We start from the raw sequence: 144,179 nt of genomic DNA, 5'->3' as shown, positions 1-144,179 counted from the left end.
CAAACTCTTCTAGTTTGATTTGCAAATATTTGATTTTACTTTCAAGATCGTTGTTAGTTTTGGATATGAGTTTATGTTCATTTTTCAATTTTGAAACATCATTTTTATATTTTAAAAACAATTTCTCATAATCCGAAGCCAACCCATTATATTCCTCTAATAACTCATCATAGGATAAATCATTAAAATCAGATAAGTTAGAGGTTACCTTAGAATCTTCCCCGAATGCCATCAAGCACAAGTTTGCTACTTCTTGTTCCTCTTCATCGGAACCTTCTTCATCGCTCCATGTAGCCACATGAGCCTTGTGCTTATTCTTTGATTGACACTTTTTCTTCAATTGTGGGCAATCATATTTGACATGCCCCGGCTTTTTACATTCATAGCAAATGATCGGGTCATTCTATTTTGGTTCATTTTTTAGGCCTTCATTTCATTTGAATTTTCTTCCTCTGTAAGGTCTCATCATTTTTCTGAACCGTTTGGCAAACAATGCCATTTCTTCGTAATCGTCATCTTCATCCGAATCACTCTCATTTTTTGTGGATTTGAGAGCAACTCCAATGTTTTTCTTCTTCTACTTCTCCTTTGGTGTCTCTTCAATCTTTTCAAGGTCCACCTCATCTTCAAGCATCATTTCATGAGTGAGGAGTGAACCGATTAGCTCTTCAAGAGTTAAGGACGTTAGATCCTTAGACTCGATGATTGCCGTCTTTTTTTATTGCCACGATTTTGGGAGGGAGTATACTAACTTCCTCACAAGTTTTTCATTTGAAATGATCTCTCCATATGATTTGAGACCATTGACAATCGTTGAGAATCTATCCGTCATAGCTTTGATATCTTCATTTGGTTTCATCCTGAAATTTTCATAGCTATGCGTTAGAATACTAATTTTAGATTTCTTTACCTCATTGGTACCTTCATGAGTGACTTGAAGTTTGTCTCATATTTCTTTGGCGGTTGTATAAGATGAAACTCTTCCGTATTCATCTGGTCCAAGAGCACAAAATATGATATGGATGGCTTTGGAGTTGAGCTGGAACATTTTTGTCTCTCCTTCACTCCATAATCTTGGATGAGTGAGAGGCTTAAAGTATCTTTCTTCTACAGCATTCCATGCTCCCATGTCACTTGCTTGAATGAAGTACATCATCATATTTTTCCAATAGGCATAATTAGCCCCATTGAAGAAATGAGGCTTGTTGACGGGCATCGAATCGAGACCGGAGTCAAAGTTTGAAGTAGAGGCCATTAATGACTTTGATTATCGATGTAACTCTTCCCGAATCGACTCAAGAGGGATTAAACCTTCAAATGAGTTAGGCTCTGATGCCAATTGTTTAGTTAATCGATTAACGGATTCGGCCAAGAGGGGGGTGAATTGGAAATAAAAAATTTTGGTGGAAGCTTTTGCAGAAAATTGAAAGAAATTGCACAGCGATTTAGAGTGGTTCGAATTTCTCAACCAAAGTCTACGTCCACTACCTTAGCTATCCACACTAAGGATTTTCCACAAATTCACTAATTTGTCTTTCTTTTGAGGACAAAGAGTAACCTTACAAACCCTCAAGAATTATACCCCAAATTCTTGAGAACACTCTCTTCCAAAGAGAACAATACAAATTTGCAAACTTACAAGGAAATCCTCACAAGGTAGATTGTTTGCACAATTCTAGAACAAAGAAAAGAACACTCAAGAATGAATACAATTGAGCACAATAAGTGTTCTTGAAAGCAAAATGAATATTGAATGAAAAATAGGCTTGAAATGCTCAAACTTGAGGTTTGATGCTTTCTCTTTGATTCTCTCTTGATTCTAGTTGCTTGATGTTTCTTGTTCTTGATCAATGGCTTCTAAGCTTGCTTAAATACACCTTGAATCACTTCTAAACGTTGGGGATCATTAATGAAGATAATATAGCCGTTTTAGTGTGAAATCAATTAATAAAACAACCTGGAGCATGGGGGGAATCGATACCCCATAGGGGGAATCAGTTCCCTAAGTGTAAAATTCAAATATTTCGACCGTTGAATAGTGGGGGGAATCGGTACCCCCTGGGGGGGAATCGGTTCCCTCCGAGCATACTGGAATTCTCGGAGCCAAACCATTCAGGGGGAATCGGTACCCCCCTTGGGGGGGAATCGGTCCCCTCTGAGCAATCTGGAATTTTTAGCTTTGAAATGGTTCGAAATATTTTGTAAAATTGTTTTGAAATTATTTTAAGATTAAAACTTAATTTTACACTTGGGTAAGGATTAAAAATGACATTTGAAAGATTTGAAGTAATATTTTGATATTCGAATAATTATATAGAATATACTTAGAAAGTCTTTTTGGAAAATCTTAAAACTCATTTAACTTAATTTGTTATATCGAAATATCAAAATGTTTTCAACACATGAGATACATAATAGTAATCTTCAGTTGCAGATGTTGAAGCATAAGAAGAAGACGCTGATGATTTCTTCTTGGTCTTGGGGAATCTAGCCTAATGTTGTTCCCATTCTCCCCTCTCTTGTGGTATCGTGAGATATGGTTTTCCATTTGCTTCGTAATTTCGAAGATAGGAAGAATAGTCGAAATCTAGATCCAACGGTGTAATATTGTATCGTGGGGGGAGCGATAAGTGTCGTTGGTTCCATAGCTCGATCTAGTAAGCGTGCTTCATCGACCAATTTTTGGTATGTTTCCCACGCGTATCTATTCTATGGAACTCTTCCATCTCAATGATTTGCGTAGGAATCGGCTAATGCGACGCATAATTTTGTTGTACTCTATCAGCGGCTTTCTACTCAATAATCGTAAAATGTAATAATGACGTCCCAAACACACCATAAACCAGACTCCTCAAAAAATTATGGTGGCAATAACCTGTAGATCTCGTCGTCAGCATGCGGAAGCCAATAAAACTGTAAATATTAAATATCAAAGTTAATATATATAAAGTTTAATTTTTTTAAAAAAATAATAAAAGAAAAAATGTATTTCGCATATCGACCGTCGATGTCGATCCTCATCCGTATATCTTTTGTAGTGGCACCTGACAACTTCGTCTCGGTTATTTTGTGATGCCATCTAAAATATTTAAAAATAGAAAAAGGATAAAAACAAATAAAAAATTAATTCAAATTTTAAAAAAAAAGTTAAAAAAAATTACCTTCTAGTAAGAGGAAACTCGACAACATCGACTTGGTAAGCGACGTCTTCCAAAGTAACTGTCGCTTCAGCACTCGGGAAATAGAAAGTTTGCGTCTCAGGCCGCCAACATTCGATCAGAGCCTGAATCAACGCCGGGTACACCTTAAAGCCACATATTTATATGGCTGGAAAAAGATCGGATTGTTGAAGATATATCAACATCCGCAGATGCAGATCTCTCGCAGTCATCCCACGCTGACGAATACTACGTTCTTCTTCCGGTCGGAGTTCGATCGACGAAATATGGACATTGTCTAGGCACAACATTTCTGCTTGGGAAACCTTTTTTGGGATTTGCAACGGTTATAATTAGAAAATCCGATGGAATTTATCACCTCGAGATGACGAGTTCCAAGTGACCGTTGCACAACAACCCGTTGACCAACGACTAGGTTTTTGAATTCGAAGGAACTTGTTACCTCGAGGTGAGGAGTTACCCTATTTTTTATTTTCTAATTTTAATTTTTTTTCAATAATAAAAAATAATTTTTTAATAGACTCATCAGCTTGACGTGTCGAGTCTACTTAAAAACAATAAATTAATGGCTCATGTGGAACCCATTCATCTGAGTCCATTAAAAATAATATTTCATGGAACTCATCGAGGTGACGAGTTCGCCCGACATTGTAGCAAATGTCATAGATCCCTTATTGAAATTGGAGGACGGGTAGAACCTTAAATTATAAATCCAAAAGGGCAAAAAAATCCTGATATCTTGTTTTTCAGCCCAATATGTGTTGTAAGATTATGTTCCACAACAATTTGACACAAAAGGATTTAAAAGATACCCATCCGACAAGGTTTTAGGCCAAAGCCAAATATGAATATATAAAGTTTGATCAAATGTTGAATTATCTTTTACATACATCTTAAATTATATATCATTTTTCAAAAATCAGTAAAAAAAAATAGACGTATATTTTGAAGAGTTTGGTTATCATTTGAGTTGGATTATGTATGGAGTAGGAGCGTGACAGAGATAAGAGAATGTTTGAAGCAGTTTTTTTTTTAATATTCTGAAAATGATTAAATCTTTCTTAGGATTTTGGTTTCTTCTCTGGTTTGCATCAATCTTTCAATTCTATTGTGTGCCTTTGTACCTTAGTTGTATCTTGATTTCGTTGCATGATTTGATTATTGTCTTTTCTCTTCATCGTTCTGATTGATGTTCCTTTTCTTCTCTGTGTATCGCTGGTTTGCTTATTGTGTTTGCTTACAAACACATATTTGCTTTGCTTGAAGTTCTTTCTATTGCTATTTTTGAGATCTGCAAGTTTGCCTAAGGTGTTTGTTCTCAGTTTTGTTTTGTCATGACTAACACTATTGAAGAAAATACCAGTAGTAACAATGAATGTAGTTCTTAAAATAATAACACCGAGTGAGTCATGTTTTCCACTAAAAAATAAATGCCAACTTAAATGAACCTAACTACTTTCTCTGACATCAACAATTTCTTTTAACAATTCAAACCAATAGGTTACAAAAGTTTATTGACAGCAGAGTGGCATGGCGTGACAATATATTACTCAAAATGGTGTGACAAGTATTAATCCCAAGTTTGAACTTATGAGGAACAGGATAATGCTCTTGCATCCCGGCTTCTATCCACAATAAATGAAAAAGTCCTACCACATTTGATTGGCCATAACACCTCTGTTGAAATTTGGAAAACACTGCATAGATTATACAGTAGTAACACTACATCTAGGTTGATGTCCCTTAGAAGGAAGTTACATTCACAAAAGAAAGGGGACTTGAGTATGAGAAAACTTCTGATGAAAATAAACTTTATTTGTGATAGTTTAGCTAGTTGTGGTGAGATCATCTATGATCATAAGCATGTCACTGCTATGCTAAATGGTTTGTCTTCTAAATATGAGTCAGTTATCAATGTTACTACTGCTAGCTCTACTTCCTATGACATTAAAACTGTTCACGCTATCTTACTGAATGCCGAGACTCAAAAAACTAGTAGTCTTAATCAACTTAGTGATTCATCTCACCTTGCAACATAGTTACTAACTAGTGTCAAGACGCCTGGTCATATCAATTTGATCAAGCTCAACCTTACGTCATTTCTATTCAAAATGAATATTCTAAGAATAGTGACAGTGGCAACAATTCGTAGAGTAATAATTCCGGATATAGTAGGGGAAGAGGTCGAAGTGGAAGGTATTTTTTTTTGTAAGCCTCGGTGTAAATTATGTGGGAAGATAGGTCATTTAGTTGAAAGATGAAAATGTTATTTTTGTTTTGATGCCAACTTTAAAAATGAGTCATCCAAGAATAATACAAACAGAGGATACTCAGGTTACCAAGGAAATGAAAATTGTTGTTCCTTATAGTACTGTGTATTACCCACCATCTGTTACTCCTGCAGTGATAGCACTAGCAATGTATTCTAATCCTTAGATGCTTACAATATCTAAAGCCTCCTGTAATCAATCAAGCTTCGCTGTATCCTCATCAGCAGGTTGTGTCCTCAACTCCTACTTTTAGCCACCATCAGTAGTCTTCCTCAAAGGCAAATTATCTAAAGGCAATTAGACTTCCTCAACATGAAGGAACCATGTTGTCTTCGGATACACAATCATGCAAATAAGATTAGACATCCTCATCACAAAGGAACAATGTCGTCAGCAAACCTAGAGACCTTAAACAAAGTAATGGATCATCGAAATGCGACCCGACATCCTCAACAAGAAGGAACAAAGTTATATTCAGATTCTTTACCTTGGAATGAGGGACTTCAGATTTAGAGTGAACATTAAGGTTGGAAAAAATAGTGTCTTTGGTCTTTGCCTAATACTCGTCACCTGACAACGGACAAAAAGAGACAGATGTAGACACTACATTTCTTTCGGATTTCTTTTTAATTTACATTGTTTATTTGATAAAATTATTAAGTTTATTAAATTATATATGTTTTAATTTTTATTGATAAAATTGGTAATTGTTAATGTAATTACATTTTAGGTTAGTGTTAGTATATTAAGTACATATTAGATAATTAAATATATATATATATACATAATAATTTTTTATTATTTTATTTTTTGTTAATAGGTTACAATTACAAGGCCAAAAAAACACAAAACAACCCAAGGAACAGGCCCAAATGAAGGAACATGTGGGAAACAATTAGGATTTCACCCTTTCTCCAGCCGCTACCTTACTCCCAACCGTTGGATCTGTGCTTGATCTAACGGGCCGGATGAAAAGGGAACTAGGATTTCACCATAACCCTAGACCTACTGCGCCACCGTCACCACTCTCTACTCCTGCCACCGTCGTTGCCTAGGCTAAATCACTCTGACGTCATCGTTTCAGCCGACCATCAACATGCCAATCAAACAAAAAGGTCAAAATCAATATAAAATATATATTTTTCCGAATCCACTCAGATAAACTAAGGAAAATCAAATTCGGGACTATCAATCGGGAAAATAGGATAATCATACTATATCTTCTCGGTACCACCAGAGCATACCATTAAAAAATATAACATGCAGAGGAATTATTAATATTTAAATTAACAATTTATTCATAACCCAAGGACTAGTGATTCAAATTGACCAAAGAATGTTGTTAAGAGGGGCATGCATGGTGTCATCATGTCAACATGCTAACACTAATTACAAGTCTTTCATGATAATGTAAAATGCTAAGAGGCAGACAAAGGATCTTAAATTCCATGCTTGTTTATATTATGTTGGGTGTTTATCTTTACTTTGTAATTCAAGCATAATATATACAGAAGATTATTATTCAATATTTTATTAATAAAAAATAGTATTTTAAAATAATAATTATTATCTTATGTGAACTATTATTTGATATTTTAATAATAGAACTTATTAGTTTCACAAACAATATTAAAGAATAGTTTTTAAAATATAAACAAGTAAATGATTTTAAAGAATAGTTTCATAAACTAGTACAAAACAAAATAATTTTTTTGACGTCGTACTCACTAATTAATCAAACAAATATAATATAGTTTTTAAAATTTAAACAAGTCAATGATGGATGGATCTATGCATGTGACGTATGGCATGATGCATGGAAACGAAAACACAGAAGAGTGATCAAATGGTTGGCATGATCAAGCAAATTGTTAGCTTTTAAGACGTGCATGTGATGTGCATTCGCGTTAGTCGTCCACCAAGTAATCTCTTTTACTGCTATTATTATTTTTTGTTTTCCCTTAACGTATAGTACACTAATTAATGAGTTGTATTAGCCGTAGGTTTAGATCGTAATGTTTATGTTTTGTATTTCCCTTTTATTTAATATATTTTTAAATCGGTTGGGATGATTAAAAGGTCTATTCAAAATATTTTTTATTTACATACTCTACTGTCGTAACTACTTAAATCTAAAATATGTAAGAAGAATCACACTCCTTGATTACTAAGGTAAATTAATAGGATTTTCAACCTATGATTGACTTGCATTAATCCTCTTGGTCCAATGAGAAACCTTTTAGGATTTTATCTTTATTTTATGTTCAAATATTTACAGATGAATATTAGATCTGTAAACGAACCGAACGAACAAGAACATGGCTATGTTCATGTTCGTTCGTTTAACTTTAACCGAACAAATGAACGAACATGAACATAAACGAAACAAAAAAAAATTGTTCGTGTTTGTTCATTAAGTAATGTAGTTTATTCGTGTTCGCTCATTTAAATGATAAACAAACATAAACGAACGAATGAACGTAAATGAACACAATAAATGAACATAAATGAACGTAAACGAACGTAAACAAACATAAATAAAAATAGATTTTTTTTATTTCCTAACAATTTTAGGATTATATTATATTTAATTGTTTTGAGTTTTTTTTATTTATATTTAAAATTAATTGCATTTTAAAATATTTATGGGTATCATATTAAAATTTATTGGGATCTAATATTTTAAATGGGCCCAGAAAGATTGGGCTAAACATAAATGAACGCATATAGACGAACAAACATAAACGAACATAGACGAACGAACATAAACAAACATAAATGAACGAACATAAACGAACATATTACTGAACGTTCATGAACATAAATGAACGAACGAGCCCTCTGTTCATATTCGTTCATTTAATTAAATGAACACAAAATATTATTCATATTCGTTCGTTTAATGAATAAAAACTTGTAAAAGCATGTGGTGGGTCAAAGTTAGACAGATTTGGGGACCTATTTTTTCCACGGCTAGCATATAAACATAAACAAACTTCCGGTCGAACGATTCACGAACGATTCGTTGAACGTTCGGTTCGCTTACAATCATAGTGAATATATATGTGAACTGAATAGATAGATAGATTTGGGTCAAACTTTAGTTTGGCAAACAAATCAAATAAACTTGTAAAAGCATGTGGTGGGTCAAAGTTAGACAGATTTGGGGACCTATTTTTCCACGGCTAGCATATGGTTATAAGCTACACAATTTTATTCCCTTCTAGATAATTCATGTTCAAAGTATTAATATCCTATTTATTATTATTTTCTAATTTAATTGTTAATTTGAATGAGATATATTAATTCAAATCTGAATTAAAGTATATTTTGAACATATAAATCACATTTTAAATAATTTTATATTTATAAATCAAGTTCAAAGTATATTAATTAGAACTTGAGACTATGAACGGTAAAAAAAATCAGGTTAGATCAAGTTTTTAATCAACACGAATCAATTTAAGAAACATATCTCATACACCTAAATTGGACCTGGCATGGATTCAGAGAGATCTCATCCGACCTAAAACTCAACTTAAATTTTGCGATAAAACTTGCATCCTTGACCCAACATAAATATTTAAAAAAAAATTTATTTTAAAAAATAGGACCTAATTGGAGAGAAGTATTATAGTAACTATATTTAAATATATAAAAAAAATATATCATTTTCTTGTATCGGATCATATCAGAGATTTATTATCCTAAATCCAAACTCGACCTGATATCATCCTTTATAAAATTCGACCTATTTTGAGTCTAATCCAATCTAATTAATTCAATAAAATCATATCATATCATATCAAAGTTCATTACATTTAAATCAAATTACTATCCTTATATAAGAAATGTTAAAAAAAATAGACATTTTTTAATTGTGTCATGTCCAAACTCTTCGTACAATAACTATGCATGTGTTCTAAATATGAGTCATCATGTCTGATCCAATATGATATTTAATGCCCAAGTTGTCTTTAGATCAATGGAGTGATCTAATTGATATAATACTAACTTTAATCAAACAATTATAAAAATAAAAGACTAATTTAAAATTCGAGTGATAGTTTGAAGATGCCGGGTTGAATTAACCCTTTTATGTTCAAAATTAGGCAGATTTTCTCATCGGAATCCCCCCAACCACACAATGACTTTTGGTAAAAAATCTGCCCATGAAGATTGGTTAAATTGAAAAGAAGTCAAGGAATCAAGTGTATGTTAAGAAAGTCTTAAAAACCTTTTTTTTTTTAGTATATGAGAAGATCTAGCTCTTGGGTTTATATATATATATATATATATATATATATATCATATACTGTGTGATACAGTCAGCAACATGTGTGGGATTTTCATACAGACACCTCTCCAAAATTTTTACTTTTATAGGGAAGTGTTCAACCGGGGAATATGAAAAGTTGTAACTCCAATTTTATATTGAGCCATGCTGCCTTCTTTTTTTATTTTGGTCGGAAAAAATCACCATATGATTTGAATGGAAGCCAACAAGAAAGCCGAGTGTCAGCCTTTTGGCCTGCTTTACTGAGCTTACATGTTGTGTTAATGCTTGCTCTTTCTCCCAGAAACCCAGTGGAAACTAAGCAGCTAAATTCACCAATATTGGTAAAGAGAAATTACCCAAAGCATCAAAAGTTAAAGTTTTTTCGGTTCGTGTGTAAATTTGCCAACATCTTTGGTTTTTTTCTTCAAAAATCGAGTCTTGTTTGAATGCTGTTCTTTTTATATGGTTTCTGGGTTTCGTGTGTAAATTTCATTACTTCCTGCATTCGACACAAGTTCCTTGCAATGGTTGTGTAAATTCCTTGGTAATTTCCCATTCCTGTGGCGGTGGTGGGGTGCTTGTGATTTTTTTCTTTTACAGAAAATATAAGTAATCTGATATGGAGTGTTGGGATTTTGTGTTATTTAATTAGATTTCCGTGATATATTCTGGTAGATTTCTTTAGATTTCAGTTCCAATTTGTGAATAGATATTTATTGTTGTTGTTGTTGGCAGTTGATATTTGATGGTTCATTACTATAATACGTTTTTATAATTTTTGTTATCCTTTTTCATTGATTCCCATACTCTGGAAGAATTATAATAATAATAAAGGTAGATGCTTGTTGTCTACTGTTTTGGTGGTTTCTTCAACTGATACCAAGATGCTGTTTTCCATTGCAGGATTTCAGCCTTCAACGGTAAAAGAAATACATATTATATATGTATATATTTGATTAGTATATGTCAAGTTTGGAACTTGAAGCTTTAAGGGTCCTGGTGATATGAATCTCTTATATATTTATTAAAGGGGGAAACAAAGGAACAGAATAACCAGTGTGAAATAAAGAAATAGTGGAGGTGAAGCAGATTGGTGCTTGTGATACTCTGTGGTTTTTGGAATTATTTTGGTGTGAAGAGTCTGTTGTTTATGTCCCCTGAGCCGACCGAGTGCGCCCGGACTCGGTGGGCTTTGCCGTCAACAAAGGAAACAACCTCTTCCTTGGCTCTCTTGCCATTCAAGAGAACCTTTTGTTAAATTATTACTCGAAATCCCACCACCATTTCTCCAGTTATCTGTTTCTCTCTCTTATTCAGATCGCTGTCAAGATTCGGTCATACTCTTCCTTATTATATATCCCTTCCTCTGGATCGGCCTTTAGTCTATAGAATCACCGAAAGCTGATTGAATTTGGAAAGCTTGGTCCCCACAGTTGGGGCATTGGTTACTACTTCTGGCAAGTTTTTCCTGGAGTTGATGTTATGTTTCATTGGTTATGTGAGTAGCTAAGTGTATGGTATTTGCTTTACTTGTAATCCGATCGAGTAGCTAAGAATATTGTTTTTGAGGTTTTAGAGAGGGAAAAGGTTCTATTGTTTGTTAATATGAAGTTTATGAAGCTTGGATCAAAGCCAGATACCTTTCAGAGCGATGGGAACAATGTGAGGTAAGATCTCTTGGACCCTTTTTGCAATCTATCATTTGTCCCCCCCCCCCTCCTCCAATAACTGAAAAAGAAAAAACTAAATCCACTATGTTGTTCAAATCCATTAACTCTTGCATAAGACCATTAACTGATAATCTCTTGCCTCAGTCAATTATCATTGTTCATTTCAACTGCATACTCGGAAATCCAACAATTGAGGTAACTTAGCCTCTTTGTCTATTATGCTTAAACTAGGAGTCTTCTTGGGACTACACTGAAATTTTCATCCTTTTCTGGATGACCGTTTATCGGTATGCTGTAGAGCATTTGATGTGATTCACAGCCTTTTTAGGCCATTGGTTTGTTATGCTCCTCTTAGCGCATCCATACTTGGCTGCTTAGAATCTTTTTTAAATGCAAATCCCCTCTCATCTCATCATTCAAGTGTTTTCTCTCCGAAGTGGTGGATATCCTTGAAAATCTGGCTATTCTTCTTTGGTTTTGACCTTTGATCCTTTTTTCAGTTAAATCCTTTATGGTTCCTTGTGTTTATGTTATACTTTCTGGCCTTCAGCATATTCTGGTTATACTAACTCTGATTGTACGTTGCGCAAATGGGTTATGAATTCAAATTCATGATCCTTGATATCCAACAATAGGTAGTTTAACTTCTGGTTATGAAGATATGGATAATCTTCCACTTTCGGTTCTTTATAGTCACGTTCTTTCTCATCGGATACTGTGATGTGTTTGACCCTGAATTTGTTAAAGCAAAAACATACTCAGGAATGCCGTATGAGGTTCAAAAATAAATTAATCATAACAACATCCTGTTAGAATTAGATGGGATTACCCCTTCTTTGGACACTAATCTTGCCATGATGAAATCTGAATTCTCCATGTACTATTCTGATGTGGTAATATATTGGTGTCCATTTTGTACTACTTTCTTCAAGAATTTGTTTCATGTTTTACGGCTCTAGGTTTTTTAACATCATCAATATGTTGAATACATCTTGTAAATCGTCACTACAAGCCTATACATCAGAGCACCACAGACATCACATGTATTCGTTTTGCAGCTTAATGCGAATGTAAATCGCTTTTTCTTAATTAGATAAATATACCACGGTCCGGTTTTTGGTTTCTGGTGTAGGTCACTGTGTTGGGTGCAACCCGAAGCTAAATGACTTTTGGGTATTATAAACGTGAAAATCCAAAGTATAGTGGAGTTTATATACATGTGTATATAATTTTGTCTGTCTGGCCTGCGTGCATTTTTTGAGGTTCTGATGTTTTTAAACTTATATCTTCGTGCCAGGAATGTGGCAAGCGAGCTGGCAACCGACGTAACTGTCATTGTAGGGGATGTCAAGTTTTATCTGCACAAGGTATGCATTTTCTTCCGGTTTACGTAAATTTCCATCTATGGTAAAGCATTGTCTTTGAGCATAACGTCCTTGTTGGAATGCATTACAATATTCCTTGCATGAAATCTGAGCTTATACCTTTATGAATATATATGCAGTTCCCTCTTCTGTCAAAAAGTGCATACTTGCAAAAGTTGCTTGCAAGTGGTAATGAGGAAAACAATGATGTTCAGATTTTCGACATTCCTGGAGGTCCAGCTGCCTTCGAGATATGTGTCAAGTTTTGTTATGGCATGACTGTCACCCTTAATCCTTACAATGTTGTCGCTGCTCGATGTGCAGCTGAGTACTTAGGAATGTACGAGACCATTGAAAAAGGGAACCTAATTTACAAGATCGATGTCTTCCTTAACTCAAGCATCTTCCACAGCTGGAAGGATTCGATCATTGTTCTTCAGGCCACGAAATCTATGTTACCATTATCCGAGGAATTGAAGGTGGTCAGTCTTTGCATCGATGCTATAGCTACCAAGGCTTGCATTGATGTTTCCAAGGTCGATTGGTCCTACACTTATAACCGGAGGAAGCTCCCAGAGGAAAATGGGAACGATCCAAACTCTAATGGTTTCAGAAGCCGACCTGTGCCAAAGGACTGGTGGGTCGAGGATTTGTGTGAACTTGAAATAGATCTGTATAAGCGTGTCATAATGAATATTAAACTAAAAGGAATACTGTCTCATGATGTGATCGGAGAAGCTTTGAAAGCTTATTCTTACGGAAGGTTGCCCGGTTTCAGTAAGGGTGGGATCCATTCAGGGGATGTCGTTAAGTATAGATCGACAGTTGAAACAATTGTCTGGTCGTTGCCTGCAGAGAAGGAAAGTGTATCTTGCGGTTTCTTGCTGAAGTTATTGAAAGCAGCCATCGTTGCTGACTCGGGAGAAATGGCTCAGGAACGACTGGTGAGTCGAATAGGACAGCAGTTGGAGGAGGCTTCTGTAAACGATCTTTTGATACGAGCAGGTGAAGGGGAAGATGTAATGTATGATGTTGTTATGGTACAGAAAATAGTGAAAGAGTTTCTGATGCAAGATCAAAATGCTGAACTCGAGTTGGAAGAAAATGAGGTCCAGGAAATACGAAGTCCCGGAATTTTAACCAATGCTTCCAAGTTGATGGTGGCAAAATTGATAGATGCATACCTTGCTGAAATCGCAAAAGATCCTAATTTACCCTTGTCAAAGTTTGTAGACCTTGCTGAAATGGTGTCTTGCATCTCTCGACCCGCTCACGATGGGATTTACCGAGCCATTGACATGTATCTCAAGGTGAGAATCTTGCCAAAATCTATTCTTTAGATGTTCATTAAATCGTAATTACATTATACTCGAACACATGTTTAGCTCTACTCGGCTTCAATGCAGGAACACCCAGGGATCAGCAAGAGTGAGAGGAAAAGAATATGCAAGTTAATGGACTGCAAGAAACTATCAGTTGATGCATGTATGCACGCGGTGCAAAACGAGAGGCTCCCGATGCGTGTAGTTGTGCAAGTCCTGTTTTTCGTGCAGGTGAGGGCTGCTGCTTCATCAGGAAGCAGCACTCCCGACTTACCTAGAGGCCTGAAGGATTTAAACATCGGATCTCAAAGGAGCTCAAGGTCAGCAGCAACCGACCCGGAGGAAGATTGGGATGCAGTGGCCACAGCCGAGGGACTCAAGGCCCTGAAAGGGGAAATAGCTGCCTTGAGGATGGGCAGTGGGATAGGAAGGAGTGAAAGAAACGGTGGTGATAGCAGAAATAGCGTCGACAAAGCCGCCATTAGTAGAGTGAAAGGTTTACTGTCCAAGAGGATATTTTCAAAGATATGGTCAAGCAAAGGTGAAAACAGTGGTTCAGATTCGTCAGAGAGTCTCGGCTCGGCCAATCCTGAAGAAGCGAAATCAACACCATCCAGAAATAGAAGGCATTCAGTTTCTTAAAGTAGAAATGTAAGGAAAACATAGTAGCTGTCTTTTTGGTGGGTTTTTCAGGGCTGTTTCTAAATTCAAAAACTAGTTTCATGTTAATTTAGCAAAAATGAAGGCCATATATAGTCATGAACCAAACTCTGGTGAAACTTTACTGTGCTGCAAGGAACAAATGGTTACTGTACAATGGAAGTTGTGGGATGCATTTTGAATACACACAAAGAGCAGGCAGTCATTCATTCATGCATGTTGCTTATATTTTAACTGGGAAAGTACAACCTTTGCTACATATTAATAATGTTGATAATTAAAGGCTTGGTGTTATGGCTTGATATCGGTATGCCTCGATGTCGCTCGTTATGACTATCTTATTTTGGAGCAAAGGATGACACCTCGAGAGCCATGGGATAGGTGATACACCACCGAGTGAATGGTACGATGCCTGCGATTGAGTTACGGAATTAAATTCTAATTTTCATTAGGCCTCACGTGATCTTCCTCCCACAAAATAATGCTTTTGAGACAATATATCGAGGGATGACCATTAGATGACGGATAAGCTACTCGTCTTGGATACCCAATTGAGCAGGTGTGTCGATATGCCTTGGGACATGAGGATGATGTTCAGTATCCATGCGTGGGGCGACCCAGTATTGACCTACCAGTGATCCTACTAAATAGTAGTATACTATCAACTAATGTCTTTGGCTTCTGGCACATGAGAAGCAATATTTATTCGTGGGCATTATACCAGGTTCCACCGGAAAGACATCATGAGATGGGGACCTTGTTAGTAGATATTCAAGATTATCCTCGATCATGTCGGATGTTTGAAATCTCCTTACAATAAATGTTTAGAGTGACAAGAGCACGCAATCTTTTAACTTAAATTATAAATAAATTCATATGATCGAATCATGAAAGGCTCTTTGGATTACACAAAAAAAAAATAGATAATTCATAGACAAATAAACGAGAAAAAGGTTGACCTTAACTAAGAGTAAACATGGTGTTGCATATGTATCAGTTTGGGCTAAACATGAGTTGTCCATGACACTTGACACCAATTGGACAAACCCACTACTTGTATATGCCAAATTAAGATGGAAGCAATGTTTCTAAGAAAATTTTACGTCTACATCTTAATCAGAATAATAAACAGTATTACCTATTTGGACTAACTAGTGACATTATTAATTAAAGGGATTAAATAATGGCAAATTAAAAAAAAGTATAGAGATTAAACTCCAAATTTGAGTATAGCATGAGGACCATAACCAAAATTCGACCCAACAAAATTAGTGGATACCCCACCCTCTAAAGGCTTTCTTTGTGTTGCCGGACCACATCCTTAACTTGTACTTTTATAGGTATCTTTGGTAACTCATTTTGCCGTAAGAAGTGATGAAGCCAAAGAAAAAGTTGAAGTCAGTGGTCACGGATCCGATCACTTTTATGCTTTCTTAAATGGCGAATGGCCCTTCACCGTGTGGCATTCTTGACGAAATTGGAATGAAAATGATAGATCCGTGTTGTTTACTCAAAGATGAAGCTTCAATGCTCCTTATGGTTTTCAAGTTTCCTTCTCAATTTATCTATTTCCAACTCCATTAACAGTTTTGGGAAACATAAATTGTCCCAACATTCAATATGTTTCAAGCATTGATCATCTCACCCCAAAATGACCAAAAAGAAATTCCGGGACATAGTGGTTCAATCACAAGGCTTATTCGATCCGAAGTGGAAACATGATTTGTGTTCCTGCACTCGGTTCCTGATTACACTATCAACACAACATCAATGTGGATGCAGTTCAATGAATAAAGAGAAATGAGGAAACGAGATCATCCTACAAAATACATGATAATCGATTATCGGATGAACTTACATATTTATATATACAATGTTTTCTTTTTACCTAATGAAAGAAGAAGAAAAAACCAAAAAAAATTAGTTCTTGTATACAAAAATCAGTTGAAGGGAAAAGCCACTAGATCATAAGACAACTGGTTCTAAAACTGCTAAAATGAGAAGCCAAACCTAAAAGATATAGTCTGCTGTGATTTTGTCCGGTGCTGCCTCCGCCTATTGTAGGAAACATGAGCTCGGGTGTAATGTTAGTGTTTAGGGTGAGTTGTCAAATAAGATTAGTTCTACACGTGTGGTCAGGTTGCTGGTCGTGGATACGTGATTTACTTGTATTATATGTGACCTTAAGCTACAGTCCTTAACCTGTTGAAAATATTCATAATGAGCCGCATGAGCAGATGAAAGCAGAAAAAAGATTGGAACATAAAACAAAACACCGTTTTCAACCTGAATGGCTGCTATTGCGGACAAAAACTCTTTACATCGTTCAAGCAAAAACTTTTCCTTTGCAGCTAAGCTAACAAGTTCTGCTACCAAAGAATTCATTTCCTCCACCTGCAAGGGACAAATGATATTAAGATAATTAGGTAGATTTGCCCTTTTCAAAGTGCAATTTCAGGCCAAAGACAAGGAATGTATTTCTTGATAACGAATAATAGTAGCTCCTGTTGACAAAAACGTGTGATCTGATTTTTAGATAGGAAAAGCAAGGCAAAGAATCCAATCAGCCGCAAAGGATTTTTCTATTAACTTTCTCTTCTTTTTAGCCTTATCTTTCAGTGAGCAGTTCTCTTTCCCATAAAGAAAGCAACTGAATTGGAACATCGCATCTCTGCTTTTAATGCCCACTACGGACGGTAACATAAATACTTCTACTGTCTATCTAGTTTCACGACTATTATTTATGGTTGAGTGCTTTAATCTCTCATTTCAGAGAGCTTTCCATTTTCTGCAGCCGTAATCAAATTTTTATCTAATCGTCAATTAAGAGCTAACTATAGAGCTCTGAACCTCTGACTACGTCTTCACAACTTACAACTGGCTTGTAAAGAACTCAATGATTAGAAACAAATACCACATAAAATAGCTTAATGGTTTTTATTTTGGAAGGCTAATGTCCAGAAAATTGAATTAATGAATTTTACCTTGGATGATAGTGAGCATACTGAAGCTGCCATTGCCTGCATCATCTCAACTGCTGAACTGACAGCATCCTTCAGATTTTGGATATCAACCTATTATAAGAGAAAATGGAAAGACAAAACAAGAGCAAAATTTTAAACCACACTGATAGTCGCGAACTGAATCATTAACACACTGCGTATTTAAAAGTATAAGGAAAAAAAAGGGAAGAAACTTACTGTGGCTTTTCCAACAATTGGAAGTCGAAGAGTACTAGCCTTTAAAGCTTCAGTTGCTCCTAGCAAAGAGCTAGAGTGATCTCTTTCAAGAAGGGCCCACACTTCCAAATGAGCTATCTACATTCACCAATTATAAAAATGTACATCATGGCAACAATTCATGCTATAAAAGCCAGCATCTTGTAATGGAGATTGGAAAGGATTAGGCCTGTTCTAACTAGCACGAAGTGGGGAAGGGCAACAGAAGATCTAAGGAGGAGTCATATTATCAAGCCACCACCAGCCATTTTCGTTTTGGGAATGAAATACAACAGTAAAAGGATTTCTCTTCTTGACTAGGTTTCTTTTTTGCATTTTTGCTTTTTGACTTCCTCCAAATCCAGAAGGTGCCCAAAATTTGAATATAAATCTAACAGTGACCCGTTCTCTAAGGAAGACAAGAATAATATATCAAATTTTCTTCTTCTTTTTTTGCCATTTTTTATGTGTATTAATTGATACAAACAGTGAGTACCTACTCATTTCATGGTGTAATTGAATTGTAACTGCTCCTAAGCAGATTTCAAAATATTAAAGGCCAGGCAGCCCACTTTGACCATTGCAAGAAACTTATTAAAAGTTAATCATTATAAGGTCAAACCCTACTTTGGTAAATCCATTGATACAAAAATGAAATACATGCATGATACGATAAATTCATTTGTTTAAAGAAGTCCACAGGGGTTAGTTCAATACTTTGAGAAACTAGAAGTTTTGAAACTTACTTGTCTTTTCAGGATGGAAGTCAATTTCAACTTTTGCCTCAGCAATAGCAACTTAATTCTCTTGAGGGTGACAGAATGCCGCAGTTCTGAAGTTGTTACCCATGCATTCCACAGATTTTTCTGATACAAAAGAAGGAAACATTGGAGATATTAGAAATCATGTTAAACCTCAAATAACGATTATTATCTTCTATTTTAATACTAAACTGATAATTGCACCAAATGGTTGATAAAAAATATCAACTGTCAAATTGCATTAAAGTCCTATGTTTATTCGGCAGCTTATCAGGTGGTGATATTCCTATATCTACATCATTTGTTTCTGAGTCTACCCATTCTCATAAGGATAAAATCTGGCTTCATCATGCCGTTTAGGTCATCCATCTTTTAGGATAATCCAGTTAATGTTTCCTTTATTGAACATTCTTGCTCTTGATTCTTTTCATGGTACTGATTGTGAAATAGCTAAACACAAACGGGCTTCATTTCCTCTTAGTAATAAAAAACTCGTTACTTTTAGTCTGACACAAAGTGAGACTTGGGGGCCATCAACTGTTCTCAATGTTTTTAGTGCTCGATGGTTTGTTTCTTATATAGATGATTGTACCCGTGTCACATGTATCTATCTCCTCAAACATAAATCTGATGTGAGCAAAGTCTTTCTTAACTTCTATAATATGGTTAACACTTAGTTTGGTACCAAAATTAAGAGATTTCGTTCAAGCAAAGCAAAAGATTACTTTCATCAATTCTTTTCTCCTTTTTTCAGAAAGGGAGAATTATACATGAATCTTCTTGTGTTACCACGTCAGAGAAAAATGGTTTAGCCGAATGAAAAAATAATCATCTCCTAGAAATCACTTGAACCTAATTGTTTCATAAGCATGCCCCTAAACAATACTGTGGTGAGGCTGTTCGACCCATCTAATCAATAGACTACCCACACATGTTCTTGAAATGCTAAGTCCGATTGATGTTCTCCTAAGGTTTTTCTCCAACTTCTCGGCCTCTAATAACCTTATCCCTTGTATTTTTGGGTGTATTGCCTTTGTTCATATTCATTCTCACCTTAGAGGAAAATCAGATCCGCGTGCCATTAAATGCATCTTTGTTGGGTATTCCTCTACTCAAAAAGGTTATATATGCTATCACCCATCTTCTCAAAAAATTGTCTTAACTGATGTCACTTTTGTTGAAAATGATTCTTCTTTTCTTTGTACTTATCTTCAAGGGAGACTTTGAATGAGGATGACACTGACATTATCTATCTTCTTTATCCTAATTATCTTTATAAGTCTACCTCTTTATAGTTGACACCAATTCTTTGCGAACCACCAATCCCTGAACATGAGCCTACTACTCCACTAAACAAGTCAACTAAGTCTGTTGAAATGATGGAAGATGAAGGAAATCAAGCGAGGAAAATACAGGTTTATTCCCGGAAGAAGGCATCAATCTCTCGCCAGGTACAAGTACAATCTCCTATTGGTGTTATTGCACACTGACCAAAAATTGCTTCTTAACAGGTACCCAAGATCTCTTCTAAACTAATGGCAATACCACACCAAATATAGAGCCAGAAGATGAAAACCCAAACACTAATGACCTACCCATTGCTTGCACGAAACATCCACTCTATCTCTTCTTGTCCTAGCAGAACCTGTCCCAAAATCATAAAAATTTCCTAACCAATCTTCACACTATACTCGCGCCAGAAAACCTGATTGAGGCATAAGCAAATAAGAGGTGGGAGGATGCTTTGAAAACGAGAATGGCAACCCTTGAAAGAAATACACGCGAGATTTTTACTATTCAAAAGCATGACAATATTGCCTTAAGACCCTCTTCTGTCACTAAATCTAGTCTCTTAGCAAATATAAAAAGAAAACTAGAAATGGTACACTTTCTTAGGAACTATGGGCAATTTCATGCAGCCAGAAACGAATAACTAAATGAAATGCAACCGGTGCATGAATTCAACAATATAGCACCCAAACAATATTATATAATAACATATTGGACTAAACTACATGATACTCTCCAAGGGATATCAATAGGGATGGCAAACGGGCGGGTCGGGTGCCGATACCCCCTCCCCCATCCCCATACCCACCTTATATTTTTCAATCCACCACCCATGATGGGTAAAAATTTTCAAATCCACACCCGCCCACGCGGATACATTCTCAAATCCATCCCCACACCCACTACCCACTAGAGACGTACCCGGCTAGATCCACCTGACAGCAAACTTAAGTTATACATAAGCAACAAACATAAAACAAACACGTCCATTAACCATAATGATTCAAGGACATTATATATTTATATTTCCCTATCATCTGCTTTCTTTGAACTCAACTATTCCATCAAAATATGAGAAAATATCATCGAATTTAACCAAAACAAAAGCTGAGAACAGTTAAGTTTTGTCGAAGCAAACTAAGATGATTTAAGACCTCCTAAAATAGCATCCCTCTAGAAAGGAGAATACAACATAGGCCCTTTTTAAATGAGCAAAAAAAATTGCAGCCTTTTAACCATAAACGATAAGACAACCATATTATTACAAAGATTTTCCTTCAATGCATTTACTGATCATAAATAAATGTGAAAGATATGGGTAGAACATTCATTTACTCCTCTATTTATATGTTAACAGTAAGAAAAGTAGTAAATTTGGTGTTTCATTTCAAGATATAGTTTAGGAGGTGCCTAAAATAGGATTCTCGGTAGAGAATAGAAGCAAAAAAAACAAATGATATTACTATACCGAACTAAAGAAGCTTACTTGACTCTATATAATTTTTTTATGTCATTATTCTAATAACAACTCTATAGTTAGTAAAAGATAAAAAAAATATGAATTTAATTTCGGGGGACAAGGACAGGGGAAAGTAATAAAAGCACAAGGAAGACATTGAATCTCTGAACATATGAAAAACTTTTAAGTACAAAAGAAGATTAGTTTCCGAAGATTATGTTTTAGGAAAATGTAAGATGTAACCTTAGCTTCATAAATTTGAAAATTTTAGAAATAAATAAAATAAAATTCAACAAACGAAAGGACCAGGAAACTCAATAATTAAAGAACGGAAGTTACGAGCAATTTTTAATTTAAAATACTTTTAGCACTTCGAAAAATTAGAAAATTGCAAAATACTCTATTGAAATTTGAATTTGAAAAAGTCAGTTTCAAAGTGAGCATATTTAACCTCCGCAACTTTTTCCCCGTAGCCAAATAGAGTACTAGAGAAAGCACGAGTGAAACACTTAATTCTATTAAGTGGCGTTAAAAATGGAGGTTTGAGAAGCAACGATCTGACTCTGTTGGCCTAAAACGTGGGTGCTCGGTCACAAGATACTGATTTGCAGAACATTAAGAAATTAAGCTTAAAACAAACATTGAGATGAATCTAAAAAAATAATTAAAAATCAGTACGAGCAAATAAAAATTAAACTCTTAAAACGAAATGCAGAGGAGCTTAAAATGAAATGACTACGGAAATGGCTCTTACAAAAATTAAATTTCAAGTAAAAAGGGAAGAAACGTACCTGAATAAGTTGGAGAGTGAAGACCAAAGGTTTGAAAGATCGGCGCAGTAACGAGAGGTTTGAAAGAAAAAAATTTATGCATAAACTTATCCCTAATATTTGGTTAAATTACAACTTATATCTTATACAATATTAGGATTTATAAATTAGTCTCTAAAATTACACCTAAATTCATAATGGTCCAAAATTTAATAGATATTTAGCGAGACGGGCGGATGCGGGGAAGGTAAGGTCTTAAACCCATTACCCGCTCACTACCCGCGAGGGGTACCACTTTCTAAATCCACACCCGCCCACTATCTATTAAAATTATACCCATCCCCGCCCCAATTGGAATGGGTGCGATGCGGAATCTACGAAATTGTACACGTTTGTCATCCCTAGATATCATAGGCAATCTTAGTTGCCAAGCTAATATTGGTGAAAAAAAGTAAAGCATTCATCAAATAGATGAACAAAAATCAAGTAGGCATAAACATTGAACGTATTGAGAATTATGAGATGGAAAGGGAGGGTACTTATACCTCAGCACACAGTTTCTGCGTGATGAAAGTAGCATCTGCCCTTGCATTTGCAAATCTCCATTGCAAATAACCATTATAAAAAAGCCTCAACATGTGAGCATCAACAATTCGATCCTCTCCCTTCTTTCCTCTCCGAATATCAACAGAAAAACCATGGATCGAAGGGGTATTAACAGCAGTACCACTCATCTCTTTACAACCAACTGCATTTCTAACCCGACCAGGACTTAGCCCTCTTGATGGAGAGAAACACGAAGATGTCCAAAGCTTACTAGGAGAAGGAGGTCTTATACTACCTCTCATAGGAGAAGCCACTGCACCGTCACAAGAAACCCTTCTTGATTGACTAAACTTAGCTGGAGAACCAATTCCAGAACCTGGGCTTGAAGACAATGGTGAACCCGGGTCCTGCAACCGCCTTAACCGGCTGTTAGTTTCCTGCCAAAACCTTGCAGACACGGCAATATTACTGGGTCTATTCTTCCCTTTCAAATTTCCACTTCTGCCAGTTCCAGAATTGGTGCTCCCAGAAGATATACTATCTGTATCAGATGCAGCATGTTCACAATGAGCCTCAGTTAAAGAATTGGAATCTGGGTTTTGCTTATTGGCATCTTTTAATAACTCGGAACTTCCCAAATCCAAACTTAATCTACTACCACCATCAAAGGAAACCCTCCTGCTACTCTCATCAAGCATCACCGAATGTTGCAATGACTTAGCTAACACTGTCCCAGATCCGAAAACCTTCCTTTCACCGCCACAATCCAAGCTCCTATGCGAAGCTGAACCGGAACCCGGAGTCACTTGACGTGTTCTCCCGGGCCAGAGTTGCTGATCCCCCGGCTTCGAGTTCTCCCCGTGATCTCTCACCGGAGTAGCTCGACGTCTCTCAGGAGTCGCTTTCCTTATCAAAGTAGAACCCACTTGAGCCTTTGTCTTACTGATAGGAAGCGAATGGGCTTCCCCTTGAAAAGAAACCGACAAACTTCTCGTTGAAGTAATCAACATCTTGGTAGCAGCTGACATTTCCGCGGCGCCATTAACATTATTTCCTTGCGACAATTGACTCCCCGGCTGCCTCCGGTCGACGGATTGAGACCGTTTGGGAAGCAAAGATGAAGTAGTCGAAGTAGAACTAGCATTTGTTGAACGAGAAACAAGCGGAGAATGAAATCTCGTGGTCGTTTTGTCACCCGTCGACATCGTATTAGTGGAACGAGAGATAAGCGGCGAAGGAAATCTCGCCGGCGTTTTGGCTGCTGCTGCTGAAGAAGAAGAAGAAGCGGAAGGAGACGGAGACAAATACCTCGAAGAAACTTGCCTACCTCTGGGTTTTCTCGTAACAGTTGAGCCATTGTCTTTGAGAGGAGGCCTTTTAGCTGTTCCAACTGTTGGGTTTCCTCTTTGATGAGTATTTGTTTCTTGTTCCGGTTCTTCAACGGGAGACTGTGAAGGAGTTGGCGGACGAGACAATGCAGCCACCATCATCAGAGACTGCCAAGGAATCTAAATTCTTTTCCACATTACTTTGAAAGAAACTTTTGCATATTAATTGGTGATAAGTGTCTCCATTTCCATGGCTGAAAACAAAGGATTTTTAGGTGATCTAAACAAGTGTAGAAGGACGGCCATACAATGCTTTTGAAGGATCCTCCATTTTTACCTCAACAACAGCGAAACTCACACAGCCTTGTTTCTGGGTTTACATAGATATATAAGAGAGAAGAGTAGGTACGGTGAGATTTGGGGAAAACATGGAGAAGGAAGATAGTGAATCAGCTGGGCTTGTGGCTTTGGGTTTTTTACGATTCTTCGTAAAACGTTAGGTTATTAAATTACCAATTGTAAAACGTTAGGTTTTTGTAACTTGCATATGATATTTATACACGATTAAATTCAAATCCTTCAATTACAACGTGCATCGGATTGTATATCAATATCACAGCAACTAATGTGAAACAAAAAAAATTAAAGCAAATTAATTAGGAATAAAATCTTTAAAAGAAAGATTAAGACCCATTGTCATAATCAGTCTTTAGATCTAATATCACTTTGATTAAGCGTTCATAAATCAAAACACCTGAACCAATTGTTTATTGATATTAGATTTGAGATCTAAAAAGGAATATCAATTTTCTCAAGAAACAAACAGCAGGCAGGATTTACCTTATATTGTGCTGTTATAGAGAAAGTACCTTGGGAAGAGGAGTCCCAGCAACAAAGAAGGCGATTGTATCAAATGGAATATTATAGCAAACAAATTTCAAGTTTTGAAGGCATGTATAGTATATATCCAAGTTTTAGTCCTCATATTATACATAAATTTTAAATTTAATTCTTTTATTTTAATTCTTTACAATTCTCTCTTTATACCCACAACTTAGTAGGTTCAATCTTAACAACATCATTTAAAAAAATAATTTTAACCATTTGACAACAAACATAAATTAGTTATTAATTGAATATGGTTAGCTAGGTTTTCATGTGGTTCCTACGATGTCACGAACAATAAACAAATAACGATAATTTCAAACGAAACCTACTAATAAGCTTATAAAAGTAAAAGGCCAAATAACACTAATTTAAAATAATATGGATTAACTATCAAATTTCAACGTAATGTGGGGACTAAAATATATTATATATTAAGAAAAATAAGTGACGACAGAAAGAATGCATAGGGATTATTTGAAGCGAAGTCATATAATATAAGTCCTTTGTTCTATTAGAGATTAACATAAAGATGCAATGTCCCCCTTGAAATCTCCATTTCCCTTGTTTCCAACGCTAGTGAAGGGTCCAATATGTCTACAGCTTGCAATAACATTGAATTCTCAGCACTAATTTTAGCCACAAGATCTAACTGGTACCTCTAATGCTGACTTAATTAAAAATAAAACAATCTTAATAAATAAAATAAACAGAATGATATTAGAAATCATCCAATGGAAGTGCAAAGAATGAAATTAGAAAAAGGTGGTGGGTCGAGTCTGTGTTGGTCCCAAGAGAGATATTAGGCATCCGTATGTGTAGCTGTAGAGGTCGAGTAGCAGGCAAACATTGTAAACACCTCATTAATACGAGTATCGTTGTTAAAAAGGTACGTATTAGAGATGTAAATGAGATGAGACGGATTGTAAATTACTCGAGATCGGTTCTGTCAAAGTTTAGTCAATTTTCGAATTGAATAGACTTAAATTCGAATTCGACTCGAATTCTTAACGAGTAAAAACTAACTACTTGAAACCCTACTCGAAAAGCTCGTGAGAAGGTCGAAAGAATAACATATTAAATTTTAGAAAAAAACTAAATCAAATTATTAATAAAATACTAACATTTCTATGATGTTCTTTCTTAGGAAAATATAATATAAAGTTTTATGTACTTAAGTGTTAGGTTTGAGTTCGAGCTTGAACTTCAATTGAACTAATTCTGAGAATAAGTTCAAATTTTTCGAGCTCGAGTCAAACTTTATTTTTTATTTCGAGCCGAACTTGAAAATTTAAGCTCGCGGGCTTTCAAGTTGAGTCGAGTTTCAATTTTTTATTTTAAATTCAAATTGAACTTAATAATTTTAAACTCGTAAATTGTCGAATCGAGATGAACTTAATTTTTAAAATTTTAAAATCTAGTCGAATTCAATAATACTCGAATTTAACTCAACTCATTTGTAGCGACCGTATGGATCATGAAATAATGGGTTGGGAACTTTAGTAGACATGATGAGACTTGGAACATACTCCATGGAATAATTGATCTCAAAGAAAAACACCCCATTAACGGATGCTTTTGTTTAATTGGGGGTAATTGGTTAACTCACTTTCCAAGTGATTATAAACTTCAAAAAGCTTAATGCTTCCATACCCTTCCAACATTGCTTCTCCCCTCCCCCATCTCCTTACCATAACTAGGACACAATCTTCATCGTTAGGACCAGCTCGATTGAGTTAAGTTAAAAAATTAAATTATTTAAATTGATGAATCATATTTTATAATTTAAATTTGATTTACATTTTTTAATCGAATCGGTTTTATAAAATTCAAGTTGTTTGAGTTTCTGTTTAAATTCAAGTGTAAACATTTATAATATTATGGTACTATTTGATTTCAATATAAACGATTTCTTATAACCATAAACAATACTTATATATTTCTTCATATTTTTTCATATGTGATATATCATAGTTAAATGACTCCACTCAAACTTTAAAACCACTCTACTAATTACTAAAAAAAATTAGATATTTGAGTTTGATTTTATAACTCGGCTCGAATATAAATTTTTTTTGTGTCTTTTCCGAATCGAGTAAAAAACTTCAATTTTTCAAGTTTGTTCACCCCTTATCTAGGAAAAGTTAAATTATATCAAATATCATTAAGCTTTGAAGTATGATTCGATTATATTATTAAACTTTCAAGTACTTCAATTATAACATTAAACTTTAATTTTGATCCTCTTCTTACTTGTATGTTTTAGTTTTCACTCAAACTTTCCCAATACACAAAATTATCCTTTCCTTTGAGCTTTTGATCGTCCTCATTTTCATTGTTCAATTCTGACCATCGAATCGAAATATTTTGCTCTCTTGGCTAAATTGGAGCCATCTCATCATTGGAATTGCCAAATCGACGATCAAAGACCCTATGAACCCATGATAGGCCGTAATCTTGTTCACTTTTTTTTATTTATAGCGTCCGTTGAGTATTGATTTCGTTGGGGTTTATTATACGTTTTAGGTTTGGTGTGACGGAGTTGAAGGGCCATGGTTCAACGATGATGTATTTAAAGTTGCATTGATGGATAGTAGAGGTCAACGACAATGGTGTTGAACTACGATGTTAATGGACAATGATACCTTGGAGAATAACCGAGACAACTCTATAAATCAACAACCAAATGCGGCAGTGAGACTAAAAAACCTTCACAATCAGATTTCAAGACTTATAAACAACTTAAAACGCCAATAACAAAGCTTAGTTTCTTGTGCTAGATGGATATATCATATGCATGATTCATGCTGCACATCGAATTGCCCAGTGCTGTAATGGAACAAAGCTAGTTTACAGACACCAAAACCACATAATGCAATGAATTCATATGCAACTACTCCTTGGAGAATAACCACGACTTAACTCTATAATAACAAGAACCAACTGCAGCATCGAGACTAAAAATCTTCACTCTCGGATTTCAAAACTTAGAAACAACTTAGAACCTCCAGTCCCATTAATAACAAGTGAAATGCAAGTAACAAACAGGATCCTCACATAGCTAACAATAAACTTTCATTGATAAACAACAAAAGTACTCCTCATAAAACACTTTCATGAACTCAACAAAAACATTATCTTAAAAGTTTCTTCTGATTAAAAAAAACATACTAAAATGGTTCATACTCGAACGGGATCCTTCCTACTTCAAACCACATAAATTCTTCAGCGGTACTGCAAATGAAGACAGAGAACACCCAGAGATTAAGAAATACTGATAAGAAAGTATAATAATTAAGATAACATTAATCATCAGATGAGTAATTTGGAAAGCTCTACCTTAATGAATCCAATTTCCTTGGCATTGCTACGGAAGCACTGTCTGCAACACATGAGCCCATACTTCCTTATGATGGCATGAGGGTTTCCACACACCCGACTAAAAAGAGAGAATTAAAACACCAAAAAAGAATCAATTAACCAAGAATACACAATATTTGAAAAAAAAAATAGAACAAAACAATTGATAACAATCTCAACCTAAGGGGAACACCCTTGGACATAAAAGATTATCATGATAAATACTTGGATCACGCCCTCAAAAATCAATAACCTAACATTTTAATTCAGCTAGTTAAACTTAAACGTAATTTATGCTAAGAAAAAAAAATGTAGGAGAAATTTACCAGGCGCGAGAGCCAGGTCCGTAGGTCTTGGGGTGAGAATTCCAGACGTTAGAGTGACCCATGATTGATCAGAAGCTCTGAGAGGCGATAAGAGCTTATTGAAAACCTGGAATGGGAATGGGAATGGGAAAACGAGGATATTTATAGAGGCATTCCGGAAACCCTAGTTTCGATATTTGGAGTTTTTGGACCCCGATTGTTTTCTTTTGGTTTAATTTACATTTTCATCCTTTTACCATAATCAATTTGAGGATTTAGTCACTGTGCTATTTATTATTATTATGTCTTAATATAAATTCCTAACACTTTTTATGGAATTATAAAAAGTTTAAATGATGAGGTTGAGTTATAATTTTGATAACCATAATTTCACTCTTTAGATGACATAATAAATCTTAAATATTGAGTGAGTTTGTAACCCCCTCAGACCGATGCGGGTAACCCGATCCGATCTGGAGTGTCACATTAGGGTCACCGGAGCGACCCACTGTAAAAATGGCGGAAAATTTAAAACTTTTATTAAAACATGTAACTTATAAAATGATTTATCAATATGCAGAAATAAAACATATTTTCAGACTCGTATATAAAGCAAAATACAATTACATGCCCCCTAATCACATATAACAATCTCTAGGAGCAACGCCGGGAGAACTCTCATACTGATGACGATAGTTGTACTGGTACAATTCTTTTAACATGCAATGTTGAGTAATAGAGTGAGCTTCGAAAAGCTCAGTAATACAGAACTACCAGATGATGCTGAAGAACGTGCATCAATTGATAAACATGTGTTTTCTTATTGTTTCCGAACATCTACAGATTTGTATGCTGATCGAAGATCCTACTGATATTTCATACGGTAACGGACAATGAGCTTTCTGTTGAAAACATTTTTGTGTTTTGATATAACAAATTAAGTTTAAATGAATTTTAAGATTTTACAAATGATTTTCTAAAGTATATTCGATTTAATTAATCGAATATCAAATTATTACTCCAAGTCTTTCAAGTTCAAATTCAAACCTTACTAAATTGTGTTTTATACTTAAACTATTTTTGAAACAATTTTCACAAAGTATTTTGAACCAAAATCAAGCCTAAAATCAATTTTTCAGAGTGATGCGCCGATGCACCATGAATTAAATTGAACATCGAATGCATTTCATGCATCGATGCACATACCATGCATCGATGCACTGAGAATTTTATGAAAACATCGAATGCATTTGATGCATCGATGCACCAGCCATGCATCGATACACTCTGGATGCACTTGATGCATCGATGCACTAAGGGTCCAACGGTCAAAATATTTGAATTTTACATTGATGCACCGATGCACCATGGGTATGCATCGATGTACTGACGCTCCCAACTGAATTTATTAATTGTTTTCACACTTAAACGGCTATATTGACTCCACTAAGCATCCCCAACGTTCAAAATCATTTGAAGGTGTATTTAAACAAGCTTAGAAACCACTGATCAATAACAATAAACAACAAGCAACTAGAATCAAGAGAGAATCAAAGAGAAAGCATCAAACCTTAAGTTTGAGCATTTCAAGCCTATTTTCATTCAATATTCATTTTGCTTTCAAGAACACTACTTGTACTCAATTGTATTCATTTTTTAGTGTTCTTTTCTTTGTTCTAGAATTGTGCAAACAATCTACCTTGTGAGGATTTCCTTGTAAGTTTGCAAATTTGTAATCTTCTCTTTGAGAAAGAGTGTTCTCAAGAATTGGGGTATATTCTTGAGGGAGTTGTAAGGTTATCTCTTTGGCCTCAAAAGAAAGAACAAATTAGTGAATTTATTGGAAAATCCTTAGTGTGGATAGCTAAGGTAGTGGACGTAGACTTTGATTGAGAAAGTCGAACCACTCTAAATCGTTGTGCAATTACTTTCAATTTTCTACAAAAGCTTCTACCAAAATTTTAATTGCCAATTCACCCCCTCTTGGTCGATTCCGTCGATCGATTAACTCAACAATTGGTATCAGAGCCTCACTCATTTGAAGGTTTAATCGCCTCTTGAGTCGATTTGGGAAGAGTTACATCGATTATCAAGTCATCAATGGCCTCTACTTCAAATGTCGACTCCGGTCTCGATTCGATGCCCGTCAACAAGTCTCCTTTCTTCAATGGAGCTAACTATGCCTATTGGAAAATATGATGATGTATTTCATTCAAGCAAGTGACATGGGAGCATGAAATGTTGTAGAATACGGATATATCAAGCCTCTCACTCATTCAAGATTGTGGAGTGAAAGAGAGACAAGAATGTTCCAGCTCAATTCCAAAGCAATCAATATCATATTTTATGCTCTTGGACCAGATGAATATGGAAGAGTTTCATCTTGTACAACCGCCAAAGAAATATGGGATAAACTACAAGTCACTCATAAAGGCACCGACGAGGTAAAAGAATATAAAATTAGTCTTCTAATACATAGCTATGAAAATTTCAGGATGAAACCAAATGAAGATATCAAAGCTATGACGGATAGATTCTCAACGATTGTCAATGGTCTCAAATCATATGGAGAGATCATTCCAAACGAAAAGCTTGTGAGGAAGTTAGTTTACTCACTTCTAAAATCATGGCAATCCAAGAAGACTGTAATCATCGAGGCTAAGAACCTAGAGTCCTTAACTCTTGAAGAGCTAATTGGTTCCCTCCTCACTCATGAAATGATGCTTGAAGATGAGGTGGACCTCGATAAGATTGACGAGACACCAAAGGAGAAGGAAAAGAAGAAAAACATTGGAGTTGCTCTCAAATCCACAAAAGATGAGAGTGATTCGGATGAAGATGACGATGACGAGGAAATGACATTATTTGCCAAACGGTTCAGAAAATGATGAGACCTTACCGAGGAAGAAAATTCAAACGAAATGAAGGCCTAAAAAATGAACCAAAAGAGAAAGACCCTATAATTTGCTATGAATGCAAAAAGCCGGGGCATGTCAAATATGATTGCCCATAATTAAAAAGAAAGGGTCAATCAAAGAATAAGCACAAGGCTCATGTGGTTATATGGAGTGATGAAGAGGGTTCTGATGAAGAGGAACAAGAAGTAGCAAACTTTTGCTTGATGGCATTCGGGGAAGATTCTAAGGTAACCTCTAACTCATCTGAATTTGATGATTTATCTTATGATGAGCTATTAGAGGAATATAATAGGTTGACTTCGAATTATGAGAAATTGTTTTTAAAATATAAAAATGATGTTTCAAAATTGAAAAATGAAAATAAACTCATATCCAAAACCAACAATGATCTTGAAAGTAAAATCAAAGATTTGCAAATCAAACTAGAAGAGTTTGAAAAGAAAATTTTGGATTTGCAAAATTTACTTTCAAAGGTCAATGATGATCATCAAAAGAAAATTGATGGTCTTAAAACCTCTTTTGATAAAGTTGGAACAAAACGTTTTGAAAATGAAGAAAATTCAAAATCCAGCTTTGTTAGAAAAAGTTTTAAAAACTACAATCATAGAGGTCCCCGAAGAACCTCTAATAGAAAAATCGTTAGAAGTATATGGGTTCCTAAAGAGCTCATTACTATTAAAGATAAGGATATCATACACAAATGGATACCTAAGGGAACTAGGATTTTGGAAACTAATGAATATGGACCCAAAAGAATTTGGGTACCAAAAATTAGAAATCAATCTATGTTTGTAGGAAAAGAAGCATTGCTACATGGCACGAGAAACAAATTCAAATTCATGGTACCTTGATAGTGGATGCTCAAGACACATGACCGGAGACAAAAATCGGTTCATAGAGCTTAACGCCAAAAATAGAGGAGAAATGACTTTTGGTGATAATTCAAAAGGACACATCGAAGGTATAGGTACTATAGGTAATACCTCTTCTATACAAATTAAAAATGTTTTATATGTGAATGGATTAAAGCATAATCTCTTAAGTATTATTCAATTATGTGATAAAGGATTCAATGTTATGTTTGAAACTAATGGTTGTAAAGTTATTGACATTGCATCTAATCGAATTATGCTTGTTGGTCATAGAATAGGAAACATATACATGGTGCATTTAGACTCTATTGATATGACTAATTTATGCCTAGTTGCTAAGGATGAGCATGATAGTTGGTTATGGCATAGGAGACTAGGAAATGCTAGTATGAGTGTCTTGCAACGGTTAGTTCAAGGAGATTTAGTTCGAGGGTTGCCTAAGCTTAAATTTGATAATGATAAAATATGTGATGGTTGTGCTAAAGGAAAACAAAAGCGAATTTCTTTTAAATCCATTAATGATGTATCAACTAGTAGAGTATTACAATTGATCCATATAGATCTTTTTGGGCCAACTAGAACTACTAGCTTGGGTGGAAAACAATATGCATTTGTCTTGGTAGATGACTATTCTAGATATACTTGGGTTCTATTCTTAAGTACTAAAGATGAAGCATTAGAAAAATTCATCATGTTTTCAAAAGTAATCCAAAACGAAAAAGGTTACTCTATAACTAGTGTTAGGAGTGATCATGGAACTGAATTTTAAAATCTTGGATTTACTGATTTTTGTAATTCTAATAATATTAGCCATAATTTTTCAGCACCTAGAACCCCTCAACAAAATGGAATTGTTGAGAGGAAAAATCGAACTTTAGAAGAAATGGCTAGAACCATGCTTTGTGAAAACAATTTGCCAAAATATTTTTGGGCGGAAGCCACAAATACCGCGTGTTATGTTGTAAATTGAGTAATGATTAGGCCAATCTTAAAGAAAACTCCATATAAACTTTTCAAAAATAAAAAGCCTAACATTAGCTATTTTCATCCTTTTGGATGTAAATGTTTTGTTTTAAACAACGGTAAAGACAATCTTGGCAAATTTGATGCTAAAAGTGATGAAGGAATTTTTCTAGGTTATTCCTTAAATTCTAAAGCTTATCGAGTATTTAATAAAAGAACTTTAGTTGTAGAAGAGTCTATACATGTTGTTTTCGATGATAATCCCATTCCGAGGAAGGATTCTTGTTTTAATGATGATGTAGGTATTATAAACATAAATGATGTTGAACATGACGTTGGAGAACCATCATCAAAGGAAGAAACGAAAGATGAGGAAACTCAAGATCCTCTCGAGAATCAAACCATTGAAGAAAGGAAAGTATCTTACCCAAGAGAGTACAACTATGTCAAGGATGGTGAGATTATAGGTGATCCATCAAAAGAGGTAACAACTCGATCTTCTCTTAGAAATATTTGTAATTATGTTGCATTTATCTCATGCATAGAGCCTAAGAATATTAAAGAAACAATAAAAGATGAATATTGGATTATGGTTATGCAAGAAGAGTTAAATCAATTTGAGAGAAGTAAAGTATGGACATTAGTTGAAAGGCCTAGTAATAAATCTACTGTAGATACTAGACGGCTGTTTAGGAATAAACTTGATGAAAGTGGTAATATAGTGAGAAACAAGGCTAGACTTGTTGCTCAAGGCTATACTCAAGAAGAGGGCATATATTATGATGAAACATATGCTCTCATAGCTAGGATGGAAGCAATTAGAATGTTATTAGCATTTGCATGTTTTCATGAATTTAAATTATATCAAATGGATGTTAAAAGTGCATTTTTAAATTATTTTATAAAGGAAGAAGTGTATGTGGAACAACCTCCAGGTTTTGAAGATTTAAAATTTCTAAATCATGTTCTTAAATTTACAAAAACACTTTATGGTTTAAAACAAGCTCTTAGAGCTTGGTATGAAAGATTGTCAAACTTTTTAATTGAAAAAGGTTTTTCAAAAGGGAAGGTTGACACTACATTGTTTTTAAAGCATAAAGATAAAGATTTATTAGTAGTTCAAATTTATGTTGATGATATAATATTTGGTTTTACTAATGATGTTCTTTGCCAAGAATTTTCTAAGCTAATGCAAAGTGAATTCGAGATGAGCATGATGGGGGAGCTCTCATTCTTCTTGGGACTCCAAATCAAGCAAAGAAAAGATGGCATCTTCATCAATCAAGCTAAGTACGTCAAAGATATGCTCAAGAAGTTTGGATTGGAAAATGGTAAGCCATATAACACTCAAATGAGCTCATCGACAAAGCTTGACATAGATGAAGGAGGTAAATGTATGGATGCTAAATTATATAGGCCAATGATTGGTTCTTTGCTTTATCTAACTGCAAGTAGACTGGACATTATGTTTAGTGTTTGCTTATGTGCTAGATTTCAATCATGTCCTAAGGAATCACATTTACTAGCTGTTAAGAGGATCTTTAGATACCTTAAGGACACTTCTAGTTTAGGACTTTGGTATCCTAGAGACTATAGCTTTAGCTTGCATGCCTTCTCTAAAGCGGATTATGGAGGATGCAAATTAGATAGGAAAAGCACCTCCGGTACTTGCCAATTCCTTGGAAATATGTTGATTTATTGGTTTTCAAAGAAACAAAATTGTGTTGTATTAACTACCACTGAAGCGGAATACATTTAGCCGGTAGTTGTTGTGCACAAGTTTTATGGATGAAACAACAACTTTTTTATTATGGAATTGAAGTAGGTACCATTCCTATCAAGTGTGACAATACTAGTGATATTTGTCTCACTAAAAATCCCATCCAACACTCTAGAACTAAGCATATTGAAATTAGACATCACATCATTAGAGACCATGTAGCTAAGGAAGATGTAGTTCTAGAATTTGTTGATACTTTACACCAATTAGCGGATATCTTTACAAAACCTTTAGACAAAGAAAGATTTTGGACACTTAGGAGAGAATTAGGTTTAACTGACTATCTTCACTTAGTGTTTAAAATAATTTTAGCACTTTTAAGTATAAATGAAAAATTCTTATAATAATAATTCTTTATTGCATTCTTTGCTATTAGTTAGGGGGAGTTTATGTTGCTTGATGAAAATTAATTTTATGTTCAAAAGTAGTTTAAAGGATTAATTTGATTGATTGAACATGATTAATTTTCAATATATGAGTTACCAATACCACTAGAGCCAATTAATTTAGCATTTTGAGTGTTTAAAACAGTTTTTTTGACATTTTTGTGCTTCATGCATCGATACACCTAACAGTGCATCGATACATCCTTGAATGTGCATCGATACACCATGAAGGTGCACCGATACACGCCTTGAATATGCATCGATGCCCAGGGTCATGCATCGATGTATCCGTCGGGTTTTAGGGTTTATAAGGCTTAATTTTCTCATTTATTTTCAAACCTTAAAATTAAACTCTCTTAGTCGTACGCCTCCTCTCCCTCTCCTACTCTCAAAATTGCTTAAAATCCTTCGGCTTTGATAGGAAATCTTTCATATTTCATCTCTATATCCTGCTACTATCATTAAATCGTGCAACACAACATCTCATTTCTCTCAAATCCGAAATTTTCAAGGTATTTTTCTAAAAACCTCTATTTTATCATATTCTAATCTTAGGACTAGTTTTAATTAGTTCTAGGATGAACATTATATCGGGCATTGAGTATTTTATGATTTTAAACTAGATTTTACAACCAATTTCATCAAAAACTTACAAATTTTCAAAAAAAATCGAAATAAAATAAATAAAATAAAATATGTGTATTTCGAAAATCTGAATTTACTTTTTTTTAAAATTTGATGTTTTTGATTTAATTATGTTGTTTTCATATACATATTATGATTTTCAAAACCTTGTCCATTAGGATTTGATTTAGAGAACCTTGAATTATTGAGGACTCAATTGAGTTTTGGGATTGATTAAATTGCATACATGTGTTTCAATTTGCAGGTTGTATTCCTTTTTCGATTCCTAAACCATGTCTAATCCCAAACGCCCTAGAACTTCATCGAGTCATTCTCGTTCAAACCAACCTCCTAATCTCATTCCTCCTCCACCTTCATCTCTATTAGGATCTTGTTTTAACATGCCTAAGCGTCATAGAGACGAATTGTACTCTAGGTACAAAAATTCTTTTCAAACTTATAGAATCCGGGAAGAGCGCATTCCTTCTCTTCAAGCTATGATAGTTATTGACTTTGAATACCTTCTGATTCTTAAAGATTGGAAGTTTGATAAAATGTTTCAGCTCAAACCTATCGTTTATCAACAGTTAGTCCACATTTTCTATTCCAATGCGGTATGTATTCCAAATGAAACTCAATGTGGGATTATAACCATTAGATCCTATCTTTTAGGCCAATATATTAATATTGACCCCGAGACTATAGCTTTTCGTTTTGGGTTAGATGATGATGGGTCATATAATGAGACTGAAAATGTGGAATATCCATATGTTCCAAATTCTAGTGTTAGTACTCTATGATCTCATCACGATCGTTTTCTTCATTTGATGATCTCTTGATGGTTTAGACCATCCGGAGGTAGGTACTCCACTCTTCGTGCTAGGGATTTATGGTGGATGCACTGTATTAAAAATAAGATCAAAATAAATCTGCCCCACATTATTTTTAGTCAACTAGTGGACATCATAAACATTGTTCCTTCAAAACATGTCGAAACATTGATTTATGGATGTCTTCTGAGTAACATCTTTATCAAACTCGGTCTAGACGTCTCTCTCGACAATCCTATCCCACTCCAAAATCAAATCAATCTTACTTCCTTGAAGAAAGCGGATTGGAAGTAAGACGAGGAAACCGATCTTTGGGTATTTCGACCCCGGTAAGCAAACCCCGGGAGCTAGCTCTTCACGAGCTGCTCCTAGCTCTTCTCGTGCTCCTTCTCCGGCACTGGCTGCTGACGAAGATCCTGAGTTTCAACAACTTATGCAAGATATTGATGATCACGTTCTAGACGATGAGCCTGCACCAGAATTGGCACGGCAAGAAGATCAAATACCACCATATTTTTTATCCTTCTTGGAGTCGTTTGATATGAGGTTTGCCTCCATGGAGTCTCAGATTACTGAGTTTCAGCGGGAGATGCGTGAACGTATGGATGCGCTCACTCTTGAAGTTCGAGCTCATTATCATCCTCCTCCCGACCCTCTTCCTCCCGACCCTCCTATGGATTAGACCTTTTCCATGCTTTCTTGCTTTTAAAACTTGGATTGATATTTGTTTTTGATGTTTCTGGATTGTTTGTTTTGGATTGATAAATGTTTGAATTTGTTAGGAGTTGGATGTTTTATGAATTTTGAACTTATTAAATATATATTTGGTTTGATTTTATCTTTATTATTCTGAGCTTAATGATTATTAATTTTTGCATCATATTTGTTAATTTTGATTAATTATGTCATTTCACATTTAATTATGAATATTGTTTATGGAACTAATGGATAATCTCTCTTTTGATTGTGATCTTAGCAGCTTAAGCTATATATATATATATATATATATATATATATATTTAATCAATTGGCTATGTTTTTCAAAACCTTGTTTACAAACGTTTTAAAAATCTTTTTGATTTAACAAAAAGGGGGAGAAATGTTAAGTGTTAAAATGTTTTAAAAGGGAGAAGTGTTATAGAAAGGGGGAGTAATTTTTCAAAATTGATTTCAAATTTTTAGAAAATCTTAAAATAACACAAATGTTTTGTTATATCAAAAAGGGGGAGATTGTTGAAAACATTTTTGTGTTTCGATATAACAAATTAAGTTTAAATGAATTTTAAGATTTTACAAATGATTTTCTAAATTATATTCGATTTAATTAATCGAATATCAAATTATTACTCCAAGTCTTTCAAGTTCAAATTCAAACCTTACTAAATTGTGTTTTATACTTAAAATATTTTTGAAACAATTTTCACAAAGTATTTTGAACCAAAATCAAGCCTAAAATCAATTTTTCAGAGTGATGCACCGATACACCAATCCATGCATCGATGCACCATGAATTAAATTGAACATCGAATGCATTTCATGCATCGATACACATACCATGCATCGATGCACTGAGGATTTTATGAAAACATCGAATGCATTTGATCCATCAATGCATCAGCCATGCATCGATGCACTCTGGTTATTTTGAAACATCGAATGCACTTGATGCACCGCTGCACTAAGGGTCCAACGGTCAAAATATTTGAATTTTACACTGATGCAACGATGCACAATGGGTATGCATCGATGCACTGACGCTCCCAACTGAATTTATTAATTGTTTTCACACTTAAACGACTATATTGACTCCACTAAGCATCCCCAACGTTCAGAATCATTTGAAGGTGTATTTAAACAAGCTTAGAAGCCATTGATCAATAACAAGAAACAACAAGCAACTAGAATCAAGAGAGAATCAAAGAGAAAGCATCAAACCTTAAGTTTGAGCATTTCAAGCCTATTTTCATTCAATATTCATTTTGCTTTGAAGAACACTACTTGTACTCAATTGTATTAATTTTTTAGTGTTCTTTTCTTTGTTCTAGAATTGTGCAAACAATCTACCTTGTGGGAATTTCCTTGTAAGTTTGCAAATTTATAATCTTCTATTTGAGAAAGAGTGTTCTCAAGAATTGGGGTATATTCTTAAGGGAGTTGTAAGGTTATCTCTTTGGCCTCAAAAGAAAGAACAAATTAGTGAATTTGTTGGAAAATCCTTAGTGTGGATAGCTAAGGTAGCGGACGTAGAAATTGATTGAGAAAGTCGAACCATTCTAAATCGATGTGCAATTGCTTTCAATTTTCTACAAAAGCTTCCACCAAAATTTTAATTGCCAATTCACCCCCTCTTGGTCGATTCTGTCGATCGACTAACTCAACACTTTTAGTTCAGATAAATATTTCGAATGACTGAGTTCAGGAGATCAGAATAGGTTATCTAGTGTGTTCCCGTAAAACCAGTAAAAATATACAAATCTTTTAAAACATATATATATATATATATATATATATATATATATATATATATATATATATATATATCCCCATCCTTTCACAATCTGTTTATATAGGTTCCCCAGAACCATACACCCAACCCACACAACCTGTAAGGCCCTAAGCACAAAGCCGAGGAACCTGCATAAATACTTCTCTCAACAATACCCCCCCCCAATTAAAACATTTTTCCGTCAGTAAACGAAGATATCAAAAAATCAAAACAGAATTCAGAACAGAATCCAGATCAGAAATCAGAACAGAATTCAAGTCGGAAATCAGATAAAACATTCATGTAATTAGGGAACACACCAGAGTTTACAGATATTATTCAGAGGTACTGGATAATCTTAGCAGGTAGAGAAACATGAATCTTCACTATACCGATAGGATATCGGAATTTAGAATCACTATTGGAAGAGTTTAATAACTGACAGAATCATCAATTACTCAGAATAAGACTAGAGCTGATAGGGAAGAAATGAAGGTTTAGGACCTTTACAATCTATGTCGATTAATCAGTTTATCGAACAACTCCAAATGAATAGCACCCAGAAACAATAATTATCAACTTGTCAATTCATTAACTTTCCAGGGTATTTACTCTTTAATAGAAAAATATTATTATCCATAGATCATCTTCTGAGTCATCACTGAACAGATCTTAAGGAGACTAACAGATATTTCAATGCTCTTAATTTCATGTTCACGCTTTCACTATATCATGAACTGCTGACGTGCTTGATTTGTAGTTCATGATCCATAAAAACATTACATCATGTATGTTCATTAACGTTTCCAGACTCATCTAAATCACTTACTTAATCATTAGTCCTTGAGGTTACTTAATTCATTTAGTAGTCAAGTCCATTACAGTTACTTCGGGGGTTTTTTCAAGGTAATCTAGACGTTTCTGAATTTCATATACATATAGTACTTCCGTTCAATTTAATTTGGTCTTCGTGGTTGATTTGTCTAACGAATATTCATTTCCTATTACCGAATGCGATCTAAAGTTGAGCTGAGCTGAGTACTTTCAAAATTATCATCGAACCACACTTGAGAAGACGAACACGCATTCAAGTAACATCTATGCCGTTCAGGTACTGACATATCCTTAAGATTGATCAACTCACTTAAGCTGTGTTCCATAACTTCTAAAGGTAGTCCAACACCTATGCTTATTTGGATTCCTTAATTAATCCAAGACATTTACTTAGTATAGGCCATAAGGGTATTTTGGTAATTTTGGTGTTCATTTTTATTCCAATCATTACAAAGCTCGAGGATATCCCATCATTCTTGAGCTTGGTGATATTCTTGGGTCATTTCCATTACAGGGGTATTTTGGTCATTTTATTGATCCAACGTATTTCAATCCTTTCCTTCCACCTGATATTATTATTTAATTCAAATGTATCACTTATTTCAGTCATTTCGAACAGTTCTATCAAAAGAACACCATCGATAAATTATTCTTCATGTATTTACTCATAACTTGGAGATTTACGGATTATCAAAAATTTTCTATATAAACGTATAATTTAACGATGAAGCTAGTAATTCATCGATTTAAGCATAACTTCTTGAGTACTTTTTCATTCAGGGTAAATTCGGCTATTTTTCCCTCTCAAGGGTAATTTCATAATTTATTAACCTTATAATTTCAGTATTAAAATTCTTAACAAAGATAATTATAATTCAGAGATTCTAGGTTTTATCTCTTTCCCGGATAATCTTTAAACTTTAAAATATTCCTTATCAAACTTCTAATATCTTATACAAGCCATCTTGGATTTAGAAATCGGTTATCCGGATTTTCTAAGAAAAACTAGTATTTTTCATGCACATCAGTTGTTTCATCATATCAATATGTATTTACAACTTTTTATCCAACTTCCAGGGTCAATTCTTGTCTTTTTACAACATAAGGGTATTTTCATAATTTTACCCTATCAGAGTATTCTTATAATTTCTCATCCAAGTACCTTTAATGAAATAAATTATAATTTATATATCCATGGTTGATTCCTTTATCACTTAATTCCAGAACTTGTAATTTAATTCCAACTGTCATCCAATTCTTATAATAGTCATTTGAGCCACATTCAGTTACCTACTTTCTACCGCATTCATATCAAGTGTAGAACTTCGTTAATTACACATATGAGACCAAACATTTCCATTCATGCATTTACCAATATAAACATGTTCTATAAAGCATAAAGAGGTAGTAATGTATTACCTCGATTTTTGTGCCATACTGATCGATCATTTAAATTCCATTCGAACGCCCTTGATCTTTAATTCAACTTCCAATAATTCCTCAAATATATAACAATAGAATTTTCATCAAAATCTGGGCTTAATTCCGAAAAACGGATCGAATCGGGTGAAAAACAGCTTACCGAGTTTGAATTTGGCGAAATAAACTTCAGAATTAGACTCCAGACGTCAACAAAACCCAAAATATTACTCTTTAATTCCAGCTCATCAATTTGATTTCTAGCTTCCAATCTTTCTCTAAAGAACACAGACAATCTATCGTATATATACGATTTCAAATAATTTTCCTCGCCATAAAAATAACTTATTATAATCTAATTAATAATTTGGGGACCAAATTGTTAAAACTAAAAACTTTAGGAGTCAATATAATTTTTAATTACTAAAATTAGGGACTAAATCGATCTTAATAAAACCATTATGCCATGATCATAACAATATGAAAGCTAAGAGACAAGGTTGAGCTTTTACAAGTTGGATGGCTTACCTTATAATTTCCCCTTTTTTCTAGCTACCTCCCACGTGATTTTAATGTTCATCTATAAAATCATTTTTTAATCCTTTCTTTCCCAGTTCTTTCCTTTCCTTATTTCTTTCTTTTCTCCAACAACATTTGTAAACGTTGTGACTTGTAAAAGATAATTAAAAGCTCAACAAAACCAAGTTTGCAGAGAGCTTGAAGTAAAAGGAAACTATTCATCACTTCATCGAAAAAAATCAAGATTACAAATCATTTGTATATCTTTTAATGCTAGTTGATTCCCCCTCAAACAACCAAATTTAGTTCTACTCATTACCAAAAGCCTATAGCTAAACTCTGAAAGTACTTCATATCCAAATGAACAAACTGTAAGTAGCCATAAACATAGCAAAAATGAGGAGGAGAAGACAAGCAAGAATTACCTCCAAATCGATATCCAAAGTCTTGGCAACATGTCGCATAATAGAATGAACAAGTTTACACTTGTTATACGTTTCTTCACAAGCCTGAATATCTTCCTCGCTAACCCTTCTCTTATTCAAATCTATGTAACCCTTTTCCTTATCGACGTGGAGGACAATCACCAACTCAGTTCAACCGAACATGATTAGACTGTTGGCACTAAGAATCCGACGATGGGAGAATTTCGAGAACAAGATCATGCCCTCTATGTTGTTGTATTCAAGGAGCAAAACGTGGGCGCCCATGTCAGCGATGTTCTTCACTTGTATCATCACCGCCATATCCACCTCCGGATAATTTTCTTCGTACATACGACATTCTAGGTTCGGTATTTTCGCTCAAGCAATGGAGTATTTTTACCTCAAAACGTTAGTTGTTTGGGGATTTTGAGCTTGAAGATAAGGGCTTTGAGGTAAGCTTCTTACTTTAATACAACCACTACTATTATTCTGCTGAAATCATAAAATAAAGAACAACGCTCCCCACTTGTGGTCTTTATTTTCCATATAAAATAATAATAATAATAAACAAATTCACATCACTAAATAATGTACATAATTCACGTGAATTCTAGAGTTCTCTAAACCCCATATTCAACTACAAAACTAACCTCACCAATTGGGGGTGACAATTCTCCCCTCCTTAAAAGAATTTCATCTTCGAAATTCATTCATGTCATAGAATTTCAGAAATGAAACTTCTATCAGTTCTTTTATATCTTCAAGTAGCTTTTACAGAAGTATGAATCATCCACTAATTCTTAACTAGTTGAGTATACATTTTTATCAGAACTCTCACTCATTTCAATAAAAGAATCCGAACGAAAATTTCCTTGAGTAATCAATTCATTCTTAGTTACGAGAATAGGCTCATAGACCATTAGTATATCCCAATTTTATTTTCGGAGTCGAGTCAGAATTTCTCAGAAGAGTAACTCTCACATGGCTCGTGTAGTACTTTACAGAATTCAGATAAACGTTACTAGTATTCCTTTATGCAAACGTAAAGCCTTTACGGATAAAAACTTAGGTTTGCTCGTTACATATAGGGACTCAACCTTGGAGTTCCGACTCAGAGAAGTACGATTGTAGTCTAGGGGCATGTACTGATCAGACATCTTTTGAAATTCGACCGGCCGGTCTAACTTGAAAGTTTTGACTCAAACCATAGCTCTGAAACCACTAAATGTAACCCCCTCAGACCGATGCGGGTAACCCGATCAGATCTGGAGTGTCACATTAGGGCCACCGGAGCGACCCACTGTAAAAATGGCGGAAAATTTAAAACTTTTATTAAAACAGGTAACTTATAAAATGATTTATCAGTATGCAGAAATAAAATATATTTTCAGACTCGTATATAAAGCAAAATACAATTACATGCCCCCTAATCACATATACCAATCTCTGGAAGCAACGCTGGGAGAACTCCCATATTGATGACGATAGTTGCACTGGTACAATTCTTTTAACCTGTAATGTTGAGTAATAGAGTGAGCTTCGAAAAGTTCAGTAATACATAACTACTAGATGATGCTGAAGAACGTGCATATACTGATAAACATATGTTTTCTTATTGTTTCCGAACATCTACAGATTTTTATGCTGATCGAAGATCCTACTGATATTTCATATGGTAACGGACAATGAGATTTCAGTTCAGATAAATATTTCGAATGACTGAGTTCAGGAGATCAGAATAGGTTATATAGTGTGTTCCAGTAAAACCAGTAAAAAGATACAGATCTTTTAAAACATATATATATATATATATACTCCCATCCTTTCACAATCTGTTTGTGTAGGTTCCCCAGAACCATACACCTAACCCACAAAACTTGCAAGGCCCTGAGCACAAAGCCGAGGAACCTGCAGAAATACTTCATTCAACAATACCCCCCATTTAAAACATTTTTCCGTCAGTAAACGAAGATATCAGAAAATCAAAACAGAATTCAGAACAGAATCCATATCAGAAATCAGAACAGAATTCAGGTTATGTATCATAACAGAATTAAAGTCGAAAATCAGATAAAACATTCATGTAATTAGGGAACACACCAGAGTTTACAGATATTATTCAGAAGTACTGGATAATCTTAGCAGGTAGAGAAACATGAATCTTCAGTATACCGATAGGATATCTGAATTTAGAATCACTATTGGAAGAGTTTAATAACTGACAGAATCATCAATTATTCAGAATAAGACTTGAGTTGATAGGGAAGAAATGAAGGTTTAGGACCTTTACAATCTATGTCGATTAATCAGTTTATCGAACAACTCCAGATGAATAGCTCCCAGAAACAATACTTATCAACTTGTCAATTCATTAACTTTCCAGGGTATTTACTCTTTAATACAAAATATTATTATCCATAGATCATCTTCTGAGTCATCACTGAACATATCTTAAGGAGACTAACAGATATTCCAATGCTCTTAATTTCATGTTCACGCTTTCACTATATCATGAACTGCTGACGTGCTTGATTTGTAGTTCATGATCCATAAAAACATTACATCATGTATGTTCATTAACGTTTCCAGACTCATCTAAATCACTTACTTAATCATTAGTCCTTGAGGTTACTTAATTCATTTAGCAGTCAAGTCCATTACAGTTACTTCGGGGGTTTTTTCAAGGTAATCTAGACGTTTCTGAATTTCATATACATATAGTACTTCCGTTCAATTTAATTTGGTCTTCGTGGTTGATTTGTCTAACGAATATTCATTTCTTATTACCGAATGTGATCTAAAGTTGAGCTGAGCTGAGTACTTTCAAAATTATCATCGAACCACACTTGAGAAGACGAACACGCATTCAAGTAACATCTATGCCGTTCAGGTACTGACATATCCTTAAGATTGATCAACTCACTTAAGCTGTGTTCCATAACTTCTAAAGGTAGTCCAACACCTATGCTTATTTGGATTCCTTAATTAATCCAAGACATTTACTTAGTATAGGCCATAAGGGTATTTTGGTAATTTTGTGTTCATTTTTATTCCAATCATTACAAAGCTTGAGGATATCCCATCATTCTTGAGCTTGGTGATATTCTTGGGTCATTTCCATTACAGGGGTATTTTGGTCATTTTATTAATCCAACGTATTTCAATCCTTTCCTTCCACCTGATATTATTATTTAATTCAAATGTATCACTTATTTCAGTCATTTCGAACAGTTCTATCAAAAGAACACCATCGATAAATTATTCTTCGTGTATTTACTCATAACTTGGAGATTTACGGATTATCAGAAATTTTCTATATAAACATATAATTTAACGATGAAGCTAGTAATTCATCGATTTAAGCATAACTTCTTGAGTACTTTTTCATTCAGGGTAAATTCGACTATTTTTCCCTCTCAAGGGTAATTTCGTAATTTCTTAACCTTATAATTTCGGTATTAAAATTCTTAACAAAGATAATTATAATTCAGAGATTCTAGGTTTTATCTATTTCCCGGATAATCTTTAAACTTTAAAATATTCCTTATCAAACTTCTAGTATCTTATACAAACCATCTTAGATTTAGAAATCGGTTATCCGGATTTCCTAAGAAAACTAGTATTTTCCATGCACATCAGTAGTTTCATCATATCAATATGTATTTACAACTTTTTATCCAACTTCCAGGGTCAATTCTTGTATTTTTACAACATAAGGGTATTTTTGTAATTTTACCCTATCAGAGTATTCTCATAATTTCCCATCCAAGTCCCTTTGATGAAATAAATTATAATCTACATATCCATGGTTGATTCCTTTATCACTTAATTCCAGAACTTGTAATTTAATTCCAATTGTCCTCCAATTCTTATAATAGTCATTTGAGCCACATTCATTTACATACTTTCTATTACATTCATATCAAGTGTAGAACTTCATTAATTACACATATGAGACCAAACATTTCCATTCATGCATTTACCAATATCAACATGTTCTATAAAGTATAAAGAGGTAGTAATGTATTACCTCGATTTTTATGTCATACTGATCGACCATTTAAATTCCATTCGAACGCCCTTGATATTTAATTCAACTTCCAATAATTCCTCAAATATATAACAATAGAAATTTCATCAAAATCTGGGCTTAATTCTGAAAACGGATCAAATCGGGTGAAAAACATCTTACCGGGTTCGAATTTGGCGAAACGATCTTCGGAATTGGACTTCAGACGTCAACAAAACCCAAAATATTACTCTTTAATTCCAGCTCATCAATTTGATTTCTAGCTTTCAATCTTTTTCTAACGAACACGGACAATCTATCGTACAAATACGATTTCAAATAATTTTCCTCGCCATAAAAACAACTTATTATAATCTAATTAATAATTTGGGGACCAAATTGTTAAAACTAAAAATTTTAGGAGTGAATATAATTTTTAATTACTAAAATTAGGGACTAAATCGATCTTAATAAAACCATTATGCCATGATCATAACAATATGAAAGCTAAGAGACAAGGTTGAACTTTTATAAGTTAGATGGCTTATCTTGTAATTTCCCCCTTTTTTTAGCTACCTCCCACGTGATTTTAATGTTCATATATAAAATCATTTTTTAATCCTTTCTTTCCCAGTTCTTTCCTTTCCTTATTTCTTTCTTTTCTCCAACAACATTTGTAAACGTTGTGACTTGTAAAAGATAATTAAAAGCTCAACAAAACCAAGTTTGCAGAGAGCTTGAAGTAAAAGGAAACTATTCATCACTTCATCGAAAAAAATCAAGAGTACAAATCATTTGTATATCTTTTAATGCTAATTGATTCCCCTCAAACAACTAAATTTTGTTCGACTCATTACCAAAAACCCATAGCTAAACTCCGAAAGTACTTCATATCCAAATGAACAAACCGTAAGTAGCCATAAACATAGCAAAAATGAGGAGGAGAAGAAAAGCAAGAATTACCTCCAAATCGATATCCAAAGTCTCGGCAACATGTCGCATAATAGAATGAACAAGTTTACTCTTGTTATACCTTTCTTCACAAGCCTGAATATCTTCCTCGCTAACCCTTCTCTTACTCAAATCTATGTAACCCTTTTCTTTATCGACGTGGAGGACAATCACCAGCTCGGTTCAACTGAATTTGATTAGACTGTTGACACTAAGAATCCTACGATGGGAGAGTTCCGAGAACAAGATCATGCCTTCTATGTTGTTATATTCAAGGAGCAAAACGTGGGCGCCCATGTCAGCGATGTTCTTCACTTGTATCATCAACGCCATATCTACCTCCGGATAATTTGCTTCGTACATACGACATTCTAGGTTCGGTATTTTCGCTCAAGCAATGGAGTATTTTTACCTCAAAACGTTGGTTGTTTGGGGATTTTGAGCTTGAAGATAAGGGCTTTGAGGTGAGCTTCTTACTTTAATGCAACCACTACCATTATTCTGCTGAAATCATAAAATAAAGAACAACTCTCCCCACTTGTGGTCTTCATTTTTCATTTAAAATAATAATAATAATAAACAAATTCACATCACTAAATAATGGACATAATTCACGTGAATTTTAGAGTCCTCTAAACCTCATATTCAACTAAAAAATTAACCCCGCCAATTGGGGGTGACAGAGTTAGCATGGGAAGTTATATCGTACGGCAGACTTAATATATGACTATGGAAATACGCTACCGATTTATTTATTATTTTTTAACAAAACCGGTAAAAAATTACTTAAAACATTATTATTTCTACCTAAAACATTAACGTTTTTAACATTTTCGTTAAATTGTCCAATAATAACAAAACCGATAGAAAAAATAATGTTTTAGGTGACGCTTTACCGGATATGTTAACAAACCGGTAAAACGCCCAATAATAACAAAACCGGTAGAAATAATAATGTTTTAGGTAATTTTTTTACCGATTTTATTAAAAAAATAATAACAGAACCGATAACGTCTTTCCTTAGTCGTATATTAAATCTGTCGCACGTGATACTTTCCCGATGTAACATACCTATCAGCTCTTTTGTATCTTTCTTTTGCTGCCTTGTTGGATTCTCAGGATCCAAACAATCATCGAGAGAGAGAGAGAAAAGTGCATAATAACTGAAAAACACAAGGAGGAAAAAATCAAAAGCAAAGGCATAAATGAGAAGACCTGAGCAGTAAGAGTGTGTAGAAAGGCTCTACCATCTTTTGTCAACAATAACGTTGTAGTTGTATTTATTTATTTTTAAACATGTTTGATTTTATTCGTTTTAATTTTTAATATCTGTTTATTTTTTTTAAAGTGTGTGTTCGATTAACATTCACGATGTTCATTGGTAAACGTAATAAAAAACCAAATATTTAATTTTCAGTTTAATATATACTTTCATCGATATTTAAAATATAAATATAATGAATAAACTTATATACCAATCAATATTAAAAAAAACTTATTCGTAAACATAAACGAGACAAATATACCATTTTTTCGTGTTCAACAGTTTATTAAATGAACATAAATATTTAATTTACACTCATTTATTTTTCAACTGTTAGGGACAAAGGTTGAAATGGTCCGAATTTTCAGGCATCTTCTTGCTTGACTGAGAAACACAACGGCTGGAAGAAGAGGAAGTTAACTTTCACGGGTGGCTATTTTGGTATTCACCGTTAGTTTCGGTAGTTATTGAAGACAAAACTCGATTCTTCCATGAAAGCCAAAACTTACGAAGGTCAAGCAACTACCTTTTGAAAGAAAGCTAAAGCAGATTACGTTATTATCATCCAACTAAAACTGAAGATGATGCTTCATCTCCTTCCAAAATGCCCACTAATCATTTCATATTTTCTATTACTAGATTTTTGCATCAGAATGTGAACTTACAAGAACTGAAGTGGAAGAAGAAGAAGAGCAGGGAAACAAAATTTCACAACAACAACAAAAATGATGATTCCCTACTTGGTTCATCCCTTCGAGTTTTAGTGTTTTACCCCTAAGCATATCATTGCACGAAGACTATAAGGACCGGATTCCGGTTAGCAAATATATTTGTCGGATCTTCAACCTGTTTTAGAAAGCCGGGTCTTGAACATGAGAGAATGGACGGTAGCTAATCGATCAGCAGGTAGCCGAGACCGGTTTCTCTAGACTTGCCATGTATGTCATGTAGACATTCCACAAATACGAAAATGAATTGCTCACCAGCGGCTGTCAAAATGAATGCCATCAGGAATAAATGAACTCGAAGGTGCAGCGCGTAGGTGAAGGGTTGTCTTGTTCGAACATATTCGAATAGTTTCCGTGAGTTTGGGTTGTTAATTTGTTAATTAAATAAATGTTTTTGACGCGATAGCTTCTCCGTTTCTTTTAACGCCAAGTGTCTTTCTAATTCCACGTAACCAGTCAACCTTCAAAGTTTCGAAGCTCTTCTTGTAGGTTTGAGTCCAAAAAGCTGACCTTTGCAGTTACGTCCCTGGCAATTTTATTTAAAAATCACACAAAATTTTAAAAAAATTGCCAAATTAATATCGTTTCCTTAAATTTTATCAAAATAGCACACTTTTTAATAGAAAGAGATAGAGGCGCGTTTCGTGTAAAATATTTTACACAGGTGGCAAAAAGGCGGCGGGACAGCTGAAAAGCGCGTCTCATGGGACGAGCTTTTCCCCAAATTTATCTAAATCATATTTAATAAAATACACCTTAAAAAAATTAAAAATAAAAAAAAATGTTCTTATAATATAATTTAGCACATATTAGTTTCACAAGATAAAAAGTCTAAGAGTGTTAGTTTATATAAACATGGTGGAGTGCTTAACTTATATTTGCTAATAATGTGAGATAAAAATTAAAATAAGTTATTCTATCTTTTTTATGTAATATTTATTTTATTTATTTTTACTTAATACTTTAAGATAGAGTTTTTATTTTTACTATTTAAATATAAACTAGAGTTTATAGCTATTAAAAATAAATATTTTTATATGTTAAAATATTAAAATATTTATTTTTTATTTTTTCTATGATTGATCGATGTAAACATCAACAACTCTGAATTATAACAATTCTTCCCAACAAACTGAATTCTATAGAAAAATACATAGAAAAAAATCTAAAATACATAGATTAAGTAAACTTAAAAGATAACATCAGTTCATTAACTACTTAGGTAAGTTTGTTCATGAAATTTAGTAAATACCATAAATAAACATTTATTTATTCTTTAATATGAACATGTAAAATATAAATCCAATGTCATCTTATTTTTTTTATTTGGACAAATTTTCATTGTTTTATGTAGTTGAGGAATAATGGGAACAAAAATGAATGGTTCTAATGAGATTGGCATACAAATGAAAACACACATAGAGAAAAATAAAAATGAACTATGTCTGAATGACATGTTTTAGTTGTCTAGCATGTCCATTAATATTAGCTTTGTATTTATTAAAAGTTTAAATATAAAGTACAAAATATGAATTGTTCTTTAGACATATATGTTGATAGTTTGGTTGAGTGATCTACAGGTTGGGGAGAGAAACTGATATAATTTAGAGTTGTTGATGTTTACATCGATCGATCATAAAAGAATAATAAAAATAAATATTTATTTTTCACATATAAAAAATATTTAATTTTAATTAATATAAACTCTAATTTATATTTAAATAGTAAAAATAAAAAACTCTAACTTAATATATTAAATAAAAATAAATAAAATAAAGATTACATGAGAAAAATGTAAGAGAACTCATTTTAACTTTTGTCTCACATTGTTACCAAATATAGTTTAAACACTTCACCATGCCTATATTAACTTTTCCTCCGCCGCTTGAATCTCTACACAAGACGGTCCTTCCTCATCGATCAGTCGAGTTTGTGTCATTACCAATATGATGGGGCCAACGATATGATGGTGCCAATGATATCCCATCTCATGCCAAACTTGTTTCGAAGGAACGCAATCTCTAATCACAAATACATTACTTGTTGGGCATTGCAAACAAAATGTTCTATCTGTGATGGATAAAACCTTTGAAACTGATAATCAAAATCTTGAGAAATCATCCATGTAAATTAACATATATTCACCAATAGATGGAGTTCCATGCATCACATTAAGACTAAGCATTTCCAAGAAAATTCTTCCAAATTTACAAGGAAACAGAGAGAGGTAAGCGAAAATAAGCAACAAAACACAGAGAAGCAAAAGGTAAACATGAAAAATGGAAGCTTCACCACATTAATTATAATCCAAATCAAGCAACAAGCATCAAGTCCATGCAGATTCGATCGACACCCATGATAGAACATGACACGGCAATTACAACATGAAAATCGTCGTTCAACCTTACACGCTTGTGAAAGAGATTTTAAGTAGTTAAATCATACATCATAACCAAGGTAACAAGATAGATGCTTGCTACAAGCCGTCTCAACTTCCACAGTTCGTTATTGAGTTCGGTGTGCTACTTTTTAAGATGAGGAAAACATGTGTATAGATCAGATTTAGGATGCTTTGCCTCGGCATGCTCCCGGCACTTCACTTCTGATGTAGTACAGATGAATGTTTGCATGCAAACCTTGCACTGTATTCAGCCACCACAACCGACCAAATATGATATCATAGAGCAACCGAAGAGAAGGCCAACAAAAAAGCAGTTCTGTCAATGAACTAAATAAAACGTGCCCGACTCAATTTAATAATATCAAACTAAAGATGGGGTCACTGAATGAAAAATCAAAAATAAGAAAGATTATTTGAAAGCTACAAATTTGCTTGACTTTCATGCAATCAAAGAACAACTACTGCCAAACCAGAAACAAAACAAGAGTTTGGCAGTGGAATAAAGAACGTGAATTGCAGTGTTCTGCAATTTTCACTATCTATTCAAGGAATTGTCATCACAGTTAAGAAATGGTTGTTGAGCAGGTCCAAAGCTTAAATACAAAGATACTAGAATTTAGTAACGAGATTCCATCACCATGCACCACATAAACCGAACAATAACAGACCATTTTGAGATACAAGTATTCAGATTTATACACAGTTTTAGGCATCAATAATCTTTTCTAGCAATGTTTTTCAGGAACATAACACAATCATACAGATTCTTATCATAAAAATAGACAATTTGCAATAAGCTCATGCAAGATAAGCTAAACTCAAGTGTTGATTCCTCGGTGTTTCCGAAAAGAAGAAAATGGCGCAAAATGTAACAACAGTGAAACATTAAGAGGTGATATTCACAAGTATAATTTCAAGCAAGGCATCCACCAGGCAATAAATTCCAGCAGCTTGACAATTTAATCTAAGAATCTGTAAAGCAAAAACTAATTTCAACTACAGATACAAGAACCAACAAGAAACGGATATTAACCCAGGAAAAAAAGTTCAAGCTTCAACGAAATTTGGTAAAGAAACCTGCCAACACAGCGAAAACAAATTCAACCCAGTTTCTGAATATTGGTCTAGATGTACAAGGAAACAATAAATAAATAAATTATTGGGAAAAAATAACAGATCAAGCAAAAAATAGTGCTAAATCCCTAACAAATAGACTACCTGGATGGTCATGGCCTTCTTATTAGAGTCAAGCTGGCTACCTATCGAAACAAAAGTAAAACAAAGAAAAGCTTACGATGAACAAAAGATCTAATCAGAAGAAAGTTCTTTTGTTTAAAAGGAAAAGGAAAGACGAAAACGATATAGATAAGAGGTGGAAAGGCAGAAAGATTGTAAAACCTTTGGCGGCGGCCTTTTGCTTTTCCAAGTTCTTCTCACGAGCCATCTTGGATTTTTGGGCATTTCCTCCTCCCATGGCGGATTGATAAAGATCGGTGAAAACAGTTTCTGATCGAATGGGATTACGAAGGGTTTGAAGAACTTGGAAAAGAGATGAGTTCCTTTTTACAAGGCAAGGATGACTATGAAATATAATAGAGCACAATGCGAACAAATTGGGTAAATTACACTAAAGATCCTTAACTATGATCAAATAATTGTATTACTCATTAAAGTTTCAAAGGTTACAGAAATTATGAATTATAATAAAATAATCAATAAATGTATTGAATTGTTACAAAATTTGATTTTTTTTGTTGATCTTGCTTTTCACCGAAGTAGCCATCTAAATAAGACCCAATAAGATATCAAAATTCACAAAATAAAATTCAATTTTTATCACTTTTATCCAATTTTTAGGGTAAACAACATTGATGGTCCCTTTTGTTTTTGGTCTATTCAATTTCGGTCACTAACTTTCAAAATTTAACATTTTGATTACTTACATAATTGATTCAATACAATACGATCTCTGAAACGTTAACTCCCATGACCCCGATAACAGAAGTTTAACTTGGTACTAAAAAGTTATTAAATCCATCTTTTGCACTTATTTGTACATATACATATTAGGACTAAAAACCTTAACACTCATTTATTTTTGGGTGTTAGAATTTTTAATCCCAAAAGATATTACAATGTATTAGGGGTTTTAATCCCAAAAGGTATTCTATATATAATATCAAGTCAAACTTGGCTTACTGGATCAAAAACTAACAAACCTGAAACATAAGGGACCACCAATGTTGTTTACGCTTTTTTTACTAGTTTCGGCAGATTCCTTAACCAAACCAACCAATTCACGAGTCAACCAGTTGGACTGCTCAATCCGGGTCTTTTTTTCAACCATGGTTTGTGGTAAAAAGAAGTTGAAAATGGTCGTGAATTCATAAAGAATTGTCCTTGCCAAAACAAAAGTTTACATGATAATTAGCACAAAACACTCTTAATCTGTATATTCTTACAACTGCATCGACTAGTCATATTGGTCTCGGTCTCTAATCCACTTTGTAGCAACCCATTTCTCCCCTTTGATCACTGGACAGCTTCCATGAAGAGATGTCTGCAAATAATGTTCCCAAACAGAGAAAACATCAGCGATACCCCAATGGAACATTCCTATAGACTGTTAACACAGACATCAGATTCGATGAATTAAGTTTGATTTGAAAATATTGAAAATTACCGGATCTATCGTGCCATTCACAAAGAGTGAATAGAATAAAAGTCCATCCCCTCTTCGTGGCTTTATTTTTAGGCCGACACACTGTCTGTAGTCGTAACCTTTGATTCTCCTGTCATTCTGCAACCAAAATAATGGGGTCAGTACCAAAACCTGGCAACAATATTTACTATTGACGAAACGTGGGAGAGAGGAAGCAAATTAGTATTCCCGAATTTACCTCAAAAGGGAACATTGTTTCTCCACCTTCTTCTACATCAGATAAATACAACAAGAACGATGCAACCTGCAAGAGACAGTTCAACATCAACTACGCACAATGTATTAGTTCTTTGGAATCAGTATTTGCACGATGGTTTGGCAAAAGTTATAGAAGACACAATGTCGGAAAGAATATATGTTCTTGGAAAACTAAAACCAGACTAGAAGAATCCACAATGAACCAGCTGCAACTATGAAGCACCAAAAGAATAATCTATAAATAAAAAAAATTCTGCATCGTGCCACGAATGAAGAACTAAAAATGCTAACTACATAGAACCCAGAAAAAAACCAATTATTCTATAAGAAAAAGATTTTATAATACATCTATTATAAAGAAACACAGAACTTAGGTCTTTCCCAAAAAAGCATAGAACTTAAAAGTCATATACTCGTATATGAAAACAAAACTAACTGGAATCTACATCCAACCATACTTACAGGCAGATAGAACAATAATTATTTCAGTTTGCCACAAATTGCACATAAAAATATCCAGAAACTAAGATTAAACAGGCATGTAATGATGAGGTTCACGTGTAAAACCATACTCTTTGGCTTGACTGCAGACCATATTCAGATGGATTGAACGAATCATAATGAGAATCATACTTCTGCCCAATCTCATACCTCAAAATATTAAATGCCTGCAATACAAGAATGTCAACCTAGAGCAGTTCAAAAACAAACAATAGGAAAAAATTTCCCAATTCAAAATTTCAACACAAACTGGGAATGTACCAAGAAAATAATTGCAGGGTATTGGTTTATCATTAGACACTACAAGATTCACAAGTTAGTGAAATCAGTTCAAATCAAAAAAAGTATACTGTAGCCATATCAATAACATGATTTCCAACATCCAGACACATTTAAATCAATAAAACCATTAAAGTTTTTTTTAAATGTGGACAATGCATTTACCTATATCCCTGTGGGTGATATGGTAGTAAAAGAGTGTTTTCCAATCCACCCTTTCTAGAGACGGACCTCTTAAACAACTTAACTATGATATATGATTCTAATAATCTTTCTAGGGACAGTTCAATTAACATGGCCGTCAGCTACAAGTATGTAACTTCAAACAATTTAAATCATTTCAAACAATTTAAATCTTTTCAGCATGATATGGTAACTCTTGCCACAGATGCCATAATACATTTAAGGAAGTACATATCCGAAATTTCAAACAAAAACAGATCAGAATTGTGGAGACTATTTAGGATTGAAGAGCAGATTTGGATACAAAAGTCAAGAGTGAAATGGATAAAAGATGGTGATCGTAATACAAAATTTTTTCACTCTTGTGCCCCAATTAGGAGGAGGTTGAATTCATTGAATGCTCTCAAGGTTAAAGCTGAAATTATTTATGATCCGATCCTAATCAAAGCGAGTGTCCGGGATAAATTTTTTGAAGCTTATAATTCAAACTCTACTTTGGAAGTGGAAGATATGAACCTGAATTTTACAAGAATCGCTTTAGAGCAAAGCATCACTTTAGAGAAGAGGTTTACGGAAGAAGTATGGGAGGCTTTGAATTCGTGTGATAGTAACAAAGCGCCAGGACCGGATGGGCTGAATATGGGATTTTTCAAAAGGTTTTGGTCCACATTGAAAGACGATATCATGGAATTTTTCATAAATTCTATTTGGGAAAAAATTGGGAGCATGGTATTAATCACACTTTCATAACCCTCATCCCAAAAGGTTCTAATATTGGTGGTTTAGATGATTTTAGACCTATTAGTTTAGTAGGTGGAATGTATAAGATCCTTTCGAAATGTCTTTCGAGAAGGTTGAGGAGTTGCATGGATGATGTTATTAGTGATTCACAATTTGCCTTCGTTCCCGGTCGACAAATCTTGGACTGCTCATTTATAGCTAATGAAGGAATAGATTTTTGGAGAAAGAAAGGTTTGAAGGGATGCGTATTTAAGGTTGATTTTCGGAAGGCTTATGATACGGTGGATTGGGATATTCTTTTTAAAGTAATGGATAAAATGGGTTTTGGAGAAAAATGGTGCAGTTGGATAAGAAGATGTGTGACTACAGCCTCGGTGTCAGTTTTGGTTAATGGTGTGCCTACAGAGGAATTTCCAATGACTAGAGGACTTAGACAGGGCTGCTCCCTTTCCCCATTGTTGTTTAATTTAATAGCAGAGCTTCTTAATCTAATTCTCCATAAGGCTGTCTCTTTGGGGCTGTTCAGTGGTTTGGTTGTAGGTAAAGAGAACGGTTTTATGTTATCTCATCTTCAATTTGCAGACGACCTAATAATTTTCTGCAATGCATCCAAGACGCAAATTTTAAACATAAAGAGAGTACTAAGAGTTTTTGAAGTTATGTCCGGTTTACAACTTAATCTCAGCAAAAGCAAGTTATTTGGAATCAACATTGGTGAGGAAGATATCAAGGAGTGGGCAGGTGATCTTGGGTGTGCAATGGGTACTTTCCCGTCTGATTATTTAGGTCTGCCACTTGGAGCAAACAGAAATCCTGCTGCTTTGTGGGATCCGGTAGTTCAGAAATTTTTTAATAAGTTGTCCGGTTGGAAGGCAAGAACACTCTCTTTGGCAGGAAGATTGGTAATGTTGAAGTCGGTATTGTGCTCTCTTCCTACTTACTTTCTGTCTATGTTTAAAATTCCAGAAGCAGTGAATTCGAGGTTAAACTCAATCATGGCTAATTTTTTATGGGGAGGTGTTGTAGAGTCTAAGAAAATACACTGGGTAAACTGGTCTACAGTGTGTAAACCTAAAGGCTGTGGTGGTCTGGGTGTGTTGAACATTAATTTTATGAATAGGGCGTTATTAGAGAAATGGTTTTGGAAGTTTGCTAATGGTAGAGATTCATTTTGGAAGAAGATGATTTGTGCCAAATACAATCTGAACAATAATCTGATTTTTTTCAATAGCAAATTACCAAATAATGCTTCTTGGTTGTGGAAATCTGTAGTTAATAATCATTATAAAGATGATCAGTTTGGTGAGAAGGTTCGAAGCATGTTTCAAATTAAAGTGGGTAATGGGATGAGCATCAGGTTTTGGCTCGATATTTGGGCTTTAGATCATCCTTTGAAGACTGCTTTTCCGAGAATTTTTGCTCTTTCTTTGAATCAGTTAGGGACATTAAGTGAGTTTGGTGAGTTCAAATCTTCAGGGTGGACTTGGTATGTGCAATTGAGAAGAAATCTGTGTGATTGGGAGAAAGAACAATTTTCAAATTTTCTAACCATCATTCATAATTATAGTCCATTCCAAAACTCCAAAGATGGTTTGATTTGGGGAGGGCACGGGGAAGGTATTTTTTCTGTCAACTCTTGTTTGAAGACCTGTTTTCTTGAATCGACAGAAGACAAATTTTGGGAAAATTGTATTTGGAGGGGGCTGGTCCCTCCAAAAGTAGAAACTTTTATATGGCAATTAGCGCATCAAAAATTGGAGGTAAAGTTGGAATTACAGAAAAGAGGGGTTTCTGGGATTAATGATATTTCTTGACCTATGTGCAAAAAAGAGTTTGAAGTCACTCATCTTTTTTTCTCCTGTTCGGTTGCATGGTCCCTCTGGAATAAGTTTCTGAAATTTTGGAAACTTCGTTCGGTTCTTCATATTAATGCCCAAGGATTTCTACTTGCTTGGCATGATATGGTGCCTGCTTTTTCTATTTGGTCCTTAATTCCGGGAGTAGTGCTTTGGACTATTTGGAAATTCAGAAACGAAGTGGTGAATGATCCACCTATTGCAGATTCTTGCTTTTCTACTACTAATTCGGTACACAAAGTTATCCCCTGGATCACCTCTCCTAAGGGTTATTTAAAATTGAATGTGGATGCGGCAGTTTGCAAGGATTGGCGCAAGAGTGGTGTAGGTGGCTTATTAAGAGATGAGTTTGGCGATATCAAGGGTTCTTTCAAGGAAACAGCTGGTCCAGGCCCTCCTACTTTGTTGGAACTTATAGCCATCAAAAGGGGTCTAATTATCATTGATTTTATTCTTCAGAGTTTTAAGTCTCGGTGGATTGTTGAATCTGACAGCAAATTTGCAGTGGATTGGGCTAAGAACTTGGACAATTGTACTGCAGGTTTTCGCGATTTAGTCAAAGAAATTGTTGATATGATAAAGGTTTTCCAGGGTGCTATCAGATGGGTGGACAGAACTGCTAATATTGAAGTAGATACCTTAGCTAAGGCTGGTATTGGGTAGTTTTCTTTTGTTTGTTGGGTTTTGACGTTTTTTTTCCCTTAATGTTAGATGTGTTATTTGGTGTGTTTCGGGTTGTTTTTGTAAGGGGACTGTTTGTTTTAAACATTATGTAATCTTTCAGTTATGAATGAAATTTGAGGCACTCTTTTCCTCCTTCCGCTGATTAAGGAAAATTGATCGGTGTTCCTTTAATCATGAAGGGGGGTTTTAACGAGGCCTCCACCTCCTATAAAAAAAACAATTGCTTTGGTCGGGATGATTACAAAGTTATGATTAAACTGTCTTTGAAAGTTTCTTCAGAGAATGTTTGGACGGCGTTCGTTGATCACCTCAGTAAACGAGTGTCTCGACGAGAGTTAAGGGAGTTGTTTTCATCTCACGGTCCGGTAGTCAGAGTGTTCATTCCCAGAGAACAAGGATCCGAAATACAAATTCTTTACTTTTGCTTTTGTGCATTTTGGCAATGAGGAAAGTCTAAAAAGGGCGATAGCCAAACTGAATGGTTCGATGATTGATGGTTGGAGGATTTCAGTGGGTACTGCAAGATACAAGGATGCTAGGGTGAGGTCAGTCGGGAACAATACTTCCATGATGTTGCCTTCAAGGTCGAACACAGAAGATCATTCAAGGTCCAAAGAGAAAGGTGTTATTAACAGGAGTGTAAGAGATACAAGATCTTACAAGGAGGCCTTACTGTCTGATAGATTGAAGAGCAATGCATCGGACCATAGGGATCGGTCGATCGATGGTTTCAACAGGAGGAAAGGTATAAAAAATAGTTGGGAAATGCATATTCCGTCAGAGAGCTCCAGTTGGGTGAAGAGATCATTAACGGGGATCATCAAACATTCTTTTGAGTTCGAATTAGTCCGAAGGCCTTAGTTAATGAAGGTTTTGATGTCCAGATTTCCAGATGGGGTTATGTCTGGAATTCTTGTGTTATTATATTTAGTCGACGGAAGAAATGATGGATGCTGGCTAGAGAAAAAGGATGAGTTATTTTTCTGGTTTGATAGATTGGCACTTTTATTGAACGATGATGGTGTTCCAATGGCTTTTTGCCTCGTACATCTGTTTGGGGTTCCATTGTTATGTTGGCAAAATTCTTTTTTGGAACGGGTGTAGGAAAGTGGGATTGGTGGAAGAGATTCATGAAGATACAGTCAACAGAACAGACCTATCGATGGTGAAGATTTGGTTAGGGTGGCCAGCCTTATGATGTCCCTGAGGAGATAACTATTGGATCCTATGGAAGGTCGTTCAAAGTCAGATTAAGCTGGGTTCGGTGCTTGAGTATTCTCAGTTTCCTTTAACAAGTCGCCGGTGGGAGGCTCCGATGAGAGAAAAGTTGGAGAGAAACTTTCTGGAGACAGTCTGTCAGATAGCATGGAAAGTGCTGAACGTTCAGAAGAAACAGCAACAAAAGGTAGATATTTGGTTTGACCAAGGAACAACACGGGTTTGTTTGGAGTTGGTGAGGAATTTCAACTCCCAACGATTAACAAAGTTGGGAAAGGCATTAATGGTGTGAAGTCAGCGAATTATGGTGAAATACGCGGTTTGGGATGCAGATTTTCAAATTTTTCGGCTGGGTCTGTAGCCCAATCATCAGATAATGGGCCACTTGGTTCTCCACCTCTTAAATTATTCCAGCTGGGCCTCTTGTTAAGCTGGATAAATTTGGGAAAATGGACCAGAAGCATTTCTGGTTGAATCTGCAACTTAGAGGAAGATAACAATGGAGGTCTGCCACTTCTGGTTTGAGAAAGTTTCTAGAGGATTGGAATCAAATTTAGAGGAAAAGCCGATTGACTACATTCTATGTTCTGGAAGTAAGATTCCAGGGGAAAACGCTTGAGCGATCCAACTCTCCATTGTCTAAAGAGTGAACCGTTGGAAAAGAGAAGAAGTATTAGCTTCAAAAGGGTCTATAAGAGATCCAGGGAGAGAAGACATTGGTTAGAGAAAGATGAAATTGTTGTTCCTCGAGAGAGGAATCTCTAGAGAGCCCAAATGGGAAGATTGTGGATACTAATTCCTTTTGCTGGTCAGTGCAGTTGCAGAACCTAATTGGAAGGCTGTATGGGCTTACTTTGGAAAGGCATGTTGTTGATAACAGTTTTGGAAAGTATGGGTGAAGGGTGGCACTTACAAGGAGATAGTTATTCTTTCAACTCTAAGTCTTCTAATAGAAGAGCCAAAAGATTGTTGACCAGACTTGCTTTGGACCAAGTTAGCATTGAAACAGTTTCTTCTTCAGATTTTGCTGTTCTTTTGGAGGAAGCTCTAGCTACTTGGGAAATTAGTAATAGATTGGGTGTGTCTTTCAAGGGTGGGAAATCAGCCTTTTGGAGAAAATAATAAAGTTGGAGGAGGAGTTGAGGCTGGTCTGATTTTCGGTGCTTATTGGGTTTTCTATTACTTATTGGAATCATGATGAAGTTTCAATTAGCCATTATTACGTGGAACGTTAGGGGCTTGGGAAGGAAGGAAAAACAGAGCTGTTCAAAATCTAGTTTTAAAGAGACGTCCTATTTTTCTTCTATTGCAAGAAACTAAAGTGGAGAAGGTTCAGAGACAATTTTTAAGGAGAAGTGGTTGATACTCTTCAAGGCTTTGCAGAATCTCCAGCAGTGGGTTCTGCTGGAGGGCTATTGAGTTGCTGGGATGAGTGCTCTTTTGAAGTTGACAATCTTATTATAAACAGGAGGTTTATTGCAGTTTTGGAAAGTTTCGAACTTCACAGTTTAGGTGTGGTTTATAATTAATGTTATGGGCCTAGTATTGAAGAAGAAAAAAGCAAGCTTCTTTGAAGAGTTAGCTGTTTTTATTTGTGGACTGAATATCCCTTTATGTGTGGGGTGATTTAATGTGCATCTCTCTGAAGAGGAAAAGGTGGGGAGAGCTCCAAACAGAAGTTCAATAAGGATTTTCAGACAGTTTCTGCAACAAACAGGGTTAATCGATTTACCTTTACATGGGGGCAGATTCACTGGTGTAACAACCAGGATTTACCCACCTATGTTAGACTGGACAGGTTCCTCGTTGATGTTCATTTCCTAGAAGCATTTCCTGATGTTACACAATACTTGCTGCCAAGGTCAGTGTCAGATCATAATGCTGTTTTTCTGGAGAATGAGGGGGTCAGTTGGGGAAGAAACCCTTCAAACTCTTTAATTATTTGATGGAAGAGGACGGTTTCCAGAACTTAGTAGAGTCTACTGTTAAAGAATGCAAGTCTGATCAGAGGAAGCAGGAATTCTATCTATCCTGAAATCTACTAAACTGTCGATCAAACAATGGGTGGGGAAGAGAGACCATTTTCCTTCTGTAGAGATTACAGATTTAGAAAAGAGGATTCATTTGGAAGAGGTAAACCAGCAGCAGAGGCAAGGTACATATGGTTGGGACAGAGGATCAGATTTGAACATATGAGATCAGAATTATGGAGGTTGTATAAGATTGAAGAACAGATATGGTTTCAAAAGTCGAGAGCTAGATGGGTGGAAGAAGGGGACCGCAATACAAGATTTTTTCATACTTGTGCGTTGATTAGGAGAAAGAGAATTCCATGTATGCTTTGAATGTCAATGGAGGGATAACCCAAGATCCATCTGTCATCAAAGCTTGTGTCAAAGACCATTTTTTTGGAATTTACAACTCTAGTTCTACTTTGGAAGTAGAAGATATGAAGATGAATTTTTCAAAAATTTCAGTGGAGCAAAGTAATATTGGAAAAAGAATTCACGGAGGAAGAAATATGGGAGACTCTACAATCATGTGATAGCAACAAAGCTCCCGGCCCGGATGGTTTTAATATGTGATAGCAACAAAGCTCCCGGCCCCGGATGGTTTAATATGGGCTTCTTCAAGAAATTTTGGGTTATTCTTAAGGTTGATATCTGAAATTCTTTCATAACTTTTATTTAGGGAAAGATTGGGAACTGGAGTAAATCATACTTTCATTACTTATCCCCAAGGTGGCCAATATTGGTGGATTAGATGACTATAGACCTATAAGCCTTGTAGGAGGTTTGTACAAGATCCTCTCAAAATGTCTTCGAGGAGATTAAGGAATTGCATTTCCGAGTAATAAGCCCTATGCAGTTTGCTTTCATTCCAGGTCGTCAAATTCTGGATTGTTCTCTTATAGCCAATGAGGGGATTGATTTCTGGAGGAAAAAGGGACTTAAAGGTTGTGTGTTTAAAGTGGATTTAGAAGGGCTTACGACACTGTGGATGGTCTATTCTTTTTAAGGTTATGGAGAAAATGGGTTTCGGTTCTAAATGGAGAAGTTGGATAAAACAATGTGTTACTACTGCTTCTATTTCAGTATTGATAATGGGGTACCTTCTCAGGAATTTCCTATGGCTAGGGGTCTCCGCCAGGGCTGTTCTCTTTCGCCCTTGCTTTTAACTTAGTTGGGGAACTCCTAAATGTTTTGCTCTTAAAGGCTGTCTCTGATGGACTGTTTTCTGGTCTGCATATTGGGAGGAATGAGACTGCTTTCAACTTATCTCATCTGCAATTTGCAGACGACCTAATTATTTTCTGTGGGGCTTCGAAAATGGAAATTCAAATGTTAAAGGGTCTAAGAGTGTTTGAAGTTATGTCTGGTTGCAGTTGAATCTTAAGAAAAGCAAGCTATTTGGTGTTAATACGGCTACAGAGGAGGGAGGAGTGGGCGTCGTTATTGGCTGTGCAGTGGGGAAATTTCCTTCTGACTACCTAGGTTTGCTCTTGGTGCAACACGGAATTCAACCGCTCTGGGATCCAGTGTTTCAAAATTTAACAACAAACTAGCAGGTTGGAAAGCTGCCACCCTTTCCTTGGCAGGGAGATAGTTTTGATTAAATCGGTTCTCTGTTCTCTTCCTACTTACTACTTGTATATTCAAAATTCCATCATCCGTAACTTCTAAACTCAACTCAATCATGTCTAAGTTCTGGGGGGAGGAGGAGCGAGAAAAATAAGATTCATTGGGTTAGTTGGCTTAACGTGTGTAAGCCAAAGGAGGTGGTGGTTTAGGAGTGTTAAATATTAGCAATATGAACAGGGCACTATTGGGGAAATGGTCTTGGAGATTTGCAAATGACAAGGATGCTGTTTGGAGGAGAATGATCTGTTCAAAATACAATTGATCCTTTTCTTTATTGTTCAATCGCAAAATCCCAGCTCAAGCTTCTTGGATTTGGAGCTCGGGTGAATTCTTATTTTAAAGAAGACTCTTTGGTTGCTATTTTCGCAGCATGTTCAGACTAGAAGTTGGGAATGGTCAATTTATTCAGTTTGGCAGGACAAATGGGCAATGGACTGTCCTCTTAAGGTTTCTTTTCCGAGGTTGTTCGCAATTTCTACAAACCAGCTTGGAAAACTGATTGAATTTGGCGAGTTCAGCTCTTTGGGATGGATCTGGAATTTCAGTTGAGGAGAAGCTTAGCCGATTGGAATTTGAACAGTGGGCTAACCTGATGGCTATCATTTCTAATTTTTATCTGTCTAAAGAGGCAATCGATGGTCTGATTTGGAAAGGAAACGGAATTGGTGTCTATTCTGCTAATTCATGTGTGAAGACTTGTTCTTTGGCTCAGAAGGAGGATTATGTTTGGAAGAAATTTGTGTGGAAAGGTCTGGTGCCACAAGAGTTGAGGTATTCATGTGGCAGGTAGTTCTTCAAAAATGCCAGTGAGGTCAGAACTGGTTAAGAGAGGGGTTACGGGTATAACAGATCCTTCTTGTCCTTTATGTAATTTGGAGGTTGAATCTTCTTCTCACTTATTTTTCTCGTGTTCAGTTGTGTGGTCACTTTGGAACAAATTGTGCAGTATTGGAGTCTTTTGTGGTTTTTCATACAAATGCAGAAGTTTCTTCAAGCTTGGGAAGATCTTAATCCTAGGTCTGCCATTTGGAAGTTCATTCCTGCCGTTGTTATTTGGACTGTTTGGAAGGTAAGAAATCCGTTGTTATTTGGACTGTTTGGAAGGTAAGAAATGATATTGTTTTGATAGAGGGAAGTTTGACCATCTAATCTATTTTTCTTAGCAAGAGTACGACTTGCATCTTGGTTCTCAGCTAAGTTTGCAGATTCTGGTATTTCAATGGATTCTCTAATCGGGGACCCGTCTCTTGGGGATTCATGCTCCCTCTCAACAAATCGATGGTACTACAGTTCCTTGTCCCCCCCTCCTAAGGGCTTTGTAAAATTGAATGTGGATGCTGCTACAAATTCGGATTGGAACAGCAGTGGAGTTGCGGGTATTCTAAGAGATGAGGAAGGTCTTATTCTAGGATCTTTTAAGGAGGCCACGGGTCCAGGTCCACCTATTATGATGGAGCTAAGGGCTATTCAGAAGGGCTTAATTTTCTTTGATTCAGTGAAAGGAGGTATTAATGGTCGTTTATTGTTAGAATCAGACTGCAAATTGGCCGTGGATTGGGTTAAGAATGGAACTTTCTGCCCTCAGATTTTGTCAGTCTTGTAAGGACATAACTATCAGCTAAAAGAAGTTGAGGGTGTTATTAGATGGGTTGCTAGGGCAGCCAATATTGAGGCTGATGGGATGGCTAAATCTGCCATTGGCTAATTCCAGTGTATCTTAGGGGTATTTTATTTTGGGTTTTTTCAAATTGTTGTAAGGGGCTTCTTCTTGTTGTAATCTTAGGTATTATCATTAATGAAGTTTAAGGCACTCTTTTCCTCCTTCCTCTGATGAAGGAACTCATTATAAGTTCCTTAATCAAGAAGGGGGTTTTTAATGAGGCCTACAATTCCTATCAAAAAAAAAAAAATTTCTTCAAAGGTTCATTCACAATACTCCATGGTTCATTTCATACAGTTTCCTTAAATTTATATAATTCCCTTAATTTTGCAGCCAAATGAAATGGGAAGAATAAATGAAACTGGAGAAAGCAACCCACCAGAAGAGTGTCCGCCATGTCTATATTTGCTTAAACATTCTCAAATAATGTTGTAGATACTAACATAACAAACAATATGAGATAATAATAATAACAATAGTATTAGAAGAAAAGAAAATGTACCTCTCCATGGTTCTGTGGGATGCTCGTAACCTTTGCAATTTTTTTCTCAATTAAGTCCAAGGTCCCAGTTTCATCATCTGATGCACTGAGAAAAGTTCCCGAACTGTTTCCAAGGAAAATATAAATTAACATCACAAGCATCATCAAGAAAGGAAGCTACCAGCATTCAGTATTTCAAACAATTCACAAACACAAAGGCTATATCTGGTTTTGATGCAAATTTGAATCAATTAATAGGAGCATTGACTTATAACTTAACACTAAACTCGAAAGCAACAAGAAATTATAATAAAAAAAGAAATTATTGCATAAAAAGGGGAACCTTGTTCTAGTTCCTTTTGTGTTTTCTTCAGTTTCTCCCTTGCGCAAAGCCAAACCAGATGGTTTAAGGTTCACCTTTGCCATTTCAATCACACGTTCACATTGTTCCAAAGTTGCAAAGTTGGGAAAATAGTACGCTCGTGGCTTCCAACTTAAAACCTGCATTCAAAGAGAAGCAGACAGTTTTAACAATGCCGTCCATTGGGGCAGTTTAACATGTTCCTAGCATATCACAAGTCACAATCACTGAATTATGTAAAACATTTGCAGCTAAAATCCTTGTTCTGTGTCATTGCATCTCTTTAATATTAGAAATCTCATCTTTAGACCTTGGAAAACACGCCCAGACAAAACAATTGGTATAATCACTGGCATTAGATCTATTAATAGACCAAGTTGGATCAGGAAATGCAGAGTCCCAATATGGGAGCGACATTCCCAACCCAATTTGCTCCATTCACAATCCTCTGGATCTGAACCGTTGGCCTTGCTTAAGGGTTGTTGGTACAAATTGGATAAAATTTTAACTCCAATACAAGCAAACTTGAATGTTCTCATTCATGGATTCTCTAAACTACATAGTGAAAGCTTCATTCTAGATTTACCCAGACCTTTGGCACCAATATGACAATGACTAAACTCGTATAATAATTCAAGCCATCATTTAAAATTCAATGCACATAACCAGGAAAAGAAATGCTATAAACAAAAGATGAGAAAATGACCTGAAAGGGAATAGATTCAATCGAACTTTCCCCAGTTACTCCATTTGGCATCGGATCACGATACTCCTTCTCATGCACCACCTCCAGCATTCTCGGCTTGGGTCTAATGATCGGAGCATCCTGTAAAAAAACCCACTAATTAAACGCAAAACCCAAATTAGAAACACATCAAGTGAATGCAATTTACAAGTTACCTGAAAGAAAAAGGTGGGAACAAACAAGCCGGAGAGGAATGCGAGTGAGCACAAGAGAAGGGCAATTGGCAACCCTAGCTTTCTGTTTGAACTCTTCCACTTCCCTTTCATCAATAGATCTTTTTTTTTTTAATTTTTTCTTCAAAGTTCAAGTAATTCTTGTCTCGAAGATGATGGGTTTTTCTTTTCTTTTTTACCCAATTATGATTGGCTTTTTCTTTATTTTATTCTCTATACTATGCAGGTTTACTAGTCCTGGAGTGGACAAATGCGCCAAAGCCATCATAGACTTTGAAGGAGGCGATCCTCAAATGAAAAACACTAGGGTAAAATACTCTCCAAGTCACTCTATTATATATTTTGTAAATATGGGTCACTTTCCCTAAAAATTACGACCATATCACTCAATTTAGATATCATTACAAACAGATCACTCTTTTAAAAATAAAATAAACAGCTAATTAATATAATAACATTTTTTAGTCCCAAAAGTCACACTTTTTAATTCAAAACAATTTAATAAATTCAATCATTCATATTAAAAAATTACATCAATTTTAACCTTTTTTACATTATTATCAAACCAAGCGAGCTCATCTAATCATAACAATAATTGGATAACTGAATTCTTCTATAAAGAAACAAATTATTATTATATCATAAAAATAATAAAAATATGATATGATGTTATGTTTATTTATTAAATAAATGAATTTAAATAAAATTGGTGTCATCTATATTCATGATAAAACTTATTTCTAAATGCAATTAATTTACATACATATTTAGCAACTCATGAAGTTATCAACAACCAGTTTGTTTAGTGGGATGAGATACTAGATCCCTTAAGCAATGTCAAGGGTTCGAATCCTGGCGTTTGCGAATGGAGTAAAATGGGTTGGGACCTCGCCTTTGCAATACCCGATCTGGATTAGTCGGTCAATAAATCGAATACCAATGATTAATTAAAAAAATCGTTCCTATAGAAAAATATATTCATAAAAAAATAAAAAGCATAATTTGGAGACTTTAATTACATTTAATTCAACGAGACTCTGAGAGTCACGAATTATGATAATTTTCAAAATATATTATAATTATTTAATTACATCTAAATCTAAAATCATAGGGGTGACTAAACACATATTCATAAAAAAACATTTAAATCATGAGATTTAGTTATTGTTTTTTAATAATGAAAACCTATTATTTTGATAGTGACAGTTTTACCTTCTCAATGACTTTAGAGATATTTGGTTTTGTGCTTTTTAATTATACATAAACATATGTTTAAGGGTTGTAAGTAAATAAAATGTTCAACGAATTATTCGTGAAGTATTGATATATTGCTTATGTATTAAGTTAAACAAAAGAGTATGATTGTATGAATAAAAATATTATATTTATTAAAATGATCGAGTTTGAATAGAAGTATGTTGATGTTTTTTATGTTTACAAACAAGTTAATTAATAAACTTGTTCATTAATTCATTTTGTAATGAATTTATGAATGAAGACGTTTTATTCATTGCACCAAAGAGTATTTACAAGTACATATATATAGCACCTTAGCAATCCTAACTAAATAACCAACTATAACACAATATATGAACTAAATAACCACCATCCTTAACATCCCCTCAAGATGGAGTGCGATGAATGTTTAGAAGACCCATCTTGGCTACAAAATTATGAAAAGCTTGGTGAAGGTGTCCACAAGTTGACTATTGGAACGAACATGAAACAATTTAAAAAAACTAGCACAAATCTTTTCTCGAACAAAATGACAATCCACTTTATTGTGTTTGGTTCTTTCATAAAAAAATTTATTGTTGGCGAGGTGAACAACATCCTGGTTATCACAATAAAAGAATGCAATCGGAACATGAATGTTGAAAGAAGAAAGCAAAGCTACAATCTAAATCGGTTCACATGTTGCTGACATCATGGCCCTATACTCAACTTCACAAGATAAACGACTAACTATGTGTTATTTTTTTGACTTCCAAGAAACAAGGCTATCACTAATGTAGGTGCAAAATCCAGAAGTGGACCGACATGTATTTAAAAAATAATTGTAGTCCGTATCAACAAAGGCACTCATCTGTAGGTTGAACTTTGAAGATAAAAATAGTCCCAATCCTAGAGAATTCTTTATGTATGACAAGAGATGATAAACAACACGCAGATGAGGTTGACAAGGAAAAGAAACAAATTGGCTCAACAAATGCATTGTGGAGGTGATGTTAGGCCTCGTATGTGTGAGATAAAGAAGCCGGACAACAAGACTTCTATATATTTGAGGATTAGACAATAACTCGCCTTCATGAATGCTTAGTTTATGAGGAGACACTATATGTAATTCAGCATGCTTCTTACAAAGTGTTCTAATGTCCTCTAAGATTTGAAAAACATAATGCCTTTGAGACAGAGATATTACTGAATCATTCTGAGCAACCTCAAAGCTGAGAAGATATCTTAAAGGACCTAAGTCTTTAAGTTTAAAGTGTTGTTGAAGCGATTGACGAGCATCAGCTAACAATGATAAATTCTTTCCAGCAAGAATTATATCATCAACGTAGACCAATAAAACCATCGTATCGTCACTATTCCCTTTAACAAACAAAGAATGCTCAGAAGGAGAATGTGCAAAAGCAAGACCAATCACAACACAATAAAAGGTTTGAAACCATTGATGAAAAGTCTGCTTAAGACTGTAAATTAACTTGTGAATTTTACAAACCAAATTCAACCCTATCGCTTCTGTCTTGTAACCAAGAAGGAGCCTCGTGCAGACCTCTTCATTAAGCTTTCCATTCAAGAAAGTGTTTTTTACATCCAATTTAAGGAGATGTCAATTATGTGCAACAACTAAAGCCAACAAGACCTTGAAAGAAGTCATTTTAGCTAAAGGAGAAAACATGTCTAAATAATTGATTCCCTCGACTTATGTAAACCCTTTAGCCACCAAACGTGCCTTATGTCTGTCAGTGGTGCCATTAACATTATATTTGATGTGGTATACCCATTTACAATCAATTGGGTGTTTGCCATCAGGTAGAGGGACAACATACCAGGTTTGAAGGAAATCCATAGTTTTCAATTCCTTATGCATGGTATTTCTCCATTCAGAAAATCGAACAGCTTGGTGATAGAACGATGATTCATACGATGAAGAGATATTTGCAACAAAGTCAGCATAGGAGGGAGACAACTTTGTGGAAGAAAGATACTCTTCAATAGGATACATGCATGAAGTAGAAGCAGTAGTGTTGCAGTAATAATCTTTGAGATATGAAGGATTATTAAGAACTCGAGAAGACCTTCGAGGATCCCTTACAATCGAATTAATATCTGATTGAATAACTGGTTTGGTAGACAACTACTTAATAGACTCGTGCTCATGATGCTCATGTACTACATTCTGTTGTAAATCAAGAGATTGTGATCTGGAAGAGTCTGCATCCATGTGTTGAACTGAAGATTTATGGGATCATTATTGATGACAGGAGTAGTATGCAAACCTAAAGTGTCAATCAAGATAGAAGGTAAAGAAAATTCAGAAAAGGGATCAATAAGAGGACTAGAGGGAAAAATAGTGTGAAACAAAAAAATCATCTCATAGAACAAAACATCTCGGATACCAAAATGGACTTGGTCTTAAGAACATAAACCTTGTACCCTTTCATCCTAGCAACATAACCAAGAAAGACACCAGGCAAGGCTCTTTCTGAAAATTTGTCTCGATGAGCTCGAAGTGTCGAGACAAAACATAAACATCCAAACACCTTAAGATGTTTATATTCTGAAGCATTAGTGTGCAAAAGTTCAAAATGAGTCTTGTTATCCAAAACAGGAGAATACCGCTTATTGATGATATATATGGCAGTGAGCAAACAATCACCCCAAAAATAGATAGGCACACTAGGCTGAAAATATAGAGCCCAAGTAACAGCCAACAAATGCTGGTGTTTTATTTTAACCATAACATTATGTTGTGGAATTTCTACACAAGAGAATTGATGAACAATCCCTAAGGAAGCAAACAAATCAGTGAATTTTAACTCATGAGCATTATTAGACCGAAATACCTTCAAATCATAACCAAACTGTCTTTTAATCGTCTTTATGAAGTTTGGAATAATAGAGCTAACTTCTAACTTATGATGCAACAAATAAGTCCAAATACACCTTGTATGATCATCAACTGAGGTTAGAAAATATCTTTAATTGTGATACGTGGCAGTCTTATACGCACCCCAAATATCACAGTGCACCAAATCAAAAGGATGATTATCACGAGAAAATGAATGTAAAAAAGGTAATCGATGTTGTTTTGCAAGAGGGCAAATCTTACAAGGCTCAACTTTATTAGAATCATGAAAAAGTAATACATCTTTTAAAACATGTAAAACTCGAGAACTAGGATGGTCAAGACTAGCATGCCAAGAAGTCGATACAACAAATGAACTACTAGCAATTTTATCATTAACAACATTCTTCTTGCCCTTGCATAATATGCATATGCAATAAGTAGAGACCTCGATAGAGCTCACCCCTCCCAATCATATAGCATAGGTCTTGAATCAAACATTGAGCGTTGCAAAACAAAATAGAAAGATCAGAATCCTTAATCAATTCAATGACCGCCAACAGGTTAAACTGAAATTGAGGAACATATAAAACGTTCTTGAGCACCAAAGAATATGATAGAAAAATATTCCCAGAATAAGCAACAGAAACCATTGAGTTATTAGGGAAAAGTATCATGACACCCTAAATAAGAATCAACGAATCAAAAAGATCTTTGATATAACACACATATCTTAAAGCTCCTGAATCTATACTCAAACTATTGATATAAGAAACGAGCTTGCCTTGCATCGAAAAATTAACATATGTAGAGGGGAGATCCAGATTTGAAGCAGACTGAAGTTGATTGGTGAGTATAACAATGAGTTGTTGACATTGTTTTGTTATCAAATAATCACCAGAAATTGCCTGAGAAGACTCATCAGAAGAAACAACAGCATTCGAATAAGTGACATTTGAATTCTTGGAGTGAACATGATAGATAGGGGGATAACCATGGAGCTTGTAGCATTTGTCCTTGGTATGGCCCAACATGCTACAGTAACTACATTGTGGCCAGATTTCTTGAAAATCGAGGCAGTTTTAACAGCAAATGTAACTTCAGGAATGGGGGGATCGACAACAATGGGTTTTTAGTTTTCTTCTTGAAGAACCAGAGAAAAACTTTAGTAATGATAGGAAGGGGAACCATTAACAAAATATGTGCACGAATGGGTGCATATGATTCATGAAGACCCATTAAGAATTGCATGGTCAATTCTTTCTGATGTTCAGCCAACATCTTCTCAACACCACCACGGTTACATTAAGAATAAACAAAAAAATATTTAACAAAAATTAACTCATCCCATAAAATCTTCAACTGAGTATAATAGGTGCTAACAATCATGGAACTTTGAAACAACTCACCCAATTTCTTTTTTAGATGAAAAATCTGAGGGTCATTGGTTTGATGAAATCGATCTTCAAGTTCATTCCAAACAGCTGCAATTATTAGATGATAAGGGAAACTAGCAGCAATATCTTTCGAAACCTAATTCAAGATCCAGAAGTTAACAAGATTGTTAGATCTCGTCCATGCATTAAAGAGAGTTGTTGAAGAAGAGGCTGGCATATGGATGGATCCATCGAGTTGAGCGACCCCCAAGCAAAATTGCAAGGGCAGACCGGGAGATTATTAACAACTGCAACAGTAACGAAGATATAAAAGGTTCCTCCACCTGGGTTCCATGTCCAAAGAGTGGAATATACTTTCCTAAATGCCATGAATGGGTGATTATATTTACATGATATGTATATTCCACTTGGGTTTCATATCCAAACAAATTATTAATAAAAATATTCCAAGCGACTCAATAAAACAATGTTCTATAATCGAGAGATAATTTATATATTTTGTCTTAAATTAAATTTAATTAATATGTAATTTATAAACTATTGTATGTTTATTTGTAATTATATTTACATGATCAGTATGAAATGGAGTCAATATCAAATATATAGGAAGATTAATTATATGTATAATATTTGACCGTTTAGTTAAATTTTATGTTTGAATATTTTCATTTAAAAAATGTTAAGCAAAAATCAAACGACCTAAGTGGTTAAAAAAATTAATAGTCATCCTTAGAGATTTCGAGTTCAAGCATAACGTCTATAATAATGTTTAAATGTTCATTGTAAAAAACTTTATAGTGTTTCGAATAAATACTAATCATTTTATACTAATAAAAAATGTGTTAAAAACATGAACATCAGATTTGTTTTTTGTTTAAAAGCCAAACTTATTTTCTTTTTTCATTTCAGGACTAATAGGACTGAAATTGAGATTGAACTATAAAAGGTGAGCACAATTTCATCACGGTTTGAACCCGAATGACACAATTTAAAAATAATAATATAAATTTAATTTAAATCGAATTATAACTCAAAAAATTTACAATTCATTCTAGAGAGATAATTTTTATTTAACACGTCGACCTATTTTTTGGTTAAGACATCAAATCAATTATCAGGTGACATTGGTGTATTTTCTATATTTGTTCAATATATTTTTCGACTAATATTTTATTCGAATAAATTATATGTAATTTTTATTAATAATTTGTTTGTGTTTTCAACAATTTATATTAAAAGATTTTAACTTAAAAAATTATATTAAATATTCAAGAGATACGAAATTATAAAATTTCAAGGGATGTGAAATTACATAATTTATTTAAAAATATAAGAAAACTATTTAAATTATAAGAGAATTTAAATTTTTGAAGAATACGACTGTAACCCAACACTCCTCCATCTATCCTTGAGTTTTATATTATCAACATACAACAGTCAATGGCGAAATATCTTGTGTAAAAAAGGATGAGTCTACAGTGTTTGTCATGCATCAATATCCACCGGTATAAATTCATAAATAATCATTAAATTATAGTAAAATATTTTTTTTTGATTATTCAACTTTTAAAAAATTATAAAATGAGTATTAAAATTTATATTTTGTTAAAAAGAAGTATAGACATTTAACCATCGTCAAGGGCTAATATGACGTATTAAATTATTAAAAAATCTTATTTGCTCCATTCAATATTTTTCAGTAATAATTTTCAAAAAATAGAAAAATTATTTTTAAACATATGAATTTTTAAAATTTATTTTTGAAATTATAAATATATTTTAAAATTGTATTTAAAATTATTAAAAAAATTAAAGAATTGAATCACATCGTTTAATAAATAATGATTTCATTTTTTATAAATGAAATGTTTGGACTTCAAAAATTACAAATTATAAATTTTCGAATATAATCAAAATTAAATAAAAAAAGTAATTATAAAATAATGAGTTAACAAATTCATATTTTCTAAAAATATAATTATAATTTTATGAATTAAAAGATTAATTATAAAGCTATAATTTTTAAAAAGTATTTTTATTATTTTAAAAATGAATCATAAATTTATATATATATATAATTAATTTTTTAGAATTTTTACTTCAAAAGATTAAAAAATATCGAAATGAAATTTAGCTTATAACTATTAATTTAATTTGTTATGCTAATCTTTTAATGATAATTAAAGATGTAATATTTAATTTGTAATACAGTTGAGTAGTCAAATGAGATATTATGTCATTTTTAAAACTTTAATTTTCAAAATAATTATTTTAATATAATTTAATGACCATTTAAAAAATTTATCTTTGTAGTTAGGGGTGTGCAAAATTATCCGACCCGGTTGACCCGACCCGCCGACCCTTCGACCCTGATCTAAAAAAACCGGGTAATTCTCTAAAAAAAATTACCTGGCCGGGTCGAGCCCGGGTCACAAAATCTAGTTTTTCCGGGTACCCGGGTTACCCGGGTACCCGGTTAATTTTTATTTTTTTTATTTTTTTATATATAATTATATAAAACATAATGAATTTTATAGTGAATATTATTTGTATTTGAACTTTTAAATTTTATGTTCGGATATTAGAGTATGTAATTCGAAGTTTTGAACATTTAAATTTGTGTATATATTTTTTTAAATTAATAATTTGAAAATAAAAAATTAAAATCCGGGTATCGGATACCCGATTACCGGGTACCCACAAAATCTAGATACTCGATTACCAGATACCCGTAACATCTGGATCGAGACACAAGCCGAAAAATCGTCGACCCAAAAATTCCGAATACCCAAAAATCGAATACCCAAAAATTCGGATACCCGAATTTACACACCCCTATTTGTAGTAGTTCATCTCGGTACGTGGGTAGAATTTTCCGTGGAAAAGGTGTCGTTATATTAACCGGCGGCGCTGATTCTGTTTAACACGTGGCTTCTTTAAATGCCACTTCTCCTACGGACGCATAAACTATTATCCATTGTCGTTTTTCCTTTTCAAGGGTAAATTGTATTAGATATCCCCAACTATAATTTGTGTTTGGAAAAAATGGTACCATACAAAGAAAGGATTAAAAGACACAACCAATTAATTTAAGAAAAATTAAGAAAAAACACAAATATCATTGTTGATGTACAATGATAAATACAATCAACACTAACATAATAATAGAGCATGATAATTGAGTTTGCCATAGCTTAAATACAATACATTTTAAATGATCGTGAACATCTGTTAAAAAAGATATAAAATTTATCGATAAAAGTTGATTACATCCATTGATTTTTATCGATAAAAAAGATTTAGAAAAATGTATAATAAGTTATTTTAGTGGTTAAAGTGTTTAAATCTTATTTTGTAATCATTTAAATTATTAGAAAATATAAAATTATATAAATTGAGTTTTTTTATTAATTTAATTGATGAATTAAACATTAAATTCTAGTTCAAGTTTAATAAGAAAACAATTTAAAATAAATTGATCAAATTTTAACGTATATTTTATATATTATTTAAATACAATATTTTAAAAATATCATTTAAATTTAGTAATTCATTTTTAAATGTGATATGTTTAAAACCATATGCTTCAAATACGTAACCTAACATTTAACAATTAAATTAATAATTAAATAACAAAAAAACCTCATTGACCCTTGATGATATGCAACTAAAACCTTACGAATTTGAAGACTAATTTAAAATTCAGACATATTATGGGGATGTCTTCTGAATTAAACCTATTCATAAGGTGGGCCGAAGGCGTAGAACCAAATTTAACATCGAAATTGATTTTATTTAGTCCGTTTCTTTGAATTTGATAAAAAAAGAATCTGTTCCTTTGAAGCTAAGGCTATCGGTTTTTATTTGCTGCAATTTTTCCCCGCGTTTCTTCGAAGAATTCATTACCTTCTCTTCATTTTCTGTTTTCTTAATCCAAAATTATAATTGGAATTTTGGAAGGTATATTTAATTTTTTTTAGTAAAAAAGAGGGGAATTTTTAATCCGTAAATCAGTTCAAAATAATTTGGGTTTTCATCTCTCTTGGGGATAAATAAAAGCATTTGGGGTTTAGTTGGATGACTAGCGCTTCGGAGTTGTTCTACACTCGAAGGTCGAGAGTGGGTCGACCCGATCTGGATTCAGGGATTGGGTCCTCAATTGAGCGGAACCACCATCGCCGGAATCATCCCAGTTATCACCATAACAGGCATGATTTAGACGGTAGCGATTCTCTCCGCCGCTCTTCCCACGTGCGCCACTCCGGCTCGCGTGCTTCCTTCCTCTCTGTACGCTCAATTTTTCAATTTCCCATTTACCTTTTCTTTCGTATTATTTAGTTATAGTTAGGTTGCTGAGAAATAGAGAAATTGAAAGAAAATATGTTGGCGTGTGTATTATTTTTGGAAGGTACAATAAATTGCAATTTTAATTTTTAAATTTAAAATTGTATTTAATTAATTTGTTGTATGGTTTATGCTTCAATGTTGAACTTTGCTCTGAAATTCAATAGTCCTAAGCTAAATTTATCAGTGGAATTACTTTTAAAAAGTTGTATAAATATAAAAGTTTCTTGGTAATTTAACTGAACCCTTGGTTCACTTACAATAAAATTTAGCCACCGACCTATACAAGAATCGACTAGGTGCCGTGGTTTGATATTTTTACCTGTTTTTTTATAATTTATTTTTCCTTGCCTGAATTACTTATATTTGGATGCCTTGAGATTGTATCATTACCTTATTTATCGTTTTTATAATTCTGTATTGAATATGGCTTTTTCAGGAGCGTCCATCAGTGCGGTTTGATGAAGGTATCAGTGAGCTTGTAACGAGCAATGGGTTAAATGCAGACATTGTAAACAGCTCTAGAAGGCAAAGTTTGAGATCAAACGAGAGGCTTGCAAGAGCAAGGTTTGATGAAGGTACCAGCGAGCTTGTATCGAACAATGTTTTAAATGTGGATGGTGTAAGCAATGTAAGCGGAAGAAGTTTGAGTTCAGATGAAAGGCTTCCTGGAGCTGTGCTACTTGCAAGAGCGAGGCTTCTTGAGCGATTGAGAGGCGTGTCTGTTTCTGGAAACAGGTTGGTACTTAGACCTCTCTGCAAGTTTGAAATTCATAGTTTTCACATTTCTCTTCCTTGGATTACGCATGTTATTATTTCTTGTTGAACTGCAAGGACAAGTAAATTATAATATTTATTGAATAATGCGGTAATTTATATCGGATACTTATATTCTGCATGATCTTTGACATCGTGTGGATGCCACTTTTATCCATGATGGTGAACTTACCTTTGGCACTCATTTTGTTTTTGCTACTCTAGTCCCAGCTATTCTTGGTCTGATGGAAATTTCCGTTAGAACATCACATCACATTTATTATTTATTTCTCAAGTTTGATGATTGTATGGATGGATCTTGTGGAAATATGCAAAAGTTTACGTGGATTCAGATTATATTTTTGCCCTTGTACTTTGTTGATTTTGTGGATCTGTTGAGGGTGTAAAATAATCAAAAGAAGCAACTATTGAATGAGCAATCCGTGTCATAATCTGTAGGAAGATTCAGCGTCTTGCTGTTGGTTGTGCTCCATTATAATTTGTGAATCAAAAAAATAAATACGGGTCTTGTATTAGGGGCATTAAGAGTTGAGCTTGGTTTAGCAATAAGAAAGGAGGCACCGTATCATATGATAGAGCTGTTAGGAAGATGACCCTGGGTTATAGCCGGTTAAGGTTGGGTGGGTCGTCACTAATGAATTTATCTTTCTACTGTTGTCTCTGCCTTTGATGTTCTAGATACTTCTATAGAGTTACTTAACTAAACCATCCTGTTTCTGCAGCCTTTTTCTTTTTTCCCTTAAAAACATTTTTCTTTTATGCTTGTCATTCATTACTTTGCGTCCCACATCTGTGAATACGTGAAAGCAGATATTTTTTTGGTTACTCCCCTGCTACCCGTGGTACTATAATTTGCAGCCCCACTGCTGTTTTTGGTTCTTTCTATCCAGTTGGTGATGGCTTTTGCATCACTAGTTACCACTACTGTCCAGTCCCACCGCTGGTGTTTTCTATTCTGTAATATTAGTGGTTCGTAGTACTAAAATCACTATCGCTATGACAATCCACACCACATCTGCTCCCACTTCATTTACTTACAAATTAGTGTTACTCGTTTCCTAACTGGTTGAGAGAAGCATGTGGACCACCCGAACCTGTATTGTATTTATGCTGCGTCTGGCGTTCAATAGTGGACGCAGTTATGTTAAATCTCGCATTAATCAATAGACATCTGAAGCGCAAATTGCGGCTTAAACATTCCTTAAATCATTGTTTGATTTTTCTTCTCATTTTGGTTTCGGGTTCTTCCTCTTATTTTCTTCAGGCAAAGCAGCAGAACACCACACAATGCTTACCGCCGGGAGCATGTGTCAGATGATGATTTGAGGAGCATAACCGAAATCTCTACAGGATTGGCACCTAGGGGTTCCCCATTAACCTCTGAAACAGAAAGGTTTCAATTGTTACACGAAACAAGCAAGAAGCCTCCCGGACTTACTCAGGAGGCTTTGAACCGTTTGCCGTTGGAAGTTTTCAGCAGCCAAGAGGTGGACGTTGAAAGAACGAAGTCAAGGGAATCGAGGGATTGCAGTATATGTCTAGAAAGTTTCGGAGAAGAAGATGTGCTGACACGGCTGCCGTGTGGGCACAGGTTTCATTTTGCTTGCTTGGACCCTTGGGTCAGGACATGTGGGGACTGTCCCTACTGTAGAACAAGTATACTATAAAAACTCCTCGTAGAGCCTGTCAATCGCTTCAAGTTTTGTTGTGAAAACATAAATTATTACATGTGTCTACATAAGTTTGGTATCTTTCAGATATTTCGCCTAAAGAATCTTGAATACTACGTTAGATCCCTCGTAATAATTTTATAATATTTGATATAAATTATTTGATCAAGCAAATATCAATGATTATATATTAAAAAAGATATCATGTTCACTACACTTACCTAATTAAAGTATTAATTACATATAAGATTTATTTATGTAAATACGGTAAGGTAAGGGTTACATAAATGGTCCCTGGTTATAAGATATTGTTTTATTAAATTTATTGACTATAAAAAGTTACAGAATGATCATTTGATATAGAGGATTTATTTGTTTTACAAAAAACAGATTCTAGAAAATGAATTCTAAAAAATGAATTACATTTCCTATAAAATATTTTATGAAAATCATTTTACAGTGTTTGGATACTGTTGTGTAATTCAATTTCCATTGGTTGGTAATTTTTTTAAAAATTCTTTATTATAAACATCAAATGCAATAAATAATATTATTTGTTAACAAAATAAAAATATATTAATTTTTAAATATTAGAATAATTTATCTAATATTATTTTTGTCAATATTATTATTAAAATATTATATCTATAATTTTAAATAAAAATAAAAATATTATTATATTTTATTAAAATAAAAGTATTATAATTATATTAAATATTTATTAAAATAAAAATAATATATCATTAAGTATATTAATTACTTATTAAAATAATAATATTAGTAAACTATTAAAACTTATAGTATCGCATGTTAGCTGGTCTAACAGCGGGCGAAGGCGAATCTCTTTTTTCCGATCGTACGATTTTATTCATCGTTCTGTGGTTGTTTTTTTAGGGGTTTTAGAGTACTATGTCAGGGGATGCCCTAACATACTGGCGAGGACTCTTTGCGGTGGGTATCGATCAGGAACTGGAATTCTTCCCACCAGAGGTGGTTGAGGGTTCGAGTGTAGTGAAGCCGCCGATAGAGGTGTTTGAGGAAGGCATTCAAGACTGGAAGCATGCGTTAGTTGGGCAATTTATTGGCTCGACTCCAAGCTTTAGTTCTATTTAGAAGATAGTTACGCTGCTATGGACTAAGATTTCTCCGGTCAATGTGAGTATAGTTGGGCCAAGCTTATATGTTTTTTCTTTTTCCAATTCGAATGCCAAGGACTAGGTTTTAGATGGTGGTCCATGGCATGTACAACATAAGTCGATGTTCCTTAGGAAATGGGAACCCAATTTGAAAGAGTTACATTTTGATTTTTGTTTCATGCCTATTTGGATTCACTTGTTTAATGTTCCACTTGAGCTATTTTCCAAGAGAGGTTTGAGTTATATAACAAGTGTTGTTGGTAAGCCTCTACATATGGACTCAGTTACTGCTGCTAGGGATAGATTGGAATATGCTCTAGTATGTGTCGAGGTTCCTGCTGGGTCCATAATTCAGGACTCTATCGATGTTGTTTTGTGCGATGGATCAATGGCAAGAGTCAGAGTTTTGGTTCCTTGGATGCCTACCTCTTGCACAGACTGTAGACGGTTCGGGCATTCTGTAAAATTTTATCCTCGAGGGAATGGAAAAAAGACTGAGCAGGTATGGAGAATTAAGAGGAATGTGAATGATGTTCAACAAATTACTTCTTCTGCTGTGGATAAGGTAATGGGGAATGTTATTGTTGATACAGTTGTTATCTCTAGTGGAACATCTAATGTGATTTGTTCTGGAGAAAAACTGCATGCTCATGTGACATCTCAAGTTGAACGGGTTGCTGATGTTAATGCTGTAACTAATTCTGTTGTTGTTTGTACTCTTGATGGAAAACTGCCTTGCTATTATTTCTGATGATAAGATGGACATGGTTAAGCAGGCTAAGCAGCAGCCTCTTGTTAAGAGGGGTAAGGGTAGGCCAGCAAAGGAGGGCAGGGATATTGGTGAGTCAAAGAATAAATTTGAAGTGCTATGTGCTATCGACTTTGAAAAATTGTTGGAGCCCACTGCTGCTGACTTTGGCAAAAAACATAGAGGTGCTTCCTTGTGTGTGGCAAAGTTAGTCCAAGACCTAAAATCGAAGAAAAAAGAGCATGTGGAAAAAGTCAAAAAAAATTGAGAATAGGGGTGGTGGTGCTTCCTCCTCCACTATTGTTGCATGTTAATATGTTTCTGGAATATAAGGGGCTTCAATAGCTCCTTCAAGCAAGCTAAGGTTCTGAATTGGGCTACTAGAAATCAAGTCAGCATCTTATGTATCTTGGAAACTAGAGTGAAGGAGATCAATTCTGCTGCTATTCTGTTGAATAAGTTTAGTGATTGACATTATTGCTGTAACTATAAGCATGCTGTCAATGGGCATATATGGGTCCTGAAGGCTGCTCGGGGGGTACTAGTTTTTGTACTTCGACAGTTTATGGATCGAATGATAGTTCCATTCGCAAGCATTTGTGGGATTAACTTAACTCTTTGGAAGCTTTTGTGGGCAGTAGAGCTTGGTTAATAGGTGGTGACTTCAACGCCATTTTAAACGCTGGGGAAAGTTCTGCTCCATTTGATTCTAGTACCTTGGCAGATATACTTGATTTTCAGAACTGCGTGTAGGGACTAGGTCTGTTCGATCATCCTTTCACTGGCCCATTGTTCACGTGGACAAATAAGGAGCAGGATGCATTCTTGGCACGTAAGTTGGATCGAGCCCTTGTTAATTCCAACTGGATTGATGTTTTTCCAACCTCCGATGTTGAATTTCAGGCCCCTGAGGATTCTGATCACTGCCCAACACTTGTCTGGTTGTATAAGGATATCCCTGCTGCTATGCCTAAACCATTTAATTTTTTTAACTTTTGGGATGAGCATCCCAACTTCATGGCCATTTTCAGGGAATCATGGCATGCTCCTGTCATTGCTAACCCTTTGTAAACTCTTTACCTCAAGTTAAAAAGATTGAAACGATCCCTCAAAGAGCTTAATAGAAGTTATTATGGTGATATTTCTGGGTAAGTCAGAGATAAAATGGAGGAATTGAGGAGATTGCAGCTTGTCAATCTCAATCCACTTACTGTTGGTATGAACATTCATGCTGAAGTGGAAACCGAGAGGGAATTAAGGACCCTTGAGGAGGATGAGATGTTTTTTTTATAAGCAAAAAACAAAAGCAGATTGGATCAAAGATTGTGACCAGGGTACCCGCTTCTTTCACTCTATGGTTACTAGCAAGAAAAAGAACTACACAATTAGAGTGTTATTCAATCAAAGAGGTGAAAGACTTGACACTTTTGAGGCCATGTCTAACGAAGTGGTTGGTTTCTTTGTGAACCAGTTAGTTATAGCTGATCCTGAGGTCAAGGGCAGTAATGTTAGCACTATTAAGGAGTTATTTGGCTATTCGTTACCAAAGTGTGCAGCTGAAAACTTATGCAAGAATGTCTCTGATACTAAAATTAAGGAGGCCTTGTGGAGGCAGGGGAATAAGTCACCTGGTCCAGATGTCTATAATGCTTTCTTTTTTAAGAGAGCGTGGGCGGTTGTAGGAGAAGACTTCATGACAGCAATAAGGTACTGTTTCGATCATTCTTTTATGCTTCTCTCATTCAATGCAACAGTTGTTGTGTTAGTCCCTAAGGTCCTAAATCCGAGCCTAGTTAAAGATTTTAGGCCAATCTCATATTGCTCTGTTGTTTACAAAACTGTCACTAGAATCTTAGTGGATAGACTCTCTTCGGTCTTTCCTGGCATGATTTCTATGAACCAAACTGCATTTGTGAAAGGAAGAAGCATAGTTGATAATGTTTTATTAGCCCAGGAAATTGTTAGAGGTTACTCTAGGAAGAATATGTCTCCTAGATGTGCACTCAAAATTGACTTGCAGAAGGCTTTTGATTCCTTGAACTGGAGTTTATAGGTGTGATTATGCATGCTTTGGGGTTGCCTGAAAAATTCATTAGCTGGATATGGGCTTGCTTTGCGTACCCTAGGTATTCTATTATCCTCAATGGTACTCTTGTTGGATATTTTAGAGGAGCTAGAGGTGTGAGGCAGGGTGATCCCCTTTCGCCCTATATTTTTGTATTGGCCATGAATGTGCTTTCTAACATTTTGAACGTGGTTGCTTTAAATGGGGTCTTTGGCTATCATCTCAAGTGTAAAAGGATTTGGCTCACACACCTTTGCTTTGTGGACGATTTGCTCATTTTTTGCAAGGGTTCTATCGATTCTGTCATGGGGGTGCAAGCTGTCCTAGATCACTTCTATTCCATGTCAGGCTTGAAGTTGAATGCTAGCAAATGTGAGATGTTTGCTGCTGGTATTCATGTTGTGCATAGTTGTCTCATCAGGGATTTCACTGGCTTTAGATTGGGTGCCCTCCCAGTTCGGTACTTGGGTGTTCCTCTGGTCACGAGAAAATTGGTTGTGAATGACTGTCAAGCCCTTATTGACAAACTCAGGGCGAAGCCAACCTTTTGGGCAAATAAGCATCTCAGCTTTGCTGGGAGGTTACAGCTCATTCTTTCTATACTCCTAAGCATCTCGAACTATTGGCGTAGGCAACTTATTTTGCCGCATGCGATCATTAGGAAAGTGGAGCAATTATGGTCCCGCTTCTTTTGGAAGGGATCTGATGTACTTGCAAAGGGTGTAAGGGTTAGTTGGAAGAAAATGTGCCTCTTGAAATCTAAAGGGGGATTGGGATTGCAAGATGTTGGGTGCTGTAAAAAGTCTTGCACTGTACAGTTTATCAGGAAGCTTTTGGCTAATGAAGATTTCCTTTGGGTGGCTTGGATGCACTCCTATGTTATTAGAAATGCTGATTTTTGGCAGATGGCAGTCCCTGCTAATGCTAGTTGGAATTTCAAACATCTGCTGGAAATCAGATCTGAAGTTGCTCATCTCTTCACGGGTCAGGTTTGTGATCTGAGCACGAGGCAAGTTTGGGATGATTTGCGGCTACTGGCCCTAAAGTACCCTGACACCATCTAATATGGTTTTCTAGGCGCATTCCCAAATTCAGCATTGTGGTATGGATGGCAATGCTAAACAGACTGCCTACTCGGGTTAGGCTCGTGCATATGGGATTATCCATCGAAACCGACAAGTGTTTGATGTGTGGCACTATGGCAGAGACAAGAGAACACTTGTTTATTGAATGCAGCTTTGCTAAGGAATTGTGGGGCTCTGTCCTTGGACTATGTGGCATCAATCGTGGAGTTAGCAACTGGGACAGTGAGCTGGCCTGGGCTGCTTGTTTTTTTAAATGTAAATCTCTCATTGTTCGGATTCTAAAGCTTGCTTGGACGGGTCATTTATATGGCATTTGGATGGAACGAAATAACAGATTATTTGGTAAAAGGAACAGAACTAAAGATGACGTGCTGGACGATATCAAGCAAGTCATTCGAATTCGCATGCAGAGCCTGGTTTTCAATAGAGCAGATTTGATCAATGTTGCTCTTTGTGATAAATGGGGCATTGCTTAAGCTAAGTTTGTTATGCTGTTTTCTGTTCTTTGCAATCAGTAAATAGCTTTGCTTGTTGTCATGGCTATACTTAAAGGTATTGTTTATTGACTTTGTATCTTGTAGCATCATTTTGCTTCTTGTGTAATGAAAATTGAATTATCTAAAAATAAAACTTATAGTATCAAAATAAGAATATTATATTATATTTTAAAGAATATATTTTAAATATTTATTTTTTATGAAATTAATAAATAATATTAATTTTATTAATAATTCATTATATATTATTAAAATAAAAATATTATATTATAAAAATTATCAATTAATAAAATTTAATAATTAATATTTTTATTAAAAAGATACTAAAATAATATATTAATATTAAATATATAAAATAAGAATGTTTTAAGTGTTTATGCTTTGAAGTGAAAAGTTCGTAAAATGACTTACGGAAAATCAGATCGTAAGTCGTTTTCCAGAAAATATAAATGAAATTCAATTGACCAGGGAAATGAATTACATTGACCATCTGTTTTCCGCCAACCAAACACTGAAAATGAGGAAAACATTTCCTGGAAAACCAATTACACGGAAACAAACAAACCCAGAGTATTGTTTTGTTGAGTCATTTGACTATTTTTTTTATTAATCTGGTGCAATATTTGTTCAAAGATAACTCTTAACCATTTACATAGAAGGCTCATACCCCTGACATCTATGGTGCTCGAACCCGAGTCCTCAAGGAATAACAATAATTCATTTACTATGGAAGCCACTTGGTTCTTGCTCGACTATTTAAGATAATAAAATGGTCACCTGATTATTCATTATATTCCAAACTCATCATTTTTTTTTGTTAAAAGTTGACATTATTCTGAGTTGAACATTAATATACTAATTGTAATATGATAAAATCTAATCTCATAATCTCAAACGACTATTATATCACAGTCATCATGTTAACGTCCAGCTTAGTCAATCGTCAATTTTTTAACGGAAAATGATGAATTTATAACGTAATCAATAGTTGGGTGACCAATTTATAACTTTTAATAGTCGAGGGACTAAACAAAACAACATTATGAAGTCGAATGATCATTTTGTAATTTTTAATAGTCAATGGACTTAATAAAGCAATACCTATAATCAGGGGACCATTTGTGTACTTTACCCAGATACTTAAATATAGAAAATATCTTTATTATTTCCTATATATATGTAAATATTAATTTGAAATATAACATTTCTATTTATTTTCATAACTTCTATAGGAAAGAAATTCAAAGAAATTCATATGCTTTTTTTTTTCTAAGTTGCTTTTACATATTATAAATCTAAAATTTCACATATACCTAACAAGGGATATAATTTTTTATAAACATATTTTAATATAAAAAAATGGCCCGTTCATGTATACGTACATACACATATAATATGTATATGAAAAGATCTTTTTAGTATCAAATTGTGATTTTTATATAATTATTTATATTAATTAAAAATGAATATTATAAAATTTCATTACATAAACAATTCTATAAATTTAGACATTTTAAGACATTTAATATCTAGTTTTATTAACAATTGATATTTGATAATAATAGAAAATTTTAAATTTTCAATATAATATTTTATTTGAAAAATAAAGTAATGGTTAACGCGTAGAGTGGAAAGTAATAACAAGTATTGTATTAGGGTGGTTGGTCATCATCTCCCTTCCTCCTCACGCGGCATCTTTTAGTTTTCCTTTCACTTTACCTCACTCTCCACTCCATTTCTCTCTCTTAAAAATCCTTCCCCCAGAAAGAGAAAAAAGAAAAACCCTTTGAAAGTATTTGAGAGGTTTAGTTATTACGATGATGATGTTACGGTCGCTTTCACGGCCGCTCGAGCGTTGCCTCGGTATGAGGGCCGGTAGCGATTCTCTCATGTGGCACACTGACCTTAAACCCCACGCCTCCGGTGATTTCTCCATCGCCGTCGTGCAAGCCAACAACCACCTTGAAGATCAAAGCCAAGTCTTTACCTCTCCTTTTGCTACCTACGTCGGTGTCTATGATGGTCATGGCGGCCCCGAAGCTTCCCGGTTTGTCAACAAGCACCTCTTCCCTTTACTCCACAGTAATTCTCTCTCTCTCTTTATTTCTATTTCGGTTTATTCATTGAATTCTTCTTTTTTATGGTTTAATGTAGAATACATAGATATGGCATGAATGAACATATAACATGTATGGATGGATGGATGGATATGACACGAATAACCTTGAGCTATCAATGGAATAATCAGAAAGCATCAAATTTACAGATTTGTCTATCATACACTCTTGTTTTAGTTGTATGAAAATTTGTACTTGTGTAGACATTGAATATGAGCTATTTGTCTAAATTTGTATCTGTTTGCAAGTCTAATTCAATAAATGAAAGAATGGATTCTTTTTTTTAGAATATATAGCATATCTTTCTTTGCTAAGGAGCATAGTTTCAAATCGCTGTCGTGGTCGGTTTTCGGTCATTTCGGGTTTACCGTGATTGTGGGCGTCACGGGCGCTATTGGGAGCTATTGCGGGTGTAGCTGGTAACTCGGACGGAGGTGAAACCGCTATTTTGCAGGCGCTATCACGTTTTCGAACCGTGATTTGAAGCCCTGCTAAGGAGTAAGGACAAATATGAAGTTTCATGGTACTTTATAGATCATTGGATATGGGGAATTTTTCTTTGCTTGTACGTGATATAGAATCTATGGCATGAATATATAGTATATCTTTATGTCCATGGCAGGGAAACCTTAAGCTGTCAATGGAGTTATCAAATATGTTTCAGAATATATTTTTCAGTATATGGATATTTAGACTCAATTTACAAGTGTCTATTGTCACTTTTTGTTTTATTTGTTTGATAATTGCACTTGTGTATACAATGAATATGAACTATTTTTTCTAAACGTGTTGGTTTGTAAGTTTAATTCAATTTTGGACCCTTTAATCTCATTCTTTTCATGGGATTTGTTCCTTTCCATTGATTATTATGCACTTTTATTTTGAAAAGATTGATGGGAACCCTTAATTTTGTTTTCTTTTCTTCATTGTAGAATTTGCTACAGAACAAGGGGGATTATCTGCAGATGTGATAAAGAGGGCATTCAATGCCACTGAAGAAGAGTTTTTGCATTTGGTGAAGCGGTCATTTTCTTTAAGGCCTCAAATTGCGTCAGTTGGATCATGCTGTCTAGTTGGTGCAATTTCAAACGATGTGTTATACGTGGCAAATCTTGGTGACTCGAGAGCTGTTCTTGGCAAGAGAGTTTCGGAGGAGAAAGTAAACAAGGTAGTGGCAGAGAGGCTGTCAACAGATCATAACGTCGGAGTTGAGGAAGTCCGGAAGGAGGTCGAGGAGCTTCATCCCGATGATTCTCATATAGTGGTGTATACCCGCGGAGTTTGGAGGATTAAGGGCATAATCCAGGTACAATTCTGCTGACAAGTGGATTTGTAAGAGTTGTTTAAAAGCAATCAGTTTCAGGAATAGTCTGTATTGTTCTAGTAGTTGTTGATGAACTCAACGTCGATTGTTCTGTTTTTTCATTTTGGTGCTTCACAATGAATTCGATCTGTATCCACTCCAAAGCAAAATCATTTACATATTTCTTTGTAGGTATTGCTTGCAAGCATTTGGATTTTTCTCTTGGTGGATAGGTATATTAACGCTTGTATGCATTGTGCATTGCTATGAAATTTATTCCGAAAACCGGTTATGCTTCCAACTTTCAACGAATATTCCGGTCTGACTTTCTGTACCTTCTCGTGCAGCTATTTGTCATAAAGTATGCCTTCTATGCATGAGATGAACAAAATGCCAGATTCCTGAAGCATAATGCTAACCTTTAAGCAATTACAGTCTTTTCTCTTAAGCATTGTGCTGGTCTAAGCAGTTTTGTTTTCTTATCTCAGGTATCAAGATCTATTGGTGATGTTTACCTGAAGAAACCCGAGTTCTATAGAGATCCGATCTTTCAGCGGTTCGGAAACCCTGTTCCCATTAAAAGGCCGGTTATTACAGCAGAACCCTCAATCCTTATTAGAAAACTTAAGCCGCAGGATCAGTTCCTGATCTTTGCATCAGATGGCCTATGGGAGCAGTTGAGTGATGAAGCTGCCGTAAACATTGTTTTCAAAAACCCGAGAGCAGTGAGTATTCATGTTTTCTTGCCGTATCTTATAAACTAGTCTTCATTATCCACAGGCCTTAAAAGAAGCTTGTGGAAAATGGAAATGCAATGTATCAATAGCATGTCGGTATTGATATTCGATTGCTCGAACGCTTGCAGGGTATTGCCAAGAGATTAGTAAGAGCTGCACTTAAAGAAGTTGCAAAGAAAAGGGAGATGAGATACTGTGACATCAAGAAAATCGAAAAGGGTATAAGACGTCACTTTCACGACGATATCACAGTGGTCGTAATTTATCTCGACAGACACGGAGGGTCTCGCTATAATAGAATGAAGCAGAATGCGACGGGTTACACAACGGCACCTGTTGACATCTACTCCTTCAATGCGGATGAAGGGCACGAGGATCTGCTTCAAACAATTACCTAAAACACAATACAACGAGGGTTCCAAGTAAAGCTTAATTTATAAAAAACACCAAATCATAGAGTTGAAGTTGGACAAAATCTGGAGTTTTTGAAGGTAAAATATGTTTATTCATGTCTTTTAGCCTTTTCTATCAAATGTAATGAATCCCAGAAAAATCATTTTTGTATTGTTTAATTCTCTGTTCATAGTTTATATGAAAAATCATTTTATCCATGGTTTAACTTTGAATAGTCAGTCCACCTTGTCTCTGCGGCTCTAGCTTTTTAGCTTTTACTTTGTATTTTTCTCCTTTTAATATTATTATATTTCTAAGAATAAGATATTCAAGGAATGGGTTCAGCTCAAGTTTACGTACACTATCTATCAATGTTAAAAATAATTCATTTGGAGTTATCTAGACTTTATTTTCTTAAATAGGGTGAATATTACGGTACTTGTCGGAAATTAGCCGGAGCACTTGACGTCTTCCGAAAGACAGCCGGAGCACCTAATATCTTCTACCTTTTCATAATCGGAGCAGCATGACCGGTTTCCCTCTCTTGTGCAGTTATACTCGATCAGCAGTTATACTCGACCAGAGTACCATGATTGATCTTCTGAATACGTTGGGGGAGACAGTGACTGAGCATAAGATTTTATATTATGGGACGAACATGAATTCATAGAACTTTAAGAAGGTGAAAATAGATTTTTAATAGAAAATACATAAAAATAAAATAAAAATATATGTTAATTTAATATTTTTAGAAGGACGACCCGTCTAGCTCCAATGAATAATTGAAGATGTCGAATACCCTGACCGTCTTCCGAAAAGCGTCATGTTCTGTGATCGACTTTCAATGTTGATTGTCACATTCATTTTACTCTCCCATTTCAGTAATATTTTACTGTCGTTGAATATTAGTAAAGTTAAATTTGATTCGTATCGTAAATCAATTTAATTCTTCTTTTTAGAATTCATTTATCGTATATGATAATTTTTTATTTAAATATACAGAACTAACCTTGGAGTTTGACACTTTAAGTAACCGAACTCTGGAATAGTTTACGAGTGTGATTAATTTATTTTGAACATTTATTTGATTAGTTGGTCACATTGCAGCAATGTCACATTACAAAGCGTCCCTTAAATTTTATATATATATATATATATATATATCGTCCAGACAAGCAACTTAAATTTTGATCAAAATAAAAAGATAAAGCATATCGAAACAATTCATGTCACGTATTTTAAATTATTTCACAATAGACCTAAAGTGACAATTACATCCAAATCGAACCTGGTTAAAAATAATATATAGAAAAACAAACCCATATTCATGTCACGTATTTTAAATTATTTCATTTTTATGTGTTTTTATTTGATAAGAAAAACACATAAAAATGAAATCTACTTCCAAGGAGAATCGAACCCATATTCAATTAAAATTTATAATATTATATAATTTGTTATATTAATGGCTGGAAATTTAAGAGAGAATGCAAGCACTTTAGCTTTTAAATCAAACCCATTTCAATTAAAATTTATAATATTATATATAAAAATAAAAAAAGTAAAATTTAATTTTTTTTATATTTTAAACTATATTTATTTTTATATAATTTCTCATATATAATTGTTAAATTAACTTTTTTATATAATATTTAATTTATTATTATTTTAAATCTTACATTTTAAATTAATTATGGAGTGATGAAAAAAAGTGTCACTAAAGTAGTCTCTATTCTATTTTTGTCACTAATCAAAGACTTTATTTTTGTCAAAATAATCTCTATGCTATTTGTTTATTTTAAAATATTAATTTATCCTTAAATTATGTTCAATTGTATTATTAATTACCGATTCCACAACTATAAAAAAATTTAATTTCTTATATTTATTTTTTTATCAATTTAATCATTAATATTGAAAAATAAAAAAAATATTACTACTTGAGCAACGAAAAGTTTAACCATTTACGTTTATAGATTCTAAAGAGTTACATTCATAAGAAATTATAAATATAAAAGATTAAAAAATTATTTTACCTTTTATATTATTGTTAAGTCAACATCTAATAATAAAATAAAATTAATGAAATTAAAAAAATTAAAATAATATAAAAAAAGTAACATGGCAGATTAGGGTTAAAAATAATATAAAAATTAACATATTATATTGTAATTTTTAATTGAATATAGGGTTTGGTTTAAGGGCTAAAGTGCTTGCATTCTTTCTTAAATTTTCTGCCATTAGTTGTAATAAATTATATAATTAATAGGGTTAGCTTAGTGGTTTGGGTGTGCTAAATGTTGTTATATGTCGCTTGTTCGATCCTCCTTGTAAGTAGGCTTTACTTAAAAGTTTTTTCCTTATAAAATCAGGTGGTGACGTGTCACTCTATTTGATGCAAAATAAAATAATTAATTAAAATTAATAAAATATCACCCAATCTTATAGTGACACATTTCACAATCTAATTAGAGATTAAATTTATTAAATTGAATGGTGACACATGGCAGCATCCCATTGGAAGATTAATTTTATTTTAATTTATTAAAATCAGGACTAATTTGATAGAATATATAAGTAAGAGTGACCAAATATATAATTACACTAATTTTACTAACTGTTACATCATCACTTCCGTCGAAGGTTAACGGCAAGTGGCCTGATTGAATGAATTTAAATAGTTGGACGGTCTGATTGATAAGAATTCAAAATCTGTGGTCGAAATGAAAAGAGGTTATAGTTAAGTGGTCAATGGTATAGTTTACCCATTACGAGCTCTTTAAACCAATTAATGACCTTGTCAATGTAAAGGGATAAAATTATATTAAATTAAAGTATAAATGTTAAATCTCAGATTAAAGTATAATTAAGGGAGGAAGATGAGGATTTGAAAGAGTTAAGTAATAATGATGATGTTGAGGAAGAGAAGAACATGAAAAAGCAGGAATGACGGCCCAACTGATGGTGGCGGTGCTGCTCAGGTGCTCCAACACACCAACCAAGTCTCCCATAATTTTCCCCCTTATGAAACCTCGTGTACAAATTACATTTGTTTCATAATTTAAAATTTCCAGCTATTTCAATGGACCACCCCACAACCACCCTTCCTTAATTCATCCTTCACATGCATCTTTGTACCCAATTCAATCTAACCAATCAAATTTTCTTTTTTAACTTAATTATAACATAAATTGAATACTTCCGAGTTGGGTCGAGTTTCTTTTTTCATCCAAACTTGATCTAAAAATTTTTTTTATCTGCACCTGATTCAATCTGAGTTTAAAACGATTTTACCTGATTTAAAATCGGACTTGATACAAATAGATGTATATAACATTTATTTTTATTAGGTAAAATAAATACTAATTGAAAAGATAATATAAAGATGAACATTAATACAATTATATCTAAATATATAAGGGATATTTATAATATTATATTAGATTAAATTACGTTAAATTTGAACATCACCTGATTGGATCCACATCCTTTTTTTTAAAAAAAATTATTTGATTAGATCAAAACTCATCGAATTTTGATCAAATATCAGTCTCTAATTACCATAAAAAATATCATAATTTTTTATCTTAATTTTATTTTATATTTTCTTTTCTTGAAGATTTGTTTCACTATTCATATTCAAAATTTCAAGTATTTGAATTTTTAAATATAATTTTATAAAATATAAATAATTAAAAATATTATCAGTAGTGTTTAACTAATTATGTAATTTTGAAGAACAGGTTACATTTTCCATTAGACCGTACATGAAGATGAGTGAATAGTATTTGGGGTTTTAAAAAAGAGAAAATAACCTCAATAACCGAAAATTCCTTATAATATACGATTTTGACCAACTTTTTTTCTATTTGCCAAAATGACCAACAAAATTGCAATGCGATCTCTAAATCGCAACGCGATCTCCAGTATCGCAAATCAGTTTCCAGATTCGCAACGTGATTTTGACTATCGCATTGTGATTTTTCAAATTCGCGTTGCGATTTTATAAAATCGCAATGCGAATATGTAAATCGCAACACGATTCTGACTATCGCAACGCGATAATACATAATCGCAACGCGATTTTGACTGTCACAACACTGAATTTCAAATTCGCAACAGGTTTTAGTTTCGCAACACAAATGTTTTGGGTATATAACTACGCAGCAGAAGCAACTCATAACCTAAATTCCTAAATCGCAACTCATTCCATCTCCATCTATCACTCTCTCCGGCGACATCCGTTCCTATATCCAACGACATCCTTCCCCATCCGGCAACAGGTTTTAGTTTCGCAGCTCGTTTGTTTAGTAAATTAATTTACAATAATGAAATCATCTAATGTTGATCATGTTTGAATAGATTTGTGATTTGGAGGGTCATGAGAGAATGTTCATGGTGTTTTACAATATATGCCTTTACCCATGAATCTTCAACTAAAATTGTCATTAAAAAAGTTAACTTATGAAACTCTAAATGTTTCGTGTTGCAAATAAATTGAATTTAGAGCCCTTAAGTGGATTTAGGCTATCTTATCAGAGAAAATGTAAAGTTTATTTGTTAACCGATAATGAAGATGTTGAACGATTCATTTCTTACATTAGTGTTTCGCAAGATGATGTTACATTGTATGTTGTTGAACCTAGAAGTAGTGTAGTTGGGTCAGTAGCGAGTAGTAATCAACTAAGTTTTTCAACCCCAGTTTATGGTGCTCAAAATTTAATGGTTCCACCACAATTTCATCACCAAGCAAATTTTGTTTCACCACATTTCCAATACCAAACACAATCTCAAAACCCACAACCTTTCTCTAATCCAAATCCCAATCAACTTTCAGCACCAAATTCCGGTTTTCGTATTAACCAGTTAGACGATGATGAGCTAACAGAAAAAATTGTGAGTACTAGTCGGTATTCGAAATTTGATCTTGGTCAATATCCGGACTTTGATCTTGGTCAATACTCAGATTTTGATGATGTTTCAGAAGAAGAAACAGACCCTGCGTGTAATGATTTTGATATTGGTCAATACTCGAATTTTGATGATGAAACAGCCGCTGTCGAGGAAGATGTTGTTGATGATAATGAGGAGGAAGTTACGACTATGAATGAACATGTTGAACATCCATTCTGTAATTCATATAACCCTAAAGAAGAAAAAGAATAAGAAGAAATCCCCGAAAAAGAAGTCCCCGAAGAAAATGCCATGGGAGTATAACTGGAATATGCCAGAATTACTTCAGATACCAGAAGAAGAGTTGGTAAAAATAGCAGTTGATTTTTACACAAAAATTATTTGTATCAAGAAAGATGATTGTTTTGATACAAAGGAATACTTGAAGATAGCTTTGTATACGAAATGTGTGGAAGATGACTATCAACTAAAAGTTAACAAATCAAGCAAAGATCGTTTCGAAACAAGGTGTATGATTGACAAAAACTGTATGTGGCGTATGATTGCAAAGAGGATAAAAGATTGCGAAAATTTTCAAGTTAGGACTTTTATTGATAAACATACATGTTCAAAAACCCAAGTTTTTACTCACCATAGACAGGCAAACAAAAAGGTGTTGGGTGGTTTTCTGGCTGAGTTAATGTTTTTGAATGGTAGGGTATATCGAGGACATGAAATTATGACTGACATGAATGCTCGGTTCAAGATTAGTATCTTTTATTCTCAAGCTTGGAGAGCCAAATGTTATGCCTTGGAATTGTTGAGGGGGTCGCCAGAAGCATCGTTTTCCCAACTGCCGGCTTTTTGTCACAATTTTGCGATAGTCATTTCCGCATTGCGATAGTCATTTTCATGTTGCGATTTAAGTTTCGTGTTGCGACTATTCTTCTTCTGCAAATTGAAACTTGAATGGATTGCATTACTTCAACCAAAATACAAAACAAAGACAAATACTAACTTCACAGGGTTATTTTAGAACTGTTTATCAGTATTGGCAGCAACCGAATGAATTTACTAAGCAATCTAAGTGAAATGGTTAATCTAAGTGAAATTACGAGTAAATCAAGTTAAATATGAAAAATCTTAAACTTACCTCGTTGCGTAGAGTATGAACCTCATTCTGCAACGATACTACCATCTCACGTAGAGCCGCTACCTCACCACGTAAAGTAGATACCTCGTCATGCCATGCACCATTGTCATCGCGTAAAGTACCGACCTCCTCACGCAAGGCATTGACCTCATCACGTAACTCCCCTAACTCATCCCGTGGAGGTGGAGAACAGGGAGATAAATGTCATGGCATCTTTGTCGGTCGCCTATCATGAGGTGATGGTGGAGAAGAGGATCGATGATGTGACGGAATAAGTGATGACTCTCGTTGTAGAGGTATATAGTGTGGTCGATCAGGTGATGGCTCTGGGTGAGGTGATGGCTCTCGAAGTGGAGGGTGCTCATCATCCGTGCCATCAAAAAAACGCTTACTAACTTGCCACCAATCAGTGGCAAGCTCAGCCTCCGTGGGTGTCAGCCTCTGTAATGGAGTGTTGGCCTCCTAACAATATAAAAGCTCAAACAAAGTTAAATGTGTACTAGTAATAATTTGTTTATATATATGGTAGTATTTGTGTTAACTTACATCATTTATTGTCGTATACTGTAGTAACTCTTCCCAAATCAACAGTCGTCGTTTCCTCTTCCAGGAAATAGCTCTAGGAATATCATTTGAAGTTTTTAATGCATATGTCTGCATGTCGGGAAAAGCCTCAAATATCCAAATCTACAAAAACAATATAATACACAAATATTAGTAATTGTTAAATAATTAATTATAATTTTGGAAACATTATATAGAAATTCTTACCTTAAAGGCCCAAATAAAGCCTGAAAAAGTGTATTTGGAACCATCGCCACGCAAACTTTTGTGGTCATCAAAGGCAGACGATAACTTATTCCAGGCAGCTTTCCATATATACGAACCCCACGGAAACAAGTTCCATGCATTTAGGTCATCTACCAATAATATTAGGTCCTTAAGAATAGGTTGTCTAGTCTCTCTGCCTAAAAAGCTGGAATGCAAAAGTACTAAAAGGCATACTCGAACAACATCGACGTCATCCACCCGAGTAAAACCATCTTTCTTATTCAATAATCTTGTCAAGTCGTCGACGTGTAAATTCGGCTTCTCCATTGACAGCTCAGGAAAAACCCGGGATAACCATGATGGGCGGGTAATATGACTAGTGTATCGACCTACATCATCATGTTCGAAGCGTAGACCAGTGATTAAGCAAAACTCCTCCTGCCCAAAACACGTATACGCTGGTGGAAAATGAAACCATATCTCTTCATTACCACATTTTATACTCTCAGGTAGATCGCTAGTTATGGTCTGAAGCCACAAATGGGTCAACATAGCATCTCCACCCGGATTTTGTACTTTCAGCCATGGCCCGAAGCAAGTATCCTCAAACAATGTTCTTTGTACATGTGAAAGCTTCGACGCAATTGTAGTGACTAGGCTTATTTTATTCCTTAAGATCAATTGAGCCGAAAAAAAGTTCTACAAAAACAATAAACATACCAAGTTAGATTAAAAACTACACTGTGAAGATATACCAAAAACAATAATAAACATAAAGAGTAGTAGTAGTTTATTCTTCAAACTTAAATTTGCAACACTGTGAATTTAGTATTTGTCTTTGTTTTTTGGTTGAAGTAATGCAATTCATTCAAGTTTCAATTTGCAGAAGAATAATAGTTTCTGAAACTTAAAAGCGCAACACGAAAATGAAAATCGCAACACGAAAATGACTATCGCAACGCAAATTTGACTATCGTTGTGATTTTCATTTCGCGTTGCGATCCTCGGTTTCAAATAGTCATTGTCTAAAATTGAAACTTGAATGAATTGCATTACTTCAACCAAAAGACAAAACAAATATAAATACTAACTTTACAGGGTTAAAGACTAAACAGTTTAGCAGTATTGGCAGCAATCGAATGAATTTAATAAGCAATCTAAGTGAAATGGTTAATCTATTATTGAAATTACCAGTAAACTTATCATCAATTTCAATATGAAAAACCTAATAATAATGCAAAAAATTCAAAATAAAAATAATTAAAAAAACTAACCCTCGGTTGTTGATTTGGTTGATTTTCCATTTCTGATCGTGAATGATTGTGAGGGTGGCTCTAAGAGATGGAGATAGACGAATTTCGTCGGAGATGGGGACGGATGTCTCCATAGAGAGTGAGAATGGAGATGGGACTGAGTTGTGATTTAAGGTTTTAGGTTAAGAGTTGCGATTACGGGATGTATTAATATTCATGTTTGGAATTTGAAAATAAAATATGCTTTGCGATACTAATGGCGCTTTGAAAATCGCATTGCGATTCTGTATTATCGCGTTGCGATTATGTATTATCGTGTTGCGATAGTCAGAATCGCGTTGCGATTATGTATTATCGCGTTACGGTAGTCAGAATCGCGTTGCGATTTACATATTCGCATTGCGATTTTCTAAAATCGCAACGTGAATTTGGAAAATCGCAATGCGATAGTTAAAATCGCATTGCGAATCTGGAAACTGATTTGCGATACTGGAGATCGCGTTGCGATTTAGAGATCGCATTGCGATTTTGTTGGCCATTTTGGCAAATCGAAAAAAAGTTGGTCAAAATCGTATATTATAAGGAATTTTCGGTCACTGAAGTTATTTTCTCTTTAAATAATGGAGGATGGTAAAGAATTGCATATAATATATGGTGTATAAATATATACCACCTTCTATTCCTTCCTCGTAATGCTCTTCCTTCCCCTCTGGCTCTCTATCCCTCGGTTCTAAAGTGTTGGGCGTAGTTTAAGCAGATAGGGTGCGCAGGATTAAATATCACCATTGTTCTAACATGATTCTTGATCATAGATTTTTGTTTCTATCAGCTTTGTTTTGCATTGCTGTAGCTAGCGTTTTAACACAAGCTCCACCTACATCCACGCCGGCGCCTCCCACCCCTCCAGCTTCCACACCTCCGCCTACCACTCAGCCACCTCCAGTGACAACTTCTCCACCCCCAGTTTCAACTCCACCTCCTAGCTCTCCTCCTCCAGCAACTCCCCTACCCGTTAGCTCTCCGCCTCCCGCAACCCCACCACCTGTTTCTCCTCCTCTAGCTACTCCACCGGCTACCCCTCCACCGGTAACTCCTCCTCCCGCTACCCAGCCACCTGCTCCATTGGCTTCTCCACTAGTAGCGGTTCCAGCACCGACATCTAGCAAACCGAAAGCCAAGTCTCCGACGCTATCACCAATGGGTTCGAGCCCACCGTCTCCATTAACCGAGGCCCCTGCTCCTAGCCTGGGCGCTTCTTCACCAGGCCCAGCTGGAAGTGATGTGGTATATATACACATCATTTTGTTTTATCGAATATCTTTCTTGGTTATACATTATCTAATATCATTTGTTTTTAATATTGAATTATAGAGCGGAGTAGAGAAAACATGTAGGGTAGGAGGGTCGGCGGTGGTGGTGGGATAGGCTGTTCTGAGTCTGATGCTTTAAACGAAATGACTCTTCTCTTCTCTTCTCCGTTGGCATCAGTTTCAGTTGTTTATTTACATTTGCAGTGATATTATTAAGTTGAAATCTCTTTGAAGGGGCATTTTTACTATGAGTATTTGATGATGGGGTTGTATTATTTTGAGACATTTTTAATGACTAGGGTTGTAAAATTGGGTAATCGTTCAGGTTTCAGTCAGATCATGTCAGGTCGGGTAAAATCGGATACATGTCAAGTTAGGTAAATTTGATGCTTCGACTCGAATCAGGTCGGGTCCAAGTCAAATCAGGTCGGGTCATTTTCAGGTTGATTTGACACCAGATACAGTTCGGGTTTAGGTCGGGTTACTTTCAGTTTGGATCGATGCCAGTTCAGGTCCAGAGCAGTTAAAAAGCAGGTTAATTCAGGTTTGGATGGACTTCAAGCGGATCTCGTTCAGATCGGGTCACATCATTGGCAGATAAAATTTAGTTCGAATCTCTATCAGATACGGATTGAGTTCAAATCGGGTTAATTTTTATTTTTGAAATAATTATTTTAGTATTTCGCGAACATTGAATTACAATTTGTAATTGTATATGATTTAGAGTAAATTACTAAGAATATAAATAATCATGGTTCAATTTTATGAAAAATACAAATTTAAGAATTAAATTGAACAAATATGGAATTACAAATAAAAATTTAAATAAATTAAACAATACACATTGATGAGGGATCAAATCAAAATAATTTTAAATTGTGAAGTTGAACTTAATACAAAAAAATACTAAATTATACCCATTTAAAAAGTTATGGGCCAATTAAAAAATAGAAATAAGTAATAAGTATGGGTCAATTTTAGATGCAAATAAAATTTGGAGGACTAGATTGAATAAATATGAAATTACAAATAAAAATTTAAATAAATTAAACAACACACATTGATGAGGGATCAAATCGAAATAATTTTAAATTGTGAGGTTGAAATTAATACAAAAAGTACTAAATTATACCCATTTAAAAAGTTATGGGCCAATTTAAAAATAGAAATAAGTAATAAGTATGGATCAATTTCAGATGCAAATAAATTTGGGGGACTAAATTGAACAATATGAAATTACAAATAAAAATTTAAATAAATTAAACAACACATATTGATGAGGGATCAAATCGAAATAATTTTAAATTGTGAGGTTGAAATTAATACAAAAAGTACTAAATTATACTCATTTAAAAAGTTACGGACCAATTAAAAAAAAGAAATAAGTAATAAGTATGTGTCAATTTTAGATGCAAATAAAATTTGGAGGACTAAATTGAACAAATTTGAAATTACAAATAAAAATTTAAGTAAATTAAACAATACGAAGGGATCAAATATGAAAAATATTATAAAATGAAAAAATTGCATTCATTTCAAAAGTTGAGAAAAAAATTAAAACAACTAATATATATATATATATATAATATTTATATTATAAACTATATAATTATTATAAGCTATATATGTAAATTATGTTTATATGAACTATATATGTAAACTATATATATATATAAACTATAAAAATTATATAGTTTATAAACTATAATTTATATTAATATATATATAAAAACTATATATGTATAAATTATAAAAAATTTAAGTATCGATTTAAAATAAATGATATAATTATATATATAAATATTCACATTAGTTTAATAAAAAAAATATTCACATGAGTAGTAGGAATTTAAAGGTGGGAATTGACAAATTTTGATCCTATAATTGGCAAATTTAGAGGTGTGAAAATTTTTGAGGAAATTTTGACAATTTGATTTTATAATTTGGAAATCTTTAAGGGAAATTTTCGGGCATGGCGGGAAGGTTTAGTGCCCAATGAAATGGACTGGGTTAATTAGGTCCTCAATCCTCCATCAATCAAAACTTTTTTATTTTGTTATTTGATTTTTTATTTTTTCATTTCAGTCATAGTTTAATTGTAAATCATTTATTGAATTTTTAATACAATGCGATTTAGTCATGTATATAATTCTAATTATTTTTAATTTTCCCTTCTTTCTTTAATGTGCATAATTATTAAATGTTAATTTTAGAATCTTTTATTTTAGTGACTTATGTTTAATTATATATATATATATTATTCTAAATCGATAACCCTAAACTTCAACCTTTAACCCCTAACCCTAACCCCTGAATTATATATGTAACTTATAGTACATGTATGTATAACCCATGTATAGTATATATATATATATATATATATATATATATATATATATATATATATATATATATATATATATATATATAAACTATATAAAGTAAATTACTCATATAGTTTATAGAAACACTATGCATAAACTATATAAAGTAATAAAATATATAGTTTATAAAACCCCTAAATCATAAAACCTAAACCCTAAACTTTAAATCATAAACCCTAAACCACAAACCCTAATATAAATGAACTAGCACTAATGCATATATATTTGTAATAAAAGAGTGGGTTTATGTATTGAGCATATGTAAACTAATGTAAATGGACTAGCACTAATGCAAATAGACTTATTTTTGGGTTTCATTATTACTTATTCATAACAATAAAATAAATGGGCTATTAATGTGAATTAACCTAACATGCAACTAAAATACTAATTATGCAAATAAAATTAATATGACATGTACTACTATTTATGAACCATATAATATGCAATGTGACATACTAATTATTTAACACCTAATTAATCATGTTTTATATAATTTACATTTAAATAATTTTATATAATATGTATGTATAAACCATGTATAGTATATATAAACTATATATATATAACCTATATATATATATATATATATATATAAACTATATAAAGTAAATTACTTATATAGTTTATAGAAACACTGTGCATAAACTATATAAAATAATATATTATATAGTTTATAGAAATCCTAAACCCTAAACCCTAAACCCTAAATATTAAACCCTAAATCACAAACACTAATGTAAATGACTAACACTAATGCATATATATTTGTAATAAAAGAGTGGGTTTATGTATTGGGCCTATGTAAACTAATATAAATGGACTAGCACTAAAGCAAATGGACTTATTTTTTGGTTTTATTATTACTTATTCATAACAACAAAAATAAATGGACTATTAATGTGAATTAACCTAACATGCAACTAAAATACTAATTATGCAAATGAAATTAATATTACATGTACTACTATTTATGAACCATATAATATGCAATGTGACATATTAATTATTTAACACCTAATTAATCATGTTTTATCTAATTTACATTTAAATAATTTTATTAAATAATTTTATACAATAGGTCTATTTATTAATTTAATTATCATAATAAATATTTATTATAACATTTAAAAAGTAATCATATTAATTTTTTAATTACATCTTAAACTAAAAAACTCATAATTTTATTAAAATCTTATAATTTCGTCCATGGTAATATATAAGTCAGGTAAATATCAAGTCTGGTAAATATCATATCAGATCATTAACAAGTCAGATCATTTACAGGTCAGGTTAAAAACATGTCAGGTTCATCACATGTCAGGTTGAAAACAAGTCGGGTAATACTAGTTATTTACCAGGTCAATCTCATGTTCGGGTTCATATCAGTCAGATGCAGTTCGGGTTCGGGTATCATTTTTTCGGTTCAATTCCGGTTCATATCGTTCTCAGGTCGGATGCAGGTCGGGTTCATATCCACAATTTCCTGGTCCAACTCGGGTTCAGGTCAACACCAGTTCCGACTCGAATCGGTTTCGGATCGCCACAGCACAGGTCAAAAATAATTTTAACTCGAGTCGATTTTAGTCAGTTTTACAGATCGGGTCAGCTTTTTACACCCCTATTTATGACGACTTTCATTGTTTCTTCGGGTTAACTACATGTATGGTAATTTATCTTTATGTTTTATTTAATTTTAGTTATTGATTTAAAAAATTTTATAAGATATAATCAATTTTGTTTTTATTTAATTAAGATATAGTTATTTTTATTTTTATTTAATTAAGATGTGGTCATCCCGAGTTAACTAATGTTAATGGTAGTTAAATATTTTTGATATAATCACACATTTGGTCATGTTATTACATATTCTCTCAGTTTAGTCATACCTTTAATAAATTAAAATAAATTTAATCCTACAATCGAACGATGTCACATCTCATGCAAGTAAGGTTGTTCAAAAATACCCAATACAATTGATTTGACTCGTTGACCCGCTGACCCAGTTAAAAAATATCGGATATTTATAATAAAAATACTCGATTTTTCAGGTCGGGTACCCGACCGGGTTTTTGGGTCGAGCATGGGTCACAAAATGTTGGTTAACCGGGTACCCTCCGACTCGACACCCGATTTATTATATATATTTTTATTTTTCATTTTTAATTAAATTTTTATTCATAAACATCAAATTATTTCACTCTAACATTCTAAAATCCCGATTTCTTAAATTTTGACACCATAATGTTCTAAATTCTTAATTTCTTAAATTATTTCACATTAGCGTTCTAAATGTTTTTTAAAATATTTATTTTAAGTTCAATACATTTGAAATTTAATTATATTTCTTTATTTTTAATTTTAATAAATTTTATTTCAATTATGTAATTTGAATTTTTTAAAGTTTACGTGTGGATTATATATATTATACACTTTTAAATTTAAGAAATTTTTATATAAATTTTTAAAAAATAATATAATTTAAAGAAAAAAATGAACCGGATTCCCGTGACCTGAATTATATATAATATAATTTTATATATTTTCATGTTAACTTATTAAATATATTTTACTATTAACCTAATTTAAAAATATTTTATTTTCATTTTCATTTAAAAATATATAATTTATTTTAATTTAGTAAAATTATGATTAAATTGAGAGAATATGCAAATAATAGGGACTAAATGCATGAATATATCAAAATATTTAACTGCGATTAACGACAGTTAACTCGAGGTGACCAAACTTTGTTTAAATAAAAACGTAATTGACCATATCTTATATATTTTGAAATAAGTGATCAAAAGTGGACAAAACTCAAAGATAAGTGATCAACCGTGTGTAGACACTAATTTCCGTCCATATTTTTTATTTTATACATATGTACACATATATATTATACAGTTTGCAAATTGTTTTTGAAAATACATATATAATATATAGTTTAAAACATTTTTAAAAATATGTATATTATATAGTTTTTAAAATATTTTTGAAAATTATATAATATATAGTTTTTGAAAACATTTTTAAAATATATATAATATATACTTTTGAAAACGTTATGAAAACATTTATATAATATATAATTTTTTAAAAACCATTTTGAAAATATATTTTTTGAAAATTATATAATATATAGTTTTTGAAAACGTTTTAAAATATATAATATATACTTTTGAAAACGTTATGAAAACATTTATATAATATAATTTTTAAAAACCATTTCGAAAACATATATAATATATAGTTTTTTTTTAAAAAAAACATTTTAAAAATTTATATATTATATGTTTTTGAAAACGTTTATATATATTATTATTATTATTTATTTTTATTTTTAATTTATTTATTTCTCATTTTTGTGCAGGGTCCATGTCCAATAACAGTCCAAGTCTGGTCCAAACACTGGGCCTGAACCAGCCCAGCAGCAAGATAGGGTTTCATCTAAGTCCAGCGCCGCATAATTCATAGATGTTGGATCAAGATGGAGATCAACGGTCAAGGTTGCAGTTGTCTAGGGTTTCATTTAACCCTCAACAGCGCCGCAAAATCAGGAGGTCAAGAGCCATGCGAAACGGCCGGACGTTGGCCGAGGATCCCGGGACTGAACCATCCCGGGATTTCAGCAGTAACGTTCATGACCCCGTTATCATCGGAGTAGACCACCGGTGGGGTGGGTATAAATACCCCACCACGGTGACCGACACGGGGAGGGATCATCAGAGAACCCAGAACCAAGAGAGAACCCACGAGGCATCACAACCAAAAACTGAGAACACAGTGAAATAGACCACCACGGTCGAACAAACCGAACCATTAACCCATACTGCCAAAAAACAAAACCAAACACAGTACCATTACGAGAACAGTACACCAAAGAGACAACCACAGAGAACCATCAACCAAGTATCATCGATCAACAGAGATATACAGTCAGTAAATCAAAACCACATAGAACCAAAATACGACAGTACCCACAGTAAACTGAGACAAAAAATCAACACGAGTATATCATACAAAAATTGCCCCAAATACCAACAAAAACGAGAAAAGCCGAGGCCTTTCTCTCAACAATAGGAGCGAAGAACGGCACCGGAGGAGAAGCATCGGAAATCCAAGGGTCAACGAAGAAAAGGGGTAAAAAACCGGAACTTCAAACCTAGATCTACTCCGTTCAGTGGGTTTCTTGGGGGATTTTGGCTTCGGATTTTTGTTAAGGTTGGTGAGGGGAGTGTTTTGCTGAGTGTTTTCTTCTCGGCCGCCGCGAGCAGCGGCTGGAGCGGCGAGTAGTGGTGGCCGACGGTAGCTCCGGCGAAAGAGCCTTAGAGAGTGAAGAGAGAATTTCTTTTCTCTCAATCTGAGAGAGAGAGGAGGAAATGTTGAGAATGAAACGAAAATAGGCTGGTTTAGATATATATATACCAGGGACTACCGTGTAATTACAGGATAGTTAAATCCTTTCCGCGATCCCTGTAAGTTTGAGTCGCAATCCATTTCAGTCACCATATGCAATTCGGCCACAGGATTTTCAATTGTTTCAATTCGGTCCCTGTTTAAATTTTACATTTTTTGCAATTTGACCCCCTAAATTCTGACCTTTTTTATTATCATGCTTGCTAATTATTATTCTTTTTATTTTCTTTCTTACTTCATACTGTTTCCATTTTATTACTTTTAAAATAATATTTTTTCTTATTTATTTAGTATTTATTTATTATTTATTTAATTTTAATTTAATTTCTTTGATTTATTGTTTTTTATATTATTTACTTTTATTATTATTATTATTATTATTATTATTATTTTGATTTATTTAATATCTTTTTTATCATCTAACATTTTCTTTAACATTTTCAGTGGTCCTTTAAATCGGTCAAAGGTAAACAATTCGATCGAGTATTTAAATTCTAATTTAAATTTTTATTTTCGCTATTAAAGACAATCGGTGAATTAATTGGTACCGAAAGGGCGGTTCAAGGGTGCTAATCCTTCTTTGACCGTAACCGACTCCCGAGCCCAACATATTTCGGGTACAACGCAGATCAGGTAAGATGGTATCCGACCTACCTAAATTCGTTTTAAAATGGTCGGTGGCGACTCCAATTCGTTTAATCCATATTTTTCAAGTCGAAGCCCAATTCCGGGGCCCAAACCGAAAGGCGGTTGCGACAGCTTGGCGACTCCGCTGGGAACAGGTAAGTGAGTCAGGCCAGAATTAATTTTCCGTTGTCTTTTTAGGCGAAAATGGTAAATTTAAATTTTAATTTATTTATTCGATTCCAATTATTTACCTTTGATTATTTTTTTCAAATAAATAGTTGTACTGACATTTTTTTCAATGGTTTCAGATTTTTGAAAAGTTTCTATCGTTGGCTCTATACCCGAGCTCCAAACCCTTTTAAGTGGGGGCGAAAGCGACGCCTTCGTGTGAATTTATTCACCGTATGGGCCTAGCAAGTAACCTTCGGGATTCATATACCTTATGTCTTCGTGTGAATTTATTCTCCGTATGGGCATAAGGGAATGTTTCCTCTCGAGTTTAACTTAGTCTACATAAGCGTGTAATGGGCTTAGGACTAAGGGTCTGGCAAGCCCAAGGGGGCACCGGCAAGGAGAACTCGAGTACCGTTTTTTTAGAGCCTAAACCGGGAGAGTGTAGGGAATTAGAGCCCACCCCAAAACCTCATTCCAAACCTTAGGCTATTTTATTTCCTGCTTTACTTCCTGTTCAAAGCATGCGAACTAGACAAATATGCGGTTAGGATTTGTTTGAAATTAGCATACGGGATAGAGATCATGTCCGGGTAGGAATTAAAGCATGTGGGGTAGATATCATGTGGGGTAGGATTTTTTCATTTTTGTTTTGATTTACCTCACTAACTCTTTTTATTTTTGTTTTCTTTTATTTTCATCATTCGCATCATTTAAAACGGGGTGTTGATCCACCAAAAATGTGTTTGTTAAACATGAATAATCAATATTAATGGACAAAGGGGTTACAATACAAAGAGATAAAAAGCTCAGAAGTCCAGCCGTGGTCAGAGAATACTCAAAGGCAAAGTTGCAGGGGCAATACGAGGAAAAGGTCTCTGACCCGGTCGCTCCTTTTAAAAAAACTACAAGAACAAGATGGTGAAACCCTAACTGAGCGGGATGCCATTGCTGATGAATTCAAGAAGCAAGCTTTGGATAGTTTCTCTCGCTCCAATGACATTTTTTAACAAGCTCGGCAGATAGTGAGAGCCGGAGATGCAGTCCTTCGAGACCTTTTGGGGGCAAGCATCTCATTATTTGCACATTTTAGCCAAAGGAGCCGGGATGGTTCGGCAGGATATTCAACTAGTGAAAAAGACGAATCAACCTGTCAGAAGCTGTACAGGATTCGTACCATCAAAAATAGTTTTTTGTCTCTTCAGACGTAACACTTTTGTCACCAATAGGGGTTATTCAGAATAACAAGCACATTTTTTGGATCAATGCCTCAGACATTTCATGCATCACATATTTAGACATTTTGCATTTCTTATTTTTTGTGCATTTTGTTTGCATTCACATTAACTAATATATACATGTCTCATCAAAAGGAGTAAATACTGGATACACCGCCTCAAGTACTGGACACACCCCATCCACATAACACTCGTTTAAAAAAGAAGAGGATGGAAGCCAGAATTACACAAATCGAGGAGAATATGTTAAAACTACAAAAGGAACTAGAAGACAAAATAAACCAGAACAGTCGAAATACTCTGGAAACAATCACAAAGAACCAAGAGTCCTTGGTTGATCAGATCGTTGCCAAGTTAGTTGGCTTACAACAGACCAGTGCGCCTGGGGCAGGTTCATCGGAAGGGGTAACTATACAACCTACCCCACAGGTGGTTATCTCACCTGAAATCTTACCAGAACTTCGAGGGGACTCATCTGCTGCAAAAGCAAAGCCCTCGTCCTCTGTATTCAACCCTAAGAACAATCCGAGTTATTACCATGTACCGGATTTGGACGAAGAGGAAAAAGCGAGGAAGATGGAGGAAAAAATCAAACAATTGGAGGACCAAATGAATATAGTCAAAGGAGACCGTGACTACCATGAAATCGATGCAGCGGAACTTAGTCTAGTCCCGGACTTGGTTCTTCCCCCGAAATTTAAGTCCCCGGAGTTCGAGAAGTTTGACGGGAATAGTTGCCCATCCACTCACATCACCATGTTCTGCCGAAAGATGACGGGATATGGAGGAAACGACCAACTTCTGATCCACTACTTTCAGGATAGTATGTCGGGCTCAGCCATTCGGTGGTACAACCAGCTAAGCCGATCAAATATCAAGACCTGGAAGGACCTGGCCAAGTCATTTCTGGAACAATACAAGCATAACAATGACATAAGGCCAGATCGAGTTATGCTACAAAACATGGAAAAGAAGCATAACGAGAGTTTCAGGCAGTACGCACAAAAATGGAGGGACTTGGCTGTGCAAGTTCATCCACCGTTAGATGAAAAGGAAACTCGAAAACTTTTCGTGCAGACTCTGAAGGCTCCATACTTCGGGCATCTGGTGGCGATCACATCAGGAAGCTTTTCAGACTTGGTTATGGCCGGAGAAATGATTGAGTCGGCCATAAAGCAAGGCAAGATTAAGGATGGGGAAGCCAGTAAGAAGCCTCCTATGAGGGAGAGGGATGGAGAGGTTAATAACATCAAACACTCCAGCAAAGGTGTTACAATCTCCAGCCCAAAATCAACTGCAGTTGTACCGTTAGGTACTTCTAAACAAGATTCCAGGAGGGAAAGGGAACATTTCGACCCAATTCCCATGACCTACAAAGAGCTTTACCAGCAACTTCTTGACACCCAAGTGAGGGCATATCATTTCATCATTTCATCATTTGAGGCATTCTGTTTGACTTTGTTTTTCTTCCATTTTTTTCCCAAGTTTTTGTAAAGACATTTTAATCAAATTTATGTTACTTTAAAGGTTGTAAGCAATGAATCACATTTGCAAACTCACAATTCTTTGAATATCATCTGAATTAAGAAACTCTGTAAACGGTTCAAAGTTACGAATCTTTGACGAAGTAACATGATTTAAAACAAGGACTTTGACCTTATCCAGAATATACCCTCAAACACCATACCCCGTTCTTAGAATTAACCAATTTCCCTTTCATAAGGTACGGACAACATGGGGCATCATTTGCATATGACAATTACTATGTTTTTTAAGATGTTCAATGACGATGATGATCTTTACAAATGAAAGAGTCGAGTATGTGAATCTAGTTTAGGTCAGCTGCTTGAAAATTAAACTCTAAAGATGAAATTGTTGACTTTCAACAAATACCTAGGCTATAACAGGTTCTTCTTAACAATCTTAAGAAATTAAATCCGTAAAAACTGAGCTATTCCGCTAAGGCAATTGGTTATAGAGGAAACTTGAAAGCCCTGGCCTTATGAGTAGATTACGTTCAAACCATGACATTGCTCGGACACTTGGCAATTCGGTGTTTGCTCCACTGCTCTTGTCAGGTTGAAAACTCTGTGATGAGATGAACCCTTCAGTTGACTTGATAAGAGTGATTATAATGTTAAGTTGTCCCTCTAAGGCAATTGGTTAAATGCCCCGGCTTTATGGATTCAGCTAGCCAGATAATGACAAATTAAATCAAATTTATCTAAGAAATTTTCGGTAAAATGGACTAAGGGAGTTAAGGAAAACCTGTTATAGACAACTACACACGAGCACTCAAGAATTTCATTTTTAGACCGATATTTTTTGCACTGCCTTTGTTGGAAGAGCCTACAAAGCTTGAACAAATGAAAGATTTCAGAGGACTGAGATAAAAGGTCTAGTAATTGATCATGCTAGTTGCGTCATTTTGTCCGCACCCAATTAAAGTGCCAAAGCATGTTGCGATATTTTAAAAAAAATGACATTTTAGAAAGGAGGCCAACCTAAAGCTGACTCGTCCCTTTGAACATTTGTCAAAGATTTGTAACTCTGCAAGCATTAAAAGAGCTCTTGATTCCTTTGATATTTTTTGAAATCACATTTACAATTTGATTCAATTGCGAACAATACGTTACAACATTTTTATCATTTCTCTCTCCTGAATCAGGAAAAAGAAAAAAACGTTTTCAAACAGAACAATCTCAGATATGAAATGTCTGTAAAGCCCAAGCTCGAGAAGCAAATGGGGCACGATCGATTCCATGGACCAGATTGGCAGGCATAGCACGAGACTCCGTCCAAGAAATAACACATAATTTATTCATGTTGCATGCATCTTAGACATACTTAGGTGCATCACATTCATCATATTAGCGTACATAATTTTGCAGCTTTCAGAGGCAAGTTTCGACTTCAGGATGAAGAGTACTCGACTTGCAAGCACCTTTAAAGAATGATGGTGTAACTCAGCCGCAAGAAGCTACACCTCAACTGACTTTACATAACTACAGATCTCAGAACCAACTTCAGATAGGTTCGAGAACCACTTCAGATCAAATCTAGTTCGGTTCAAACCAACCAGGAGCAACATGTTTTCAGTTAACACTTTCAAGCCAGATTTCAATTCCACGACGGAAGATATCCGGCTGTCAGAATTTATCAGTAGGTTTTCCCAGACCAGCTTAGGGGAACCACCGGAAGAATCATGACCGTTTTCGACCCGTAAAGGGAAGCTATTTTTAAACAAACTATTTGCAGCTTAGCTCAAGGCCAGAAGGGCTACCTGCCACCAAGACCTTCGAGTTCGACTACGCTCAGCTCCAAGGCACATCATTTGCAGAATAGCTTAAGTCGAGAAGGGCTATCTGCCAAAGACCCTTAAGTTCGATTACACTCAGCTTCAAGGGCATAACATTTACATCATAACTCAAGGCTAGAAGGGTTATCTGTTAGCAAAGACCTTTGAGTTCGACTACGCTCAGCTCCAAGGCACATCATTTGCAGAATAGCTTAAGTCGAGAAGGGCTATCTGCCAAAGACCCTTAAGTTCGATTACACTCAGCTTCAAGGGCATAACATTTACAGCATAACTCAAGGCTAGAAGGGTTATCTGTTAGCAAAGACCTTTGAGTTCGACTACGCTCAGCTCCTAGGCATATCATTTGCAGAATAGCTTAAGTCGAGAAGGGCTATCTGCCAAAGACCCTTAAGTTCGATTACACTCAGCTTCAAGGGCATAACATTTACAGCATAACTCAAGGCTAGAAGGGTTATCTGTGACCAAAAGACCTTCGAGTTTGACTACGCTCAGCTCCTAGGCACATCATTTGCAGCATAGCTTAAGTCGAGAAGGGCTATCTGCCAAAGACCCCCGAGTTCGATTACACTCAGCTTCGAGGGCACATCATTTACAGCATAACTCAAGGCTAGAAGGGTTATCTGTGACCAAAAGACCGTTGAGTTCGACTACGCTCAGCTCCTAGGCACATCATTTGCAGCATAGCTTAAGTCGAGAAGGGCTATCTGCCAAAGACCCCCGAGTTCGATTACACTCAGCTTCGAGGGCACATCATTTACAGCATAACTCAAGGCTAGAAGGGTTATCTGTGACCAAAAGACCTTCGAGTTCGACTACGCTCAGCTCCAAGGCACATCATTTGCAGCATAGCTTAAGTCGAGAAGGGCTATCTGCTAAAGACCTCCGAGTTCGATTATATTCAACTTAGAGGCAAATCAAGCTTACATAATAACTCAATGCAAGAAGGGCTATCTGTCAATAAAACTGTCGAGTTCGATTCTAATCAGAATCACACTCCTGTCCGGCTGTAATCGAGATTTTCAAGTCCAGAAGAAGACCTGGGTTAACTGTGCCTCAGTGATAAAAAATCGTTTTCCAGCAACATAGCTTAAGTCGAGAAAAGCTATTTGTCAACAAAGACTTTTCGAGTTCGATTTTATTCAGCTCGAGGGCTTGTCAAACCAGATGGTGAAGTCAAAGAAATATTTTCCAGCCGAATTTTTAACCAAGGTCCTTAAACTGAGGAAAAGACCGAGGTTGACTACAATTGGGCAACAAGAAGTCGCATTTCGATTCAATTCCATATCATGTCAAGATTGACTTGACTTCACGACGGAGGGGTCATCCGCAGCTCAATCCGACAGGGGGTTTTTTCTTCAACCCCACTGAACGAAAATTTGTGTCTTTTTATCTTTGTCCTATTTTTCGTTCCACGAAAAAGGACAAAGAGGGGCAGCTGTAGACACTAATTTCCGTCCATATTTTTTATTTTATACATATGTACACATATATATTATACAGTTTGCAAATTGTTTTTGAAAATACATATAATATAGTTTAAAACATTTTTAAAATATGTATATTATATAGTTTTTAAAATATTTTTGAAAATTATATAATATATAGTTTTTGAAAACATTTTTAAAATATATATAATATATACTTTTGAAAACGTTATGAAAACATTTATATAATATATAATTTTTTAAAAACCATTTTGAAAATATATTTTTTGAAAATTATATAATATATAGTTTTTGAAAACGTTTTAAAATATATAATATATACTTTTGAAAACGTTATGAAAACATTTATATAATATAATTTTTAAAAACCATTTCGAAAACATATATAATATATAGTTTTTTTAAAAAAAAAACATTTTAAAAATTTATATATTATATGTTTTTGAAAACGTTTATATATATATATTATTATTTTTTATTTTTATTTTTAATTTATTTATTTCTCATTTATTTTTGTGCAGGGTCCATGTCCAATAACAGTCCAAGTCTGGTCCAAACACTGGGCCTGAACCAGCCCAGCAGCAAGATAGGGTTTCATCTAAGTCCAGCGCCGCATAATTCATAGATGTTGGATCAAGATGGAGATCAACGGTCAAGGTTGCAGTTGTCTAGGGTTTCATTTAACCCTCAACAGCGCCGCAAAATCAGGAGGTCAAGAGCCATGCGAAACGGCCGGACGTTGGCCGAGGATCCCGGGACTGAACCATCCCGGGATTTCAGCAGTAACGTTCATGACCCCGTTATCATCGGAGTAGACCACCGGTGGGGTGGGTATAAATACCCCACCACGGTGACCGACACGGGGAGGGATCATCAGAGAACCCAGAACCAAGAGAGAACCCACGAGGCATCACAACCAAAAACTGAGAACACAGTGAAATAGACCACCACGGTCGAACAAACCGAACCATTAACCCATACTGCCAAAAAACAAAACCAAACACAGTACCATTACGAGAACAGTACACCAAAGAGACAACCACAGAGAACCATCAACCAAGTATCATCGATCAACAGAGATATACAGTCAGTAAATCAAAACCACATAGAACCAAAATACGACAGTACCCACAGTAAACTGAGACAAAAAATCAACACGAGTATATCATACAAAAATCGCCCCAAATACCAACAAAAACGAGAAAAGCCGAGGCCTTTCTCTCAACAATAGGAGCGAAGAACGGCACCGGAGGAGAAGCATCGGAAATCCAAGGGTCAACGAAGAAAAGGGGTAAAAAACCGGAACTTCAAACCTAGATCTACTCCGTTCAGTGGGTTTCTTGGGGGATTTTGGCTTCGGATTTTTGTTAAGGTTGGTGAGGGGAGTGTTTTGCTGAGTGTTTTCTTCTCGGCCGCCGCGAGCAGCGGCTGGAGCGGCGAGTAGTGGTGGCCGACGGTAGCTCCGGCGAAAGAGCCTTAGAGAGTGAAGAGAGAATTTCTTTTCTCTCAATCTGAGAGAGAGAGGAGGAAATGTTGAGAATGAAACGAAAATAGGCTGGTTTAGATATATATACCAGGGACTACCGTGTAATTACAGGATAGTTAAATCCTTTCCGCGATCCCTGTAAGTTTGAGTCGCAATCCATTTCAGTCACCATATGCAATTCGGCCACAGGATTTTCAATTGTTTCAATTCGGTCCCTGTTTAAATTTTACATTTTTGCAATTTGACCCCCTAAATTCTGACCTTTTTTATTATCATGCTTGCTAATTATTATTCTTTTTATTTTCTTTCTTACTTCATACTGTTTCCATTTTATTACTTTTAAAATAATATTTTTTCTTATTTATTTAGTATTTATTTATTATTTATTTAATTTTAATTTAATTTCTTTGATTTATTGTTTTTTATATTATTTACTTTTATTATTATTATTATTATTATTATTATTATTTTGATTTATTTAATATCTTTTTTATCATCTAACATTTTCTTTAACATTTTCAGTGGTCCTTTAAATCGGTCAAAGGTAAACAATTCGATCGAGTATTTAAATTCTAATTTAAATTTTTATTTTCGCTATTAAAGACAATCGGTGAATTAATTGGTACCGAAAGGGCGGTTCAAGGGTGCTAATCCTTCTTTGACCGTAACCGACTCCCGAGCCCAACATATTTCGGGTACAACGCAGATCAGGTAAGATGGTATCCGACCTACCTAAATTCGTTTTAAAATGGTCGGTGGCGACTCCAATTCGTTTAATCCATATTTTTCAAGTCGAAGCCCAATTCCGGGGCCCAAACCGAAAGGCGGTTGCGACACCGTGTAATTAACCCTTGTTTCTTTTGATGTTTGTAGCTACCTCCTCTCATCATTTTTTTTTTGTTTTTTTATCAGCATCCTTTTATTACTTTTATTTAATTTCAAACTCAATATTTTATATTTAAAAATTAAAATTTCAATAAGTGTCATAATACCAGTTGGGGCTCGACGATTTTAGCCTTTTTTGTACTAGGAGCTTTGCAAGGCTGTAATCATCCAGCGAGGCCAAAAAGCCGATGTAGCAGACTATCTAATATTGTTACAGTTTTGGGCTTGATATCGATTTCCCTTTTTGGTGTCAATTATAACAACCCCGATTGAGTTTCCTCTCGCTAGAAAATAATTCTTTAATTTCACTTTTATAACTAAAATTATTTTTTATATGTTTTTAATCGTTTTTTTATTTTTTATTTTTTTAGATGGAGCCATAAAATAACCGAGAAGAAATTGTCGAGTGCTACTAAAATCGATATACGAATGAGGATCAAAATTGCTGGCTTATATGCGGTAAATATTATTTCTTTTATTATTTTTTAAATTGTTTAACTTTAAATATACTAACTTTTATAATTAATATTTACAGTTTTTTGGCTCCATTATTGTTGAGATATTGCAACGAAGAAATCTACCGGTGTTAGGATTTTCGGAAGCTCGAAACGACAACTGGAACGATTTGCAAAGAGGGGTCGGAACGGTTTTTGTGTTTAGGGAGTAAGGAGATTGAAAGATAGAGAATTGCACAACGATTTATAGTGGTTCGACTTTCTCAATCAAAGTCTACGTCCACTACCTTAGCTCCTCACCAAGGATTTTGCAATAAATTCACTAATTTGTTCTTTCTTTTTAGGACAAAGAGATAACCTTACAACTCCTTAGTTTTTCCGGGCTAAACTAGAACCTTTCCCTAGCTTTTACACGGGCTAAGCTTGAATCTTTCCCCTTTACAAAAGGATAAAATATGTAAACAATAAAACCTCTCTAAGGTAGGTGTTTACAAGAATTAAGCTCACAATAACAAAATATTTACAAGAGAAAGATGAAATAAGAATGAAAAACTCTTCTCTTGTGTTTGATTACTTGGATAGTTGTTCTCTTTCTTCTTCAAGTGTCCTTAGCTTGTATTTATAGCTTGGAATGTGTTTGAAGTCATATCTAGCCGTTGGGGATGTTTTGGAGCCGTTTGGGAATGATTTTTCTGCAAAAATAGGCTGCCCAGAATGGGGGGAATCGGTACCCCTTCATAGGGAATCGATACCCCTTCATAATATTCAAATATTATGACCGTTGGGCTGATGAACAGTGAGGGAATCGGTACCCCCTTGGGGGAATCGGTTCCCCTTTTATATACTGGAATTTTTGAGCCTCGGGGTACTATTCATAAAAACATTTTTGTGCTCAATTTTAAATTAAAAGAACTTTGAATTATTTTTGTAAATTTTGAATAAATTCAATTAAGTCCAAATACATTTTGTAAATTCAATTCAAGTCCAAAAACTATTTTGCCTTAAATTGTTATATCGAAACATAGTTCAACAACTGGTTATTGCCACCAAGATTTTTTTATGGGTTGATTTATGGTGTGACTCCATTATTAAATTTTTCGATTGTTGAGATGCACGCCGCTGATAAAGTGTTGCGATAGTTTGCGTCTCATCAATCTATTCCTACGCAAATATGGGACATGGACGCGCTTCATAGAATTGATATGTGTGGGAAACATACCGAAAATTGGTCGAAGAAGCACGTTGTCTACATTGAGCAATGGAATCAACGTCACCTATCGACCCCTGCATTATGATATTACATTGATCGACCTATATTTCGACCATTCTCCCTATCTCTGAAATTAAGAAGTAAATGAGAAACCATATCTAATGACACGAATGGGAACAACAGAAGGTTAGATTTGCCAAGTCGAAGAAATCATCGTCATCTTCTTCTTCTGCTACAACATCTGCATCTGAAGATTACTATTATGCATCTCAGGCTAGTTTCGGTTTCTATAATGCATATCATACTTCAACCGAGACTCGGCCGACTTGGGTTGGACCTTCATAGGATGCAATGCAACACACTCAAGCATCTTCGACATAACATGACATTGAGGGTGAATGAGATCATATCATATATAGTAAAAAAGGTAGCCAAGTTGATTCAGTAACAACAATGATGGCGTCAAATACCATAAGCTCATCACCGTATTTCGAAGGTGGATCTCAGAGTGTGTTAACTACGCCTCTTTTTAAACAACCAAAGCATGATAAAGATGAAGACGACAATAGCAATCAAGGCCAATGACCCCGGCGTACTTGACGAGTCCCGTGCCATTATCATTCGACCACTCTTCGGCATCATCAAAAACTTCGAAAATATAAATAAATTATAGTATTCACATATTAGATTGTAAAAGCAGTTTTTTAATAAAATTATTATTTTACTTTTTAATTAATTTATTTTAAAAAAAATAATCTAACGGAACTCGTCATCTCGAGATGATGAGTTCCGATGACGAGTTCCATGGTAACTATTGCCATGTGACTATTGTTGTTGCCCATTGACCGACATCTATTTTTTTTTTTTTTGAAATTTAAAGGAACTCGTCACCTTGAGGTGACATGTTAATTTTTTTTCGTTTTTAATATTCAAATTATTGGTACAATTCTTTAAGGATTTTTTTAAACGGACTCGTCACATGGAGGTGATGAATCGCTTTAATTTCAATAAATAAATTATTCACATGGGGCCCACTCATTCGGATCTAATAAAATAATATATCTCATGACGAGCTCGTGAATCAATATAGCTTTTGTCATATTCTCCAAAATAAAAAATGGATACACTATTTAGCTAAATAAAAAACAGGGGCCCTATTGGGGAAAAACCTTATAAAGGAGACTTGTATTTTTGGAAGAGTAAATGGAAAGGCAGCCCAAAGTCTTGAATTGAATCTTAGGCATAGGCTCAGTTAGACCAATCTGGACCGAACCTTTCATTTCCAGGCTCGGAAAATGGAGCCTGATGCTTGCTCCCTTTGAGACTTTGAGGCCCAGCACAAGTCTCGTCATTTTTAATATGATTATAAGTTAATATTTATTCATAATTTTATTAAATTATTAACAACATAGATATAACATGTAAACGTGACTGTTCAAATTCAGGACGTCAAATTAAAATAATAATTCCTTTAACTATGAAAACCGCTTCATGGGTTTAAATCACATCATTCTTAGGTGTATGAAAAAATTATATGGTAAATTATTGAGTGTGATTGAAAATAAATGTAATTAATGTATAGTCAATTTTTTTAATACAAACTTAATAGTCCAACTCTAAAATGTGTGAAATAAATAAAGTTTAAACTCAAATTCAAGTAGGTAAATTACATAAATAATTTTACTTAATTCGTGCTGAAATAATTTGATTATATTTTGAGCTAAAATTAAATTTATGTATTGATCAAACAATGTAAAATTTTAAATAATAAATTTCTCATTATTCAAAATTGATTGAGTTAATTGGAACCCTAATCCTCTATATGATATTGAAGTTTTTACTTCATATAATTTTAAGTTTCTAGATTTAAATAGCATTGGGTGAGTTCATTTAAATTATAATTATAATTAAAGATGAATACAAAATAAATAAAGAGTTATTAACTTAAAAAAGAATATTAAAAATATAAAATATAAAATAAAACTAGAATTTTGATCAAAATCTAACATATATGAGAATTGATATAGTGTCTCAACTAGGGACAGACGCAAGATCTTATATTATGAGGGACGAACTTGAAATTATAAAATTCTAGAGGGGATGAACTTGAACTTGCAAAATTCTAGGTGACGAAAACTGATTTTTAATAGAAAATACATAAAAAAATCTAAAACATATAATAATTTTCAAGTTTTAGAGGGACGACCGCCCTTATCCACCCTCATTTAGGTCTATCCCTGCTCCTAATGATGATACTCCCAAGATATCATGAATCTTGAAACAACTATATTTATAATGGTATGATCCAATTTTCCGGTATTGTCCAATTTTATCATCTTTCCTCGTTAAAATTGTAGCAGAAAAAATTACTAATCCACTTCGATGATATAAGAAATATTATTATTCTTAAAAATCATAAATTCAAGTAATTGTTTATATAGGATATATATACATATTATCAATAAATTAAATAAAATTTTAAACAAGTATTAACTTCTAACCATCTATTTAAAAAGTACAATTATTCCATTACTCCACCATTAATATGGTTTCACTTCACTCTCATAAATATACATCTCTTTTGTTACTACTTTTAACGTATAAACTTCCTTTGCCGACACCTTTTTTCCTTAAATATTCTTAAATGTTCTCCATTTATTGTTTCCCGTATTAAAATGTTACGAATAACTAAGTTTAATGTCATCGTATAAGTTTTTTTTTCAAAACATATCTAATGTTTAGTTTTTGTTTCATTTTGTACTAGTCGTTAAAAATTTAACACGTTTAGGACACAAACTATCAGTTTTGATCTGTTTTAGTACATAAACTTTAAAATAAAATTAAAACTTATCGTTAAGTTTTTAACAAAATGATTTCTATATGAGGAGTTGGATTTATTGAATAGTTTCGAATTAAAATAAAATTGATTGAATGTATAAGTTTTAAGAAATAAAAATGATATCATACCGTGCCACGTTAGACATACGTTTCAAATTCGACAACGAAATGATTTCTTTGCAACGATATTTTAGTTGAGTGACCTGTTTTGAACTTTAAAAGAATGTGATATGTTTATCATCAAACCTATAATTAAGTGAGGTTGAGTAGAATTTACCCAAAAGTTATCCATTGACATTGCTATTTGCTACCTTTTGCAGCATATTTATTATTTATTAATATCGCACGTGTGTTTTTGAAGTGCTCAGTAATGTCAACCAATTAACAACACTCCCTAAAATCCTACGGCTGCCTGCTCTGACTTATCAACCATTCATATGGGAAAACTAAACAACAGACGGATTAAATATCCCTTGAATTTCTCAAGGTTTTTGTTTTTCTTCTAATATTTACATTAATATAAAATCATAAATATTGGACTTTATAATATTTCTTGATAAAAAAAGATGTATATTTGTAAAAAAAATATTCAATAAATAAATATAGGTAAAAGATTTGTTAATGGTATGTATATGTTTGCAAAAGCGATCTGTCAAAACAGTTGATCAAAGGAATGAAAGCAAAAGCAAAAGAAGAAGAAAAGGAATCACATGGGGTATTGAACAACTTTCATCTCCTGCCAATATGCTTTTTAGCTTTGAATGATTCCAAATCCCACACATCTACCCTCTGCCATTGTGCTTAGGCCTAGGGACCCAATGGTCAAAGATGGGGCTTTGCATTTGCCTTCAACTTTTTACATTTCATATCCGATTTTCCGTCTATGTTCCGAGTTCTATATTCGCAGTTTTACCGTCTATGTTCCGAGTTCTACATTCGCAGTTTTACTGTCTATGTTCTTAGTTCTACATTCGCAGTTTTACTCTGTGCTCGGAGTTCATGACTACCTCTTCGAGTAACGTCGTCTGCACTAGTTGGTACAGCTTGAGGTATTGCTGCATATAGTAGTGTAGGAAGATCTCTATATATGGAAAAGAATGAAGGATATATATATATAAATCAAAAACAACTTGCAAGCCAAGCAGCCACACTTTGAATCACAAATCCAGAAATTGTAACATAAAAAAACTATGGCAGCATCCCCTCTACAGCCAATTATATTTTTCATCAACCGTTATAGTTAGTGTAACTATAGGAAAAAGGTTGATGGGGCAGCTTTGCCACCTACCATCAATGGTAAACTAAAAAACCAACCTCCATTAGCTCTATCCCTAACTGGAAAACCGAGCTCCAACTCCGTAGTCGGGTTCTGCGCCGAGAGTATAAACATTCATACTGGGTCCTCATTAGAACCTGTGAATGAGTATACTCTGTTTGCAGATTACTAGAGGCATGAAATCAAAGTCCAAAAAACGACTTTCTGATGTGTTAGTCAACTGAACTAGCTACCAATTTGAACAATTGCTAAGATTTGATTCTACCCTTTCTTCATACTTGCATCCTCCATAACATGCTGCCGGCACAACTATTCCGTGCCTTCTCGAGCGCAGAAACTTTGGCACAATGTGTTGATAAGGCAACCTCACTCTTTATCGTCTCATCCTGAGGTAGTTCGTAGGTTTCGTTGACAGATCCGGACCTCAAATCACCTGGAGGAATAAAACAATCGATGGAAAGGCCCGGTATGTTAAAAGCAACCTCCTCGATCGTCCAAGCTTCTTCCATCTTTGTTTTAGTATGGCTCATTGCAGCTTCCCCGAACCTGAAAAGTGTAATGACAGAACGCCCGGAATGTGCTATCATGATACCTTCGACGGGTCGGTAATCATGAAGATATGAATTGATTGTGGTTTCCCAATAAACAGTATCACCACCATTGGATTGGATACGAGTGAGATGTGAATCCCTCCATGTGAACAAGAAGTCCAGTCTTCTGACTAAAGTAGCCAAATAAAACATGCCTAATGATCTCTGCAGGGCCTTCACTCCTCGCCTTCAATGTCTGCGGATCGGTACAAAGCTTGAGGATGAAGCAATCCTCACCATTAATTGTCTTCTCTCCTATACATTTTGCATCAGAAAACATACTAGCCGTAGTTCTTGGATCAAGACCCTTAATGAACCACAAAGAGAATATCAGACAACTAACAATGCTAAAAAATATGACTCTAGAGACAATATTCAGCAGTCGATAAGAATATGAAACCTCACCTGAAGTGCACGACGTAAAGGTCTAACAGGGCCATTCGCGGTTCGAGCACCAAGCCAAGGAGTGTGCCTCCACACAAGTTTCCCATTACATCCAGCATGAACCTTGCAGCCGCCGACCGCAAGTTCAACATACCACATGTCCGGGTTCATTTGCCAAAGCACGAATCCACCGGACTCTGCACCTCTGGAGCCATATCGGTTCTTAACGGTCTTCGTTGCGGTTTCGTATTCACAAGCTACCATTTTGAGCTTTCCCATCACGTAGGCGTTCCTAATGGAGTTTTGGAGCTTCAGCCCACCAGAAGCAGCTGTATACTGCTGTAATATGTACTGAGCAGTGGAAGTTTCCTGCAGAATACCGCAAAACAACAAGGAATGTTACAGTCACAATCTTTCATCACGAGAATGCAGCAAGGAATATAGCCTAGTAATGATCAAATGAGAAACTTCATTAATTTGAAGTTTTTGTTTCTGAATTTTGCACAAAGAAAACAATCTGAGCCAGTTAACAGCCTTTTCTTCTCTGTAGTTCCAACTATAACTTTTTATGTGTTAAAGTAATATTAGTATCCATCTGGATCCCAAGAAAATTATACTATATTTTCTTGCTAACCAAACAGTTTGAATGAAAACGGATCCATCAACCATAGAACAAGCTTAAAGGAAAAATGGACTAACAATGGGAGCGTCTTTTATGCTCAAATGAGGCAGCGGGTCAGTGGAGCTAACTTGAACCGGAGCCAAAGGTGCACCCATGACCCCAAGCAACAGCCTTAGATCAGACCTTCCGTAACTCATTGAAGCAACCGATGGAGTCCTAGAAAACTGTCCCATAACCCATTGTCCTATCCCCGAGCCGAGCCGCTTCGAAACACCGGTTTCCCCTCCGTCCGGCTCGGGACCTTCCATGAGCGGGGCTAAAGCTTCACCGACCGGTTGCGCGCCTCCGTAGCTGTTGGGGTTGCTTTTCTTTCTCCGTAACAGAACGGCGATGGGCGAACGGGCTCTTACGGGGCTGCTGTTGGTCCGACAGCGGGAAGGAGAAAGCCCGCAAACTACTTCCTCTTTGAGAGCCGAGAAAAAACCTTGCTTTTTCTCCATTAAAGGTCGGGTTTTTGGTCTTGAAAAAAAGAAAAGAAAGCTTCCTCGTCTTCAACAAGAGATGAGAAGAAGGGTTGGATTGAAGTGAAGTTTAGAGGAGATGAAAGACTAAAGAGAGTGATAAGCTTTGTTCATGGTAGAAAGTGGGAAACGTAGCGGCCTTTTGAAAGAGCGAAATACAGAAGTAGGGTTCATTATGATTATATACAGAGTGAAACAGTCATTATTATTGATATAATAATTGTTTTTCTTTTCGATCAGAATAATAATTGTTTCTTACGAGCCTTCATAGATTTTACCAGTGAATCACTACTGCTACGGCCTCCTCATCTTTATTTATAAAAATATTAGGCAGAAGCAGTGGACAAAATCGTTGTTCCTTCTGGACAAAGGCATTTTAATCTTAATTTACTGGCAAAATTTTAATAATTACAAGAGATTCTTCCATATGTTTTCTTATTTTTCTTTGGTTTAATTCTCTGGTCAGTTACAAAATGAACCTCACTTCATGTAATGCGATACTGATGAGATAATAAAAATAATAATTAATCATGTGAATTTAGAATTTGAATATGTTTTATTTATTTGTTTTCAAAAAATAATAATTTTTGTTACAGAAAAAAAAACACAGCATGTGTTAAAATGCAGGGTAAATTAGAGAATTTGTCACTTTCTTTTTAGTTATATAAACTTTTTCTCACTTAATGCAAAAAAATATAATATCTAGTCATTTTGGTTTTGTTTTAATTAAGATGTAGTCACTTAAAGTTAATTTTCGTTAAACCTTTAATAGTTTGTTGACTTAACATTGTAAATATATAAAATTAAAATTACATTAATTCCACGTAGACAATATGTGGATTAAGTTTTGGTCACTTTCCTTTCATATTTATACACTTTTACACACCAAATTCAAAAAAAAAAAGTTTCTGCCACCTACGTTATTATTTTATTAAGTTGTGGTAACTTGTGTGATCATTTTACTAAGTTTTGGTCACTTAAACATTAATTGTCGTTAGTTTGATGACGTGGTCCGTTACTAAAATTGTTTAACTTTTATTTTAACCCCTAAAATTTAGGCAAAATGTTGATTATGCGTCTTTTTGTAAATTCAAATCAGTTTAGGGATAATATTTCAATTTACCCATTTTTTAATATTTTTATCCCGATCCCCAATATTGCTCATCTTCTCCTCGCTTCTTCTTCAAACGTTTTTGCTCCATTGTAATAGCCTTCTTGTTTCTAATTATTAGTTGTAATTATTTGAAGTCAAATTAGGTGGGTTCTCACTTGTAAGAAAATGTATAAAAAGAAGTAATGAAGATCGTGAAAAATGCAGAGAGAATATCGTGAAAAATACAGAGATAAGATAGTGAAAAATGTAGAAGATTTTCCATTAAAACTCTAAAAAGATTCACCACCATAGCGATGCCACCGCCTCGAGCCGAGAAAATTAGAGCTTCTTTAATGACGACGTTACTGGCGACATAGTACCAGGTTTCCATTTCCGATGCGTTTTTTACCAACGAAATCCCCATGATGCAAAGATCATAGAGAACGTTTCGTCGCATTCGAACGCGATCGACCTCCATGATGTTTACGAAGATAAAACCGACGTTCATTTAGTATTGAAGCTTTGATCCGATGGTGAGTTGTTCGATCAAGTCGTTGAGAAAATGAGGTACTCGGAGGCTGGCGCGGTGACAGTGGCGCGACAGATCGTGCATGTTGTAGGGGTTAACGGTGATTCATAAGGCGGATGTTGTTCATAGGGATCTAGAATCGAAAAATTACTTGCTCTTGAGCAAAAGCAAATATTTAACGTTGAAGATAAAATATTTTGAATTGAGTTCAAAGGATGAGTTCACGGATCCAGTTATCGGGTTGTTTTGATCCATTGATTATGTTTCACTAGAGGCGTTTTCTCAAGGGAAAATCACGAGGAAGAGTGATATCCAATTATCAAGTTATTTGGATCCATTGATTTATCTTATTGTTCCTTGTTGGGTTTGGCATTTTACAATCTCAATCTTTGGAAATTGAATTTTATTTTGTACAACTGAGATTATTCAGCTTCATTTTATCTCTAGATGTCTACCCTTTCATTTTTCTCTGAACTTGTGTAATTATTTGTTATAAGAAGTTAAAAATCTTGTATTATTCTTAAAATGTAACGTCCTTGAAAGAAGGTAAATGGAGCAATGGAGCAGAGATGTCTGAAGAAGAAACAGAGAGAAAATGAACAACAATGGGGTTGGGAAGAAAATCTATTAAAAATTGATAGATTGAAACATTGTCCCTAAACTAATTCAAATTTATAAAAAAAGACCCATAATCAATATTTTGTCTAAGGTGTAGGGGTTAAAATAAATTAAATCATTTTACTAACTGGCCACATTATCAAACTAATTACATTCAACGTCCAAGTGACTAAATCTTAACAAAATAAGTGACCAAAACCTAATAAAACAATAACGTAAGTGACCAAAACTTACATTTTTTTAAATTTAGTGAGCAAAAGTGTACAAATATGAAACGAAAGTAACCAAAACTTAATCCACATATTATCTACGTAGAAATGATATAATTTCAATTTTATATATTTATTATGTCACGTCAGTAAACTGTTAAAAGTTTAATAGCCGTTAATCTTTAGTGACCACACCTTAATTAAAACTAAATGAAAGTGACCAAATATTATGTTTTTTTTAATTCAATGAATTTTTTATAAAATTGAAATAAAAGTGATCATTTATGTAATTTACCCTAAAATGTAAACCTACCCCCATCAAGAGGGGATGGGGTAGTGTTATTCTTTTTGACGCAAGCTAGGGATGATAAACGGGTACAATTTCGTGGATTTCGCACCGCACCCGCTCTAATTGGGGCGGGGATGGGTATAATTTTAGTGGGTAGTGGGCGAGTGTGGATTTAAAAAGTGGTACCCGTCGCGGGCAGTGGGCGGGTAATGGGTTTGACACCTTACCCGCCACGCATCCGCCCGCCCAGCTAAATATCCATTACATTTTGGACATTATGAATTTAGGTGTAATTTTAGAGAATAATTTATAAATCCTAATATTGTATAAGATATAACTTGTTATTTAACCAAATATTAGGGATAAGTTAAGTTTATGCATATTTTTTTTTCTTTTCAAACCTCTCATTTTCATTACTGTGCCGATCTTCAAAGGCAGTCTGGGTTCTACATATTTCTCAATTTCATATGTAATTATCAAGTTTATGTCGATCTTCAAATTATGTTGGATTTTGTGGTATTTTTGGTATAAATGATTCATTCTCTTAAGATATTGGAAGGGATTACATAATAAAATACTCGTTTTTTAGTTAAAATGTCGAATCTTATATCAATCTGCATGCATTGATACTAGTTGAAACAGTTCAAAACTTATCGAAACTGTGGAAACGTACTGAAATTCGGATTGGAATGGAGCTTAGACTACTTGATATCAGTTTAGGGCAAAATGAGTAAGTACTAGTTTTATTTATGTGTTTGTTACTTATGCATAACTTAAGTTTGTTGTCAAGCGGGTCTAGCAGGGTACATCTCTAGTTGGATAGTGGGTGTGGGGATGGATTTGAGAATGTACCCGCATGGACGAGTGTGAATTTAAAATTTTTTACCCATCATGAGTGGTGGACGGATGGTAGATTAAAAAATATTAGATGGATATGAGGATGATGGAGGGGATATCCACACTCGACCCGCCCATTTACCCCTAGACGCAACCGCCTTCTTCTTTACGCCCCAAAACCACGTGCACTTCTTATTCCCTGTCTTTTTAATAAAGAGAGAGACAGTGATGAGTCATAAAAAGGTATGGCAATAGGATCTAAATTTGATTCCACCAAATTTATAAGATTTTAAAATTTATTTTGGATACATAGAGTTGTTTGAAAAATAAGGCAACCACCCTATAATAACATAAAAATATTATTATTAATTTTTATATATTTAAAGATAATTATAATAATATTTATATATTTAAATCTATTTCTATTTCATACATTTTTATCTCTAATTAAGATGTTTATGAACTTTTGATTTATCCTTTTAAATATTTTAATTGTTATATACTTTTTGGCAAATTATATAATTGATTATTTTCGTTTAAGTTTGATATATTTTTATTGAATTTAAAAAATATATTAATTTATCACTTTCATTTTTATTTAATCAAGATTTGGTCACTTTTATTTTTTATTTAATTAAGATTTGATCACTATACGTTAATTGTCGTCAGACTTTAACGGATTGCTGACATTATTAGGGATGTTCAATCAGTTAATTTGGCTAACTAACTAAACTGAATTACCCAAAATTTATTTCTTTTAACAGTTAATTAAACCGATTTTTTAAATAAAAACTTAACTGAATCTAACTAAGTTTGATTAATTGATTGGTTAATCAAATTAAAAAAAATTATACATAATATATATATATATATATATATATATAATATTTTTAATTAATTCGATTAATTCAGTCAGTTAATTTGATTAAAATCAAAGTTTAAATGCCTCTAAAGTTGAATAATATATAAATATTAAATATTTAATAATTTCTATTAATTTGATTAATTAACTGATTTCGAACCAAATTAACTGATGACCAAAGTCTAAAAAAATCATTAACCGCTAATCAATCGAACTCAAAATTAACCAACCAAAATTTTGGTTTGGTTAGTTAACTCAGTTTTAACTGAATTATGAACGCCCCTAGACATGACACATTGAATTTATAAAATTAAAAAAGATAAACTACACAAATAGTCACTAATGTTTGAGTAAGTTATTGTTTTCCCCATTGAAGTTTCAAAAATAATAAATTGGTTATTAAAACATCAAATAAGTCATTGAACAATGATTTTCCTCTAATTTATTGTAAAAGCTTTCTATTTTTTGTTTATCATTCGAAATATTCAAATGCTTCACGTCCAAAAAAGTTAATTTCCAAGTTAATTTTTAAAATTTTTAAAAGTATATATATATATATATATATATATATAAATTTTGGAAAAATTAGAAAGCTCTTGTTAATTAGATATAAAATTATTATTCAATGACATATTTGATGTCTTATTGATCAATTTATTGCTTTTGAAACTTTAGTAGAAACTTACTCAAACATTAGTGACTATTTATGTAATTTACTCTTTTTAATTTTATAAAATTATTGTGTCATATCAACAATCCGTTAAGTCTACAATTAACCTTCGATTATCACGTCTTAATCAAATAAAAGCGAAAGTGACCAAATATTATGTTTTAATCCACTAAAAATATAAAAAGAAATTTAAACAAAATGATTAATCCTGTAGTTTACCCTATATATACACACACATATATATATATATATATATATTTTATTTTGTAGATTACAAATAAGGTTACCTATTACTATGGGTTTTTCTTCTTAGTTAGATTTATTGAAAACAAATATTTAGAAAATATATATGATTATTTTGCATTCGTATAATATTAACATAAAATGCTGACAACAAATATAATAAAAATTTAGATATTATACATATAATTAATTTTAATATTATAAATAAAAGGAATTTAAAAAATATTTTTTTAGGTATAATCCGGTTTGGATTGACTGATTATACAAAACGAAAATGATGAAAATATGTAAGCCAAGAGGTTTATGCACCTTTAATTTAGAAAAAGAAGTGTGAAATATGTAAAGATGTAAATGAAATGTAAACAAAGACCGGAGAAGCTTGTCCATTATGGTTAAGTTTGAGAGCCATTCAACGTTGGATCTGAAAATAAGTTTCTAGTACCTTTGTTTTTGATTCTTTATGTCCCAGTCCCATACATTTTTTTATGTTACAAGTGAACCATAAATAATACATATATTAGTCCAATTGTTCCTTAATCTATATCTTAACTGATCAAATATACCCCATTTAATTAGATATTAGATTTGCAATAAAGGTTTACAGCTCTAAGCATGTTACATTTTATGTAGTAATTGACAAAAGAAATTACTTACTTGTGATCATACATGGACCGTACAAGGAAAAAGTTAGAAATTAATATAAAAAAGTCAAATCAAATATAGATACGAATAAATCTAGTTGTATCATAAAACAAATTACAACAAGGCAGCAAACTACTAAAAAATACCGACAACCGCAATCAGAATCGAGTGTCATTAGAAAATTATTCTCGAACACAAAACATGTATCCAATTCAATTCGAGAGTCCAAATAATGGAAGATCAACATGATATCAAATAAGCATCATCTTAATCAATTGCAAGTTTAACCCTAAAAAACTTAAACAAACATCACAACCAAAACAACAAATAAAAAAAGATCGAAACCACGACAAAAGAAAGAAGAAAACATAGTGTAAAGACAAACTAAAACGTATCATAAATACAGAGGAAATCATGTCATAAAGACAAATTATTAAAAATTAAAAAAAAGGATAAAAACAATGATAAGATATAAGAAATTAAAGAAAAAGTAAAGAATATCGACGATTGATGATCAACAATAAAATTAATGCCGTCGTCAACTAACAAAAATGAAGAAGAAAATGTGATAATTTATTTATTTATTACTATTAAATTTGTTTTGGTAATCAAGTTTTTAAAATTTTGATTATATTTATTTTAAATATTTTAAATAATTAATTTATAGAATTTATATTTACAAATTATTTAATTGAAAGTTTTTAAAATATAATTTCTTGCTAATAGGTCACAATTTTAGTGTGATGGTAGAGTATTCATTTTAGGAAATATTTTATATTAATTTTAGGATTCACGTTTAAGATTTATAGACGTCCTCTTAATATATCATCTCTAAAATTTTAATTTGAGTTTTCTCGTTATAACTATAATAGATTTTATCATTATATTTTATTGTTAGTTTATTATTGGTTAATTTCTTATAAGGGGATTAGAGAGGGAAACCTAAATCTACCAAATTTTTTAACACACCATAAATTTACTCACATTTATTAATATCTTAAAACCATTAGGATTTGACAAGTTAAAAGGAACAAAGATGAAGAGTAAGTTTAATGATTGTTTTTAACTATCATTATTCCATGAATTAATCGTAATAAGTTAGTCTAGTGAGATAAGACATTATATTTCTTGAGTAAGGTAAGATTGGTGATTACGAATGGAATAAACTGGGTTAGGAGAGTCGCTTTTACCTCTGTAATACCTGACCCGAATTAATTGATCAATATGTCATATACCAATGATTGTATAAAAAAATCAATCCATGAATTATGAAAGATCACTCTAACAAAATGAAACATATTAGATCTCTTTAGCGTTGCACATAGTATGCCTCAAGTCATAAGCATTTGTTTCTTTCATCAAATCAAGTAACCCATAAATATCGTTCTCATGCTTTAAACCCACTTGCTACACTCTGGCAATCCCCATGCTATAATCCAACCCCCCCCCCCCAAAAAAAAGAAACACCATTTACTTGGTGTTTTACAATTTATTTATTTTTTCTCAATAATTTAAAGTAATTATAAAATAATATTTATTTGAAAAGAATTAATTTATTAAGTTATACTCTACAAACACAATTACTCAAACACGAATTATCTAGAGAGAACAATAATATGCTTTACCACTAGGCCACTTAATGGTAGGTAATATACGATAATTGAATCATAAAAGAAAAAAAAAGAATTTGCATTATTATTATGGCTTTAAACAAGTTGAGTATTGTTAAGTTAGAGTGAAAAATTCGAAGCTGAACTCTAAGGAACACTAAATCAAAAATCAAAGCTCGATTCAAGCTCGAAAAAAATTGAACTCGAAAAATTATCAAGTTTAGCTCGGCTGAAATTCGGTTTAAGTTTGAACTTGAACTCAAATTGAATCTTAACTGCATAAAAATATTATATTGCATTTTTAAAAAATAACATATAAATGTTAATATAATTATTAATTTAATTTAAAAAATAAAAAATGTAATATATTATTTTTCGAGTTGCTCGTGAACTTTTTAAGTTGAGTCAAATAATTCATTACGAATTGTTATGAAATTCAAGCCAAGTTCAAGCTCAAGTCAAATCCATTTATGTAACATCCGCAATACCGGGTTAGTGACCAAATTGTAAAGTTTCAGAATTTGGTGACTAAAGTATAAGAATGAAATAGTTCAATGATTATTGGATGTATATGATGAAGGTTAATTAGTAATTATTAAAGGAAATTAAGGGTTAAATGGTCATTTGACCAGAAAGATTTTTATATTTCTTTTTAAGGTAATATAAACGTGGGAAATTTGAGAAACATCCAGAGTTCTCTTCTCCTTTCTTCTTCTTCATACGTGGGAGAGCAAGGCAAAGGTGAGAGTTTTATTAGTTGATTATTATTTGAATTTTAAGTTTGGTTTTGATTCTTTGGGTATTAAATAAGCTTAAGGAAAGCTTATATGTGATTTAAACAATAAGATAAAGGAATTATGAAGGAATTTGCAATATGAATTTTAAGATGAAATTTTGATATGGTATGGTTGTTGAAGTTTTATGGATGAATTTGACTTGTCATCAATCTAATTAAGAAGTATGAAGTGTTAGAATTGGAATTAGAACACATTGAAAATTTGATATGATTTTTGAATCTCATATGGAAGATATGATTTTGAGGTTTAAGATGAAATAAAGGAATATAGATTGGTTTAAGTATGTGTACTAGAGTTAAGAATGAAAAGGGGATGATATATGAAGTGTTTGAGAGAAAATGAAGTAATTTTTGGGCTAAAATATGATTTCTGGGCAAGGGGAATCGGTACCAATTCAAGGGGAACCGATACCCCTTCAAACGAACAAAAATTTCTAGAATGTCATGAGGGAATCGATACCCCCTTAGTAGGGAACCGATTCCCCCTAAAGGAAAAATGTGAATATTGGTTTAATTAGTTCGTTTAAGTTGCTAGTATCCAATTACAAGGTGTAGGTATCTAATGATTGCCTCAAAATGTAGATTTATGTAGATTCTGCGCGTAAAGCAATTCCGGAACATTTGGCAAATAAGATCGATCAAGGGAAAGATAAGAGATTGAAATTGACTAGTGAGGCCAAGGTGAGTGCATACTAGTGATATGTAGTGTTTAATGGAAATAAGACTTGCGATGAGTCTATTTCCTAGAGTAATATGCATGAAGTCATGGACATGATGATGTGTGGTTATAATTATATGTGATTATCTGTATTACATTGATTGTATGTATGCATGACTAAAGATAATGATATGATTTGTATATGCTATATGATTTATGTAAGACTTTATTATGTAATAATGGAAGAACATGGAATAAGTTATATGATAGAGTCATAAGAAATGAAATGAACATGAGAGAATAAGATAATCAAGTATAAGTTATATGATATGGTATAAGTGATTATACGAGAAATGTTAGGAGACTCTAAGAGAATAGTATGAATTCGAAGGCATAAATAAAGATACATAAGTAATATGAATTCGAAGGCATAATAAAGATACATAAGTAATATAGGGAAGATTGATAATTTAAAGGAAACTATAGTTTATGTATTATAGTGAAGAGCTACAAAGTTTTATTAAAGAGTATTGTGGAAGTCATGAGAAATTGAACTAAATAAATAGATGGTTTATGTGATTGGAAAAGGAAAATAATATAAAATAAATGGAAATTATTTATAAGATAGCATGAGACTAAATGAACATGTAATATAAACTTTATAAAGGAGTACTTGGGTAAAATCATTATATGATACAATTATAGAGTATTACTATACAAATTATATTAAAATATGATATATGAGAATATGAGTAAGTTTATAGGATATTGATAGGACATATAAGATATTTAAATGTATGCTGATATGAAAAAGGGAATACAAAGAAATGGAGCATAAGGTAGATAATATGATATCTGTTATTATATATATATATGTCATCAGGTAATATGAAAGGACTCTGAAATTGATATAAGCTACGTGAAAGTGTTCTAGGTGTTTCTATGTTTATGAAGTATATGATCTTATGTAAACAAGAATATGATAAGTATGTTTACATGAATAATGTGTTGGGTGAGAAATGATAGAAATTATATGAAAACATGATATATGTGACATGGAATTATATGGAAATGATCTACGTGTAAGTGAAACTATGTGGCTATGTGATAATATGAAAAAGCTATGTGATACGTGATATGTGAAAGTGAATTACAAGTTTATGTGAATATTTGAAATGAAATAAATGATAACGCCCATGTTATGTGTCATGAGCTAGGGTATAGTTGGCATGCCAAGAGTCGAGGGTCTACGCGGTCCTTCGGGACATATGTATATTCTTTGGAACATGTGTGAAGTCTTGAAAGACACATACTTGATCCCTAGTATATGTATATGATTCTTAAGGAATAATATGTGGTCCTTATGGATATTATTATATGGCACTACGGTGCAATTCTACGCGGTCCTTCGGGATATATATATTCTGTAGAACATGTGTGAAGTCTTGAAAGACACATACTTGATCCCTAGTATGTATGATTCTTAAGAATAATATGTGTCCTTATGGACATTGTTATATGGCACTACGGTGCAATTCTACGCGGCACTTCGTGCAATTATACGAGCTGTGGTGACAGCATTAGTGCACAACCTCTATAGACTCACATATCGATAGTTCTCACATATGTACATGGGCTAATCCAGAGATATGAACAAATATATGTTAGTATGATAAATGTTAGAAATGAATGATGTTTGTGTGTATAGTTTTGATTGAAAAGGTTAACCATAAAAGTATGTGATTACATGATAAACTGTTAATGATGATTATGTATGTATGTATTTACTGTAATTAATCTGATATGATTTTATATGATACGAAGAATGCATGGAATTGGTATAACCTGATAGAACAGAACATGCATGTATTGATATATGTTATGAAGTGCATTATAAGTTGTTATGCCTCACTAAGTCTTCGACTTAGCGTGTGATTGTTTCACACGTAGGTTTCGAGAAGAGTAAGAGTAATGCGGAGCAAGACAGGTCAGTTTTCCTTACCAAATGTCAGATCAGAAAATATATGTACTGTTTATAGAGTGTAGTTGGCATGTAGTCTAAAGATATAAATTGTATGAACTCTGATACATTTTGTAAACGTTTTGAATAAGTTAAATGTTATCAAAGTTTTTAAATTACTCACTATTTTATACGAATAAATGTTTGAAAAGTCAATGTGACACTTCGGACTCGTATCCGGGTCGGATACGAGTTGGGGGTGTTACAATTTAATTTGAATACTAATCAAGAGTTAAATAAATCAAACTTAAATAACTTACTATCCGCCTCGACTTATTTACGGCTCTAATTATAGACTTCCTAGTTCCTAGTTGGATAACATTTAAATTGCTAATAGCCTTGGTAAAAGAAAAAGACCCATGATCCTAGTCGAGCCCAAATCGTAATATACAAGCCCAATTACGTGTGAAATCAATTTCTGTTTGGGTTTGCCAATTAAGACATGAGCAAAGAGACAAAAATATTTGCCAATCGTAATAATTTTGTTGCTCTGTTTTATAGTATCATTTATTAGTCATTTTAATACACAAAAACAGCTATTATAATAAATTAAAAATAATTAAAGATCTATAAATACTTTTTTTTACAATGAATATATATCTATAACACAAATTTTTATATGAAGTAACGAATTGATATAATTAATAAAATAAGTAATTAGTTGAATAAAATTTATATTTCAAGATGATTACTCAAGAGGAAGATGTTAAGAAGAAATTCATGACAATATTTTTTAATTAAAATAATAAGTAATTTTAATTATTTGAATTAAATAATGAAATTATAAAAAAATTAAATATACAATAGATAAACTATAAATTTCAGTATAATAGAGGAACTAAAAACATTAGTCTGACTTTGGTTTCCTTTTCTAAAGATCCGGGACCAACTGGGCTTTATAAATTTATATTGGGTTTCGGTGCCTAAATTAGGTCCGACTCGGTTTGAATATCATTGCGGGGATAATCCGAAGAGTACATTGTACTCGTTCGTCTACACAGAAGGAAAAAAAAGCACGTGATGTTTGTAACATTAAACTGGCCCTATTCCCCATCACATCACAAGATTAAGAGTAGTTTCGTGGAAGATTTTCGACGATCAGAATTATGAATTATACACGTAAAACTCGATCATACAACCACAACCCTTGCGCTCTATCAATTGAGACTGAGCTGGATCGTGATGTTTGCAACATCGACGAAGTAAAATCGGCGGGAGCCGAGTTTCTGAAAGATATGCGACGAGGTTTGGTTATCAAGGGGGGGGATCGAGTCTCGTAAAGGCTCGATACTCAACTCGTTGGCTCTCCTGCAACTGCAAGGCTGCAACGGGAGCAAAAGCTCCAACACAGATTAAGAGTATTCGTGGAAGATTTTCGACGATCAGAATTATGAATTATACCTAAAACTCGATCATACAACCACAACCCTTGCGCTCTATCATGAGACTGAGCTGGATCGTGATGTTTGCACATCGACGAAGTAAAATCGGCGGGAGCCGAGTTTCTGAAAGATATGCGACGAGGTTTGGTTATCAAGGGGGGGGATCGAGTCTCGTAAAGGCTCGATACTCAACTCGTTGGCTCTCCTGCAACTGCAAGGCTGCAACGGGAGCAGAAAGCTCCAACCTTCTTACTTAACCGAAATGATTTTCGGTGACATTTGTTTGGTTCTTAACACAAGCGGCACCAAAATTCATTTTAATGCATTTCTTGCTTTGGTCGATTGGGAACATGAAGGTTTGCCTCCTGTTGAAATGCCTGCTGCTGCTCAATGGAAATTCAGAAGGTAAAAATTTGTTGATTTTTTTCTTTAAGGTTTTTACGTAATTTACACTCAATTTTACAAGCATTCAGCTGATTTTTTTAATCAAGCTAAAAGTGAAGGGAAATTGATTGTTTGGATGTTTAAGTAAACCGGTCCAGCTGGTCATTGGCCTATGACTACACGTTTACTACCTGTGGAAATCAATTGTCGTGCTTGATTCGTAGGATGTATCTCCTCGTTTCGTTTTTAAATGTAACTTTTAAAATGCTTCCTTGAGACTTGAATTAGGCTTTTGTTCCATGCCATATATCAGCATCATTTAAGAATTGAGAACTTAGGAAATTTTGCTAAGGTCGATCTTTTGTTTCCTAGGCTTTTTAGAATAGTGATTGATGATGATTTGTTTTTTGTTAATGTAAATTGGGATCAAGAAGCGAGGAAATTTCAGATAGGAGCTCAGGCCTCCATTTGGAGGATTGCGAAGAACAGCTTGATGTCGCTGTGCTCATATGAAAAGAACCTATTCTTTTCTATGTTGAGATCAGCGTCTTAAATTATAAACATAGTATGAAAGGTGACACATTGTATTTCTTTTTCCTTTCTCCACAATCATCATTCTCAACTCTTAAGTTTGCAGTTAGAGAAAGTACTGATGTTTGCTACGCAAGTAGTTTTATATGAAGATGAATTGTCTGATAATAGGGTATCACTTCTTACTGTAAAAGTGTTAAATGTTGAACTTAGACAAGTTTTGTTTTTTCACATTGGCTTGTAATCTTGAAAATGTAGAATGGAAGACAACTGATTTCATTATTTTCTTTCATCTACAGAGTCATACCAAGTTCTTGATTGTTCTCGTACAATTTTGGGTAAGCGGTTGATGATCAAAATGCTTTTTTTGATTAAGAAAATCTCTGTGGTTGACATTCTTAACCATACCTTCTATCTTTTCTTCCTTATTCTGGAAGAAACACTAAACTTTGGTTCATCTGGCTGCTTGATAAACTCTTAATACATAAGCCACTGCACTTTCTGTTTTCCTGAATTGATTTCCCCTTTCAGCCACTTACTCAGTTTTCCTAATAGCTTTCGGTTGAGGGAGTGCTAATGAGGTTAAGGGACACCCACATGCTTTGCTTTTCTGATGAGAGTGCAAATCCTGTCATTCTTCGAGAAAGATGGAGTGAAGGCACATTTCAAGTTTTTTTCTGCTGTAATTATACCGTCACTTTCTGTCTGGTTCTTTGCTTGTGCCTATGCCTCATTCGCATGTTTTTATTTCAATATATGTACTTGTGAATTTTACCCGTGATATAAACATATTTCTTTGCTGCAACTTTTAAGTAGTTTTTCTTAATTTCTTGAGACTCTTGCCAAACGAGAATTCGTTTAATGGGCTTTATGTCATGGGAGCTTAGAATACTTTAAAATGTACTATTTCAAGTAGCTCTTCCTTTCTTTTGGTGTGATTGGGGTAAAAAATTACACCCATTAATATAAAGCTCAAGTTGACATTTATTTCTATGCAGAATACTATGTTATATTTTGTTGAACTTGAAATCCAGGAGAATCAATGTGAATGCATTTTTTTTCTTTTCAAATTTCAGTATAGCCTTGATTGCTACAACTCATGGAATTGATAAGTTATTAGATACATTATTTCAGCTTGCCATTTTACTTTCAAGGAAATCCTCTGAATTCAGCACAGGGAACCTTATTTAGAAACATAATGTACAAAAGTAGGTTTTCTTGCTTGATAATTTGACATTGATGTTTTCCTTCTTGATGCTATTCTAGCTATGGTGCTTAAAGGTTATCCTACTGATTCTTCTTCATATTGTGATCCAAGATCATCAGCCAGAGGCTTCCAGTCATCATGCATCGAATCCAAAGGCTTATATTACCCAGTAACTTGTAGACTGTAAATTGCCTTGCTCAACAAATTCAAATTATTTGTATGATTTGGTCATTGCTGGTTGGTTCTTTAACAAAAAATCAATGTTACAAGCATTTCATGTACCTTTAGCTAATTTTTTATTCGACTTTGGATATAAACAAATGTAAGAATTCTCTGTCTATTGTTGGTTTAAGGTGCCGCACTTTCATCTTTCCCAACATTAACCATGATAAATGCAAAGACAGAGATAGAAATTACACAAAGGAGCTTTCAGAAACAGTGATAGATTGGAACATTAGTTCAGTAGCTCATCACTTCAGGTGCGTTGCTAAACATATCTCAACTTGCACCATTGAAATTTAAAGCTCTTTTGGGTATGTATTTGAAATGCTTTCTATACTTTATAGATAAATTTGTTTTTTATATACTAATCAGAAAATGTTAAAAGTGAAAAAGTTAGTCGATAAAGGATAGGGTACGTTTAAAGTAGAACTAAGTAATAGTTTTAGAGTAAATCTAATGAACTAGAATAGGAATTCAGGGAAGAGCTTTGGTTTGCTGCTGAACTTAGGTGGAATAGATCTAAACTAGCCCACATTGGATGGTGATGACCTTAATATTCATTTTGTTGACATAAGAGCTATACTGCCGACCTCCTTTTATGTGATGAGGTAATCTTCCACTGCCTCTGCAAACAATATGTATTCAGCAAACTCATCGAAATTTATACTTGGAACCTGATTGACCTGGAACTCTGGCAAAGATCTCAAATCAAGTGCTGCCAGACGTGTAATATAAGAGGAAAATAACCATTAAGATATAAGAGACTGATTGGTGAAATAATTAATTCTGCTGATGATTAGGAACTGTGTTTCTTTGGCTAACTTACTGTGAACGTTCTTTATCGTCTTGTCCTTCTTGGCGACTTACAATCAAATAGGGTCAATTTTTAGTACACCCGTTCCTTTTGTTGTTGTCGTAATTTTTATATATTTATTAATTTTTGCTTTATAGATTCTGGATAATGTTTGTGTTCTAGGAAAATGACAACCTTGACTAATGGGGGGTTGGAGGAGGATATGATATAATGGAAGAAGCAGATGGATTTTGAGAAAATGAGATTGATTTATGTTTTACTGTCGTGGTACTGTTCCTCTGCACGCTTTGATGAGAAATTTAGATGTGGATGGTACTTCAATGCTGCTGCATAGGAATTATGACTATGACCCCGCTTGCTCTGTTTCATAAGCAGTATCATAATATGAAAACTGAAATAGCCAAATCGATGAAGTTCAATTGGTTATTTTAGTTAGCAGACTCGGGATGAGAAGGGTTAACTGGATTGGGTTTAGGTTATCTTTTTCTTTTCTCAAAAGTATAATCTACAAATTTTTAGATAAACCATAATCAAAATTATTTACATAGAAACTGTTTCTCTAAAAACAAATATTTTTAAGTTTTAGATAAATCATAACCATAAGTATTGTAGATAGAAATTCATATGTGATTAAACTTGAACAATTAGTTTCTTTAGAAATTGTTTCTCTAAATAACAACTTTCTAGATAAACTACAAAAATTTTATGTTAAAAATTCATTCAAGAATTTAATAATAATTAGATGTGTATGCAATGGAATAATATTAAAGTGAGTGTATATATAATAAAAATAAAATTATTAAAATCATACCTATATTAAATAATAAAATAAAAAATATTAATTTAAATTAGGGCCAAGTACACAAATGGTCCTTCGACTATAGGTGTAGAACTAGAGTTTTCAAAAAGGAAAAACTTTGTATTTTATTCAAAAATTCACATAAAAGACAGAGAATACATTGAGGTTTTTATAAGAGGTAGATAAGAGTTCTAGGTAAACTAGAAGTTGACTTTCCTACAAACTAGGATATTAGAATTAGAGATAAAGTGAGAAACTTAAGAGTTTAAACCTGATACAACTCACACTCCCCCTCAAGCTGGGAGTAAATATTATAAAGACCCAACTTGGATATAATGTCGTCGAAAGTAATCCTCGGAAGTGCCTTGGTCAATACATCGACTAGTTGATCTTGTGAAGAGATATAGTTTAGCTTTACAGTTCTGCCATTCACTTTCTCTGCAATGAAGTGTCTGTCGATCTCCACATGTTTTGTTCTATCGTGATGTATTGGATTCTTAGAAATACTTATTACTGATTTACTGTCACTCTGAAGCTCAAAGTGGTTGTTGTCGCATATCTCTAGTTCGGTTAAGAGCCTTTGTAACCAAACACCTTCACAGATCTCGATATTATGCTTCTGCACTGCTCCTGGAAACTACGACTTGTTTCTTGCTTCTCCAAGTCACCAAGTTACCCAAAACAAATGAATAATCCGTAGTATCCCTTCTATCAGTTAATTCTCCATCCCATCTTGAATCCGAGAAAATCTTTACTATTCTATCTTCGTGTTTTATGAAAATCAATCCATGTCCCGATGTCATCTTTAAATATCTCAAAATTTGATTTACTGACTCCAAATGTTATTCTCTAGGATCATTCATATATTAGCTTACAATACTAATGGAGAAGGCGATGTTTGGCTTAGTTAGGAACAGATAGATGAGCTTACCAACTAACCTTTGATATTGATCCTTTACCTGATTCCCATCTTTTCTTAACTTGAGATTAACTTCCATGGGAGTTTCCGAGGGCTTGCAACCGGTCATCCCAGTCTTAGAAAGTAAGTCTAGAATGTACTTTCTTTGATTTATGACAATTCATTCTCTTGATCTTGCCGCTTCCATGCCCAGAAAATATCTCAAGGTCCCTAACTCTTTGGTTTCTAATTCCCTTGCTAGTAATGTCTTTAATTTCTCGATTTCTACTAAACCATCACATGTGATGATGATGTCATCAACATAGACAATTCAGATCGCCTTTTTCTTGTCTAGAGTAGTTTTTACAAACAAAGTGTGATCAAACTGACATTGTTTATAGTTGTCTTGCAAAAGTACGTTCGTGAATATGTCAAACCAAGCCCGAGGTGGCTGTTTTAAACCATATAAAGACTTCTACAACTTGCATACTCGTTGATTTCCAAGTCTATTCCATGATTCCGAGTGAACCCCTTTGCCACAAGTCTAGCCTTGTACCGCTCAATATTGACATCTTCCTTGTATTTCACAGTAAAGACCCATTTGCAGCCAACTGGTTTCTTGTCAGTAGGTAGATCGACAATAACCCAGGTTTTTTTTTGTTTTCAAGGGCTGAAAGTTCTTCTACTGCCTGCTTCCACTCGAAACTTTTTGATGCTTCTTCAATGGTCTCTGGAATGCGAATACTGTCAACCTGAGCTGTAAATGTCTTAAAACCAGACATTAGTTTACCATAAGCAATAAATTTATTCAAATGATGAGTTGTACATCGTCATACTATCCTTCTTTGAGCAATCGGTAACTCACTAGTATCAATCATCACATCCAAATTACTCTGATCATCATCTTCTTCGCTTGTCAAGAAAGTTAAACCTGGTTTCGGCTCTTGACAATGCATAGGCTGCGTAGTGGGTTGTGAGACTTGTTTGGGTAGTTGTTTGTAGGTAAGGAGATCGGTTTGAGGAATAAGGGGTGTCATAGATGGTCTTGGTGTTTTAGGAGATTCAGATGGGTTAACAATTTGTTTTTCAGCATCTGATATGGTGGTGTTAAGTGGCAGTTTAGTGGTATCAAGTGATGGCTGAGTAGTGGTAGTTTCAATAGGAGTTAGATTGATGAGTAGTTCAGTATTAATCGGAAAAAATTGAAATTCATACTCACTCTCCCCGGATTTCAGTTTTTGAGAAGAACATTTTATGTTCTTGGAAAGTAACGTCCATAGAAGTGAAGAACTTTTTGGTAGAAGGAGAGTAGCATCGATAACCTTTCTGAAGACAAGAGTATCCAACAAAGACACACCAGATTGCTCGAGGATCAAACTTAGATTTAATGAGGTTATGATCATGGACAAAGCTGTACAACCAAAGACATAGAGAGAAACAAATGTGGTGAAAGGTTTGAAATGAGGGAAAAATTGTGAAAGAATATCCCAGGGACATTTAAAGGCAAGAATTTTACTGGGCATACGATTAATGAGAAAAGTTGTGGTTAAGAGAGCCTCACCCTAAAGGTATTTAAGGACACGAGTAGAAAAAATGAGTGCCCGGGTTACCTTAAGAAGATGACGGTTTTTACGTTCGGCGACTCCATTTTGTTGAGGAGTGTCGACACATGAAGTGATATGGACAATTCCTTTTTCTTGAAAGAAAGAACCCAACGAGTGAGAAATATTCACTACCATTAACGGACTTAAAGATACCAATAGAACTCTAAAATTGTGTTTCAATCATTTTATGGAAGCGTTTTAAAATGTCACCGGCCTCAGATTTTTCCCTCATAAGAAAAATCCATGTAGTATGAGAATGGTCATCAATAAAGGAAACAAACCAACGGATCTATTTAAACCTTTGGCACGTGAGGGTCCCCAAATGTCACTATGGATTAATGAAAATGGTTTAGGCGAGTGAGATGGAGAAAGAGGGTATGAACTGCAAATGTGCTTCACAAGAAAAAGATGTGAGATTTTTATTAATGAAAAGTTTAGGCAATAATTTTGCAAGGTAACTAAAACTAGAATGACCTAACCTAAAATGACACAAGACAATCTCAACAGTAGCATCATTAGGGGATATGAAAACAAAGGAAGATATAACAGGCGCATGTACTCGAGTTGGAACGGGAGGAGGGGCTTCTAGGATGTAAAGTCCACCACGACGCCTAGCATTACCAATCACCATCTCTGACTTCAAATCCTGAAATTAAAAAAAAACCAGAGTTAAAATGAGAAGTGCAACCTACATCCGCAGACAATTTACTAACCGAAAGAAGATTACAAGCCAAATTCGAAACATAGAGAACATTAGATAAAACAATGTGGCGATTAAAGCGAATGAGCCACTGCCCACAATAGGTGAGAGAGAACCATCGGCTGTGCAGACACTACAAGAGGAACTGCCTTTCTGAAAACTTTGAAAAAGATTGAAATTGACCGTCATATGATCACTTGCTCCTGAATCAACAATCCAAGACAACCGGGTGAAGGAGAAAACGGGGCAAAGTCGGGACTACCTTCGCGGACAGCACACGCGTGTTTGGGCTCGGAAGCATACTGGTTTTTGACTGCTTTGACCATCCTGGAGAACTCTTTTTCATGACAAATTTGTGAAGCAAGTTGTAACCTTTTAAAAGCAGATAACACTGGTCTGCATCATCTTACTCTTTCAACAGACTGGATTAAACATGTGGATTCTGCTGTCACTATGGGTTCAGCTTCTCATATCATGATTGCTTCAAATCGTGGATTTTCCAAGCATGGGATTGCAAGAACTTTGAATCCTGCTATTGGACCCAATATTTGTTGGTGGAGAGGTGGTGGGGTTTCTCGTCAGTTGTTCAGTTGGAAGGTTTTACCCTGCTCGTTGCTTTCCAAGGCTGCTAAGCAAGCTGGAAGGCACGCCACTTTTTTTTTTTAAGGGTTTGGATCTAACTTAAACTGATACCATGCAGAACTAGGGTTTTCAAGAAGGAAAAACTTTGTATTTCATTCAAAAATTCACATAAAAGACAAAGAATGCATTGAGGTTTTTATAAGAGGTAGATAAGAGTTCTAAGTAAACTAAAAGTTGACTTTCCTACAAACTAGGATATTAGAGAATTAGAGATAAAGTGAGAAACTTAGAGTTTAAACCTAACACAACTCACAAGGTGTTGCTTTGTTGAGTCCTCTAACTATTAAAAGTTACAAAATGGTCTCTCGATTATAGGGCGCTATTTTGTTGAGTCCCTTGACTATTAAATATTACAAAATGGTCACCGACTATTTCATATGTTCCAAGCTTGTCTTTTTCTGTTAAAAAATGACAGTTGTCTAAGCTAGACGTTAACCTGCTGATTAAGTTGATTGATATGATAAAATCTGATCCTAGAATTGCTTGATTTGTATAGTCATTAGAGATTCTATGATTAGATTTTATCATATCATAGTTAGTAGGTTAACGTCCAACACAGAAGGTAATCAATTTTTTAACGGAAAATGAGGAGTTTAAAATATATGAATAATTGGATGACCATTTTTTATCTTTTAATAGGTAGTGGACTAAAAAAAGTAGTGATCTATAATCGGGGATCATTTTGTAACTTTTAATAGTCGATGGCTCAACAAAACAACATCGGATAGTCGGGAGACTATTTGGGTACTTTATTTTATTTAATAAATTATTGAGTTTTATTTAAATGACATTCATATTGATTATAAAAT

The 144,179-nt window shown here is 34.1% G+C and overlaps 9 protein-coding genes and 1 pseudogene across 11 annotated transcripts; 5 read left to right on the top strand and 5 right to left on the bottom strand.

The window, feature by feature from the left end:
- Positions 1-10,194: 10,194 nt before the first annotated feature.
- On the top strand, positions 10,195-14,790 carry LOC120145531 (BTB/POZ domain-containing protein NPY2-like). Of its 2 annotated transcripts, XM_039159358.1 has the most exons (6): positions 10,195-10,272; positions 10,632-10,648; positions 11,046-11,395; positions 12,696-12,765; positions 12,903-14,072; positions 14,169-14,790. In XM_039159358.1, the coding sequence occupies exons 3-6, from the start codon at positions 11,334-11,336 to the stop codon at positions 14,724-14,726; spliced, it is 1,860 nt and encodes a 619-aa protein (XP_039015289.1). In that variant the 5' UTR covers positions 10,195-10,272; positions 10,632-10,648; positions 11,046-11,333; the 3' UTR covers positions 14,727-14,790. The 2 variants fall into 2 exon arrangements, with proteins under 2 accessions (XP_039015289.1, XP_039015288.1); XM_039159357.1 differs by lacking the exons at positions 10,195-10,272; positions 10,632-10,648 and having other exon boundaries at positions 10,658-11,395.
- Positions 14,791-16,596: 1,806 nt separating this feature from the next.
- Positions 16,597-25,023, bottom strand: LOC120145530 (QWRF motif-containing protein 2-like). 2 transcript variants are annotated; one of them, XM_039159355.1, is made up of 7 exons: positions 24,957-25,023; positions 22,788-24,486; positions 18,709-18,828; positions 17,945-18,061; positions 17,729-17,818; positions 17,031-17,138; positions 16,597-16,946 (listed from the first exon to the last, which is right to left on the bottom strand). In XM_039159355.1, the coding sequence occupies exons 2-7, from the start codon at positions 24,276-24,278 to the stop codon at positions 16,839-16,841; spliced, it is 2,034 nt and encodes a 677-aa protein (XP_039015286.1). In that variant the 5' UTR covers positions 24,279-24,486; positions 24,957-25,023; the 3' UTR covers positions 16,597-16,838. The 2 variants fall into 2 exon arrangements, with proteins under 2 accessions (XP_039015286.1, XP_039015287.1); XM_039159356.1 differs by lacking the exon at positions 24,957-25,023 and having other exon boundaries at positions 22,788-24,553.
- Positions 25,024-28,059: 3,036 nt separating this feature from the next.
- Positions 28,060-28,823, bottom strand: LOC120145533 (40S ribosomal protein S29-like). Its single transcript, XM_039159359.1, has 3 exons — positions 28,688-28,823; positions 28,341-28,440; positions 28,060-28,235 (listed from the first exon to the last, which is right to left on the bottom strand). The coding sequence occupies exons 1-3, from the start codon at positions 28,747-28,749 to the stop codon at positions 28,227-28,229; spliced, it is 171 nt and encodes a 56-aa protein (XP_039015290.1). The 5' UTR covers positions 28,750-28,823; the 3' UTR covers positions 28,060-28,226.
- Positions 28,824-51,940: 23,117 nt separating this feature from the next.
- LOC120145124 (uncharacterized protein At2g23090-like) lies at positions 51,941-53,644 on the bottom strand. Its single transcript, XM_039159017.1, has 3 exons — positions 53,473-53,644; positions 53,293-53,333; positions 51,941-52,315 (listed from the first exon to the last, which is right to left on the bottom strand). The coding sequence occupies exons 1-3, from the start codon at positions 53,546-53,548 to the stop codon at positions 52,196-52,198; spliced, it is 237 nt and encodes a 78-aa protein (XP_039014948.1). The 5' UTR covers positions 53,549-53,644; the 3' UTR covers positions 51,941-52,195.
- Positions 53,645-54,442: 798 nt separating this feature from the next.
- Positions 54,443-67,758, bottom strand: LOC120145123 (probable prolyl 4-hydroxylase 9). The gene is made up of 8 exons (XM_039159016.1): positions 67,500-67,758; positions 67,306-67,425; positions 66,582-66,739; positions 66,260-66,362; positions 55,567-55,662; positions 54,975-55,040; positions 54,758-54,874; positions 54,443-54,634 (listed from the first exon to the last, which is right to left on the bottom strand). Exons 1-8 carry the CDS (start codon positions 67,608-67,610, stop codon positions 54,548-54,550), a joined length of 858 nt encoding a protein of 285 aa, XP_039014947.1. The 5' UTR covers positions 67,611-67,758; the 3' UTR covers positions 54,443-54,547.
- Positions 67,759-76,824: 9,066 nt separating this feature from the next.
- LOC120145122 (probable E3 ubiquitin-protein ligase RHY1A) lies at positions 76,825-79,785 on the top strand. Its single transcript, XM_039159015.1, has 4 exons — positions 76,825-76,886; positions 77,063-77,276; positions 77,773-78,071; positions 79,375-79,785. Exons 2-4 carry the CDS (start codon positions 77,067-77,069, stop codon positions 79,775-79,777), a joined length of 912 nt encoding a protein of 303 aa, XP_039014946.1. The 5' UTR covers positions 76,825-76,886; positions 77,063-77,066; the 3' UTR covers positions 79,778-79,785.
- Positions 79,786-82,828: 3,043 nt separating this feature from the next.
- LOC120145326 lies at positions 82,829-83,717 on the top strand. The gene is made up of 2 exons (XM_039159199.1): positions 82,829-82,944; positions 83,030-83,717. Exons 1-2 carry the CDS (start codon positions 82,829-82,831, stop codon positions 83,715-83,717), a joined length of 804 nt encoding a protein of 267 aa, XP_039015130.1.
- A 3,348-nt stretch (positions 83,718-87,065) lies between these two features.
- Positions 87,066-90,084, top strand: LOC120145121 (probable protein phosphatase 2C 63). The gene is made up of 4 exons (XM_039159014.1): positions 87,066-87,393; positions 88,361-88,734; positions 89,220-89,456; positions 89,597-90,084. The coding sequence occupies exons 1-4, from the start codon at positions 87,129-87,131 to the stop codon at positions 89,864-89,866; spliced, it is 1,146 nt and encodes a 381-aa protein (XP_039014945.1). The 5' UTR covers positions 87,066-87,128; the 3' UTR covers positions 89,867-90,084.
- An 8,557-nt stretch (positions 90,085-98,641) lies between these two features.
- On the top strand, positions 98,642-99,356 carry LOC120145250 (classical arabinogalactan protein 9-like). The gene is made up of 2 exons (XM_039159137.1): positions 98,642-99,215; positions 99,303-99,356. Exons 1-2 carry the CDS (start codon positions 98,727-98,729, stop codon positions 99,354-99,356), a joined length of 543 nt encoding a protein of 180 aa, XP_039015068.1. The 5' UTR covers positions 98,642-98,726.
- A 21,573-nt stretch (positions 99,357-120,929) lies between these two features.
- On the bottom strand, positions 120,930-123,119 carry LOC120145365 (annotated as a pseudogene).
- Positions 123,120-144,179: the final 21,060 nt, after the last annotated feature.

The sequence above is a fragment of the Hibiscus syriacus genome, unplaced genomic scaffold (assembly GCF_006381635.1).
Source record: "Hibiscus syriacus cultivar Baekdansim isolate YM2019G1 unplaced genomic scaffold, ASM638163v2 tig00110893_pilon, whole genome shotgun sequence".
NCBI lineage: Eukaryota > Viridiplantae > Streptophyta > Magnoliopsida > Malvales > Malvaceae > Hibiscus > Hibiscus syriacus.
This window is presented reverse-complemented; position numbering and strand designations above follow the sequence as displayed.

Bases quoted from the DNA above. Each gene is read 5' to 3' on its own strand.
- LOC120145531 (XM_039159358.1), top strand. From the start codon at position 11,334: ATGAAGTTTATGAAGCTTGGATCAAAGCCAGATACCTTTCAGAGCGAT. The intron at 12,766-12,902 runs GTATGCATTTTC...ATATATATGCAG, and splicing joins TCAAGTTTTATCTGCACAAG to TTCCCTCTTCTGTCAAAAAG. The intron at 14,073-14,168 runs GTGAGAATCTTG...GCTTCAATGCAG, and splicing joins CCATTGACATGTATCTCAAG to GAACACCCAGGGATCAGCAA.
- LOC120145530 (XM_039159355.1), bottom strand. From the start codon at position 24,278: ATGATGGTGGCTGCATTGTCTCGTCCGCCAACTCCTTCACAGTCTCCC. The intron at 18,829-22,787 runs GTATAAGTACCC...CTTTTGTATCAG, and splicing joins CGCAGAAACTGTGTGCTGAG to AAAAATCTGTGGAATGCATG. The intron at 18,062-18,708 runs GTAAGTTTCAAA...TGGTGAATGTAG, and splicing joins CTTCCATCCTGAAAAGACAA to ATAGCTCATTTGGAAGTGTG.
- LOC120145533 (XM_039159359.1), bottom strand. From the start codon at position 28,749: ATGGGTCACTCTAACGTCTGGAATTCTCACCCCAAGACCTACGGACCT. The intron at 28,441-28,687 runs GTAAATTTCTCC...CTCTCTTTTTAG, and splicing joins GGACCTGGCTCTCGCGCCTG to TCGGGTGTGTGGAAACCCTC.
- LOC120145124 (XM_039159017.1), bottom strand. From the start codon at position 53,548: ATGGGAGGAGGAAATGCCCAAAAATCCAAGATGGCTCGTGAGAAGAAC. The intron at 53,334-53,472 runs GTTTTACAATCT...TTGTTTCGATAG, and splicing joins GCAAAAGGCCGCCGCCAAAG to GTAGCCAGCTTGACTCTAAT. The intron at 52,316-53,292 runs GTAGTCTATTTG...GGCTGAATACAG, and splicing joins AGAAGGCCATGACCATCCAG to TGCAAGGTTTGCATGCAAAC.
- LOC120145123 (XM_039159016.1), bottom strand. From the start codon at position 67,610: ATGAAAGGGAAGTGGAAGAGTTCAAACAGAAAGCTAGGGTTGCCAATT. The intron at 55,663-66,259 runs GTACATTTTCTT...CTTGTATTGCAG, and splicing joins TCCCACAGAACCATGGAGAG to GCATTTAATATTTTGAGGTA. The intron at 55,041-55,566 runs GTATGGTTTTAC...TGTCTCTTGCAG, and splicing joins GTCTGCAGTCAAGCCAAAGA to GTTGCATCGTTCTTGTTGTA.
- LOC120145122 (XM_039159015.1), top strand. From the start codon at position 77,067: ATGACTAGCGCTTCGGAGTTGTTCTACACTCGAAGGTCGAGAGTGGGT. The intron at 77,277-77,772 runs GTACGCTCAATT...TGGCTTTTTCAG, and splicing joins CGCGTGCTTCCTTCCTCTCT to GAGCGTCCATCAGTGCGGTT. The intron at 78,072-79,374 runs GTTGGTACTTAG...TATTTTCTTCAG, and splicing joins GTGTCTGTTTCTGGAAACAG to GCAAAGCAGCAGAACACCAC.
- LOC120145326 (XM_039159199.1), top strand. From the start codon at position 82,829: ATGGAGGAATTGAGGAGATTGCAGCTTGTCAATCTCAATCCACTTACT. The intron at 82,945-83,029 runs GTTTTTTTTATA...TATGGTTACTAG, and splicing joins ACCCTTGAGGAGGATGAGAT to CAAGAAAAAGAACTACACAA.
- LOC120145121 (XM_039159014.1), top strand. From the start codon at position 87,129: ATGATGATGTTACGGTCGCTTTCACGGCCGCTCGAGCGTTGCCTCGGT. The intron at 87,394-88,360 runs GTAATTCTCTCT...TCTTCATTGTAG, and splicing joins CCTCTTCCCTTTACTCCACA to AATTTGCTACAGAACAAGGG. The intron at 88,735-89,219 runs GTACAATTCTGC...TTCTTATCTCAG, and splicing joins GGATTAAGGGCATAATCCAG to GTATCAAGATCTATTGGTGA.
- LOC120145250 (XM_039159137.1), top strand. From the start codon at position 98,727: ATGATTCTTGATCATAGATTTTTGTTTCTATCAGCTTTGTTTTGCATT. The intron at 99,216-99,302 runs GTATATATACAC...ATTGAATTATAG, and splicing joins GCCCAGCTGGAAGTGATGTG to AGCGGAGTAGAGAAAACATG.